Consider the following 143,704-nt stretch of genomic DNA (forward strand, 5'->3'; position numbering starts at 1 on the left):
CTCAACAGGAACGGGGGTCCTACAAGAGCCAGGGTCACTGGAGGTCTTTGTTAGAGTCCTCCCATCACACCCAGCCTCCAAGGTGGGATGGAAGCGTCCCTCCATCCTAGTCTCAGTCCCCCTGGCTTCTGTGTGACCTTGGGTCACCTCCCCTTCTGGTCCTCACTCTCCTCATCTGTAAAATGGGGCAAGGGGCTGGATGAAATCTAGAATTCTGCCAGGTCTCGCGTACTAACTGTGACAGAAGAAGAGAGAATTTTGATCTTTGGACTTTTGGGATCCCACTGCCCCTAGAAGGGCAGGACTACATAATCCTCCAGCAACGCCCTCCCGCAGGCCTTCAAAGGGGCCTTTCCGGAAGAGCAGTAGCCGGCACAGCCGCACAGCACGGCCAAGGCACCCAGGGTGAGGGGCCCAGCCATCCAGCTGGGCTGCGCTGTGGGGGAGCAGAGAGGAGCCTCCCGTTAGGCAGAGATCATCAGGGCCTATGAGGCCCACGCACGAGGACGGGTCCCCCCTGGAGTCTGCAGGGCAAGACGGCCTGCACCTAGTTGGTGGGGTAGAGGGGCAAAAACCAGGTCAACCTCTCAACTCAGGCTGGCCTTCCACGTTCATCTCCCAAATCCATCCTGTCCGCCCCAGTCCCAGCTCTGCGTTCCAAATAGCCCTCTAGGGCTCCTCCTGCCCTCCCCTCGCCCTCGCTGGGCAGGGGCAGTTGATCCAGCACCTGGACCCTCTGGGCTGACCCTGCCCAGGGAGAGGCAGGGGCCTCAGAAGCCTCCCATCTGGGAGCCCAAGTCAATCACCCCCACCCCCTAAGGTAACAGCCCCCCTCCCCCCAGGCTCCCCCAGCCCTCCCCAGGCTCCACTCTCTGTTCTGCATGCAAATTCCCCTTCACGGTCCCCACCCCACAGGCTCCCACCAAGGCCTGACGGAGGGGCTGGGAGGAGACCCTCCCCAACTCCCTCCGAGCGCGGGAGCTGGGTAAGAGGTGGGGAAATGAATATTAATTTATCATGATTAGGCAAATCCGGCAGGGAGAGCCGATTCCGGAGGAGGCTAAAAAGATGAATTTCAGCAATAAAATTAAATAAGGACGGACGGGCGGCCCCTCCTCCCTCCCGCTTTGCTGATCTCTCTCTTTCTTACAATTTATGAGGCCAATTATGAAGATGAGGTTGGAAGTTCCTGGAACTTCACTAAATGCAAACGGCGGTCCCTGCTGTTCCCATCAAATTAATTAACCGCACGCTATTGATGGCCGCTCAAGGCTGACGCAGGCGGCCCGCCCTGCGGCCGCCTCCACGGACACAGGCACCCAGAGTCCAGAGCCCGGCAGGGGCTCCACCACCTCCTGCGGTCCCTGCCTGGCACCTCTGGGGACCCCAGGGACCCTCCTGCCAGCCCCGCGGCCCTGCCTGAGACCCTGACAGCACAGGGGCATGCGCACAGAGCTCTAGACAGACATACGGACACACAGCCAGTTACCCACACACGCACACAGACACAAAATCACGAACACGCGGTGCACACAGGGCCTGGAAGTGCACATTAGGCACAGCGAGAGCCCCGCTGAGGAACCCAGCCCACTTGGGTGAGGGCGGTGAGGCTGAGGGGGTCTCGCTGTAAAAGGGACGTTTGGGGCCCCGAGCCTGCTCGGTCCGGGCTAGGCCTCCGTCCAGAGGAGCAAAGGGCCAGGCACTCAAGCAGCTAAGGACCCCTCACCGGGTACCTGCACGGTAGCCTCTCAGTACCCGCGGGGGATTCGTTCCAGAACCCCCATGGATAGCAACATCTGTGGGTGTTCAAGTCCCTTACAAAATGGTGTCATCTTTGCATATAACCTACACCCGTCCTCTGGTATACGGGTGCTTTTTGAATTGAACCATGAGCTCCTGGTTCATAGGTCGACGCTCAACCACTGAGCCATACCGGCCAGGCCTCTGGTATACTTTAAATCATCTCTAGATTACTTAAAATACCTAATGCAAGAAAATGCTTTGTGAATAGGTGTTATATTGCATTGTTTAGGGACCAATGACAAGAAAAAGTCTGTACATGTTCAGTAAGATGCGACCATCATAGGCCTAACTACATAGTACAGGTCAGCAACAATGTAACTTTAAAACATATTTTCCATCTGCAGTTGGTTAAATCTGCAGATGCAGCACCTGCAGATATGGAGGGTCAACTGGACGGTCCCCCAGTGGCATCCTCAGAGCCCTCCCCACAGTCCCTCTACCCCTGCTCCTCCTCCTCTTCTGGCCTTTCCAGCAGTGTTCTCTCTAGGTCTCTTCTGGCCTCACCGACGCCCATGGTGGGGCGGACCAGGGCTTGCAGAGGCCCCAGTTCAGATGATGAGGATGAGGCCTTGCCCGTCTCGGGCCAGCTCTGGGACTTCAGCTTGGGGTCCCCCTTTTCCAGAGCTCAGAAACAGGATTGCCGAGTGGCTTAGGGGTTCTGGAAAACTAGCTGGCTGGCGCCTTGACTGAAAGGCATGGTGAACAAAGAGCTAAAGATCTTGGGGCTGGGGCAGCTCCGGGGTGTCTGTAGAGTCTGAGTAGCATTAGGTACCCCGACAGCTATAGTATCTGGTGAGGTTGATCTCTGAGATGGCAGGGAGGCCTGGAAAGGTGTTTGCCTTCCGGGGCTGCATGCCCTTATGAAGGTTCTAGAGTACAATGTGTCCTTGCCTCCTCCGGCTTCTAGAGGCCACCCACATTCCTTAGCTGGTGGCACCTTTATCATCAAAGCCAGAAACATCGCATCTCTCTGACCCTTCTTCCCTTGTCTTGTCTCTCTCCGACTGTAGCCGGGAAATGTTCTCCCCTTTTAAGGATTCGTGATGAGATTGGGCCCACTGGATAATCCAGGATAATCTCACCTCAAAATAAAGCTTGAGGACATCTGCAAGGTCCCTTTCACCGGTAAGATAACATACTCACAGGTATCAGGGATTAGGGTGTAGACATCTTTGGGGAACCATTATTCTACCATACATGTGGTCTGACCAGGGGCACCTCTGGCTCAGGGACAGAGTGACAATGGCTGGGCTAGGGGCAGGAAGCTTGTGGTGCTGTCTCCCCCTCCTCAGGACCAGGTGGTGATTGGGCGGTGATTTGGGGGTTCCCAGTAGCTGGAGAGAATGCCCGTTTCTACCTGCGCTCTGAATTCAGTCTCCCTTTCCAATAGGATGGCGCACTGGGCTGAAAACCAGGGGCAGGCTCTCAGGTGGCTGGGGGATCCCTCAACCACTCTTGGCTTCCTTTGCACTCAGAGAACCACCCCTCCCCCAAACTGGGTAACCTCAAGACACAGCAATCTCCCCATCAGCTCTTTTCCTGGGCTCCTGTGTCAGCGTGTGCAGCCGAGACCACCCTCCGGATGGCTCTCTGGAGGATATGGGCACTCTGCCTTTGTACCCTGTGATTTCCTGTGCCCTTGCCAGGGGGAACCAGGAGTTTGGTCTGAAGGTGGTCTCTGGAACTCGGAGTCTCCTGATGGGAGGGGGGTGGCAGGAATGGGGGCCCCTGGTTTCAGACGTAGAAGTCAGCACTATTCCTCCCCTTGGTTCTGGGGAGGTCTGTGTATAGGTTAACTGGCCAAGCTACCCCAAGATCCACTGATTGCCTCTTCTCCTAGCCCTGGAGGCCCAGTTCCTCCGTGCCGGCTGAGACTAGGGGCACGGAAGTGGGAAGCAAAAGGAGAGAAGCAATGGCCTCGTTTGGACCCCACCATCCCAGGCTTTGGGCTTCTGCCAACGCTGACCTTTCTGGGGGTGGGGGCCCCGAGGGCGCAGTCCCGAGTAGAACTAGCAGGCCTGGAGCAAGGACAAAAGCAGCCCTAACTCCTGGGGGGCCCAGGGATTCCCCAGCTCCTCTTGTCCACTCCAGGCCCTGGGCAGCCTCACCTGCCTGGGAGCAGAAGCCCTGAGGGAGAGGCTCCCGCCTCACAAGGTCTCCAGGCCGGTGAGGGAGCTGTCTCTGGTTGGTACTGAGCTGTGACAGGGGCCTCAGACTCCCTGGCCTTCGGTTCCTTCCCTGCATGACCCGTGCAGACAAGGCCGCACGGCTTGGACGTCAGGGTTCTGAACGAAGGCTGCTGGGGTCCCCTGACTGAAACCAGGTCAACAAAGGGCAGCTCTGGGACCCTGTAAGTTACTGACAGAGACCGACCCCACCCTGCCTCGCAGCCAGTGCACTCAGGTTTGAGCCCAGCTCTGCACCCAGAGCTCCCCTTATGCTCTAAAAATCCCCCCTATACCTTCATTCCCCTCACCAAATTCTCCCATATCCCCCCACTCCCCCCACCGAATTCTCCATCCTGCAAGGTCCAGCCTCTGAAAATGATCTCAATGCCACTAGCTGGACTTGCTCCTATCTGCTCTATCGAACTCAGCCCCTCAGCTTGACTTTCCGTCCCCCACCAGCCTAGCCTTCTCCCGACTCCCAGCATACCGCAGTCCCTCTAAAGCGGGTTCCTGTTATTTCCAGAGCCTGCTTAAACCTCTCAAATAGGCTATTTCCCTGCCAGTCTGCCCCTCCCCTCCTCCAGGCAGCCTTCCTTGACTGCCTCATCCTTGACAATGGCACACAGGTCACCATTTAGTTGTTCCTAATGAGTCTTTGCCACTTTTTAAAAAAATATTTTTTTTTATTGATTTCAGAGAGGGAGGGAAAGGGAGAGAGAAACATCAATGATGAGAGAGAATCATTGATGAGATGCCTCCTGCACACCCCACACTGGGGTTCGAGCCCGCAACCCGGGCATGTGCCCTGACGATGAATCGAACCATGACTTCCAGGTTCATAGGTTGACGCTCAATCACTGAGCCATGCCAACGGGGCTAGTCTTTGTTCATGTTCCCAGAAAGCCTGTTCCAGGGCAGGGCCCACAGGAGGTGCTGATGGGAAGACAGGCACCCCTAAATGCCTGACTCCAGGAGTTCTCCCTTTCCACGTCCACCAGTGTCCTTCTGGGTTCAGGAGCTGACTCGGGCCTGGCCTATAGAAGAGCAGCTAACTTGCATTTCGGGGCTCCCACTCAGTCCCCTCTTCATGCCCACCTGGTGGAAGAAGGCAGGCAGGGGCTGCAGCAGCTCAGACCACAGGCAGGTTGAATGTCAAACGCACTTTACTGGGCCCCTGGGTCTTCCAATGCTGTCCTCACGGAGCCTGAGGCACCCTCTCCCAACACCTCCAGCTGCACAGGAAGTGGGGTGGGTAGAGGGAGTACGCGAAGTGGTTCATTCTCCTGCTCCAAAGGGTCTTGGGTAATGCTGGGCCAGAGCTGCTCGCCTCACCCCTGCAGCCCCATCCCACCCCCAGCAGCTAGACCCTCCTCAGGGTAGAGGAAGGGGATGCCCGGGCCTTCAGCACAAGAGCTGGCTTCAAACCAGCCACCGGTTCCTGCTTAACGTGGGGCAATGGGCCACGTGCAAGCTTCTACCAAGGGCAGCTGTGTGCAGAAGGGAGAGCAGCCTCCCTTGTCAGGGGAGGGCAGGGCAGAGCCTGGGAGCTAGGCTGGCCCTTTCCCTCAGGCCCAGGGAGCTGGTGATTGAAGTGGTGAGGTTCAGCCAGAGAGGAGTACCGGGAAGCCAGCTGGGGCAGCTGGTCCAATGGGTACCCCTTCCGCCTCGACCATGGTCACCAGTCCCGCTCAGCTGGTTCTCGGTAGGGCAGGCCTAGGAGCCTGAAGACATCCTTCTCAGTCGGGGTGGGAAGCACTCGGCCAGACCCCACCTTGAGACCTCGGCTGTCCCGCACCACAGCTGTGCTGAGGGCGTGCTCCGACAAGCTCATGCCCTTGGTCTTGGCCAGAGCCCGCATGGAGCGGTTGAAGTGGGCAGAGCCGGTGAAGTAGAGCAGGGCGCACGCAAACTCGCTGTAGGGCACAATGATGATGTCCAGTCGTCGGTGCCGTCGCCCTGGTCCTGGGAGCTGGCACACACCCAGGTACTTCTGCTGCTGACCGTTCTCCTCCTGGCTCACCAAGTCATCAGTCAGGAACCCTGGCCCGACATAGGAGGGCTGACGGGAGGGCTAGGAGCCAGGCCTGGGCCATCCCATCCTCCCAGCTCTCTCCGGATCATCCTGGGTCCTCTAGTCCCAGGTGACCCATTTACTTGCTGGGTGACCTTGCCCTCTCTGGGCCTGTCTCCTTACCTGTAAAATGTGCATAGAAATTCCTCCCACCCCCTAGTGTCACAGGAGGACCAGATGAGACACGCAACCTGCAGGTGGTACTGAGCACCTGTGTGGTGTGGGGCTGTTTCATCTCTTCCCTGAAATGGCTCTGGCCACAAGGTGGGATTCTCATGAAGCAACCTTGCCCTGCTTCCTGCCTAGAGATTGTGGCTTTGAGGCTCTCCCTCCTGGGGGCCGCCTAGCCCTGCCCTGGCCCCTGCCAACCTGCTCACCCAGAGATGGAGCTTTTACCTCGCTGCCGAAGGCTGTCAAGGAGGCGACTGAAGATGCCCTGGTGAGACCGGCCATCCGGGTGAGTGAGCAGCACGTCCACATCACCACAGGTAGCTTTCCCCCGTCGGTAGGAACCGCAGGCCACGCACAACAGCCCAGGGTTGAAGGCCTGAGCCGATTCCCGGACCTGGGAAAGAGCATGAGGGCTGAGGGGCTGCGGACCTTAAGCTCTTCAAGGAGTTCCTCTCCTGTGTCAGCACAAGGGCCTTCCCTGACCCAGGAACCCACCTCCCAGCTTATGCCCCAAGCCAATCCCTGGTAGGTGAACAAGGCCGTAGGGAATGGGCCCCAGGGAGCAGAGGCCAGAGATCCACCCTGGGGAGCAGCACTTCTCTAGCTTCACTAGGACGCTCAACCCGGGAGGCAGGCTGAGAAAGAGACGTAGAAGATGCCGATGCTGATTCTGAGGGAGAGTACTGATCTTCCCTTTAGGGCTCCTTCAGAGCAGAGAGACACGCCTTCTGGTGGCCCCTCCCCAACCCATGTGCCAGGTCTGTGAAACCCACTTAGGACCAAGGGCCGGGACCTGAAAGCCCTCAGCCAGGTCTCAGCAGCCTGGGGTAGCTATGGATTGAGTACGATAGGCAGAGTGTGAGTTGGGGCTTGAGGCCTGAACAGGTGGCTGGCAGGGTGGCCTGGACCCAAGCCTGGGGAAAATGGAACCCAGAAATATAACTAGATCTGTGATGAGAGGAGGAGAGGAGAGGAGGCCAGAAATAGAGCTACACCTGTGATGCAGGGGAGGGGAGGGGAAGGGAGGGGAGGGGAAGGAGGTAAAGGGAGAGAGGAAGACAAATCTGAGCCAATGCTCACATCCTTCCTTGGAGGAATGAGACGGGGTGAGGAGTGAGCTGTGACAGAGGAGACTGTCAGCTGAAGGGTCATCCCTCATTGAGAGGGATAAGCCCATTAGCCTCTACCCAGAGACACTAAGGCCTTTCATATGCAGATAGCCTCCCGCCTCCACCCCAGGATACTGAGATTTCTGGGGCCCTGAATACCCTCAACCATGACACCTCAATTCTCCTGACAAGGGGCTCTGCTAATCCCCTCACTCCCTTCTTGAGCCTCCCAAGAAGACGGGAGGTGGCCTAGGGTGAGTAATCCCATCAAAAACTCCCAGGCTGGAGCCCTTCAATGGGGGAGCGGGCAAGGTGGGCAGGAGGGCCCGGAGGCTCACTGGGGCATTCTCCTTGCCTGGACACCGTGGCTGAGTGACGGTGTCATCACTGACACCAGGCCTGGTGATGGGTGAACAAAGGGGCCTGTTCATCCCCCTGCGCCAGCCTCAGATTCCTGTGGCCTGGAGAAGAGTTGGCAGTGATTTCAACTAAGCTGTCCATAGAGTTTCCGTGGAGTTTACGCTATCAGCGTCCTAGACCAAACCTTGTCCACAGCAACCAGCTCCTAATCCCAACGCCAGTTATACGAACTTGACCCATCATCCACCTCTAAACCAAACCCTAATCTTGGCCAAACCTTATTTCTAGGGCAACCACGAATCTTAACTAAAAGCATCCAATACTAAGAAACTTACTCCTAATTCAGGCCTAACCTTAACTCACTTCTTCATCTAGCTTTCTTCTAACCCCAAACTTAATCCTACTTGCACTGGGCTTCTTCACCAACTCTAACCCAAACAGGTGGGCTGCGGAAAGTCCGTACGTCTGGAAAGAGATATAAAACGCTGTACATTTGTACAACTTCTCGAGAGAACGTTTTCACCAGGTTCTCAAAGAAGTTTGTGAATCACAAATGTTAAGAACCTCTGCCTTGACCCAGGCTAACCTAGTACAGCTCAAATCCCAATGTCCTTAAGTAGTTCCCTACCAGAGCTTTAGTCTTGACTCGCTCTTTCCTCCCTGATCCTAACCTCTGGTGACCCACAGCTTCCTCTGCCTGTTAGGCTCCCCAGCTGAGGGATCAGGAGTTCTTGGCTTTGAGCCAGGCCCTGACCTTCCAGCAGGGCCTGGCTCTCCTCACTGCTCTGAGACACCTGCTTACTGTCTGCTCAATCTCGGCAGCCTCCTCCCTGGGCATGCGTTCCAGAAAGTCATCGTAATGCTTCAGGCCAATGGCCTGCTGGGTAGTCAGGGAGGCCTGGTTGCGGATGTCTTCTAAGCTCCGGAAACCCTGGAGAAAAGAAGCCAGTTGGGGCACCATGAGGATCCAGGACCAATGAAGAGGCAGTGAATGAGCATACACACAAGGCGTCCATCACCCCCAGACTCCAAGGAAGACCCGAGGCAGGACCTCCCCGGGGAGCAGTTGGGTCTGTAATCAGTGGACTTGGGAAAGGCAGGAGGCACGGAAGACAAGCCCCAGTCGAGCCCTGCCACAAGCCTAAAACATGATTCTGTTGGTCTAGGGGTGAATCTGGACAGGCCAGATTCGGGAACTACTGCTCTGGATACTCAGCCCTGAGGCCTGGCCTCTTCAGAAAGGCCCTTGCTGGTCTGAGACAGAGAAACATACCTCTCGTCTCTGCCACAGATTAATGCCTCAAGTATACCAAGCCACAGGGCAGTTCTGGGAGCTAGGAGAGGGATCTACATGAGCCCTGGTCCCTTTGAAAAATGGGTCTCCCTATAGTTTGGGTTCATTCCCATCAGAGCACAGGGTAAGAGAACTGTAGGTCAGGAGCTCTGAGACACAGCAAAACTGAGAGGGGCCTGGGGCAAGGTATGACCTGTTGGTACCACATCTGGGCAGTCTTGGTTCCAGCTCCCCAAATATTAGAGAAGAGTTCCAAGACAGGCACGCTATCGCTGATGTGGTCCAGCTTCCGCAGGTGTCCACTTTCTAGGATCTCTATGATCTTCTCGGCCATCCGTTTCCCAATCCCAGGGATACTGCAGGCTTCCTAGAGGAAGGGGTTGGCAGAGGCAGGAAAAAAGAGTGAGAAGATGGGATGGGTAGGGCCAGAGGGTGGGGAAGCTGACACCTTTAGCAGATGTCCAGTAAAAGCCAGTCAGCCAGTTGGCAATTAATGGCTATGTAAAGCTTGGGCACAACTGAAGATGAGAGGTTTGGATGGAATGGGATGGTTAAGTTGTCTTTTGCTTCCCAGAGGGGTGGAGATCAGCACAGGAAGTAGAAAAAAGGCAATAATGGTGACACTAGTCATCATCATCACAATAGAGAGCCAACATTTACTGAGGCCTAACTGTGCACCACAGAGATCATCTCATTTAGTCCTCACAGAACACTGGATTTGTTACTATTCTTAGTCTCTTTTTACTAGGGAAGAAACTGACACTCAGTGGGTTTAAGTAACTTGCCTAAAGTCACACAATTAGTGAATGATGGAAAACAGAATTCAAACATGGCTCTGTTGGCCTCCAGAGTCTAAACGTTTTAAAAACTTTATTATGGAAAAAATTCCAAAGTAGAGAGAACAGTGTAACAAACCCCCAAGTAACCAATACCCAGCTTCTACAATTATCAAGATTTTGCCAAACTGCTTTCATCAGTCTCCCCATTTTTTTTCTTTTGTGCGATTCCCAGACATCATAAAATCTTAACCACTCCACCTGATCCCCACTTGTGGCCAGTGCCTCCACCAACCTCTAGCCAGCGAAGAGAAGACCATATCCCCCGCCCAAGCCCCCAAGTACCTGGTAGGAGGTGACAGGCTTGTGGAAGCTCTTGAGGGCATTGATGGCCTTGGCATAGCCCAGGGCCCTCCACTTGTCTCCCTGGACGCTGTAGGCTTTGGCCAGCACGTCCAGCTTTTCTGTGATGTGGGTGTTGTGGTTGGTCGCCTTTTGACTCGAAGGCTGTGCACAGACCCACTTATTCAGACCCTCGGGGGCTGGGCTAGGCTCACCATCCCCCTCAGGGGGGATGGGGTAGCGGCCACTGATCAGGGCTTCCAAATCAGCTGCGCTAACTTGGGTCTCTTCCCCGTCACTGGTTTCATCATCAGAGCCGGGCTTGAGGTAAGGAAGAAGAGGAGACAATAAATTCATGCCCCCGGGAATGCTCCTCAAAGGTGGGGGTTGAGTCTCCCAGTGAGACCCAAGAATTAGGCTGGGTCTTCTGCATCTGACTTGGTTTCCTTAAGTGTGGGGATGTGTTCCACTTGACTTCTTGGTCCAGCCCTAGGGTGCCCAGCGGCATGTGGTAGATAGGATCTGGGCAAATATAGGAGGGATGAGTGTTGGGAAGAGCTAAATGGCTTCACAATAAGAGAGCCCTCCTCTCTCAGGGGCCCCGGACTTTCTGAACAACCACTAGGCTCTCCCTGTTTCTATGATCCAGTTTCCAGGGAAAGTGAGCTGTTGGGGCTGAAAGGCTCCTTACCTGGGCATGGGCGTTTGGAGCTTCTTCTATCCTCTGGGGAGGAGATACGGGTCTAGTGGGAGTAGGGGGAGGAGAGAGGGCTGTCCTGAGCAGAGCCTCACAAGCTCCGGTAGAAGAGTCTTGGTCTGCCTTACTGAGCTGTGGTTGGTCCAGGTACCTGCCGGGATGGTGATGGGATGTTAAGACACCAAAGGTCTCACCCTAGCTCTGCTCTCAATCCTTCCCTACTCAGAAACATTGGTTTTCTAATGTATACAATTAAGACAATGAGAGTTATTTTTAATAACCCAAAGAAAGAGCTCAAGATGCTGCCAGAAAACATTTGAGGAAAGACTGGGATCAGCCCACCTGTTGGGGATGAAGATGCTGAATCCTGCCGTGTCCACCAGCCTTCTCTCCTGCAGGCACAAGCTCAGCCAGGCTGACTTTACCAGCTGAGCACCTGGGGGCAGCCGGGGCAGTCTAAGGAGGCGAAGGGCTCGCTCACAGTCCATGCCATCATCCACCACAATGTGAGTGACCCCTGGGGCCTGGGCAGAGTATATCTGGCCACCATGTTGGACAATCTGCTTCTCAAAGAGTTCTGCCCGGGCTCGCCCAATGCCAGTGGGCACAACATGGGCCCGCAGGGAACTCAGCCACTCTGTGGAGGAGATAGCCATATGCCTAATTGTCATAACTTTCAGACCTGATCCGAATGATCCCATTATAGTCTTCTACCCCCAAACAATCATTTTTCTTCCATTCAGGCAACCTGTCTTCTGAGGGTTCCACCACAAGCACACAGTCCATTTCCTCATGTGTCACCACTTGATGTAAGAGGCAAACTAGAACAGTGTCTGGCACATTGTAGGCATTCTATAAGCCACTTTGTTCATTTATTCTTTCAACAAGTATTCATAGATACCTACTGTATACCAGGCACAAGGCATATATACCTTATAGGCCTCACACTCTAATAGATCCTTCCTTCCCACCTGATGTAAGTTTTTGCCATCTATTTGTCAATTTGGCTACAAAATATCTTTTAACTCTAGGGGCCTGAGATGGATTTCTGCTCGCCCCCCCCCCCCCCGCCCCCTCCCCTCCATCCTCCCGCCCCCTGCCACACACACACACACACACACACACACACACACACACACACTGCAGGGAACCTCCTGGAGAGCAAAGGATTCTGCTGGTCATTTTCTTAGGGACTAGAGAGTATTTTCTGATTAATGGAGGTCTCAGGGTGGAGTAGAAGATAACAGCAGGTGGTCTGTCAAAGACCTGGGACCAAGCCTACTGCAAGGCGGGTATAAACCAACCTGCAGGCCCTGGGCAGGCGGAGTCAGCTCTATCTGCTTCTGGCCATGAACAATGTGGGTTCTGAGATTGGGTTCGCTCACCTCTTGCTTCTTCTTCGTCTTCCCTCTTGGGAATCTTTGCAGGTGCTTTTGATGATGGATTGGCAAGGATTTTCTTCCGCTTGGGAAATGCTTTCAAGATGCCCCTGGGGTCCATTGAGGTACGGCTGGATCCTGGCCTTTCTGTTTCAGGGTTGATCAGGGCAGCTGTCATGTAGAAACCGAGAACTGGGGTTCCCCAACTCCTTTGACTATGGAGGTGAAATCTCTACTGACCAGGCCTTGGGGGCAGTAGCCCAGTTCTCCAGGGTCTCCCCAAACCCATTTGAACGTCAGTGGCTTAGCCTAGCTCTACACTCACCAGCCTTTCAAAGTCAGAGTATTGGAGGAAATGGGGGGAGAGGGGAGAATGAAACTATTGGGGGAACTTTGGGGGGGGGCACTAAACAGTATCATTCCTCAGAGGGATTGCTCTAAAGATTCAGTGTCTGCCCTGCTGCATCTCAAAGGGGTTTCCCTAAAGGGGATGCCAAGTTAGGAAATGGAGCTATATCTTTAGGAAGGACTTGAGCTCCCAAGAGGAGTGGAGATTGGGTGGAACTCTGCACAAACGCCACATAATCTTTCTCTCCCCCTATCACTGACCCGCAGAGGAAAACCTGGGGGTGCGAGTGTGAGGGTGGGAAGTTAGGAAGGCAGGGGGAACACCCTGCACCTGCCCAGGTCGCAGGCTTCTCGGCAGGGCGGTGCTCAGCCCCGCAGGTGCGGGAAGACCAGGCACAGCAACAGCAGGTGTGCAGCGCCTTCCGGGACTGGGGGAATCTCAGCCTCACAGCTGGGGGTGAAGACTCCGGCAGGTGTGGGGCATCCGCTGCGGTCGCAGCTGGAGCGCGCTCGGGACTATCCCAGCTGGAGGCCATAGGAGGGGTGACTTGTCCGGACCCTGCCCTGAGGACCCCGCCCCACTCCCTGGATTCGGTCCGGGGCAGGGTCCGCTTCAGGCCCAGCAAACCCCCCAGGGGTTGAGCAAGAGTAAACTGCTACTTACTTAGCAGGGCAGCCAATGAGAGAGGATGAAGGGAGGGTGGGGGAGGAGAAAGGAAAAAGGCCAGAACCATTTCCGGGTCAGCCGGAAGTGACCCTGGGCGGGCCGGTCGTCATGGTAGCGGTCGGACGCAAGGCTCGGCGGAGGGAAGATGGCGGTGACAGGCTGGCTGGAGAGTCTGCGGGCGGCCGAGAAGACTGCGCTGCTGCAGGACGGTAATTCGAGGCGCCCCGCGAGTTCCCTCGTTCTTCCCCCAGGGTCCGGCCGTCCGCGCTCGCGCCTCCGGGAAGGGCCTCGGCCTGGGGCGCAGAGCTGAAAGCGTCGCGGCCGCCACCCAAGCCCGGTCCTACATTTGCAGATGAGGAAACTGAGGCCCAGGGAGATGACGTAATTGGAACACGCATCTCTGGACATCCCCTGGTGTCCTGTATACCACCTCGCTCCGCTCGGAGTTGTGTTACTAATAAATAAACACATAATTCCTTTCACATTCGTTATGGCATTTGCTCCGCACCGCTCTCCCGAAAGGCTGTTAAATTTTCACCCCATTTTACAGAAGAGGAAACTGATCCAAGAAGGTTTTAGACCAGTCCCAGATGCCCCAACCAGACAGTGGGACAACTGACCTGGGATCCCATGAACCTCAGTCTTGGGGTTCTATTGCTGAAGGCAGCCTGGTGCCTTGGAAGGGCGGGAGACCTGGGTTCTAGTTACGATTCTGCCATTAAATCACCGGGCTCTCTCGTTGTTCTCTGTACTTGTTTGGACCTCAATTTCCTCATCGGTCAAATGAGCTGGATGGGCTCCCTCTTATCTCTGAGGTGCTTTCCGGTTGTAATGTTGTTTGTAAGTGAACCTCTAAATGTTCCCTGAGTCTTTAGGGGAGACAGCAAGGGCCTGGGGCTGTGCCTGGAAGAGATGGGCACAGGTGTATGGAACCCTGACTTTCACTCTAGGATTGGCCAGTGCAGGCCCTCCTTGTACTTCAAGGTCCCTTCCTGGACCCACTTGGTAGCCAGAATGAATTAGGTCTAAATTCCTGTAGCTTTTAGGTTACCAACTGGGGACTCACCTCCACAGGCAGAGGCCAATCAGGGAAGCATGGAAATTAAAATCAGCTGCTCATTTGCTTGTTATAAACACAGCATCGAGGGAGGCTTTACTATGTGCCAAGGTGTGTATTGGAGCAGATAGAAAAAGACATCGAGCCCGCAACCCGGGCATGTGCCCTGACCAGGAATCGAACCAGTGACCTCTTGCCACACCAGCAGGACCACTCACAGATATTTTTTAACAAAATATCCTACCAATGTACTTAAAAATTTTTTATCAACATACATATATACATACCTATATAATAATTTCATTCTGTGTTAGAATGAAGTATAAATAAATATTTTAAAAATCTTTGGGTAAAGAAGGATATTCTAAATGCAACTTATGGGTAGTAACCACAAAGGAAAAATAGTTGATTGTATAAAAATTAAGCACTTTTGTTTGAGGAAACTCACTTTAAAACAAAGTTAAAAGGCAATTGAAACAATATTTGCAGCATATATGACACATGGCTAATATATATGGCACATGGTTAATATAGACAAAGCTCAATTAGATTAGTAAGAAAAGGATGGGTACCTAAGTAAAATAGGCTAAGGCCTAAACAGGTAATTCACTAGAAAATGACCAGTAAACCCATGGAATGGTATTAACCTTAAAAATATTTAAAGCCATACAAATTATCCTAGTATGGTTATTAGAGCATGGACTTAGGCCTCAAGTGAGTTTAAGCTTGGACCCATCATGTCCTAGCTTTATGACCTTGGACAAGTTGTATGACCTTTAAGCCTCAGTTTTCCTCATTTGTGAAATTCAGGTAATGGGGGCCCATAGGATTATTAAATGAGAATTAAATGCAAACAAAAAACATAAAGTACTTGGCCAGTAGTAAGCACTGCATCCTTACTGGACTGAAGACTGGACTCCAGGCCAGACACCCTCAGCTACTCACAGGCAACACCTTGTACCACTCCTGACAGAAAAACTCCTTCCAACTCTTTGAGCCATCCAAATGATTGAGGATGGTGTGACCTAGAGGCCTGCTGAAAGACATGCAAATTTGGGGGGTGAGTTTCCCCAGAATATATCATATTAGGAACAACTGTAGAAAACAATGTCCCAGAGGAGTGAATTGAACAGGAAAAAAGGCTTGGTAGATAGGATACAATCGCAAGTTTTGGCTAATACTTTGGTTAAGGGCCTTGGTGCTCTTATTCATCAAATGTGTGTTGGACCTGCCTACTGGGCATTAATTCTCTGTTATTAGTCTCACTGAAGAGCCTACCTATATCCACTTTCCCATCTGTAAAAAGGAAGGGAAGGCATAGCCACTTTCACAAAAATGCTCTGATTACACTACATTGATGGAAGAGACAGGATAGGATACTCCCTTGGGTTCTTGCATTCTTTCAATGAAAGATGAATCACTGTTCATCCATTCTTTCAATCAATATTTAGTTGAGCTCCTTCTATATGCCAGGTACTGTGCTTGGTACTAGGGAAGCCATAGGCAGGGGGGGTAAACCCATCTTATCTAGTAGAAGACACAGGCAGTAATCATTCACACAGATGTAAAATCATAACTAAGGTAAATGCTATGAAGAAAACATATGGGCCCTAGCTGGTTTGGCTCAGTGGATAGAGCGTCGGCCTGCAGACTGAAGGGTCCCTGGTTTGATTCCAGTCAAGGGCACATGCCTGTGTTGCAGGCTCGATCTTCAGTAGAGGACGTGCAGGAGGCAGCCGATCAATGATTCTCTCTCATTATTGATGTTTCTATCTTTCTCTCCCTCTCCGTTCCTCTCTGAAATCAATAAAAATATTTTTTTTAAAAAAAGGAAACATGGGGACTAACATTGTGTGGCTATGTGATAGGAATGGCCTAGAGGTGTGCAGAAGGCGGCAAAATGACGCATGGTTAGAGGGAGTACTTAGTTGGGAAGCCCACTTTAATATCCCGAGAATATAAGCTTGGTTTTAGAAACTGGGGAGAGAAAGATAAATATGATATCATTCCTGGGGAGATAGATGCTTTTAAACCTATCATATTATATGCAAATTCTCCACTATGGATATAAATAAAGCATTAGAAAGGCGCAAACAAGGAAGCAAATTTTGGCCGGGGTGATAGTTTAGGAAGACTTCTCAGTGGAAGTGATATTTGAGCTGGGTTTTGAAGACCAAGGAGAAGCTTAACAAATGGAAAGACGTATGGAGCTATGGCTGGTAGAGGATCAGAAGAGCAAAGATACATTGAAAGAAATCTTCAAGAAGGAAGAGAGTCCCAGGACATATCTTAAAGTAATTGATGGGTGATGTTTGGCAGCGAGTGGGAGGCCCTGGGTGGGCTTCTCAGTAAGCCCGAGGCTGTTGGTGCTTCCCAGCTAGACCCCTTGATCTGTCAGGGACAAGGCAAGAGGAGGCTTGGGAGTAAGGCGCTCTCTGCTTTGTGCTTAGGGAGAAGGAAGGTGCACTATTTGTTCCCAGACGGGAAGGAAATGGCCGAAGAATATGATGAGAAGACAAGTGAACTGCTTGGTAAGTGACAGGGTCTCCCAGCAGGCCCTTAGGAACACTTGGGATGACCCAAGCACACACCGCGCCTGAGGCTTGAGGGAGGAGCCCTGCACCAAATGGGGAAGCCAGGGGAGACTGAGGCCTTGGAAGCAAGATTGTTCCTGAGAATAATCTGAGGTCAGGGCTGGGCACCAGAGGTGGAGTGGGAGTTCGTTCCACCAACCAACCCAAAACAAATTAAAGCGTGAGGAGTTTTTCTCAGGTGGGAATGGGGATGTGGAGAATCTGTTGGGAAAAACTTGAGAAAAGGTGAAACTGGAAGTGAACCTTGTAGGCTGAATAGTGGTAAGGGCACGTTTTCACTACAGTTTTTGGTGTGTGTTTTTTTGTTTGTTTTCTTGTTTTTTGAAACCACACTATAAACAAACAAGTATCAGAGGCAGCAGCTTCTGACTTTGCCTCAGAGTTAGCTCTATTAAATATGACAGTTACCTTGGAGAATGAATCAAAGGAAGTAGGGGGTAGAAATGGTAATTTGTAGCATTGTACCTTGTGTTTCTGTAGCTCTTTTCCTTTAAGAATAGGCTCATGAATAGAGGCTCCAGCTTGGATTTCTGGGAATTATTTGATTTGTCCATTCGCTGTTCCCAGGTCTGTACATCAGCATTAACTCACTTCCCAGAGCTAGGTGGCTGGTTCTTTGACCCAGGGCCGGAGGCTGTCAGCAATGGGAGTGAGTCTCTTTATTAAGTTCTACCTGAAATGCTAAGACCAATGATGGAATCATGGACTGGGCTATTTTCTTGTCATTATTCTTGACTTTAATTTCTTCCTGGGACTGATCGACAGGTAGTATTGGTGAGGGAATTTCTTTTTCCCTTTTTCTGACAGCTCATAAATGTCCAGAACTGACAATACAGATTACACTGGTTTGCATTCTCTTAGTCTCCAGTCTTAAAATGTGTGTCCTGCGCATGTTCAGTCACAGAGTGAAGTGTTGATCCCTCCTTATTATGAGCTGCTTGGGCTCTAGTCCCAATTGGTTTAGTCTGGTGCTATTAAAAATCTTGATGTGTTTAGCATATGACACTGATTTGGTGGAAACCAATACAGTAGTAATATCCTCACAATGCATTGTAATTTATAGCACTCCCAGGGGGTGACAGCCTTGGAATGCCTAACAGGGGCGAGCTTATGAAAGCAGAGGTCACGTGGGCTAACCACCACCATCACCAGGCTAGAGACTAGTTGCAGCTCCTCTCCCCCAGCCCCCAGCGACACCTCTCTTCTCCATACAGCGCAAATCAAACAGCTATAGCTGCTGTAAAAACAAACAAACAAAGAAAACCCAGGCCTTTTAGTTGTGCTTGGACATGAATTTAAAATGGAAAAAAAAAAAAAAAGTCCAGGTTTTTTCATTGGTAGCATCCCACATTAACCTGTCACTTCTCTTGGAAAGTAGAGGATAGACAGTGGCCCTCAAATTCCTTTTTCTTAAAAGCAGAAATGGAGGTTCATCAGAGAACATTGTTTGGCTAAAGTTTACCTAATAATGACATTAATACCATCACTTTTATTGGGTACCACACTAAGTGCTTCGTGTGAATTATCTCATGTAATCATCCCCATTACAGCCCGCTGAAGGAGGTCCTGTTGTCCTCATTACACAGTTAAAAAGGGGGTGGGGGAGTTGTAAGAGGTTAAGCACCTTGTTGAGAATCATGTACTGGTTAGCTTCTGAGCTAGGATTTAAACCAGGTCTGTCTGATTAAGAGCCAATGCTTTAGTTCTCAACAACATACTGTTGGGAGTGAGAATATTTAATCCTGTTTTGTTTTCTTCTTACTAAATTTTGCTCTCCTCAGAATAACCTGAGGAGGGGCTGGTGGGAGCAGGACAGAGATGGGCAGAGAGAACCACTGGGCCCTATGAGCAGCTGATCCTTTTTTTACCCATCTCTAACTACCCCCACCCCCCTCTCATCCTCAGCAGCTGCCCTTGCAAAATACTGTTCATTATTAACTTTTTAAAAATATATGTTGATTTCAGAGAGGAAGGGAGAGGGAGAAAAAGAGATAGAAATATCAATGATGAGAGAGAATCGTTGATCGGCTGCCTCCTGCACGCCCCCTACTGGGGATCGAGCCTGCAACCCAGCCATGTGCCCTTGACCAGAATCAAACCCGGGACCCTTCAGTCTGCAGGCCGATGCTCTACCCACTGAGCCAAACCAGGGGGCTCATTATTAACTTTTAAATATAAATACTCCCAGGGCCTGAGCTGACTTTTACTTGTGCATTCTATGAAGTAGAATATGGACAGGGTTTTTGTGGCCATAAATGGGAATAGTTTCCATTTTCCAAGCTAATTATATATATTTGATAATTGGCCAGAGTGGTTTTCTGCTAGAAAAACCCAGAAAGTAATTTACAGAGGAAGACTTGCCAGTGGTGCGCCCGTCTAGGCAGAGTTCCTCCAGTTGGTGTTAATCAGCATAGCAGTGTCATATTTTTTTTCTACCGTCAGTGCTATTCATTCCTACCCCACAATGAATGCTGCATGTAGTCACAGAGGAAAAACCTGAAGGGCCCCACAACACTGATCGGAAGATCAAACCAGCCCCAGAAGAACACAGCATGTCCAGGGGGGCAGAGGCTGAAGGGCAGGCCATCTCCCAACGATTACATTCGGATTACCGGCCTAATCTGCTTTGGTATTTGACCGCCAGCCTAACCACCCCAGGCTGCAGTCGGAGGATATTGAGCACTTTGATTCCCAAGCACTTCACCAGCTTTATAAATGACCCACTCGATTCCCTTCAGCCTCCTCGGGGATGGGACGTGGCAGCTGTTTAATAGCCACATAGCAATGTTGCAGTGTTTTAGGGCAGAAAAGAAGAATCCTGCATCCAGTGTAAGCTGCGGGGAGTATTTAGGAAGGGAGAATGTAATTATCCACATTGGAAATGGGCCAGGGCTTGGAGCTTTGGGGAAAGAGGCCTTTAGGACCTCCACTTCCCAGCCCACCTGAAAGATGGGCCTCCTTTCCGCAAGCAGTCTGGGACATCAGCCTGCTTCCTGCTGACTTAGGAAAAAGCCCCCGGCGCTGCTTCCTTCATGTATTCCCCATCAGACCCTTACAGGGTCATTGACAGTCTCCTTTCCAAGGACTGGCCCTGGCTCAGCCGGGAAGATCTGACAGCGTCCCAAGGAGCCGCCTTGCACACACCAGTTTGGGTTTAACATATAATCAAATCAGAGTGACGGCAGGTGGAAACAGTCTTCTGTTGCCGCAGGAGCTGTCCTTGAGTTCAGGAACAAAGACAGGACAAAGACTGGGGATGTGCACGTGTGCATTCACGCCACGTCCGTGGGGAAAAATAATAAGGACTTTACCACAGTCATTTATTGAATCTTATAAGGGAATGAGTAGGGAGACTTTCTTCTGCATTCTAACAAAGAATTTAGTCCCAAGATTTTTTTGATTTTTTTTTTTAAGAGATGAAATAGCCAAGGGCGCTAAATTCCTGTGACCTGAGTGGCTTTTAAGGTCAGTGGTAAAGAAATGAGTAGCTGATTTTCCTTCTCCTTAGTGTGCTCCTTGGGAAGGCTTCTGTGCAAAATCCTGGAGTCGGAGTTGCTGCTCCTGGCCACACTGGTTCTCAAGCTTTAGGACCGATGATTTAACAAGGCCTGATTAGAGGAGCACCTCACGTGTCTAGCCCCAGGGAGTTAGGTACTCCTCATAAACTGTATTTCAAGTAAGCAAAGCTTTTCCTTTAGAGGCTACAATGTAAAAAGAGAAGTAGAGATACTTTTAAAAAAATGGTACCTTTTAACCTTTTGCACTCGGATGTCGAGTGTGACTCGACACGGTTAGCATTAGAATAAAGGAATCGAGAAAAAAGCAAGCGAGTGCAAAGGGTTAAAATATCATACAAGCTTATTGAACATTTATAGACTATAATTTAGCCTTTTATTAATGATTCAAGTTCTGGACTTGGAGTTAGGGGACCTGAATTTTAGCTTTGGCTTTACAAGTTAGTTTATCTCTCTGAGCGTTGATAATTCCCCATACTCTGTCCCCTGGAGAGTGGTGGCAAGGGAAGAAACACTATTTCTCATTTTAAAGCCACAGGCATTGGACTAGCTGCTTTCTGAGGGAACCTCCACATTTAAGATCTGTGATGACTGTATTTCATTACATAGCGATGCCCTCAGGGTCTAAGGGTGCTTACTTGCCCTCACACTAAATGGTCCCATGTGCTTTGTCGTTCTGACACTGCCCCCTGATGTGAGCTGTCCCCTCATGCTATTGCCAATCTGCCTGGGAAAACAATTCATTTCCTGCCCTATTCTACGTGTAGCATTTTATATACATAGTCTGAGTGAGAATCCAGGAGTGATCTTTCCTACTGAGTGGAGTGAGGTGTGTAGGTCTTGTCACAAGAAGCTGTTGCTTGGAGGCATTTGTCACTTGTGAGTTTGTGACTGTGACAGAGGCCCCAGGAGGCTGGCTTCCAGTTAAGCGAGGTTCTGTATTACATGAATAGATTTGGATATACTCCCGGTCACAGTCCATTCACTTAAAAGAGTAGAAGTATTTGTGTGAAAAAAAAAATTGCCTATAAAGCATATTTCCAAGTTTTACTCTTCCATATTAATTTTCATTATAAACTTGGAAATGTGTTTCTAGGGAGAATTTTTGGCCCTAAGACATAATAAAATCATACTGCAGAATGCAGCAGACCTTGTAAAAGCACATATTCAAGGGAAAATTCTAATTTTACAGCACACTTTTGTGTGCAGCTTGCGTGCCTTACTTAGAGCAGTGAGGGTGTTTTGGTTTGGCACAGCTGCTCAAAAAGTCTCAAAGAAACCCACCGCTTCCCTGGTTTGGAGAATCAGACTATAGCTCTCATCCCCCAGCCCAGAAAAAGCAGCTCACTGGAACAGCTGCAGCAGAATCCCTGGCCCTTCTTGAGCTGTTGCGCTCCTAACAACAGCTTTAGGAAGGCTGCTGGCCTTAAGCAGCACCTGGGCTGCCCAGGCTGGAGTACCCCCAATGCAGCAGGAAGGGAAAGGAGCAGAGAGGCTCCGGCTCCAGAGGGCCCCCCTGCAGTGATGGGCTGCCCCATGACCGCAGCCCTGATGACACAGTTGAGTGGGGTTCCCAGCAGGGCTTTCCAGGTAATGTCCATTGAACTAATTTTTTCACTTACAATTTCCATAATGTATGTTCCTTACTTGAAAAAAAAAAGCTTTATGCAAACATCTGGCTTGTAAAACAAGGTAAATTAGAGATAGCTGTTTACATTGTAAAAGGATGATTCTGCTTCACAAAAAATTCACATTAGATCTTCTATGTGAAGATATACATTTGGACTTACTTTTTAAAAAAAATATTTTTATTGATTTCAGAGAGGAAGGGAGAGGGAGAGTGAGATAGAAACATCAATGATGAGATAGAAGTGTTGATCGGCTGTCTCCTGCACACCCCCAGCTGGGGATTAAGCCGGCAACCTGGGCATGTGCCCTGTCTGGGAATGAACCGTGACCTCCTGGTTCATAGTCGACACTCAACTGAGCCACGTTGTCCGGGCTACATTTGGATTTTCTGATTCATGAGACAAATCTGCCTATCAGTTTCACCCTCTTAATTCATTTTTCCTTTGCACATTTTTAGAGAGGAAGAATGCATGTCAACTCACACATTTTGGGATCCAAATTTTCCCAATTACCAGTAGTTAACCCTTTTCCTAACCCTTCCATCTTCCCCTTTCTGGAAGCCACAACGGGGGTTTCTTATCTCCATGTGGCTTCTTACAGAGCTATATTCCAGTTCCTTTTGTCTGGGCACTCATGATATGAATTTTATAGGTTGTCTAATGTTGAAATGCTCAACTGAGATTTCAGAGTCTGGGAGGTCCCTGCTCAAAAAGCCAGTGCAAAGGAGCCTGTAGCTCCCACTTTTATCCTGTTCCACCTACCTAGTGTGATGTTGATGATTCAGCAAAAAAGAGCAGAGCCCCTTTTTCCCCCATAATTCCATTGCTTCTTTCTCTCCTCAGTAAGAAAGTGGCGTGTAAAAAGTGCCCTGGGAGCCTTGGGCCAGTGGCAGATTGAGGTGGGAGAGCCAGCACCCCATGGAGCAGGGAACCTGGGGCCTGAACTCATCAAGGAAAGCAATGCCAATGTATGTTTATCTATCAGGTGTCTTTGGGAGGGGAGCTGAGTGGGGAGTGGGCTCCCAGCCCTTGAAGAAAGGGACCATGTCTTGTTCACCTCTCATCTCCAGTGAGCCCACCTGGGCACAGTGCTCTAGACATGTTTGCCTGAATGAATACCCAAAGGTTTTTGATGTGGTCATCCCAGGGCAAGGGCTTAAGGCCTGGCATGTCACAGCAATAGAAGCATCAGAGGGAGCTGAGAAGAGCTGAGGGTCTCCCATGTGCCTGTAGCAGAGATTTGCGGGGGGGGGGGGGGGGGGAGGGGGGGGGGGAGGGGGGGGGAGGGGGGGGGGGGGAGGGGGGAGGGGGGGGAGGGGGGAGGGGGGGGGCATCCCTTCCTACCCTCCTCCAGAACAGTCCTGGCATTGAATTTGCCTTCTGCAGCCCATCTTCATGCGCAAGGACACCAAGATGTGTTTCCAGTGGCGGATTCGAAACCTCCCCTACCCTAAGGATGTCTATAGTGTCTGTGTGGACCAGAAGGAGCGCTGTGTTGTTGTCAGAACAACCAACAAAAAGTAAGCAGCATGGTTGACAGTGGCCTGCCTGTTTGAGCAGGGTGGGGTGGGGTTGGACCTGGGTTAGGGCTCAGACTGCTCCCTACCCTGGGTGGGGGGGCGGTGGGCAGAGAAGCCTCTTTCTTCAGCTGAGGGAGGGAGGTAGGGGAGGAGGAGGGCTTCACTAAAACCCCAGTAGGCAATGAATGCGGAAGGGTTTCCTCTCTTCAGGACCAGCTGTAATAATGTAATCAGCTCCATCACGGCAGGGAAACTGAACAAGTGTCTGGTCTAATACCTGGCATATACTGGGGCTCAGTAAATGTTTTTTGAATGAATGAGATGAGGGAATCACCTGGTTATTAACTTATGATCTTAGGTGCTTCTGTGATAAGGTTATTGTGACCTTGACCTCTGGATCCATGGGCTGGATCTAGTCCATTTTGGTGTGGTGCCAGCCTCCCCTCTCAGATCCCTCAGGTCCACAGGCCCACAGGGAAGCAGCATGGTTCCTGGGCTCCCCCAGTGCAGCCCTGGGTCCTGCCTACTTCTTTTGATCCCCCCAAGCCCCACCCTATCACTTTGGCAGGGTTAAGGGGACAGGGAAGGGGTGGAGATGAATGAATTAATTTCAGGATTATTGCTGTACATGCAGCCAGTAGCCCCTGCAGTGGGCCTTGTCTATAAATATAAAGTCATAATAATAAGGGTTTGCGTTTATAAAGCACTTTGAAGCCCTCAGACAAAAGGCACTTTATTCCCGTTATTGTTCTCATCATTAACAGGAGTCAGTGCCTAAAGTGGAATTTAGCAATTTCAGACAACAGAGAAATTGCCTTTAGGAAAACAAACTCCGTACTTCAGCAAGCATTCCCTGGCGTAGGAGGCCTCGGGTCCAAACTGGGAACAAAAGTGCTTCTGATAGCACTTGAATCTGCAGCCCAGCAGTTTGTGGAGCTGGCTGCTGCCTCCCTTTTGTCCCCCAGAGGTCACTGTCGAATACAGATATCAGGCAGAAATGTGATTACCAGGGAATGAGAAGAGAGAGGCTAGCTGGCTCACCAGAAAATTCATCTGAGGACAGATCCTCTGGGTCCCCTCTCCTGTGCGTATGCAGCCATAGGTGGCGCTGTTGGCCAGGAGCTCCATGGCTAGAGGCCCACTTCAGGGCTCAAGGAAGGGGAACATTTTTGAACTGATGGGTGGAGTAGTGCCTCCAACGGGGTGGGGCCAGGGATTGGAGGGAAGATGAGTTTGTCAGTGCCCACTTTGGAGCCAACACTAACCATTGGCTCCAGTGGCCTAGCCTGGCTCAGCTCAGCTTTCCTCGGGTCCCTCTGCTGGGAGGTAGGCAAGAGGGATCGCTAAACCCTTAATCCTGAGCTTAGTGGCATTTTCAACTTCTACCTGGAGTAGTAAAGTATCCTATACTTTTTTTACAACAATTAAACAGAACTAAACGGCTGTTTCTTTGAGCAATGTTTAACCTTCTCAGAATACTTTTTAAAATCTGTTCTCTGATTATCATATCGTCTGGAGGTTGGCAGCGTACATATTTTTATTCTTGTGTTATATATTAACCATTATGTAAGTGTATCTGCAAAATCAGCTTGATGGGCTGACTTGCCAGAAGGTAAATTTAGGCCTGGCCTCAGTGCCCAGGCACTTGCCGTTTCCACTACACCATGGCATCACTCTCTGATTTTACTTCTTCATTCACTGGGAGAGTCTGTGCCTGCCCCAGTTCTAATATTCTGGAATGTGGTTACCAATGAAACCCAGGGTTCCTTTGTCCATACCTGCCTTGTCCCTGAAGAACTGGGCTGGCTACTTTCCTTGAAGGAATTGATTCCAGTGTATCATGTCCTTGGCCAGGTATTGGTGAGGGAAGGAAGAAAGTGCTTTTCCAGGACCCCGGTGCAGCACTGTCTGTTCCTGTTAAGGGAGTTTGTGCAGAAAGAAGGTGCTCAGCCTTAGCCTAGAAGCTGGCAGCTGTACGTAGAATGAGCCAGGGTGCTGGAAGAGGAGGATGGCGGCTTAAATCTGGCCCCTGCCACGTATTAGTTGTAGTATTTGGGGCAAGGTTTCCTCATCCATCACAGGTGAATACTCATACCTACCTCACAGATCGTAAAATTTGATGAAAACGTGTACGTACAAATGGCCAGTCTTAAGCAGATCCTCAACAATTGTTTGGAAATTCCCATGTGAAGGGAGTTTGACTGATTTGACATCGGTGATACTAACACTGTAGGAAGTGTTAATAGACATTGCTAGAAACAGGATTCTGTGTTCAAATAAGTTTAGGAAACTCTGGAATAAACAACCTTTTCTTCGGTAGGACTTTTGAGAGCCTTTAGTATGTGAATGTGTATTGTGACTCTCTAGGAGGGGCTACTATAGGCAGGAATGAACAGTTTGCCCAGAGCCTTGATGTTTAAGAAAGAAAGATTTGCTTACTGATTTTCTAAGGACTGGACTGACTGGAGACTTCTCTTGACTCTTCTGGCTGCCCTGCTTACAGGCGTACAGGGTGCCTCCCGGAGGTGTGTGGCGCATGGCCCATAGGACTGTCCACAGTGGCCCTGTCCTCCAGTGTCTCTCTGAAGACCTGACCTGTGCCCTTTCTCAGTTCACTGCAAGGGAGAATGAGTTGGGAAAAGGCTGGGAATGGGGAAGGTGATACAGTGGGAAGAGAGTGATGGGGTGTGGCAGGTCATTTCTGAAATAGCCGAAAAGGAGCTGTCCTTTTGGCACACATGAAGAAAGGGGCCTATTCCAGCCTGTTGGACTGGCACCAGCGGACTGCAGATTTATCTGGGACAGCGCCTTTATTTGAGGAGGAAGAAACTGAGGCTCAACGCTAAATGGCCTGCCCTCCTGAGCCTTTGCTTCCACCGGTCTTTTGAACACTTCTGAGATTCAGAAAGAAACACCACCGTGTGTTAGAAAGAGTGCTGCGGAGAACTGCAGGGTGGCCGGATCCCTGGGGAGCCCACCTCCCATATCTGCCCCCTCCTTGGACAGGTGCAGGGAACTTACACCAGGTCGTCTGTTACTTGGAAGGTGGGATGTGGAAAGATGGAGGGGTCAGACTTGGGGGATTATCACTTGTTCTTAGATTGTCTCCATGTACCAGTTCTGTGACTTGGGCAAGATACCTAACTTTCCTGTGCCTCGGTTTCCTCTTCTGTAAAAGAGTGTAGAGGTAGTAGTAAACCTGAGAAGGTTGTTTTGAGGAATCAATGTGTAGAACAGTGCCTGGCACAGATTGAGTATTAATAAATGTCACCTCTCAGTGTATGGCCGAGACTGAGAACAAAGAAGGGAGATGAAAATGGGGAGGAGTGTTGGGGCGTCTGCAAAAAGCCCAGGAACCACCTGCTATTAAGAGTTTGGCTTTTAACAGAAATACAGCATGGTCTCTTCAGGCAGTGGCACGGCCTTGTTTCTTCTTCATCCTTCAAATCCTGAGGCTCACAGCTCAGGGCCTGGGACACAGCTGATGCCTAAGAAATGTTTGCTGCCTGAGGCTAAGTATTTTGGCTTCTGCAGAAGTACCGTGGGTCTCTGGTCTCTCTCTAGCCCAGGTGCTGGTGAGAAAGTCAAGTGCTGTTCCTCTTACGGCAAACCCCAAGGTCAGGGAATGGGGGCGGGGGGCTGCCCCTTGAGGAGAGATGCCCCATACTCCCTTGAACACTGCCAGTCAGGAGCTTCTAAGGAAAAATTTTTAACTTCAACTAATAAACTAAACCCATCAGAATAGACTCAAAACAAAGCTGAGTTTCCAAACCCACTGCTTCCAATCCCCTAAGCTCGTGAAAGATGGTGAGTATAGGACAGAGGAGGAGGCAAGCCACACACTTCAAGCTCCCTTAGATCTTGTTGCCATTGCCATGAGGCCAAGCTCCAGGATTCTTTTACTGGTCCCATTGCCCCAGCCTGGGGCATGTAGCTTGAGAGTGCCCCTCTGAGGATGCACAGGAGTGTCCCTGTCCCACCGGCACACAAGGCAGGTCCGCAGAAAGGACGTCCCGGTGCTAGTCTACAGGGCAAAGCCTTACACAAGCCCCTTGGGTTCGGCTGGGCTGCATGTGCCTGAGCTGCTTCTCTCCCAGTTCTGTTTCTGTGTATATTTGCAAGGAAGATGTTAACACTTCCTAACAAGCCTTTGTGTTCATCTAATCTTTGCTGTTTAACCTTTGACTCCCCCCTATTATCAGTGTCTGCCACCTTTGCTGGCCAGACCAAGGGCCCCAGGAAAAGACCTCAGCCTGGGCTGGCTAGGAAGAGGATGAGGCCGGCATTCCACTCCAGTTTGCAGGCAGATGGATCACCTTTCCCTGGGGCAGAGCTTTGGAAAATAAAGCAAGCCTATGGTGCCATTAGGACCTCCCAGCCCCCACTCCTTTTGAACTGTCAGCCTTTAAGTAAACATTCTTTTCCTGCCATGGGTCCCAGCACCTTGGTGGGGAGTGGGGAACCTGGGAGGAGAGGGGCCTTGAAGAGCCTCTGCTAAACTAAGGGATTTGGGCAGGGAGAGTGGGGCAAAAGTGCTACATTGATGTCAACTCTGAGTCCCCAGGGCATCAGGGCTTTTGAAGTGGACTCAAGGTAGCTGTCACCACAAGGACCAGGCTCCTCTGAAGTATTAAAAGCCCCATCCTCCCCAGGCCCCTCACTTGAGTGTTTGTACCTGCCTGCAGCGTTTCCCTTCCCAACCCACACATCCTGGCAGCAGCTGTGATGCTGTGCTTGGGTGACAGGTCTGGCAGCCACTGACCAGAGCCTAGCTACACTTCCAAGGAAAATGCCAAAAGGGCCTATTGCTAGAAATGAGTAGGCCATTCTTTGTGCTCTGGTGTGATAAGCACCAGACCAGGAGCAAGGAACGTCAGTCCTGACCTGTGCCAGCAAAGTAGTGCAGAGCCCCAGAGATACAGCTTCCCTGGTAGCTCGATGGTTTGGCCTGTCAGGGAGCTTTCTCCTGTGTGTACTTCCCTCTCTGGCCTACAAGTAGAGTCAGCTAATAAGGCCTTAAGAGACCCCAACAAAGGAAAAGGTAGCTGAGGTCTTCATTGGAAGTTGCATGTAAATGGCAACTGTCAGTCCTCAGCTTTGGGGAATTGCCCCAGATGTCTTTATTCTGTCCCTGGTTAGCACGCATGTTCCATTTGCTTGGGATACAGAGGAAGGCTGGTTTGCTCGAGCTATCTGCATATTTGTCTTTGGTAGTCCTAAACCTGAAGTGTGAGTCACTAATCCCTGGTTAGTCAAGGAATCATGACCAGTTCTGCTCTTCTGCTGGACTGGCCGTAAGGCCTTTCGTTCCTTTCTTCCCAAGGCCACTAAGCTCCAAAATACTGGTGTTCCAGCTGGCTTCCCTTCTTCCTCGCTGGCTGTTGGAAGTGTGAGAGAACGATGTAGAAGCCTAGCAGTACAGGGCCTGATGCCAAATTGCTGGAGTCACCTTGTTGGGTGTACCCATGACCTCTTTGTCCCCACAGGTACTACAAGAAGTTCTCCATTACTGATCTGGACAGATACCAGCTACCTCTGGATGATTCTTTGCTGAGCTTTGCTTATGCCAACTGCACCCTGATCATCTCCGTAAGATTTACCTAGACGTCTTAGCCACTGCGTCAGGGAGAGCTTCCCTCTTTCCCTGCCCACTTCCCATTCCATAGGAGTCCCCAGTTCTAGCCTTAACCCGTGGGGTGTACTTGCTATAGAACAGGCATCTCTGTTTCAGCATGGGGAGAGCAGGATGGGGGCTCAGGGAGGAATCTGACAGCTAGAAGAGGATAGAGGGTGATGGGGAGGGATGGAAATCACAGACTAGGGTTCTGGTTCAAGGCCTGCTCCTACTTAGCCATGTGACCTTGAGCAAACCATTCAACCCTGTAGGCCTCAGTTTCCTCATCTTTGAACAAAGCGATCAGAAGGGGCCCTGAGTGTGTGTGTATGTGTGTGAAGTGGAGGGGAGGGCAGAATGTGACTGAATTATGTCCTTTCTGGCCCCATCTATAGTACCAGAAGCCAAAGGAAGTCCTGGTGGCCGAGTCAGAGCTGCAGAAGGAGCTGAAGAAGGTAAAGATGGCCCACAGTGATGGGGACTGTAAGACCCAGTAGTGGACCCGAGCCTGCACCTCCGGCATGGAGGGTGAGTGAGCTCTTCTGTCACCTGTAAGACTCACAGCCTGGGCCTTTCTGGCACAGGGGCAGCCTCTTCTCTTCAGGAGCTCTACAGGCTCTGTAAGAACTGGCCCGGGGCACTCCTGGCCCCCTGCGTCATGGTCTTCTCTCCTGAGTAAAGTTCTGAGTCACTGTGGGAAGATTGCCCTCTTGTCCACTTCTGTCTGCTCCTACTCCCAGAGAAGGTGCTGGTGGCGACACTTCCTTCTCTACCCTAGGGACCTTCCACGGCCAAACGGGTGGGTGGTCAATGAGAGGGTTTCCTGAAAAAAAAGGAAACCTTTGTTCTTTGCAACACTGAGCCATGAGGCTGGTCTTACCCTTTCCCAGCGTGTACATCCCCAAATTTGAATCTGTTGTCCCCTCTCCCTTGGGCCTCCCCAGCAAGTCAGGAACCAGATCTTTGAACAATTAAGCTTTATTTTTACAAAAATGAATACTGTAGCATGTCTCAACAGACGGCCTGAGGCTGGGCTAGCTGAGAGCTCACTCGAAACTGCTGGGTTCCCTTTATCCTTTCCTAGTTTCAAAGGGAGACCAGCCCACAGTGCCCCAGGAATGAGTCCCCAGCCCCAACAGCTTGGCCAAAGGTGGGGTCTGATTGAGGAGGTGGGGGCTGGTGCCAGCAGGGGTATTAGCAGCCACACCCTCCTTCCAGGAAAAGGGCAGAGAGGGGCCACTGGGAAGGCGGGAGCACCTCACCTCACTTAAGCTATCATGGCTCTATGAAGGGGTGAGGTGCGGGCGGGGGTGCCTCTCCAGGCCAGATCCTTGCTCTGGCCGACAGGAAAGCAAGATCCTGTGGGTTCAGCTTCACTCTCCCAAAGCAGCAAGTCTCTTCTCTCCAACTGGTTCTTGGGAAAGGCTGTATCTCTGGGTAACCCGAGTCCCAGGAGTCAGCAGCCTTTGGCTTAAGTGCTCAAGCACTGTGGTTGCAGGTCTGGGAGCACAGGCACGGGTGGGGAGCATTATCACTGCACCCTCCAAGCAAGAGAGGTCCCTGAGTAGCTGGCTTCCCTGGCCCACAGCTGGGGTGGCCCTGCCTGTCACGGGTTTTGAAAGTCCAGGACATGAAGGTTGTAAGACAGCGCTGCATAGAGATGCTTGGTGGTGAAGCGCAGGCAATACACCGGACTGCTCAGGGGTGTCGACGTCAGCGGGAAGGCCTGCAAGGGAGGGCACAAGAATGACAAGAGTGGCCCAAGTGGGAGATGGGGGAGCCCGAACCCAGGACTCCCAGGTCCAGTGCAATGGGCCAGGTGCATTGTGGGCTTCCTCCACCTCTCCAGGCACACCCACACTCAGGTGCAGCCCATAAACCTGAGTCCTGGTCCGGGAGGCGTGCATGAGGTAGGCGGGATGCTTACGTGTAAGCAGGCTCTTTGGCGCCGGTCCCACAATCGTACAACCCCGTAGTAGGAGGAACCTGTGGCCAGCAAGTGGTTCCCATCTGTCTGCAAGCAGTACAGGGTGCTGTCGTGGGGCTCCTCCCACTCCATGACACACTTCCTGTCCAGGAAGAGGCGATACAGGGGAGCTTCAGGATGCCCACCCTCCAACCCCACTTCCCCATTCTGGCTGGGAGAGAGAGGCTGAATCACCCAATTCTTTAAAAAGCAGCCTCAGGGGGAAAGCCTCCTCAGTAAAGGTCTCTTTCTCATCTCATCAAACTCCAGACCCCAGGGTAGCTTATGCCCTCATTTGTGTTTCACATGGCTGACTACATGTCACAGGACCTGTAAGGCCTTAGAAAGGTAGAAAGGCTGGGACGGAATGCTGAGGGATGGCACCCTCACAGCTCCCAAAGCTCTGATCAGGTCCTGGTGGCTACAATCTGCCAGGCCTCGGGGCCAAAACTGCCCAAGGTGGGGAGTCCAAGCTTGATCTGACCTTGCCGGCTGCTTCCTACCGGTCCCTACTGGTCCCTGACATGGAGTCTGTACCTCCTCCCACCGAGACTGGCACAAGGTCTCACACCACTTGTCCTCCTGCCCAGCACACTCACCTGACACTGGCTCGGAGGTCCCAGTATCGAACGTAGGTGTCATAGCCACAGGACAGGAGCGTGAAAGGGGACTCATACATGAGGTCCAGCACCCCAGCCCCTGGGGGAAAGTCACTGCCCAGGTGCGTCATCAGCTGCCCACTGGGGAGAGAGAAGGGGCAGAGGATGAGCCACTATCCCACCTTGGCCCAACAGATTCTTTGAACCTCCAAATGGCTTCAGTCCCTAAGGAAATGCAGCTCTCCTTCCTGAGCTAGAATTAGACTCCCTTAGGAAGGGGGGCTGAGGGAGGAGATGCCCTAGACTCCCTTCCCTCCCATCCCAGGCCCTCCCCCCAGCTAAAGGCCTCAATCAATCACCATCAGCCCCTCCATCACACCTGCACACTGACCACCCGCCACCCAGCCTCTCCTCCGCAGGAGGATGAATGGGCCTTGCTGGAGGGGTTGCCCCCCACCACACACACACACATACACACACACACACACACACACACACACACACACACACACGTTACTTTATACTCCTTGATCCTGCAGGTCATGCAGTTCTGAGCTGCCTGAGTCCAATGCCTTAATTCCCGCCTGTAATCTGGGGCTCAAACCTCATTGGGGATAAAGACCACACAAAGGGAGAAGGGGAGTCCCAGGAGAAGTTAAAACAAGTAAACACCTTTGTGTCTGGGGAGAGAAATCGCTGAGAAAGCAGCTTAGCGGGCTGGTCCCTGGTGTTCCTGGCCAGGCTGGCCCCCAGCCCGGGGCGAGCACGCCTCTGTGATCACAGCCCCCAGCCTGCTGGGCTCCAGCTTGCTCCCCCACCCTCGCCCCTCCCGGTGGCCAAGAGCAGATTACTGAGAAGAACAATTTCTTTGTGACTGTGTAATTCCCTCCGTGACCGCGGCAGTGGGCAGACCCTTCGCCTAATGCCAGACCCCTAGCAACCATGTAGGAGGGCCTCCTGGCCCTAGCAACTACCCCTCAACATCAAGTGCACCCGCTAATCCCTATGGCTAGGGGACGGGTAGGAGCAATGAGTTTGCAGAATGACTGGGGGAAATGAAGGAGAAGAGGGGCACCCTCCAGACCCCATTCCTCAGCTTCAACCAAAAGATGCTGGGCTCTCCATACGCCGGGAAGAACAAGGCCTTGGATACTTCCCAGGGACGCACAGGTAAGAAGCTGGGCATGGAGTGGGGAGGACTTTGTGATCACACCAGCCCAGCTTTGGCTCAAACAGTGTTAATCAAAGGGGTTAAGGCTGATGGGGCTGCCAGTCACATGTGTGAATGTGGCCCTCAGCTCTAGTCCTTCCACCTCACACAGATGCTGCCCCTCTTCAACCCTTCTCCCCACTGGAGCCACCATCTTCCCTGAAGGCTGACGGAGTAAAGGAGGAGGCTGTGGGCTCCTCTCTGCCCACTCTGCCTTTCCCCTGGAGCCCTGGACAGAGACGTGACCCCCAGCAAGGTACACTGTTGCTGTCTGGTGGGGGGCGAGGCCCTAAGTCAGCACCCTGTCCCCCAGCCTCCTTCCCAGGGAGTAACACAGGAGAAGCCTGTGTCGGGAGAGGGATGTCGGGGAGAATCCCGAGAAGGATCAGGCAGAAAGCCCTCTCTCCAGATCAGCATCTCCCAGAGATCACGGACCTGGGCTCCCAGGAAGCCCTTGCCTTCCCAGATGGGTCACTAGCCATGATTCCCCCAGGCTGGGCAGGCTGGAGCCCTGCAAGCGGCTGGTCTCTCTTCCTCTCTCTCACGGGCACACGTGCAGATGTGTGCACACTGGGCAGGGGCTGTTTTGCTCCACGGTTCTCCCTCTCCTTCCAGATTGGAGGCCCTGCCCCTCCATTAGTGAGGCCTTCAGGAGTGACTGGGGAGCTCTCCCCTTTAATCTACAGAAGTAATTTCATGTTTGTCTGTTTGAAATAGAAGATGAAAGGCAGTAAGGTTGGGGGTGTAAAGCTCAGCATGGCTCCACCTGCCCACCTCTGGTCCCAGGGTTGAAAGGGGAGGAGAGCTGGGCATCCATGGCTAGGCAGGGTCAGCAGCATAAAGGCCATAACCAAGTTGTCCTGCCCCAGCGTCTGAGCCACCACCGGAAAGTGTCATGCCACAATGACACTTGCTTATCTGCAATAAGAAACACAGAACTCTGCCCTGCGGGGGAGACCCAAGGGCAAGAGTGAGCTTCAACCCCTCGGGGCCAGGACAAGTCCCGAAAGCCCGTCAGCCAGCCCAGCCTGGCGAGGGGCTGAGGAGTTGTATTTCTGCTGCACGCCTCTCCGATTCTCTGAAACGGCCACACACACTTTAAATGGGCCAATAAAAAGATACAATTTCTCTTGTCTCTGGGCCTGCACCCTCAAGGCTCTGTTGTGCAGTGCTCGTGAGGTTAAGTTCAGAACATAAACTGACACACCACGCTCTGGGAAATGGCCAGTCTCTTCCAATAGCGGCCCAGCAGTGCCGTAGGAGCCCTGCTGGGGTTTTGATTTGGGAAAACAAACAGAAATGGCACCGTGGGCCCTTTGTGGCCTCTACCCCAGGACCAATTTAACTAGACAACTCTAGCTTAACTGCTGTGGTGGAGGGAGAGAGCCGGGCTGACAATAGCCCCAAACTTTGCGGGGTGGGGGACAAAGCAAGCTGTCTTGTCTCGTCAGCCCCTCCTCCGAGCTCCTTTTCTTACTGCAAGTGTATTTTTGTAAAAAAAAAAAAAATTAGATTGCAATTTGTATAACATGGTGACCCCCAAATTCAGATGTTTCACCCCCTTTCTTTGGAAAGAATGTTAAGAATGCCTCTGGGCCTATCGCTGTGGGGGGCGCGAGGGGGTGCATTGCCTTGGCTGTGGAACAACTTGTGTGGGAGCAGGGCTGCCGCTCAGAGCCCCGGGCCAAGACAGGAGCAAGGGCAGGGTCTGTCACTATAGAAGGCCAGACAAAAAGTCCATTCCCTTCCAACTCCTGTGCACAAAGCCCGGGCCTCCAGGAGCCGCTGAGGGCTGCGGGGGCCTCCACACCCAGCCTCCCCCAAGGATGACTCCAACAATTCTCTCTCGACCCAGGAAAAGATAAAGACAGATGGGCCGCCCGCCCCTGTGATCCTGATGAATGCGACCAGGCATGGAGGACAGCCTGAAGGAAATGTGTTCGCAGCCTGGCTATGTGGGGCCTCATCCCAGGGACCCCTGAGGAGGGAAATCAGGTCTCCCTGGCCCAACCCACCCTGCTGCTCAGGCAATTGCACTGATGCTGGAGGGAAGTGGGAAGAAAGAGAGGAACTTCAATAGGGAGGAGAAAAATGTAAATAAGACACTGATCCACCCCCACCCCATGACCATCTTTATGGGGAAAATAACAGAAGGTAAGTGCTATCCCTGAATACCCGGATGTCTGACCTGGGAGGGGCCCTGAGCACCAGGCTAGAGTCGAGCAAAGTAGGGCAGGCTCTGGCCGAAACACCCCACAACCCCCAGTCTGGGCCCTGAAGAGCCAGGAAGCCTGGTACCCTGCTCCCCTCTCTTCTTTCTTTCCTCCCTTCCTCCCTCCCTCCCGCCTGCCCGAGTCCTCTCATCTCAGCCTCTGGACACTTCCCCTGCCTGGTCGGCCTGAGCTCCACCATACCCATGGCCCATAGAAAGTCCTCCTGTGCTAAATTGCCCTGAAATACCCCCTGGCTCCCACCTGCCCACCCACAAGGAAGCCTGTGGCCCACACACCATTTTACAGCCACTATTAATGTACTGGGTTTCTGGTGATGTTCCCTGGAGATCCTATGGGTGCTCATTCCTGAATCTGTTTGGGGGTGAGGACACGCCATCTTGCATGTGCTACCACAAAATGCAACAATGGCTTTTGGTGGAGGAATGGAGGGGAGGGTGACAAACAGTTCACCTTTCTATATATCTTCTATTCCCAGGAGATAGATGGCCTACAGGTGTAAGCTGGGCCCAACATGGTTGCTAAGAAAGTGGGAGGTTTTTCCCTCCCTTCCCTCTTTCCTTCCCCTTCTTCCTCTCTTCCTTTCCTTGACCAACAAACATTTACTGAGCACCTTCTGTACACAAGGCACTTTAGGGAGATGCGAAGTTGAGGGAGAGAAGTCTGTTTTGTATCCAACTACCAATACAAGGTGTGACCTTGTAGGCACCAGAAAGAGATGAAAGAAAGTTTTATAGGGGCGCAGATAAGAGAACATTGTTGGCTGTGAGTACTGAGCAATTCTTCAGTGGGTGACAGACAAAGACATTAGAGAGGGGATGGCCTAGGTGAAGGACCAGCAACAACAAAAGTGCAGAGCGGGACACCTGGTTAGCAATCTGGTTTAGTTAGAGGCTTGGGTCTTTGAGGGGGGCAAGTTGGTATGACCTGGTTCCCAGGCCACGGTGGGCAGACTGCTCAGCTGCCATGAACGCCAGGTGTGGCAGAGAGCTGCAAAGCTTCTGAGCAGGGAGTGGCTGTCCTAGTCCAGCCCTCTGGTGGGAGAGCAAGAGAATCAAGAGGCAGATAGGTCCCACGAAGTGGTGGAGATGAGAAGCCCATGAATGCTTCGTCTGCCCCAGCCCTACCAGGTGAGAGGGAAGGGTCCTTGCCAAGCACACAGCCTCTCACATGCATGTGTGTACGCGTGCATGGCGCCCAGCACCCGCCCATGCACACGTGTTCAGACACAATGGCTCAAAGGCCAGGCAGTCCACTTTGTACTGCTAACAAGGGGACCGTAATTACAGGAAGGGGCAGCGGGCAGATAAAAGGATACAAAATTTCAACATCTGTTGCCATAAAGGGATAAGGAGAAGTGAAACGCAAAGTATCAGTTTGGTGTCAGTAGGCAGAGAGCCAATTTCAAAGAGTTCAGGAGGACAGAGGGGACAAGAAAGAAAAAGGAAAGGGGGGGAGGAGGTGGCATAGAAAGAAAGAAAGAAAAAGAAATTACAGGGTTCCTTAAAGAGGTAAAGAAAAAAGAAAATGAAAAAAGCTGTCAGTAATACTTTCAAAGGAGAAGGCAGGTACTTTAAAGAGGGGCAATTCCCATAATCAGCCTGACAGAGGGCCAGGCCCCCTGCCTGGGTGGAGGCGGAGGGCCTGGGGCAGAGACAAAGCCACACCTGGCCAGGATGGGCACCAATGTGCCCTCAGAGCAGCCCAGCCTGCACTCAGGACACTAGTTCCTCCTACACATGGTGAGATAGGCTGCAGCTGGGCGCCCTTGCCATGCCAAACTCCAGTAGATGGCTTGAAATTCAGCTCCTGTGCTCAGTCCAAGGTCCCAAGATAAAGTTCCCAGCCCAAAGGAGGCTTTACCACCAGGCCACACGGTGGCTGACAAGGTGGCCCTATGAGTGTTCTAAGAGCCACCAACTCTAGCCACAGGGGTCAGGATCAGGGTGGGCTTCATGATGGAGGTGCTATTTATGCTGAAGTGTGAGCAGGGTTTCAGGAGACAGAGAAGGGTTAATCCAGGCACCAGTGTCAGATGGAGCAAAGGCCCCGAGGGCCCCTGACAGAATGTGAGAAGCCTGTCTGCCCAGCCTTCATTGAGAAAGGAGACTTGGGGGCTTGAGGAGGGAAACGGAGGAGTGATGGGGTACTGGGGATGACCCTGGCCGGAAGAGGAGATGAGGATGAGTGCAGGGGTCATGCCGATGGTCATGCACACGGCAGCACAGTGCCTAGCCAAGGACTCAAACCCTCAGGGCCCTAGGAGTAGTAGCCAGGTCACCAAAGTCCACCCCTTCCCTACCTGACAGTCCCCAGGCTTAGAGCTATGGCTGGACCCACTATGACACCTCCAGGTCTCTTCATCCTGTTGCCCGGCTGCCCACCACCACCAGGGTGACCATTGTGCCCTGCTCTCAGGGCACCAACGCTAGATCCAGCTCAAATGCCCCTTGGCAGAAAAGTATAACCCACAGCAAGAACAAGCCCTGGGAGAGGGGTGTGTGTGGTATCAGGCCAGTCAGAGACCCCACCCCCAGTTTTCCATCAGGTGGGAGGCAGTCCCCACAAAGACAACACCTTCCCTGGGGCCTTGCCATTGGCCTGACTCAATGCTTGATTCCTCTACACCTCAGGCTCAGGAACAGGATGGCTCTGGCACAGTACCTTGAAGCTTGATGGGACCCCAGGGCCTAGCTAAGGACACTTCAGTGGTTGGCTGTTCGCACTGTCTGTCAGGATGGAGTTCCTGAGGGCTGGGGACTGGGCCAGACGACCATCTATCCTCAGGAGCAGGTTGGATAAGGACTCCATCTTTCTCTCTGCCTGGTTCAGACAGGTTAGAAATCCTAGCCTTGGGCCCAGTCCAGGGTCCCGAGCTCCAGGAGAGAGGAAGGGAAGGGGGGACACCAAGTTCCTTGACATCTAGGCAATGGCTGTGTTCCACAGCTGCCCTCTGACCTGTGTGCTCCAGCCAGGACTTCCCCTTTCCTAGCCCCTGGGGAGAACCGTCTCCAGGAGTCCTGATGGAATGAAGGGCGGAGGGTGTCATGTGACCTTGAAAGGGGTCCCCAGGCGTTGTAAGTAGCCTAGGCTGCCTGAGGAAGCACTGATACTCAGCAGGGCGCCTACACTTCCAAGCTAGGTCCCAGACCACCATCCTGAGGGCAGCCCCTGGAGGGGTGATGCTCAGAGCAAAACTGCCCCTCCATACTCCTCCCCCCAAGTCATTGCGCACATAAAAGGAAATCCCAGTGCTCCTCAAGTTTCAGCAGTGACAGGTTAAAAGCAAAAGAATCCACCCAGCACTGCACACCGCCCCGCCGCTGAGTCCTGCCGGCGATGTCGCTCCACCTTCCAGATTGGCCTGTCAGTCAGGCTTTGGCGTTATTGAAAGATCAAACTCTGTCCTGCCTGTTCATTACCTTAATCCTATTTTCTACATGGCTTTATTATCTGCTCGGGCTTCTCTGGGAAAGACAGCTACACACAGTCATCCTGTCCATCCATTTCCTCCCACCAAAAGCAGATGCTTCCACCAGGGCATGGTTCCCTGGACGCTGCGCTGGGTCCTCCAAGCCTGGCTGCTCAGTGGTGAGGGGAGTTATGGGGGCTAGAAAGAAGGCAATGCCAAGTGACACCCATTGGCAGGCTGGCCAGAGGGTGCAGTGGCTGCTGCTTGTCTGGTTCCAGTGAGAATCGAGGCCATAACTATCTTGTACCCATTTTCATTTGGGTTCTTTCTGGGTTCTGTAAAAACTGTGTTTGGGATGAGTGAGACCTAGGGATTTCATAAGAGAATGCCATTCAAGGATTGGTGCCTCAGAACTCTATCCTGATCATAAATCTGCCCAGGCATTACCCTCCCCCGCCCCCCGCGCGTACGCGCGCACAAACACACACACACACACACACACACACACACACCGCCAAGGCAACTACAGGCAAAAGAGGCCACTCGAAGATTGCTCAACCTCAAAATAAAGACGGGCCATGGCGGTGCGCCACCCCCCCCACCCCCACCCCCACCCCCACCTTGCTGGCTTGTCCACCATCCTGGGCCCAGGCCAGTGATGATGCCAAAGACCAGGTCCAGTAACACTGGCCTTCAGCAGAAAAGCCCATCTTTGTGACTTACAGCCTTACTGTCAAGAGCCTTCTCTAGGCCATGAGGTCAGCATGTTTACCCTCACTCTCCACTGGTCATAGGCCACAAATATTTAAAGGGTGAGCCTCCACAAACTCCAGGTACCAATGTGGGACACAGCTGGGCGTGGGTAGGAAGAGAGGGAAGGAGACAGTTTAGAGTGGCTGACTGACCCCAAGGTGACAGGCATTGTGTGGGTACTTCTTAAAAAAAATTTTTTTTATAATGGTTCTATTAAGTAGGGATAATTAAATCCCATTTACAAATGTGGAGGCTGAGGGTCAAAAAGGACCCCCAGGTCATAGAATTAAAAGCAGAGTCAGTGCTAGAACCCAGGTCTGTCTGACCACAGTCTGTGCTCCCTCTGTCGTTCCTCGCAGCCTCCCCATCACACATCACAGGAGGGGCTCCTTCCCCAGCCCCGTTCAGATACAAGAAGTTTCCAGTAGCACGAGTTTGGCAGAAGGAGCCATGGGAATAACCTTCACAGACTGCAGGAACTCCAACATCCAGGAGCTACAGAGGAGTCCTTGGAAGTTTTAGCTATGCTGGCAACAGTGAGATACAATCAGCTGTAGTAACGAAAGTAGAAGATTTGGAATAAGGGCAGTGATAGCACCCGCCACTCATCAGCCCACACCTATGTTCAGTACTCAGTTATCAACACCCCATTTTAAGGGGGGGTCAAACCAGATAAATCAGAGAAACTTTCAGGTGAGAATGGTCCTGAAACAGGCACGAGACCAACACTCGAAGATTACTCAACCTTCAAGGTATCGTGTACCCATTCTCATTTGGGTTCTTTGCTATTCCTCTCTTTCTTTCTTGCTGACCAAACCCTGATTATGTGCCTTTCTCCTCCTCCCCCACTGCCAATGTGCATGGTGGGAAGCTGAGCTCCTCCCCAGGCCTAGAGGGGGATCTTGACTGGTCATTCCATTTCCCTTGACGGAGTTGGATTTAGGGTGAGTGCTAGAATACACGTTCAGCTCACTAAATATAACAGATCAGCTTGGGGGCTCCTAGGAAGGGCTTCCTCATCTTAAAAAGGGACCCCAGGCAAGTACATGTCTTCTTCCTTCCTTCTTCCTTTGGGTATTGCCTTATGAGTTGGAAGATCTTTAGTACACAAACCTGTGGGCAAGGGCAAAAGCCACCTTGATGGGTGGCAAAGTAGAAAGCTGAGGAGAAATTGGGCCTCGTGGTCTCATTGAGCCACTGAACCCCTCAATCCTGGAACCAGCTGACTATCCAACTTCTGGACTCCTTGTCACGTAAGACAATAATAATAATTCCTCTATTGTTTGAGCCACTTTGAATTAGGTCATTATACAGACAAAAGCACCCAACTGATCTATTATGTTTATGAGCAACAACTGAAGAGCCTTGGACTTTTGGCCCACAAAGGACTTCTCCCTGGAAGAGCAAGACCAAAGTTTTCTGAAATCTAAAGGCCTGTCTTCAGAGGAGAGGTTCAACTTGCTCATGTCGGGAAGCAGATCAACCCTCAATGACGGGAGGCACTCTAACTCTCAGGGCTGTCCAAGGATATAATGTGGTATTTGGTGAAGTTGCAAGTTTCCTACCCCTAAAGCTGGATGATCATCACGAGAATTTTGTAGAGAAAACCTTATTTATCATGTGTTATAAAAACTATTTTGTAAAGACTGACAACACAATGGATACTTCAGAAAAAAAGATATGGCTAAGACTTTCCTGGGAAGATGGAGACAAAAGGAGAAGACAAGCTAGAGCAACTGAGGCAAGGGAAAGGCAAGATGAGCACATCCTCATTGCTAATTATGGCACTGAAGCCAGAATGTAGGTGCTTAGGGCGAGGTGAAGAGTTCTTAGACTTGATGAAAAAAAAAAAAGTAGTGACAATACCTAATGCCATAAAGGATGTGAAGAAACTAGATCTTTCATACACTGGGGTCAGAATATAAAATAATTAAGATACTCAAAACAGTCTGGCAGGTAATAAAAACTAAACATACGCTTACCAAATGACCCAGCAATTGTACTCCTGGGCATTAATCCCAAAGAAATGAAATCTTAAGTCCACACAAAACCCTACATATAAGTGTGCATTACAACTCTTATTTGCAATAGTTAAAAAACTGAAAACAACCCAAATGCCCTTAAATGGGTGAATTCTGTTCAATAGGGAAAGAAACTTGGTTACACCCATACCTGAGAATCTATATATATAAAAGCCTAATATGCAAAGTGTCCCCTCAGGAGTTCGACTGACCAGGAGTTCGCTCGCTATGACGTGTGCTAACCACCAGGGGGTGGCGTGGAACGAAGGGAGGCCCCAGCTGGCAGCCAGAAGGCCCTGATCAGCCCTGATCGCTGGCCAGGCTTAGGGACCCTACCCGTGCACAAATTTCGTGCACCAGGCCTCTAGTATACTATATTTACCAATAAAACGTGAAGTGCTATTTATACATGTAACAACTTCTATGGGTCTCAAGAGAATTAGGCTGGGGGGGGGGGACCTCAAAAGATTACATACTATATTATTTCACTTATAAAATACTTTCAAAGTGGAAAAATTATAGAAATGAGGAACACAAGTGGTTGCCAGGGATTAGGGACTACAGGGAGTGGAGCATGGGTATGATTATAAAGGGTACATGAGGGATCTTTGTGCTAATGTAACAAACAGTTCTGTATCTTTTGCAGCAATGGTTACCTGAATCTACACACCTGGTAAAACTGGAAAGAACTACACCAACCTACGCACACGCGCACGCACACGCACACACACACACACACACACACACACACACGCAATCTGAATGAGTGTCTGTGCACTGTACCAATGTCAATTTCCTGGTTTTGATATTATACTATGTAAGATGTTATTTCATATGAATCTATAATTATTTCACAATAAAAAGTTTTTTAAAACCATACAATAGAATGGCAGGTAATCAGATGTGAGTGTGTCAAGCCTGCCAAGACAGAGAATTGACTAAAACCTGGATGTATTTTAACTGATGTGTATAATTCTTTTTATGGATCTGTAGGCCACTTCCAAAATATCTTTATTTTAGAAAAACCATCTCTGAGGATAGATGGGATTTTATGTAGCCACATAGGCGCTCCTCGGAGAAAAAGTATCATAAATCCAAATTGTTATCATAAATTTTACATGAAATTATTTACCAATTATGAATCACTTTGACAGTTTCCTCAAGCTATCACAACGCTTCCACATAAGAAGGTACCACAGCAGAGGCTGTACTGAGTTTCGGGGCAGGGGTCCTTCCCAGCCTTCTCCTGGATCTCTGGGCAGCCACCTCTCTCCACTGCCTCCCTGGCAGCTCCAGCCCCTCCCCCACTGCAAGCCACAGTGGGCTCAGGAATCTCTTACCTGTTGAGGTCCCAGATTCTTAGGGGTGAGAAGTGTCCACAACAAGCCGTCCCAGTCACAAAAGAGCTGCCAAACAAAAGGAGAGCAGAGTCAGGTCTGGCTTGTCAGAACTTGTGGCGGAAATGGCTACACAACTGACGGTGCAGTGTTCATTCTCCAAGGGGTTCTGGGGTTAAGCCAGGATGAGAGAAGCAGCCAAAAGAGCCATCAGAGGGGTTGTGGGAAGACCAGTGGGAAGTACGGTGAGGGCTGTAACCTCCCAGAGCTGCAACCTCCCAGAGCTGCCTGCACAGAGAAACCACAGGTTCAATGATGGCTGAGCTTGCCACTCTGACCTAGTTGCATGGTCTCTGCCCACCATAAAAAAACGATCTCTAGGTGCACAACTCTGAGGCCCAGGGAAGCAAGCCTGTCAGGCTTCAGCTGTATGAAGTTCACAAAGCCATGGCACAGGAATGGTCTCCTGGAACAAGCTGTTGGGTGCTGGACGGTGATGCCCTTCCATAGCTGAGGGTGCTGGGGGCATTCTTGAAGGTTTTCAGAGCCCAGGGTATCTGGTAATATGGTACAAGCACAAGGCAGATGTAAAGGCACCAATCAGAGAAAGAAAATGGTGAGAGGTGAGTAACAATATGAAAAGATGAAATGGGTGAGATGCCTGAAATGAAGGAGAGCTGGGAATGTGAGGGGCCAGGCAGCCAGGGCCGCTGTGGAGTGGGATGGGAGTCAGGTAGAGTTTAGAGGACAATGACAGACATTGCTGAGATGCGGGTGAGAAGGAACGCTCCGACCGTCTTTCCCAGAGTGTCTCTTAAATCCTAAAAAGTTCAACAAATACAATCTGCAGAGTTTCAACTTAAGTGCAGGCACCAGTCCAGTGAGAAGGATCTGTGCAATGAGCCAGGCTGGTTGTAGTGCTAGGACTAGAACTTGAACCTACGTACCAGGCCTCTCCTTTGTTAGAGGATTTGGCAGGGGTGGGGAGGGGAAGCCTACAGGAACCCAGGGTTTGAAAACCTAAACTGCAAGCAAGAGAGCTGAAAGCAGTTGTGTCACTTAGGAGCCCGGAGCAGGGCAGGGCCATGTCCCTACATGTCAGGCATGGGGGGAGAGGGACTGGACATACTAATGACATGTTAGCAATGCGGGGCAGCAGCCCCTCCACCCTGGCCCTGCCCAGCACCTGTGGCTCTCTGATCCCAAGCATGTCAGTGGGGAGATGGATTTCCGCAGAGAGGGCTCTTTAGAAGCCAGGGGCTTTAGCTGGGGGCAGGAAGAAGGGGGGACTTGGCCTGCGAGTTATGACTAGGGAGATGTTAGGGCAGGCATTGGCCAATCCACTGATTTACAATCAAAATTGCAGGGCAGGTGTCTGCTTTTCAACCCCAGACTGACAAAATAGCCACGTGAGCCACCCTGTGGCTTCCATGCCTCAAGCCAAGACTTCCTCTAGAGACATGCTCCATCAGCCTAGCTTCCTCTCAACCCCTGAGAGGGCCAGCAGACACTAAACTAGAGTGGTGTGCCCAAACAGCCACTCTGTCATATCCCAAGGGGACTCCCAGCCTGGGACGTGGCCGCTGGACAGTGAAGACCCAAACTACAAAGGTGGGAGGTGTTGTCCTGACCTCCCCCATTTTTCTCTTGAGGGTAATCCATTAATAACTGGTAAAGCCAATTACCTTGGGTAGGAAACATAATAGCCACTTGGAAATCGTTCGAGCAGGCAATTGGGCTCTCCAGATTTTTGAAGATTTGGGGCCAGGTAAGGGGTGCCAGCAGAGACATCTCTTAAGGAGACCTGTGGCAGGCCTCTGCCCCGCCACAGGCCTAAATTAGCGTCAAGTCAGTCAACAGAGAGAGAGATGGTAGGCACCTGGAGCCTGAATCCCTGCCATTCCCACAGCTCGGACCTCCCAGCAGGCAGGGGTGGGGATGTGGGGTTGGGAACACTTTCCCCTGGGACTCCTGTGCCTCTCTATTCCTGCCCACCAACCCACCCTGGCCCTGTCCATCTGCCACCAGGAGGGGTGCCTCTCAACTTCCCCCACGAAGGCTTTTCTTATCTGTCTGGATATGACACCCATGAACATTTCTTTCCACAAGCTGTCTTCCCCTCACTTCACTATGTGAAGCAGGGAGGAAGAGAAGGAGGGGAAGTAGAGAGTCCACCTGGCACTAAGAGTTTAATCAAATATGACACAGCAAAAACAGTCTAGCAATAGTAAGCATATCTGGAGCCAGGTTCTGCTGGGGATACTCAGCAGGACTCAAACTCAAACCATGGGGACTGCCTGGGGACAGGGACAGGAGAGGCAGAAGCTGCTGGTTCCCAGATGGCTTGACCATCTTTCGCTGAGTCCCTACCACACTTTGATCTCACCTTCTTGGGACAAATGGCACTTTGGGAGGTTATCTTCCCATGTTACCTTTGAGATCATGAAACAGCCAGCTGGTGGCTCTTTTGTGTATTCCAGGGCCCAGCACAGTGCCTGACCCAGAAGAGTGCTCAGGACAAATCTGTGGACTTGAACTGAAAGGGCCTTCCAGAGCTCATGGTCAACAAGGCCAAGAAGCTAGTCATGGGTTATGAATGGGGTTGCTCTGCTTCTTAAAGGAATAATTCCCAAATCAGCAGACTCAGACCTGACACATGACACAGCTGTATGTCACTGGGGCAGTGAAATAAGCACCACAACCAGATAATAGATGAGAAATACCAACAGTACCTAAAAATTAATGTCAAACTCTCTCTCCCGTCTCACACATGCAAATGCACAAACTCTCAGTTTGAGGGTCTAGAAGTCATTCTGACTCCATAAACTCTACTCTTTTTGGACAAGAGAGTCCTTACCAGAAGCCAGCCTTCTACAGTTTCTCATTCTGTGCCAAGATCCCCTACCCACCTTACTGGCTCCCTGGCCCCAGTTCAGGCGAACCTGGCATCACAGAGATCATTATCAGGCCCAAGCAGTAGACATAGGAGCCCTCACATCAGGACAGCAGGAATAGAAAATAACAAAATACAGAAGAGAGAGGAAGGTAAGAAGGGAAATTAGTTGGGTGTGAGTAATTTATTGAGCACTTTCTAGGTGCCAGGTTCTGAGCAAGTGTTTCAAAAGCATTAGTTTATCTAATCTTCATAACCTGGTGTAGTAGGTTCTACTTTCCCTATTTTACAGACGAGGAAACCGAGGCACAGTGCAGTAACGTAAGCTGCTCTAGCTCACACAGGGAGCAAGTAGGAGGAAACCCAGTCAGTCTTGATTCCAGAGCCCAAGTGGTTTTATACCCCTTGCCACATAAGTTCCCTTCCCAGCACCTAGTATAATGCCTGACACATACTGAAACCTCAAATGCTTGTTGAATGAATGAATGGACAAATGAACAAATGACTCCACCTGGAAGATGAAAGGAGCGACGGAGTGGCTCTGACGAGGGGCAGCAGAAGTGGCGTGCTCAGCAGCTGTGCCCCGTGGCTGGCCCGGAGCCGCCCAGCTGGCCCAGGCCCCAGCCGCCTCTGAGCCGAGGTTGACACACTTTGGCAAGGGAGGCCACCAGAGCTGTCACATCATTCACCAACATGCCCATCAAGTGTATTCAGTTCTCTTCAACCCGCATTGGCATTTTAATTACTGTTGGGTAAACTAATTTGTACAAATGAAGGCTGGGCTGCCTAATAGAATATGCAAGCTCTCTGACCTCTGACAGGCACTGACACGAGATACAAAGGCCGCCGAGGAAGGCTTTTTATCTGAGCCTTATTACTCTCTATTACTCCAATTAGTCAGGCTCCAGTGCTCCTAATTGGAGGAAAAATTGCAATTAAATCAATTTTTGATGGGCTGCAAGTGGGCTCCTAAACTGCCCCACTTGTGAAACACTGATATTATAGCAGCAAAGGTCACAGGCCTCATCAGCACCTGGGAGCCCCCCCAAACCTGGTTTCCCTTGGCCCCCTCCTAAAATGCTTCAAGGAAACCCCTGCCCCTCCATTGGCTTGGCCAGCAAGGACGGGAAGGAGGGAATCATTAGAACATGTCAGGTCTCATTGCCGCCGCCGCCATCTGCTAACCTGCACCACTGACATCATCGCAGCAGCTAAGTCCCGAAGCATGAATGCAGTGTGAAGGTCACGCAAACTCACTCAGTGAGGGGACGCCAGGAGCAGTAGTGTAGTGACAGTACTGTGAGGGAGGAACTAGTGGAGTGGGAACAGGAGGTCAACAGAAGTCAAGAAGAAGAGAGACAAAGGCCGGGGCAGGTGAAAGAGTAAGGCAGCCAGTTTCCAAATTCTAGGGGGCACCCGGAGGCACCGAGCGGGGAAGGAAAATAGATGGGCTTGGGAAAGAAAAAAAAAAAAGAGAGAGGCAAAGGAATCTTGTTCTCTCCAACAAACATCCACCTGAATGCAATACACAGACCAGAAGACTAAGAGTCACATCAGTGATAGGGGCAGGAGCATGCTTATGGGGCCTGCCATTTCCAGTAGTATCTGCCTATAAAGGTGGGGGAGGGAGGAAAAGATACCAGAACTAAAGCTGTAAGACCAGGGAGGGAAAGGTAAACACAATTTTGCTCATCAAACTAAAAGATAATAAGACCTTTATTATTATTTTTTAACAACAAAGGAGGCAAGAATATACAATGGGGAAAGGACAGTCGCTTCAATAGATGGTGTTGGGAAAACTGGACAGCCACATGCAAAAGAATGAAACCATACACAAAATTATACCATACACGAAAATTAAGTCACAATGGATTACAGATTTGAATGTAAGATCAGAAACCATAAAACTCCTAGAAGAAACATAAGCTCCTCGACATCAATCTTGGCAATAATTTTTTTGGATCTCACTCCAAAGCAAAAGTAACAAAAGAAAAAATAAACAAGTGAGACTACATCAAACTAAAAAGCTTCTGCACAGCAAAGGAAATAATAAACAAAAATGAAAAGGCAACCCACTAAATGGGAAAATTATTTGCAAATCATATATATCTGACAAGGGGTTAATATTCCAAATATATAAAGAACTCATACAGCTCAACAGCAAAACAACAACAAAAATGGACAGAGGACATAAGTAGACATTTTTTGAAAGAAGACATACAGATGGCCGACAGGTATATGAAAAGATACTCAACATCAGTAATCATCAGGGAAATACAAATCAAAACCACAATGAGCTATCATGTCACACATATTAGAATGGCTATCCTATATAATAAAAGGCTAAAATGCAAATAGACTGAACACAGAACAACTGGAACAACCAAAACAACCGGTCGCTATGACGTGCGCTGACCACCAGGGTCATGCACGGATCATGGCAGGCGTTGGCTGCGGCAGGATGATGGAGCCGGTGAGCAGGGGCGCCAGACCAAGGCAGTGTGCCAGTCGCTATCATTGGGGCGAGCCTCTGGTGGTTGCTCAAAATTCTTTGCTCCCATGTGCCGCCGTCCCACCTGGAGCTTGCACCTGCTGTCAGCACCGGCCCTACTCGCACCCGCAGCCAGCGCCGGAGCCGCCATTCACACCACCTGCCAGCACCCCTCAACTGCCCCAATCACTCGGTGCTAACAGCAGGTGTGACCAGTGGCTGCCGACCCCAATTGCCCCTCAGGGCTTCTCCACCTCCCTGTGCTCCTGAGGGGAGATCGGGGCTGGCAGCCGCCTCTTGTACCCACTGCTGGCAATGGCCCCGCTCGCACCTGCTGCCAGTGCCCAGCGCCAGTCCCGATCACTTGGCACCATCAGCGGTATGAGGGGCAACTGCCTGCCCTGATCACCCCTGAGGGCTTCTCCACCTCCTCCTGCTCCTGAGGGGTGATCGGGGCAGCATCTGCTGCTCGCACCCACTGCCGGCGCCCGGCACCTGCCCCAATTGCTTGGTGCTATCAGCGGGTGCAAGCAGTGGCTGCCAGCCCCTATCATCCCTCAGGGCTTCTCCACCCTCCTCCTGAGGGGAGATCGGAGCTGACAGCTGCCTCTCGCACACGCTGCTGGCGATGACCCCACTCACAATCGCTCGGCGCCATCAGCTGGTATGAGTGGCAGCTGCCTGCCCTGATTGCCCCTGAGGGCTTCTCCACCTCCCACTGTTCCTGAGGGGTGATCGGGGCAGCAGCTGTCGTTCACACCTGCTGACAGTGCTGGCCCCACTCGCACCCGCTGCTGGCTCCAGCCCCAATAGATCCACGCCTTCAACATGTGGGAGTGGCGTCGGCGGGAGTGGGGCTGCAGGCAGATAGGGGACCGTGGACCACGGCAGGAGGGGCCGGGCGGGGACTTGGAGGATGGGCTGAGACCTGCCCCTGTGCCTACTGCAGCCTTGCAGCCCACAGTTCCTTTCGAGGTGCACAAATTCGTGCACTGGGCCCCTAGTATAGTATAAAAAAGACACGGTGTTGACAAGCATGTGGGGAAAGGGGAACCTTCATACACAGTTGGTGGAAATGTAAATTGGTGCAGCCACTATGGAAAACAGTATGGAAGTTCCTAAAATAATTAAAAATAGAACTACTATATGACCTAGCAACTCTACTTCTGGGTATTTATCTGAAGAAAACAAAACACTTTCAGAAAGATATATGCAGCCCCATGTTCATGACAGCATTACTCACAGTAGCCAAATATGGAAACAACCTAAGTGTCCATCAATGGATGAATGGATAAAGAAATTGTGGTACATATATACAATGGAATACTACTCAGCCATAAAAAAGAATGGAATTTTGCCATTTGTAACAATATGAATGGGCCTTGAGGGCATACGCTAAGTGAAATAGGTCAGACAGAGAAAGACAAACACCTTATAATTTCACTTATATGTGGAATATTAAAAGATGTTAGCTATAATACATATTATAATAAAATATGAAATGATGGCATCTTAGAACTGAAGAAGTACGATAAGTTTTAAAATAACTGCCCCATGCCAAAACCAGTTTGGCTCAGTGGATAGAGCGTCGGCCTGCGGACTGAAAGGTCCCAGGTTCGATTCCGGTCAAGGGCATGTACCTTGGTTGCGGGCACATCCCCAGTAGGGGGTGTGCAAGAGGCAGCTGATCGATGTTTCTCTCTCATCGATGTTTCTAACTCTCTATCCCTCTCTCTTCCTGTCTGTAAAAAATCAATAAAATATAAAAAAATAAAATAAAATAACTGCCCTGGCCAGTTTGCTCAGTGGTTGAAGTGTCGGCCCTCGGACCTAGGGGTCATGAATTCAGTTCCTGGTGGAGGTGGAGGGTGCATGCCTCAGTTACAGGCTTGATACCTGGCCCTAGTCAGGGAGCATGCAAGAGGAAGCCAATTGATGTGTCTCTCTCACATCAGTGTTTCTCTTTCTTTCTCTCTCTCTCTCTCTCTCTCTCTCTCTCTCTCTCTCTCTTTCCTCCTCCCTCCCCTCCCCTCCACTCTCTTTGAAAGAATCAATGGAAAAAATATCCTTGGTGAGGAAAAAAATAAACCTATTATAAGTTTAAAAAATAAACAAGCAAATCAAAACAACAACAAAAACAAGCTCATAAACAACAAAGAACAGACTGGTGGCTGCCAGAGGGGAGGGGGGTTGAGGGTGAAGTGTGTCAAAAGATAGAAACTTCCATTAGAAAATAAATGTTATGGCTGAAACCGGTTTGGCTCAGTGGATAGAGCGTCGGTCTGCGGACTGAAAGGTCCCAGGTTCGATTCCGCTCAAGGGCATGTACATTGGTTATGGGCACATCCCTGGTAGAGGGTGTGCAGGAGGCAGCTGGTCGATGTTTCTCTCTCATCGATGTTTCTAGCTCTCTATCCCTCTCCCTTCCTCTCTGTAAAAAATCAATAAAATATATATTTAAAAAAAAGAAATGTTATGGAGATGCAATGTATAGCACAGTGATTATAAGAAATAACACTACATTGCATATTTGAAAGTTATAAGAGAGAAAATCTTAAAAGTTCTCATTAGAAGAAAAAATTTTGTAACTATGTATGGTGATGAATGGTCCCTAGACTTATTGTGGTGATCATTTTGTGGTGTATACAAATATCAAATCATTATGTCAAACACCTGAAACTAATATAAAGTTATATGTCAATTATATGTCGGAAAAAAATAGCCTGCACATAGAAAAGGAAAGAGTGGAAGGAAACATACTAAAATGCTAAAAGTGATTATGTTTGGGCAATAGAGTGATTGGCAATTCTTTCTTCTCTTAAATTTTCTTTATTTTCCAAATATTCTTTAATGAGGGTGTGCTACTTTTTTAAGGCCAAACATTATTTACATCTTGTAGAAAACACAAACCTGGACACTCCTGTCCACTGACTCGTGGCCAAGAGCAGGTGAAGCCAATAATGAGCTGCCTGCTGGAGCAGGTGTCAGCAAAGGTGGCCTGGCACAGCTTGGGCTGAAGCTCTGGGACTGACCATAGCTCAAGGTTAGGAAGGAAACTCCAGATCAAAATAGCAGGCTCCACTGGCCTCCTTCTCTCAACTAGGCACTAGGCAACAGAGAACAGACTGACCCCCACAGCTGGCAGAGGCCTGGAGCACCTCTCCCAGTCCTCTCTCTCTCTCTGTCTCTCTGTCTCTGTCTCTCTGTCTCTCTGTCTCTCTCTCTGTCTCTCTCTCTCTCTCTCTCTCTCTCACACACACACACACACACACACACACACACACACACACACGGCCTCTCTGAGCCCAAGTGCTTCAAGACAAGATGGTGCAAATAACCACGTAGGTCAGGCTCCAGAGAGAGTACCCTGAGGCTGAGGATGCCAATGCTTACCCTCATTCTGCAGCTCTAACAAACAAGGGCCACCAAAGCAGGATTTCTGCTTCCCCACAGAGGAGTGCAGTCCCACACCTGGGAAACGCCTCCACAGAAACACAAAATGGTTATTTCCCACTTACACCAATGGTTAAAGGTCAGCTTGGCCAAGACTTTGGCCCACGCTAGATAAAAGGAGGCTTGAGGCCGAAACCGGTTTGGCTCAGTGGATAGAGCGTCGGTCTGCGGACTGAAAGGTCCTAGGTTCGATTCCGGTCAAGGGCATGTATATTGGTTGCGGGCACATCCCCGGTGGGGGGTGTGCAGGAGGCAGCTGGTCGATGTTTCTCTCATGGATGTTTCTAGCTCTCTGTCCCTCTCCTTTCCTCTCTATAAAAAAATCAATAAAATATATTTTAAAAAAAGAGGAGGCTTGAGGTAGATAGATACATTTGTTCCCAAATGTACCCACTCCACTCAAGAAGCAGAAACTTAGAAACTTGAGCAATGGAAGAACAGAATTAATATGGAGAGAAAAAATAAACTGCATAGGAAACAGAAACTCACAGTACATGGAATAACATTCATACAATCTAATTGAATTTAACAAGAAGTGTGTTGGTGCCCTAACTGGTTTGGTTCAGTGGATAGAGCATCGGCCTGAGGACTCAAGGGTCCCAGGTTCGATTCCGGTCAAGGGTATGTACCTTGGTTGTGGGCACATCCCCAGTAGGGAGTGGGCAGGAGGCAGCTGATCGATGTTTCTCTCTCATCGATGTTTCTAACTCTCTATCCCTCTCCCTTCCTCTCTGTAAAAAATCAATAAAATATATATTTTTTTAAAATAAGTGTGTTGGGGCTGCAAGGAGAATAGTTTCTACACTCTATTTTCCACATACTTGGCCTCTAAACACAACAGCTTCACCCACTCCCAAGAGGAAGAAATGGCAGTATGTTTCAGTGCTAAAGGAAAAACTGACTGGGTCAGACTTCCTGAGAAATGATAAGATATTCACAAAACTATGTATCCAGCAAGAGGCATGGAAAAAGACTAAATAAAAATGGTCATTATTTACACACAATATAGTTGTCTATCTAGAACAGTGATGGGCAACCTTTTGAGCTTGGTGTGTCAAACTTCGCCAAAAAACTGAGCATAACTCGGGTAGTGTGTCACTTTGAGGAAAAAACATTATTTCGGAAATGTTTCATCCTCAGGAGCAGCAAATGTTTCATCCTCAGCATGCGGCCGCCGCAGCGGCCGCATGTCATCAGAAATGGTTACGCGTGTCAGTGCTGACACACGTGTCATAGGTTCGCCATCACTGATCTAGAAAATCCAACAGACCCAACTAAGACACTATTACAACCAGAATCAGTACTGGATGAGGTAGCTGGAATGCTGCGCTGGATAGTGGAAAGGAGTGCAGGCTCAGGGCTCCTGCCTCTGCCACCTAGTGACCGTGTGATCTTAGATGAATTATTTAACCTCTTTAAACCCAGATTCTCTATCTGTAAAGCAGAAATAATAAAAGGACCTATGCATAAGCTTGTCGTAAAAATTGTGTGAGATAAGATGCTCAGAGCAGTGTATGGAACATAACAAATACCCACAGATATTAGTTATACACCAGCAATCACCAACCAAAATGTAATTAGAAATCGATTCACAAAAAAAGAATGAAGAAACTGTAAAACAGCCAAGAATAATCCTAATAACAACAAAAAAACAAGACAGCCCCATTGAAAAAAACTATAAAACTTTACCAAAGGACATAGAATTGCTGAATAAGTGGAGTGATACATCATGTTCCTGGATTGGAGGTCTCAAGATGATAAAACTAGCAGTTCTCCTCTAATTAATCTACAAGTACAGTACAGTCCCATTATACTGATTGTGCTTAATCAACTGATTGTAAAATTTATCTGGAAGAGGAAATACACAAGAATAACAAAAAATATTTTTAAAAGAACAATGAGAAAGAAGTAGCTCTATGTCAAACATACTACAAAGGTGTATTATGATGTTAATGCTGGAACAAATACATTAATGGATCAGAATAAAGAATCCAAAGCCATTTTCATATATTTGTAGGGAATTAGTAGATCCTAAATGTGGCCTTTAAAGACAGTAGATAAAAAAATGAATTAATCAATAAACGATTTAGAGGCCATAGAATACACACTTGGGGGGAAAATAAAATTAGAGCCCTACCTCACAGCAGACATAAGTTCCAGATGGATTAAGGACATAAACACTTTTTAAACTATGCAAAAAACATTAAAGTATTAGAAGAAAATATAGGAAAATAGTTATCATCTTGGAGTGGGAAAGACATTTTTAAGACCAAACAAAACTTTGAAGCCATAAAGGTAAAGATGACAGAACTACTCTCCAAATACTAAAAACTTCTACACAACAGAAAACACTGTAAACAACAAGCTGAAAGGAATTGCCAAATATATATAATAGTCAAAAGATTAATACCCAGAACATATAAAAAGATCTTCTAAATCATGGGGGGTTGGGGGGCGGCGGGGCGAGAGGACAGGGCTAGATAAATGAGCAAAAAAATTTCAAGAAGTGCCGAAGCCGGTTTGGCTCAGTGGATAGAGCGTCGGTCTGCGGACTGGTAGGTCCCAGGTTCGATTCCGGTCAAGGGCATGTACATTGGTTGTGGGCACATCCCCCAGTGGGGGGTGTGCAGGAGGCAGCTGGTCGATGTCTCTCTCTCATCGATGTTTCTAGCTCTCTATCCCTCTTCCTTCCTCTCTGTGAAAAATCAATAAAATATATTTTTTTAAAAATTTCAAGAAGTAACTTATAGAAACAAATATATATGGCCAAAAAACACATGCAGTAATGTTAAACTTCCAAGTACTGTTCTAAACACTTCATATATATTAATTCAACTCTCAAAACATTCCTACATACTTGATATTTTTCTAGTATAATAGTATTATAAGTATATCTTAAAGCATCACTATCTTTTAGAATATAAACTGAAATATTTATTTATATGTCTGATGTTTGCTACAAAATATAGAAGAGGAAAGTATATGGGCAGTATTGAAGCAAAATTGGCCAAGAGTTGATAATTATCCTACTTTAATACATTTTTTAATTTTCCATGATAAAATTTCCATGAGGAAATTGAGGAATAGAGAGGTCAGGTAACTCACCAAGGTCATACAGCTAGTAGGTGGGAGGACATGATTTGACCTCATTCACTTAGGCTCCCGAGTCCAGCTCTTAATACTATTTTACACTCATGCCCAAACTTAGATGTCATTTTATACCCTTCACAAAGGCAAAAAATATTTTTAAAATTGGTATTATCCAAGAAGAAGTAGGTACCTGTATACACTGTTTATAGGTAGGCATATAATCTGATACAATCCAATTGGAGGGCAATTTGGCAGCACCTAAAGCCTTTCAAAAGCACTTACCCCTGAATCCAGCAAGTTTTTTCTAAGTATCTTTCCTAGAAAAATACCTGACTATATGCACAGATGGACAAGTACAGAGGCGTGTCCTGAGGCATTGTTTATAAAGCAAACCACTGGAAACAACTAAGTGTCCATCGATAGCAGGATGGCTAAGTGAACTTTGGTGCATCCACCTTACTCTGACCTAGAATGCAGCAGTAACAAAAATGTGATAGAGATACATGGTCTGAGAGCAAAGGAACTTTGCACCACATGTGTAGAGGGAGAATTCAAGTTCTAGAACAAATGCATAATGCGAGCCTAAAACAAAGCAAAACCCTACATTTGTGTGTAAATATACATACATGCTTATTCATGAAACTGTATGTCTGATATTTGCTTCAAATTAAAAGATCTGGAGTGACACATGCTAGACTTCCTACAACAAGAACTATGTGGAGAGGGGTCACAGGAAACTGAAGTGTATTTTTACTTTATACTAGAGGCGCTGGTGCATGAATTTGTGCATGGGTGGGGTCCGGCCGCCCACCCCCAATCGTTTGCTGTTGGCTTTTGGATGAGTTGAAGCTTCAAAGGCACTTTAGTGTCAGGGACACTTACAGCTTCTGTTTCTAAACCTCTCCCTAGACAGGTAATGCGGCTTAGTTCCCTGCTGACAAACCCTCTAAAGAGAGGCCGTGGTGTGATGTGTCTGCCCTCTTTGGTGTAAGCAGTGGAGAGAGAACGCAGGAAGACGGTGCTTGTGCTGGGCACCTCTCCTGGACACCTGACTGATGGTCCAGACCGTGAGCAGTTTTCCTTCTGATCACTCGTCATTCAGGTTCCTGGTCTATGAAGGCTGGAGAATGTTTACTTACTTAGAATCACTTAAGGTCACACTTCAGTGATGGGGTGGGGGGCAGGCAGGGAGGAGGGGTCGCGGGTGATTGGCTGGCCAGCCAGCCCCACCCCTGATCGGGCCAGTTGGCCGTGCACAGCGCATCATAGCCCCCAGTCGTTCTGGTCATTCTGATCGTTCTGCCATTCAGTCGCTTGGCTTTTATAGAGAGAGATTCTATGTATCTTAAACTGTTTAAACTTTTTACAACTGAACATATTTATATATCACTTAGGTAAAAAAATAAAATAAAGTAGAAAATAAGAAATTAAAAGAAAGATGGTAAAAACAATATTCATTTTGAAGTTGCCTGAAATAAAGGTTGCATGTTGGCGGTACCCTGAATTCTGAATATCTGAATTCAGATTCTGAATATCACACAAACCAAGTAGTTGGTTGGCTCCATCTTGAACCTGGCTAATGCCCCTGACATAGACCCTTCAATTCCAAATGGTTAGGGCCTGGAAACAGTTGCCTATGAGAATTTTACAATTTCAGCCTGCTCTTATAATACTTTCCCCTAAATTTCTGCTTCCTAACCACTCTCTCTGCAAAAAGGTAAACAACAAGCTTCTTTAAACAGGTGACCTTCTGCCTTAGCTGGTTTGGCTCAGTGGATAGAGGGTCGGCCTGCGGACTGAAGGGTCCCGGGTTTGATTCCGGTCAAGGGCACATGCCTGGGTTGTGGGCTCCCCAGTGTGGGGCATGCAGGAGGCAGCCGATCAATGATTCTCTCTCATCATTGATGTTTCTATCTCTCTCTACCTCTCCCTTCCTCTCTGAAATCAATTTAAAAAAAAAAAAATATATATATATATATATATATATATAGAGAGAGAGAGAGAGAGAGAGAGAGAGAGAGAGAGAGAGAGAGATTCATTATTAAAAAATAAATATATAAATAAAAAATAAACAGGTGACCTTCTGAATTCCACTAGGAGCCCAACAGAGGTCAAGGTGATGGCTTACCCCACAACAATGCCCTGTACGAAAGTTTAAACACTTTGGGTATTCAAATGACTGTTGCTGCTATGGCTACCTTAGTCTGAAGCACAAAATATATTTCCAATTTCAAAACAAATCACCTTTTCATTTTAGGTAGTCAATTTTGGCAAGATAGTAGTGGTTAGGTCGAAGGCCTGGGCTACCGTGCTGCTCACATCTTCTACTGGGCATGGGTGGCCTGCATGGTCTGGTGATTGGTGGGGAGACTAAGGTCAGACAAGCTTGGGTGTCTTTTCAGGTTTGCTGATGAAATAAGTAGTAGCTGGCATTTGAATAAGTGCATGAGATGGAAGGATGACGAAAACCATATGAATCAACTGTGGCTCTACAGAGAAGAAAGCCGAACTCGACTGGCAAGCCACAAAGATAATCAGGACACCAACTCAACTAATTTATTTTAAATTTTGATTCTTTTAAACATACCCACATTAACAAACCACAGAGGAACCTCGAGATTCAGACCGGATCCAGACTTGATCATGAGCAATAGGAAAGAGAGATGAAGACAGGTCAAAGAGAAATCTGTGTGACCTATGATCCTAAGGTCCTACATCCCTGACCCGCTGAAACATTTAGGCCAGCAATGGAGCCCCTAGATATTGGCCTGACTCTTATTTTTACTCTTAGTGTTCCATAAGCACCAACCTGGGGCAGTCATTTTCATGTGATAAGCATCAAAGTACAATCAAGACCTTAAAGAAAGAGGTTCTCTTTAAGGAATCAAAGGGCAGAAGAGCTCATCCAGACTACCCACCACATAATTGCCTGATCTTTCTCATCCACTGGCCTCCTAACTCTTGCCTAGCTTAAGACAGGCCCTAATGGCCCGCCAATGAAAAGGAGTTCCATGGTGACATCCAGCAAGTTAAAAAAAAAAAAAAGGAGGCAGTGGGCGTGAGTGTGGACCTACAGATTTACCACCACCATTTGTATCCCTAGACTACTGCTCTTCCATTAAAACAGAGGAAAGAGAAGAGGAGGTGAAGTTCTACACTCCTCAACCTGGTCTGATTGCTGCAGCATTTCCCACCATTACCCCGAAGGCTATTGCAGGGGGTCAAGGGTGTTGAGAGGGAAGGGGGTGTCATGGAGGTTTGTAGACCAATAGGGCCTGCTATGCATCATAAATTACAACCAGCAGGATTATAGATGTACAATCTGTGACAAGAAGAAAAGAGAGGACTGTGTATGTGCATATATATATATATATATATATATATATATATATATAGCACGTAAAGCCTATTCCTCAAGAAAACAGGTCTCCATTGTAGAGGAGGGCCAGCAGCAAATAGTGGTGTGCAAATCCAACTAACAGTTCTTGTGTCAACTCCTTCCCTGTGCTGGGGACAAGGGCCTTGAGTTCTCACATTGGCCACACAGATAGAGGCTTACATTATAGGGGGAGGTGGAAAAATCATAAGGCTGGAGATAGTATAAAAATGAAGGTACTGAGGTCCTTTTATAAAGCAAGAGACTTCCATCACAGGGCTTTTCAGAAAGGTGAAGTTCTGAATGAACCTCCTGATTTCCAGATTAGTTAGTAGCACCAGAAACTTTGACCTTGAACTTTGTTTCTCTCCAAGATTTCCTGCCCTCTCAACAATGGCACTAAGGAGGGAAGGGGCAGGAGTCTCTATCTTCCATCCTGTTCTACCAGGTAAACTGTACTCCTAGAGTCTAATTCAGGCTGCCTGCTAGTCATTTTCCTCTGGAGGAGGACCAGCCAGATCAGGACTTGGCTCCAGTCTCTCTCTGCCCCACTGAGAGGGTGCTGGCCACTGCTCATTTGTCCAACCTCACGTGCCTGCAGCCAGGCTCTTTCCCCGTGCATGTCACACTAGGAAAGTGGCAGGTTTTTCTAAGGACACCATCAACAGCTTACAAAGGAGGAATCTCTGAGCAGCAGAGCATTAATGAAGTGAGGAAGAGGAGGTTAAAGGCAGTGCCATCCACATACTTTGGGACTGGACGATGTCTTGGAGTAATTTGGCCTTTATGAAAATAGTAAAGCCTATTGTTCTATTTGCCCTACACTATCCCTCCATACATGTGGTTCCTAAGAGATTTCCCCTGTTCTTACACACTCTCCTTTCTATGGACACAGTTAATTGATCAAGAAGTAGGCAGCTGACCCAAGCTGGGCCAATGAGTCTCTGCCCTGAGATTTTTGAAAAACAGTCACTCTCCATGACTTAAGTGATGAGCTGCCAAACTCAGAAGCTCTTGGCAGCCTTTGGAATAAACTGGTCAGCTGGGAAAAAGGAAAGAGCTTCAGAAATATAAAGTCCTGGCAGCTCTGTGGCTTCTGGGTCCAGTTACTCCTGAGCCCAGATGTATTTGTGTTCTTCCTTTGACTTGGTTGCTCAGCCAAACATTTCCAGTTTTATTTAAGTTAATGTGAATTCAGTTTCTGTCACTTACAACCAATTTGTCCTGACCACTATACAGTGCCTCATCCAGTAACTGATGGGTTTCTCACCCATTTGAATATCCTCACTGATAGATGAACAAAGGGCTTTGTCAGGCACCTACTGGACATCTGAGGCCTGGCTAAGAATAGATACCTCAACCATGAAATCAATAGTTGGTGGGTCTGCTAGGAGAGCAGTTAAAACAGGGCAGTACAGGCTGGCCTGAACTTCTCTTATACCCAGGCCAGGAAAAAAAATCTACTCTCCTACTTCCAGTAGCTGGTGAGGAGATGGTCTGGACAACAGCAGATAACAAGGATGCTGCTAGACGAGTGGGATTATAGTTTCTAAGGGAGAAAGCCCTGATCTTCGGAGAGCTGGACTCTTGGATGTCCTTTTTACAGTCTGATGAGAGTGAAAGTTCTGCTGGAAAGAAACCACAAGGCTCGCTCTGATGAGAGTTTGATCCACTCTCAACAATAGTGTCAGGCATCTGAGAAATGGGTCCCTTAAAGATACTTTCCAGGTGTTTATCTGGTTTGAATTAAAGACAAATAAGGTAATTAAGATAGGAATGAAAACACAGGAGTTAATTTTCTCTTTGTGTATGTTTAAAATTTTTTAGAATTAAAAGTTTAAAAATACACACACACAATTGAGATTTGACCCCAAGCAACTCCTTTGTTACAAATTCTTTTATTACTTTCCGACCATGACTACTAGTAGCCCAAAAATGAAGGAAAAAATAAATATGACCATATGAGCAAACTTGAATATTCCACTGCTGAATCTCACTGAGTGATTCAATGACACACACAAAAATGCAGAGGAACCAAACAGAAAATTCACACATAGCACATAAAATTCTGTTTTTCTTAAAAACAAAACAAATAGCCCCACACAATCTAAAGCAGTACCAAAAAACCTTCTCACTCTTTTTTTTTTTTTTTTTTAAATAAACCTGGCCCTAGGTCAGAAAGACATTTGAAGTCATAAATCAGAAATTAGGTGTGAGGAAACCAAGGCCCTCCCATACATGGAAAACCACATTCTGGAACATAAAATAAATGATATCATGTCATATAAAAACTCTATAAATATGTCACTATATATTACATAAATAGACACTTATATGTGTGTGTATGTGTATATATACATATATAATTAGACATATATAAATACATACATATAAAATAATTGAAGCAAAACATGACAAGTATTTGAGCTTCAGGTTCCTCCAAAGTACCATCTCCTTACAGGTAGACCCCGTGTGGAGCCTGCCACAGTGAGCAGCCCATTCCTGCTTCTCTCTGAGCTACTCCACACATCCCCTAAGACCCTCATATCCTAACCAGCCCTTGCTCTCATAAAACCTTACCTCCATGCTCTTGCCCAGGACTTTGTCAATAGCCCTCACCTCCCCACTGGCAGGCTGTAGGCACCTAACTCTACCTCCTAAGGCCCCTTGGTAGGCAAATAACTTGGCATATTTTTTTTTCTGGGAAAAGTCAACCCCTCAATGTTTAATTTCACCTCTTTGGAACATTGGAATAAAGGCCAAACACATCATGAGCCACAGGGAAGCACTGGGGCCAGGGCAGTACCTGACTCAATGCCATGCCCACCATCAGAGCCACCAGGCCCTCCACTAATGTACCAAGATTAGGAACAGGATGGGGTGTGGTACTTACTCTGCCTGTCATCTGTGGTGCGCACAGGCATGCGCATCTGTAAATGACCAAATTACAGACTTTTTGATGTATAAGTCTACCTCCCTCCCCACAACCCTCCCCAGATAAGATAAATAAGATCAACCCTTCTTTGTAGTCTGTACTTTTCCTCAGAAATTTGGGGGTAGGAGGTGTGGATGTCAACTGGAGACTCCCACTATAAGGCCTTGAGCCAAGCTACATACCAAGAAAACATCTCAGGCCACTTATTTCTTTTCTGCTGAGTCTCCACACGTCATCACCACCCAAGCAACATGAGGAAGAACACTGTGAAGATGAGCATGTCCATCCATTACTCCCCCCAGACCATTCCTAGCCCAGGGCCAGTAGGTGGCTGCTGGCCATTCAGCCCTCAGTTGCTGACTGTCCCAGGCAGAAAGTTATGCTATGGCTCAACTCCAAGGTGTTGGTATTTGGCTCCTGGGAGGAAAGAGAACATGGGCCCAGTCACAGCCTTGGGAAGAGGTGCAGGCCCAGCTGGGCTCTCTTGGCCTTGCCACCCTTTGCTGAAAAGACACACGTAAGCAGACACACACACACACACACACACTGGTAAGGGGGCTTCCAGGATACTACACATACTCACACAGATGCACCCAGTGCTTGGGGAAGAGAGGAAAGTGGGCCCAGGAGCACATGCACATCCATGCCCCGAAACCTGGGCTGTAAGCATTGCCCCAGCCTTCCTGGGCAGTTGTAATTTTTAGTCAGCCCAGGTGTTAAGCCCCTGCCATTTTCTCTCCCTTCGGCCTGTCTGTCCCTCCCTCCGCCCTCCCACAGTAAGTGCTTTCAGGCCACACAATGAGTAGGAGGAGGAGAAACACTTCTATTGAGGAAGGCGTTTTGTTGTTTCATCCCCAAGGGGGGGCTGAGGTAGGAAAGACGGGGGACCCACAAAATTTCTAATAAGCAGTTTCTCTCCTCAAAGCTAAAATGATTTTCTTTAATTGCTTAGTGGGAACCGTTTATTGTGGGGGTCTCTGCCCTCCCCCCCAGCCTAATTGACTTACTGAAGTTTAACAGGGGCTTTCACCTGGAGAGACTGCAATTACTCCCCCCATCCCACATTCGTACCTGGGCTCTCCCCACAGGGGGCCTTTGTTCCCCCTAAATACAGCAGTGACACAAATGTCCTCAGCAGCAGGGGAACCCATGCAGGGAAGTGGTAATTTTCAGCCCAACGCAATTAGCTGAGGGCTTTTCAGTCTTCCCAGTGAATGGTGGGGAAACTTCGGCATGTGGGAACGGTGAGCTGGGGCTGCTCTGTGCAAGTCAAACAAAAGAGGCCTCTGAATTGGGCCCCGTGGTAAGCCAGGGCTGGTGGGGGCAGCTGGGGTTGGGGCCTGGACAAGGGACCTACATCATCACCCACCCAATCTGTGTCTTCCAATCAAGGCCAGTGGCCCCAAATAGTTTTCTGGGAGGCAGAGGCATGGTAGATGATTGGTTGACTTATGAAGCAAAGCCTAAGGAATGGGTGGTGGGACTGACCTGGAGCAGGAAGTGGGGGTGGGGCGGAGGGCCACAGGGCTGTGTCTGTCTGGCTCTCCCCAGAGGGCCTGGAGCTCACATTACACTTTGGACCTTCACAGATACCCCTGAGTCAGGAAGCATTAGGGCAGGAGACTCTCCTGGGAGTGCAGAGCCAGGAGACCCCAGGCTCTAAGCCTACTGTTGCCACCACAGCAGCCAAGCAGCACGGGAGTCACAGGGTAAAAGCAGCACGTGGCTTATCTGGGGTCATAGCTGAGTGTCCAAAGGCCAGAATGGGGGTTCCAGCAGTGGAAGTAATGTGGTTACTACCTGCCTCCCACAGCTGGCCCAAGGAGAGCCCTGACCCCAGACGCAGGAGAGAAAGAGCAGTTCTCCTGGAAAGAATGAAAAACAACACTAAAAACAGAAGGGCTGGTTGGCAGACAGTCGGATGAGAGAGGGAATGAGGAGTTGAGATCACTGCCAGCTGAGAAGAAGGCCAGGCAGGCACCAAGGCAGTGAGCACTGGGCGCACTGGCCCAGTCCCGGAGCCGGGACTCAGGAGGCCAGTGTTCAGTGCCAGATGAGCTGCTCACAAGCTGTCTGACCTTGGGCAAGCCTGTAACCTCCTGAGGCCTCACACTGCTTGTCTGTAAAATGGGAAACAGTTATACTACAACAATGTTTTCTAAATATAAAAATAGCTACAGAAAACGTTTGTGCACTTGCATCGCTAATTGTATAAAACAAGAACCAGGGGAGCTGTTCCAGTTGAGCAGAGAGGAGAACGGAGGGTGAGCCACACCCATGTGGCCTCCAACCCTGCTGCCTTTGACGCAAACCTTCAGAGCTCTGCCTGGAAACCCCAGAGCCAGATACTCTCCGGGCTGCTCCACCACAATGGCCCAGCAGAACCCAGGACCAATGAAAAGGAACAAAGCTGAGCTTCCCATACTGCAGGCCACTCTCCACAGCCTTGCCTCCTGGCTGCCCTCCAGTCACACCAACACAAGTGGGGTCACACCCCCATTTGTCATAAAAAACCTCACCACAGCAGCCTCTGAGAGCCCAGGTGAATTATATTCAGGATCAACTATGGCTGGGGGGCAGTTGAAGCAAGACTGTCCACACAAAACAACTGGCCCAGCTCCAATCACATCCGGCCTGGATTCTGTCTCCTCAGCCTCTGCTGCCCCTGCGTCAGCCTCGTGTCCACCCTGCACAGCCACCCTCTCCCCTCGGATGGAAGTTCCTGCTCTGGGACTAACCACCCCTCTCACAGAACAAGGTCTTGCCTGGATAATTCCTGAGCTGACGCCCTCATTCTTTCAAGTACCTCAGGGCTATCCGAGGTAGCCCTGTACTAGGTGCTGGGGTATTCAGGAAAAATAAAACTTGCATAGGCTTGCCCGTAGGCAGCTTAAGGTCCAGCAAGAGAGTCAAATCTTCAATTCATATTTTTAAAAACTGGAAGCAATTCAAGACAATCAAGCAGTTCTAATCCCAAATGACAGTGCGATCACCCTGGGCTGAGAAAGCAGACCGTTTAGCACAGTAGTCAAAAAGCATGAGCTCTGTAGTCAGAGGCCAGGGCTCAAACCCTGTGTGTATCAATTACCAGGGGTAACTTTGGGCATGTTAATTACCTCTCTTAGGCCTCAGTTTCCTTCCTTGTTAACTGAGGATGGTGACAGTACCTATCTGGGAAGATTAAAGGAGATATAAAGTGCTCAGCATAGTGCTTGGCATTTAGTGGGCACTCCATAAGTGTCGGTCATTCTCATCCATCATTACCACCAGCATTGGTTAGACAACAGAGAGGCACCGGAGACTGCTGACCAAGAAGTGGCCTAGTAAAAGAAACCTGTATTGTTCCCCTCCTGAAGCTCTAAGAACTAGGTAAGAAGAGGGAGCTCAGGTTCCCTGTCCCTATCCTTTAGAAAGCTACTGTCAGTACTGATGACAGACAGGACAAATTTAACCTGGCCAAGGGCCGCAGGAGATCCTGAGCCAAGCAGGGGCCTTAAAGGGACAGCCTGGAATTTGCACCCCCTTAAACTGACCACAGCCTCCTTAGCCCTCTCCCACCCCTCACTCTGCCATCAGCCTGCTGGCTGGAATGCAGGGGCCCTTGTGCCAAAAGGCCCAGGCTAGACAGGAGGCCAGGAGGCACAGGTGGTTCTCAGAGGAGATCCCTGGGCTCCAGAAAGCATTTCCCCCACAGGCGCAACAAAACCGGGGCTTGTTGTTGGTCAAGGCGCCTTTGCTTGTTTGGGCTGCAGCCCAGACAGTGAGGCGGCTGGGGCAGGCCAGGGGACGCAGAGCTTGGGGGTGGGGGTGGGGGGCAGTAGCAAGCCCTCTTGGCACCACCTTCCTCCTTCCCTGGGTTTCTCACTTTGTTCAGCACAGCAACCCAAAGGAGGCTGGGGAAGCACTTTTCACTGCGCAGCAAATACAGTCATGGGGAGAGAGAGAAGGATGAAAGGTTGGGGGGTGGGGGGAAGGGTTGATTTGGTTTGGGGTTATTTAGGTGGTTTGAAAAAATAATAAAAGTAAGTTGTTTCTGCAATCCAATTAATTTCAAACCCAGGTTCAGGTCATAAACAGCCAACAATAATCCCACTACACCTAATACCTATTATCCCTTTTCTGAGACTTGAAGTTCCAATAGAGCCAGAGCTGGTCCCTAGAAGCCTGGTGTGGATTTTTCTACCTCCTGGTGACAGTGGTTAAGGATGGGGCACAGGCATGGCTTCAGTCAGCCTGACCACAAAACTCTGGGGCCTCAAGGTCCCCAGGTCCACACAGACCCATGCAGTCCTGCTAGCTGTGGATATGCATGGTTTTCCAAACAGAGGCTTGACACCAGACGCTGCCAGAGCCCACTTCTTCCCAAGAACCGAGTTCTCCTGGCCTTGGGCCTGGCCAAGGCTTCTTGCAATGGATAGAGGAGATTCCAATGATGACCTTAACTTATCTGTTTCCTACATTATTTCTAGAAAAGGAGCCTCCACCCACAAGTCATCCTGCTTCTGTTGGTTCCCTTCTACTGGGCCCAGAGCACTGATTCCAGACCTTCAGTGGCCCTACTACCGTAGAGAGGATGAGGGGAGGGACTCTTCTCACTAGGTCTTTGACACAGAAGAAGTTTTCACATAGGAGTTTAGGGCAACACTGGGCCCAGGAATCTCTTCCCTAAGCAGCTGCCTGCCATCCGTCCAATTCCTTAAATTAAGCCCTACCACTCACACTGCATTCTCATTGCTTGCTTTGGAACAGATTTGTTCTGGTGGCATAGGTTTTTGTGTGTGTGTTTTTGTTTTTGTTTTTAGTTTTAATATTTTTTTTAATTTACTGAGAGTATTACAGATGTCTCTCATTTGCCCCCCTCCAACCCACGCCCACCCCACCCCCGGCCTTTACCACACTATTGTCTGTGTTCATGGGCTATATACACTGAGTGGCCAGATTATTATGATCTCTGAACACATAATAATCTGGCCACTCAATGTGTACACACACACACACACACACACATATGCCTGCCTGCTGGTCAAACTCCTGGTCGAGGGGACAATTTGCATATTAGCCTTTTATTATATAGGATATACACCAAGTGGCCAGATTATTATGCGTTCAGAGATCATAATAATCTGGCCACTCAGCGTATATTCTTTGGTTAATCTCTTCCCATACCTCCCAGCCCCCTCCCCTCTGAGGTCTGTCAGTCTGTTCCATGCATCCTTTCCTCTGGACCTATTTTATTCATCTGTTTATTTTGTTCATTAGATTCCACATATAAGTGGGATCATGTGATATTTGTGTTTTTTTGACTGGCTTATTTCACTTAGCATAATAGTCTCCAGGTCCATCCATGTTGTCTCAAAGGATGAGATTCTTGTTTTTTACAGCTGCATAGTATTCCATAGTTTAAATGTACCACAGCGTTTTCTTATCCACTCATCTACTGATGGGCACTTGGGCTGTTTCCAGATCTTAGCTATTGTAAATAACACTGCTATGAGCATAGGGGTGCATAGATTCTTTCTGATGGTGTTTCAGGGTTCTTAGGATATATTCACAGAGTGGGATTGCTGGGTCAAATGGCAGTTCCTTTTTTAACTTTTTGAGGCAACTTCATACTGTTTTCCACAGTGGCTACACCAGTCTGCATTCCCCTGGTGGCATGTTTTTGTTATCCACTTTTGAAATCACAAAATCTATGGGTTTCTCTCTGGAAAAACATCAGGATACCAAAAAGGTCATTTGATAGGAAGTTTCCTTTCTCTCCCACTAAGCCACTTGGGACGGAATACAAACCTTTCAGAAGAATGAAAAGAAATGACATAAATTTGCACACACTTGACAGTGGTGTGGGTTCCTGATTTACAGGCTGGGTGACCCACCTCACTTCAGACTTTCATTGCTACACAGTACCTATGCCAATAGTGGACATGTTAGCTGCTGATTTACGGTTTCCTCAAGAAGGTTTCTAGAGAAAACCAACTTCCCATCCCCCTGTGTGAAAGAGCTAAGGAGTTTAGACCCTGATGATAAACCTGCTCAGAACTCTCAGGTCAGCTGCAACCTCACAGGCAAGTCCACAGTACCTACTCTCGTCTATGTTCAGGGCCTGCGTGCTCCCACAGCGCCACAACCACCCACTATAACTTACTTGAGAAACACACAACTTCTTTCAGAAAACATGTCCTTGCACTCCACCACCAATAGGAGGAAAATTCACAAGGAAGGGGAGTTCCAGGGAGAAGGCTGGGCAAGAAAATCTAGAGAAGAACAAGGACTTCAGGAAACACAGTGATTACCAGAAACTCAGTAACTAGGTTCCGCACTCCTCTTCCATGCTCCAGGGAAAAGGAAAGGAGGGCCCCGTGGCTTTAAGAATCCATATGCATGCACTCACTTATGCGGAGGTGTCTTCCTGAAGTACTCTATACTAGGAGAAGGAGTAGCATCAACACAAAGTAATGAAGGTGAAACGCAGAGTTGCATGTGAATCATCTCAGGAGAGGTTGTTCTTGCTTAGGGGGAAGGCTCCCACAGATCAAGGAACCTGCCTGCCATCCTGATACACACAGATACACAGGCTCTGAGACAGGTGACAGATATACACACTGCTCCCTTAGTTTTCATGAGGTGCTAATTGCTTCCTCTGATCATCTCTTCTCCATTTGTGGGGGAAGCAGAAAGTGCCCAGGGGGATACTTTTTCCTCTGTATGGGTAGGAATGGGGAAAAAAAAAAGAAGGAAAGAGATGAAATAAGCTGCCTCCTACAGGTGCTCAGTAAACTCATGAACCCCAGTCATTGGGGAGGTCCCAGGCTAAAGAACAGGATTAGGCCTCCATTAGGGACTGGGTCTACAACCACAGAAAGACATCCTATGTACTTCAAGTCCCAGGAACCTCAGGGAGGTTGGGCTAAGCAGAGACTTGTGCTAAAAGCAAAGGATGGTTTGGGTGAGAGAAAGCAAAAATTCTAGACCTTTGATCAAGTCACAACAAGCATTGATTCTAAATGAGATTCTGTACCTCTGGCTCTTGGGACCCCCATCATGGGAGAAACTTTCCCATGACAAATCAGTACCTTTTCTCAGCTTCCCTGAAAACAATGAACACCAGATACACCCTGAATCAGAGTTTTCCTAGGAACTGATTAGACTTCAGACATGAACCCTAAGATGGCAACAGTAGGAAAAGGAGTCAAAACTTTAAAGCTAACCTCCTGACTCAGACAATATTCCATGAACAGGACGAGACCTGGACTGAAGTTAGTATGCATTCAATCAGACCCAGTTAAAGGCCAGCCCCCCTCCAGCCCTTCCCTGGCTCCAAAGGTGAAAGTCCGGTGCATGCTGGAAAACAACAGTTGTCAGACCATTGCACTGCATCAGAATCTCACAATTTTGTACTTTTAACATTTTTATATGTTTTTTAATTGATTTTAGAGAGAGAGAGAAACATAAATTGGCTGCCTCCTGCGCACCTCCTGCTAGGAATTGAACCTGCAACCTGGGCATGTGCCCTGACCGAGAGCCTCTCAATGCATGGGACAACGCTCAACCAACTGAGCCACACCGACCAGGGCACCATTTTGTACTTTTAATACAAAATTTAAAGCAATCAAACAATACCTGAAACCTATATAATTTTATTAACCAATGTCACCCCAATAAATAATTTTTTTTAAAAAGGTCAAGTATCAGGTCTCCCAGGAAGTCAGGGTTTCTGATCAACATGTTTATTTTTTGTCCAAATTCCTCAATCTCATTCCAGAAGTGAGGTCCCCAACCCCATCAGGGCTTTTCCACCTCTTTTTTATTGTCAAGGAATGAGGGAGCACCTCCAAGCACCCTGCACTAGTCCATCTCTCCCTTCTTCTGCCTTATTCCAAACTCTCCTTTAAATCCCTGGTGCTCCACAAAGTTTCCAAGAGCAACTCTTGACTCTTCCTCCAACTAAATATAACTATGCTTTTAAAAGGGGGAAAACAGTCCAGGGAGTTCCCAAAGAGGCTGCTGCACTCTGCCCCTTGTAATGAAGCTTAACAATGAAATGCCCTGCATTCCAGTTAGTAAGAAATGCTCGTGCTCTCCAGCTGAACACCCTCTATAGATATATCTAATTTGTTTCCATGATTCCATCGCTTTCCTCCATCGAGTTCACATTTAAAGATTATGATCTGTTGGTGCTCTCCCAGTCCAGGTAGGATAGCCTGGGGGAGCGACAGTGTTTTCTTGGAGCCTCAAAGTAACCATCCCTGACACCCCTTCCCTCCATTATCACATCCATACACATAAGCTCAGACTCTTCCAAGCTCTTTATGAGCTGCCCACCAAATGGAAGAGAAGGGTGGGAAGAAATCGCTTTTGGAAAAGTTAAGTGAAAGAACAGTACAAGGAAAAAGGGCAGGGGTAGGTTTTGCTGGGAGTGCCTACTTCTCAATAAGAGATGTTCTCTGCCACAGAGTGGCCCAGAGCAGGAGCTGCTCCTTACAAGTGAGCCCCTTGGGACTCAGGCCCCTCGAAGGCCTTAGAGCTCCAGCTTCTTTTCCCTCGTCAGGCCTGGCAGGGTGACTGGCACCAATTCCTGAGACAGTCTGAAGGATGCCAAAAGCAGCACAGAGGAGCCGCTGTGCTCCGGGAACCTTGGCGGGATGCCTCTCCAGGGCCACCTCATCCCAGTGGCCAGCCTGCATCTCTGCCTTCTGATCATATGGAAAGTGAAGACACAGTCCCTTTCTAAAAACCTGATTCCTCAAATGAAGGCCTCACCCCCAACACCACACCAGATGCCTGGCCATGGGTGGGTGGTGCTGGGCAGGTCATTACCACCAGCTCCTTGACTCAAAGTATCCCTGGGTTTCCCTCTCCCCAGAAGCAGAGCAGGCCACAACCAGGCTGGGAGATGCTCCCAGCGTCTCCCCCTACTTAAGTCATGCATATACATCTTCTCTCTCAGCAAGACTAAGGGCCCAGAATGGGTCAAGGCCCTTTCCCCAGCTCCCCGCACAAGGGTACAGTGCAGTGAGGTGAATGGTAAAGGCAGAAGCCATCCTGAGGGACAGTCCCCAGTGGGTCTACCTGTGATGGGGCCCCAGTTATCCTCACTGGAGAAAATGCCTCCCATTCAGTCACTAGTTTGTAGGGAACGCCCCTCAACTGCTGGATATGCATTTGAGATTTGCCAATGCTCCCCCAGACACTCGCCTTTTTTTCTGTCTAGTCCTGTTCTCTCCTGACCCTAATCAAAATTGTGCTCCCCCAGCACCCCTCCTGTCTGTCCATACCACCTCCTCAACCCCTGCAGACAAGGCCCTGCCCTGGCTCCGTGAAGCTCACAATCTGTGCTCCTGCCAGACTGTCACAAGGGGGGTAACTCGCTTCAAGCTGGCAGCCCTGTGTGGTAGAACTAAACACCCCCCTCAAGGGGTGGGGGTAGAAGGCCAAGCAAGCGTGTGCCTGCGCATCCCAAGGTGCTCTTGTTTTCTGGGCACCCCACACGGTCTGTGACAGACGCATGGATGGGGGAATTCTTTGCCAGCCAGAATTGGCACCTCACCCTACCTCTCAAATCTGCCACTAGCCTCCAGGGCTGAAGACCCTCCAAGAAGAAGAGGCCCTGCAAGACAAAGACTTGAGGCCCCCCAGCCTGGCCTCCCAGCCCAACACAGGCCCGCATTAAAATCAACACTCCGTGAACACACAAAACTGACAGGGCAGAGGGGGAGCACACATCGGATACAAAGATCGGGCTCTCGGGAGACGCGGCCTGTTGGTCTCCCATGTTAGCTCCAAGTGACTAGGCGCAGGGTGGGAAATAATGCCATGGCTGGGGCCAAAGCTCCCGCCTGGGCTCCAGGTTCGGCAGCCTTTTCACAGGGAAGATGCCTCTGCCGGGGAAAAAAATGCAAGCATTGTGTGGGGACCATTAATGCGTGCGCCTCTGCACATTCCTTCAAGAAGCAGGAGCACACTAGTCCCTGAGCCCCCGGCCCTGTGCCCCAACGATTGTGCCGGCCTGCAACACACTGCACATGCCACCTGGTCCTTCCCCCCAGGCCCCCGGCTCTGTGAGCGGTGGGAAGGGGGCTGCCAAACACCCTGGCTTCATTGTGCCCCAGAAAGAGGGGACTAATTACTTGCCTACACTCTGGAGCGCCCAGGGAGAAAACAGAGGCCAGTGGGGTGGAGAGGGTGGAAAATTGGGGGGGGGGGGGTTGTTGAAGAAGGGAGAGAGAAAGCCACAGGATACATTTCAAAGTTTCTCTAGCAATTTGGGGGTGGAGGAAAGAAAGCCTGGTCCTGATGTGAAATCATACAGAGGTCAGGGCTGGGTCTCCCACCCTTGTGAGAAAACGGTGAATCAGGGACGGTTTATCAAACGATCATTTTTTTCTTTTGAAACCGGGAGGCAGCAGCTTGGACAATTCTGCAGATGTGCTTGATGAGTTAGGGACAAAAATGGCCTTTCTCTGCCCCCCTCCTCTCCTCCTTCTATAAGGGCTCCCATCGGGGGTTGCTTCTCCCTCCACTGCCTCCAGGACCCTCCCCTCCCTTCTTCAGTGGTCAGCTGAGACCCCCACCCACTGCTTGCTTTTGTACTCTTGGCCTTTGGACATACTGACGGGGCCTTTATGAGACCCCAATCAAGACCCCCATGTCACAGGTACCTAGTAGAGACACCAGACCTTTTCAAACAAGGGACAACAAGGAAAATCGGCTGGCCCATTGTCTCCCCTCTGTGCTAAGTGAGATGAAAGGGGCCCGCGGCCCCCTCCCCACAGCCCGCCTGCCAATCACCTCTAGTTATTAAGGTCACAATGTGTAAATTCTTTTGACCTGCACCTAATCAAAGATTCACCGGCCCTTTCAAATCCGAATGGGGAGGAGGGGAGAGATTCCCCCCCATAAACCCAGCAAACTCTCCCTCAATAAAATTTCTCTCTCTGATTCCTTCTCTGCTTTCCATCTCCACCCCTTCGCTTCTCCTCATTCCGCCCTCCTTACCACTAGCTTCAAACACAAATGACAAACCCCATGGAATTACTACCCTAAAAAATCTGAGGAGGATTTGAAAGTTTCTATTTAATTCTCTTGAAAGAAAGAAGTTTTCAGACAGGCACAGATGCCCAAGCAAGCCCAGAACCTGGTCTGCCCCTGTGGCTCTGATGCCGAATCTCTCCAAATGGCAAAGTGGTCAGTTGGCTTTTTTTCTCTCCTAAATCGGCCTCTTTTGATTTCCCCTGATATCGCCATACATGGAGAAAACTACTGGGATTAATGACACTCCCTCACTTAGCATCTCTAGTTCAGTTGCTGACCTTCCATGACCCAACTTACACTAAATGGTTTTGTGAGATGAGGGGGGAGGGGAGGAATTACCAAGCCCAAAGTAGGCAACCCTAGAGGAAAAAAAGCAAAACAAACAAACAAACCAACCATAGGGTAGAACAACAGAGAACAGAAGAAGAGCCAGAGGGAAAACCTTGAGAGAAAGCAAAACTTGGGATTTATTGTAGTTTGAATCAAGCAAGAAGAATACAACGCTTGCTAATCTCCACCATCACTATCAAGGTTGTACACTTTGATTTCTCTCTCTTATCATCACTTAGAAAAGGGAGGAAGCCTAACAAGCAAGCTAGTAATAAGTGAGTGTATGTAAGTTGCCCAAAGTCTAGTCTCACTGGATGATCTGCTCTCTCTGATAGTATGTTTTGCCTCTGAGTTTCTCCTTACCCGGATGCCTTTATTTCTTTCTGAGCTTTCCTTTGGTACTAACCCCTCACATCATATCTCCATACTGATACCTTCCACATCTTGATCCCATATCTGAGCTCCACCTTCCTGGCTGTCTCCGGCCATGGCTACCTGACTGCCATCACCAACTCTAATCAACAGGTCTAAAGCAGAACTCAGCCTTCTCAAAGCCATGGTCCCCTTTAATCTCAGGCTCACAGAAGAACTAATGCAGGCCTCTTCCCTCTCCTCCTCAAATGCAGTCATGACTGCCTACAGATTGTTTCCTCTGTTCTCCTGAATCCAGGTTGTCTTCCCACTGTCCCTAGGAGTCCAGTCCCTTACTTCTAACAAAGTGTACTCCCAGAAAAGTATACAACAGCCTCAGTCTATACCCCTCCAAAGTATCCTATATACTGTGCCACCAAGTAAATTATTTAATGGCTTCAATCTGGCAAAAACCTTCTATGGTTCCCTATTATCCTCAGCTTAAAGTCACACTCTGCTCTTCAAAGCCCTCCAAAAGCAGGTCTCAAGCCTCCACTCCAGCCTCACTCACCACATCTTTACACAAACCCTCTATCCCAGGCAGCCAAAGTTGTTCATTCTGAACCCCAAACATACATTGAACTTCCCATCCCTTATATCTTTGTCCATACCTGTCCCCTTGCCTCAACTTCCCTTCAGCAGTTTAAGGAAAGCCATCCTTGAAGTCCCACTTCAAATTCCATGTCACCCAAGAAGCTCCTGAGTTAACAAAAAAAGGCCACTGCTTTCCTCTGATTTCTCGTTAATAATCCTGAGGATTGATGGCTCTCACACTGCACATATACTGGAATAAATCTGAGGATGTGCAGAGTTATTGGACTATAAGCCCCTGGATGGTGAAAACTGCCTCTTGTACTTCATACTCCCCATATGACCTTGCACATTACAGCATTCTTGATACATCTGTAAGGCAGGCACTCAGGAATATGCATTCCACATAGAAAAACATTTCTGAGTTTACATTGCCTTTTTAAACAAATTCCAATATTTTAACTTATTTCTTTCCCCACAAAAGGTCCTGAGCACTAAACCATATTTAATGCTGCAAAAGTGAATGTAGGAAGGATCTTTTCAGGGTGATAAAAATATGCTAAAGTGAATTGTGGTGATGGGTGCACAGCTCTGTAAATTTGCTAAAAAATCATGGAACTGTGTACTTAGATTGTATACTTAATATGAGTGAATTTTATGGTATGTAAATTATACTTCAATAACACTGTTTAAAATAAAAAAGTAAATAGAGGTCCATATTTAATTTAATAATTGTAAAAAATAAGTAAAGGAAGGATTTTGTATACAGATGCCTGATACTAAAATACTGTAACTTACGTTATTTTCTAATTATAAAAATGGGTTCAATATAAAACATTTAAATACAAACAAGTAAAAAGAAAATAAATGTCAGCACAAACCCACCACATGAGCTAGTGAAGTAACCATCGTACTGCTTTGTGACCCTTTTTCATTTAACAATATGTTATGACATCTTTTGGGACCAATGACTATATATCTAGATTCTCCTTTTAATGAATATGTAGTATTCTATTGAGTGAATGTTCCATAAAATATTTAACCAGACCCCTATTAATGTACATATATGTTTTGTTAATATAAGTCTTAATACATACATCTTGCATACTGGTCTGGTTATTGCCTAGGATACATTCCTAGAAATGGAATTTATGTGTTAAAAGGTTTTCACTTTTTTATTTTGATTCTCACTGCCAAACTAATATAATTTTATAACCCTAACTTTTCCTCTCCTTCTTCCTGGCCACAGACCTCTAACAAGTTGAAGAATCCTCTGAACAATTTATCTTTTTGTATTAATTTTTAAAATATATTTTTTATTGATTTCAGAGAGGAAGGGAGAAGGAGAGAAAGACAGAAACATCAATGATGAGAATCATTGATTGGATGCCTCCTGCACGCCCCCTAACAGGGATGGAGCCCAAAACCTGGGCATGTGCCCTGACCTGGAATCAAACCGTGACCTCCTGGTTCATAAGTCGACACTCAACCATTGAGCCACACCAGCCGGGCTAATTATTTGTTTTTATTCTCAACCACAGCTCGCCTTGGATACTAGTGAGATTCAAACTGGTCAGAAAGGTAGAGTGCTTCGAACACAGTAACCCATGTGCCCCTCTTTGCTAAAGGTTACAAATCTCACCCTCATGCCCAGCTGATCCTTCTCTTGGATCATTTACCGTAGGACCCCAATCACTCACTTGGTCTCCTCCCATTCAGGCCCAGGAGGAAGAGGCACAGGCTGGCCAGGACAGATAACGCTATAGCTGCAACAAGGCGGAAAATAACTGGAGAAAGAGAAACATCTTGTAAGAGTAAAATCCTCAGGAGAAAGAGAGACAGTGGGTCATGTGCTCTAAGCCATACCCTCTCTGTAGCCCCTGCAGGCCATGGTGCAGTAAGTTCAGAGTGAGGAGCATATGCTAAGTGATGGCTGATTACATCTGGACAACATCCTATAGGGAGACTATGCTCCTGAAATGCCAGAGTTTTGACTAAGCACCACAGGACTGACCCAGGGCAAGACTCGAGATAATCTCTCTTTCAAAAGTCCCCAATCAATGGTGGTCACAGGCAGAAAGGGGTTCGTTTCAGTTTAGCCCACACATCTCAGCCTCTCCTTCCCTATCTATTCAGCCAGTGCATGTCACATGTGCAACAGAGCCACACATAAAGGAGGAGATACAGCCCCCACAGCTACACAGGGCCTCTCTACTGAGGCACATTTATATTTGAAAAGCTCTTCCTTCTATTCTAGCCTTTGTGTCTTCCTGTCTACTTCGCTTCAGTTCCTAGAAAGAAGCTGATCTGAAGCTTCTCAACTGACCACTTACTCTGCCAGCACAATGAAAGTGGTGGCCATCCCCTACTTTCCCCACCTCCAGCACCACCAAGCAACACAGACTTAAGTGTCTCCAGTCTGAAAGCAGAAAGCCACACCTCTCTAGATGGGGCAGATGAAGCATGGGAAATAGAGAAAGGAAAAAGGCCTGCTGGCCCCACATTCTGCTTCATCAAGCCTAACCACAGTGTTAAGAGGATCAGAGAAAGCATAAAATGAAGAGCCTTGGTTTTAATGCCTTCTATAAAAGCAGGTAAGTTCCTGCCTAAAGATGCATGCTCCTCAGAATGTACACAGGGCTCCAGCCCCCAGGGCCAGTGTGCCCATTTTCTAAAGTGTACCGACCTTAGATGGAGCTGCTACTTCCAGCCTGCTGTGAAAATCAAAATACTACACTATGACCACCATGGCCATTGTTTCAGAAGCTGGATTATGACTTTACTGTAGGAAGGAGCAAGCAAGGCAAGCTGAGCAGGGCCAGAGACAAGTCTGAACACAAGAACATGGAAAAAGTATGTGTGTGTATGTATGTGTGTGTGTTCACAGAAAAATATGATTTATAATTATTTTAATCTCCTAAAAGGTTCTCTCTCATTACTTGAAATTCCCATTTGCAAATTAAGGCCCTTGGGATGATTTTGGATGTTATCACATCCCAACTGGCACTCCACCTGCCCCTCCTACACTTTTTTGTTCCCTATCCCTGTTTTAAATTTGCATTGCAAACTATGAAAAAGGAAAGCTTCTGCAGAAAGCAATTTCCTGGGCCAGCAGCTCTTGGACTAATATTCACTTTGCAATTATCATGGCTTCTGTAAGCGCGTACTCTCCTCCCTCCTCCCTCCACTCATCCTCCATTGCCAGCAACTTCTGCCTAAACCAAGCCTGTCTGACAGACCATGTTACAAACTGCCCCCTATGAAAATGCCATGGCCAGTATGGAGCAAGAACAGTTGGGAAAAGGGGTAAGGATCTTGGGTGGTCAGCTAAATAGGGCACCCCAGAGGCACAGGGGTTTCATCTGTAGCACACAGGCACATAACTCTTACAAAAGATGGCAAATAACAACCCTCCCAAAAGTTCACAATCTGAAACTTCTAGAGTCCTGTTTAAGAAACTGCTAGAGAGGCACAAGGATTAGCAGCTGTACAATCTACAAAGCCAGAAATCTTTTAGTACTGGTCTGAAGAAAAAAACACATACATTTGTTAGCTTGCTGAGGCATAAATATATCCTTTATGGTCACCATACGTGGAAACTAGTCAGCACAGCAGAATTCAGAATCAACACAGACCTTTATGATTCATAGCATCTTTACAGTTTTCCATATCAATGGTGTCAACATATCCTATTATTGGTGGTATACATCGGTGTCTATTCTCCTTGATGATGTGAGGAAAATGTTCCAGCTCTTGGGTTCCAATCTCCTAACCCCTCAAATGGAACTACTATAATAGAGAAACTAACTGAGACTCACTGATATAGGGAAATGGTCATGGGCATCAGGATTCCTGTTCTTGGGTCTTAAGCCCATGACCAAGCAGAGCTATGAATGATTGTCCTGAACTTGGAGAACAAAAGAATGATAGCTGATACTATGGACTGCCATCTGGAGATCCTAGAGACAATAACTCTGGTAGATGAAAAGGGGGAAGCACATTTTCAAAAAATTTGGCTTGAAAAGGAAAACAAGGAATTTTAAAACTTGACTCAAAAATAAAATATTGAGCCGAAACCGATTTGGCTCAGTGGATAGAGCGTCGGCCTGCGGACTCAAGGGTCCCAGGTTCGATTCCGGTCAAGGGCATATGTAGCTTGGTTGCGGGCACATCCCCAGTAGGGAGTGTGCAGGAGGCAGCTGATCGATGTTTCTCTCTCATCGATGTTTCTAACTCTCTATCCCTCTCCCTTCCTCTCTGTAAAAAATGAATAAAATATATATTTTTTAAATAAATAAAATATTGAAATCTGCCCAAAATTGCCTGAGACCCACCGAATTGCAAGAGGATGGGGTGATCTTTCCACCTCTGACATGACCCCCAATACACAAACATACATTAATGCTACTGATCCAGCTACACCCTCATCATTATCTTTTTCACTCAGACCCACCTCAACTCCCAGTCTACTTATAAGAGTAAGCTCCATGGCTCAAGAAACTAAAAACACAGATATTTCATGAAGATCCCTCTTCTGACTGATCTGAGCGTTACAGCTAACAGGTGGGGAAATCTTCTTAAATATACGAGTATTATCATGACAGGGCCACTGGCACGGATCGGTGCCATAAGTCAGACAGGACCAGGAAGTTTCCGCCCCACCATGAGGTTCCTCTTTAGCCTTGACAGATCAAACTCACACCGAAGCAGGCAACAGAGATCAGTTCAGTCTCCGAGCCAAAGGTCTTCACAGTGAGGGACCAAAGCTGCCCTGGCTGGGCCTCTGCCTGCCCGTGTCCCAGATTAATCACCACCAGGCAGGGCCTGGACACCAGGCTGCAATCTGAGCCCAGCAGCACCTGCACAAGGGTCACCCTGGCTCCTCCCACACTCCCCTTGGGCCAGACTCCAGGGCATGAGGGTGTCCACCTGTTGACTAGGTTACCTGGAACAGGAGGGCAAGACACTCGGCCATCTTCAATCTTGCAGATAAGTCAGAAACTGTTTGAGTGGATTAGTGAAAGAAGAAGGAAAGATGCAGTGACTCAAGTAGTGAAGTAAAAACTCTGAAAGAAAATTCTCAGCCTCTGATCAGAAAGAGAAAAAAGCCCCAGTGCCCCTCTCATTACTGTCTAGAGAGGAAAGCTAGCTCAAGACCAGCAGTCAGGTGAACTAAGCCCTCAGAGGTTATGAATTAATGAGATGCTTTGTGAGTGTTTGGTATACATTCTCATCATCTACGGATCAACAGGATGCTGAGGAGGAGGAGAGAGACCAGAGCAGGAATATCTTTTCAAAACACCCCCAAATGCAGCCAGATATGCTAGCGTGGAAGGAAGCTTAGAAACAAATTCACTGTGAGGAGTAGGAGAGCTTCCTATGATGCCAAGACCTCGAAAAACAGTTTCCTCAATGTTCGCCTAAGTCAGTATGCTGTTTCAAATACTGTCCACTCAGAGCTGGCAACTAAGGTGTATCCACAGGTCTATGGATTCTAGAATGCACTTTTTAGGACCAAAGGATCCTATTATATTATAAATTCTTCTTGGATGGTAATCTCTTTTATATTGTTGCTTCTCTAAGTAGAATAGGAGGAAGTATTCTTGAGGCTCAAAAAAAAAAAAAATCAAAAGGAGGAAGATAAGCATAAAGATCTGTATCTTATGCCGAAACCGGTTTGGCTCAGTGGATAGAGCGTCAGTCTGCGGACTGGAAGGTCCTGAGTTCGATTCCGGTCGAGGGCATGTACATTGGTTGCGGGCACATCCCCGGTAGGGGGCGTGCAGGAGGCAGCTGGTCGATGTTTCTCTCTCATCGATGTTTCTAGCTCTCTATCCCTCTCCCTTCCTCTCTGTGAAAAACCAATAAAATATATTTTAAAAAAATAAAAATAAAAATAAAAAAGATCTGTATCTTAGAAGGATCTGTCCCAGGGCCCAACCTATGATATACTAGTAAGGAGAAACCGCTCATGGATGCAGGTTTTCCCACAAGCCTGATGGCCCCAGGGAAGGAAGGGTGGGAGGGGTCAGAGCCAGATTGAAGTGTATGTCCCTTAAAAGAGCAGAGAAAAGCACAGGTCAAATAAGAGGAGAAAGAGCTCCGGCACAGCGCCTTCATTTGTGGAGGAACACCCACATCCTGACTGTTACACCTTGTACCTCCAGAGCTCCATCTCCAGGAATTCCCTTTGAACTCCAGCTGCAACCCGGAGTTAGAATAGAGCAGTGGCTACAATTACACACTTGCTTAGGAAGGGGGGGGGGGTGGGATTGTATGCATGTGACAGGCCATGAAAGGTCCCTGCCTATAAAACAGACTGGAAAACAAACCCTTAATTTAAATGTTAATGAAAGTGCTGTGGAGACATCAGAGGCTTCCCGGCTGCTCAGAGAACAGCTACACCAGCCACAGAATTTATAGCTCCCCTTCACCCTCCCACCTCCCTCTCTGCCTCATCACCCACTGAAGTTTAAAGAGTAAAGAGAAAAAAACAACAACTAATTTTAACATTAACTCCATGCTTCCACCTTGGGATGTGATTGCTAAATTATCTGTCGGCAGAACAGTGATCAAAGGTGGAAAAACACAGGCACGTTGCACACACAGCCCAGAAAAGTCAGCCACAGCTGCGGCAGAAAAATTACCTTCCTCTCTCTCTTCCCGCAACGGGAAAAGAAACAGCGGTGCAGGCGGGGACTGGAGCCAGAAGGTGCAGGCAGCAGGAAGAAGGTGGCTCTGATCCCTCCAATGTGCTCTGTTCCCCATCTGAGAACTTAGCACAAAGGTTACCTACTGACTGGTCTGTCTCTCCATCACACTATGCTGTCTAGTTCACTGCTGTTTCCTCAGAGTCTAGCACATAGTAATGCTTAAGTATCTGGAGAAAGATAGACCGGGGATGGGCGGCAGGTGGGAGAGAGAGACAAACGAGGGGAACCAAAGAATTGAAACACTGAGACAGGATGGAAATTTATCCCTGTTAGTAGGGGCAGGGTCTCCATGCACGGACTCTGTCTCAGGCTTCTGCAGCAGCCTGTTTCTATTTGTGGTATTTTATTTAAGTCAGCTCGACAACTGAGCCAACCTTGCTGGCCTGGGAAGGAGTCGCTCCCACAAATGGGTTCTGGGCCAGCCAGGACTGGTTGGGTTGCTGGTCTCAGGCCAGCAGCTCAGCACATGAACCTCCCCGTGCCCATCCTGCCCTGGACAGTGGCAGAAATCCAATCTTGAGGAAGTGAAACCCACCAGTCCCTGTGGCATTTCGTCCTTGCTACTGATGGATACATCCATAGGTGAGGCTTGGCTTAGCACAGGCAATGAACTCTAGGGTGGTGGCCACTGCCCTGAGACTCAGAAGGACCAGACTCTGGTTCAACTGTATCCCCACACTGATCCTTTTCCAATTTTTGGTCATTTCAGGTTGGACTAAGGAGCCCGCCTAGCACTACCCAGAGCATCCTTCTTCCTCCAGGTGTCATGCCTCCCCTGCCAGCCATGCCAATCCCTGGCCCCTCCATGGTACCTTTGTGCCTCTGACTCTCTCATCCGAGGGCACCACATCAGGAAGCTCCCTCCCGTGTGCTCTACAGTCTGGAAAAGGGGAACACTGAGCCACTCCTTGCCTTAGGAAGGTCTCCTTTCGCTAGACAGGCCCCAGAGGAAGCTTCCTCCTAGCCCCAGCCCTGGGAGGGAGAATTGAGGGGTCTTCGAGTTGACCAGGGGCCAAGCCATCAGGAGAACCAGCCACAATGTGAAGCCTAACAAAGTCAACCATCAGAATATTTTTCAGGTTATCAAGGTTAGGGATCCTCTTCAAGACCCAGCTCTCCATTGCCAACCAGAAAAAGCAAAACTCAGAGGCACAACCTTTACTTTTGATTTGTCTTCTCCTAAAAGCACTGAGTTATGAAGCCCAGGGCCAAAGGGTTGCTGAACCACTGGGAATCAAAAGAATCCAAACTGAAAGTTGGCTGCGTCTTTTTCCAATCTTTCAAACCTCTCTGTCAGGGAAAACTCCAGATGCAATTACCTTTCTCTAAAGAAAGGTGCATTTCAACAGGCTAGTGAATATGCATCTACCCCACACACGACACACAGTGAACTGTGTAGCCACTGGAACAAACACCCTGCTCTCCCAATAAACCCACCCCCTTACCAAACAGTACACAGAGCCTGCTTTCCTTCCAGACTCTCCCTCACCTCTGGGAAAAATGAAGCAAGAAGGGGCAGCTGCTCCATCAAAACCCCCCAGAGGCCGCAACTCACTTTACGAATTTGAATCGGTACATTTCATGCAGACTTGGACTAATCCCCCAGAAAACAAACAGGCCACCACAGTGAGCAAAGTAACACAAAATTATATTGTATATTTAATAACATAGCTAAGTCGAGTTTCTACACCTATACCACTCATATATTTCCCAAATGACAGAAACAAGAGAGAAGGGATTAAAACCCAAGTGTCCTGGGAAGCCTTCTTGACCACACTCTCGCAAGATAGCAAGTGTCGTTCAGAGACAGGGAAAGGATTCTGTTGAGCACCTCCTTTTTCTTGAAAGGTAATAAATATGGCGTCTGGGGGCTCTTCTCTCTTCCCCTCTCAGGCAACCAGAGCAAGTAGGCTTACAGATCCATTTTATCACTAGGGCCCCCCATGGCTGGCTTGGAAGGAGTCCTAAAAACTAAAGATCTATTCTAGGAGCATCCATACTCCTGGACTGGGGCAAGCATTTACAGCTACCTGAGTAAGCCCAGACCTTGATGAGACACTGCCTTCCACCATTCCTCCCCATCTCAACTCTGGCCTCCAGGAGGAGAGAATCTTCCCCAGTCCCCACAGAGTCCCTCAAGGGCCACAGCTACTATCCAAGATGCCAGTGGCAAAAGCATGTCTTGTGGTCCTCCCTTAGCCCACAGGACACGGCTAGAGACCTGAACACCACCTGCTGCCTCTTCTGCCCCATCCCACATGTGCCCAATATCAAGTTTCCCTAAGCTTCTATTTCTCCCTCATCCAGGAATGGCAACCCTCTTACCCTTCAATCAAAGACAGCCTGGTTTTAGGCTCTTAGTATCACCTGGCAACCATTACAGTTATGTACCCATCTTGTCCCCACCACTGAAAGGACCTTTGGGGGAGCTGCCTCACAGCAAGTGCTCAGTCAATACACAGGGAGTAAGGAGGAAAGGGAGCAAGAAAGGAAAAGATGGAAAGTAGAAGGGAATGAAATTAAGTCTTTAATAGTTCTGCATTTCCTAACTCTGGAGTATTTACTAACTTTATTCAGCTGGAAATAATTTTAAATGGCAACAAAACATAGTTCACATTTTGAAAACTCTGCTTTTCCATGTTACTCATGGACAAGTGCTCAGAATCCACTGTGACCTCAGGAGGGTGTATGTCTGAGACCAGCTGGACTGAATGTACTCAGTCCCACAAATACACCCAGACAATGCCCTTACACCCCAGACATGCCTCCAGCCTCTCACTTCTACTCCGTCGCAACCCATTCTTCCTTCACTCATTCACAGCTCCAGGCTGGGCCTCCTCTACAGGAGGAGGGCTTCACCTATAAGTAATGAATCTCAAAAACAGGATTATTGCTATCAAGGCAAGAAGATGGATAAGAGGCTAGAGCAAAAGGTCCTTGTCTGCCACCCTGCTGTGGAGACTACCAGTTTTACTTCTATGTTTTGTGAGTACCTAACACACTCTAAGCACATGATTGGTGTTAAATATCAGCTCCCATTGCTGTTTACGAATCGAGAACTCAGGGTCATGGAAGGAAGGATAGGTGATATTTGGACACAAGAAAGAATACCTGCTTTCTTCCAGTCGTGAGCACCTCAAAATAAGCCTAGGGCTTGAGATTTCATGTTTCATGCTACAAGTATCTAAGGACACACATAAGGAAAAAAGGCACAAAGCCCAGCATCAGATAAATAGGATAAATAGCTCTGACATAATATTTTAAATGAAAGAAAGATTCATTAAGAAAAGAGGTGTGCCAGATCTTCTAACTGTCCAGGTTCCTTCTAACTATGAGGGAGCTATGAGGGAGCAAGAAATTTTCAGGTAAACCAGGAGTAGCTGCCCTAGAGGACAGCTTTACCCCACCCCATCCATGTTCTTCATGAGGGGTTCAGGAGCTCATCACATTAGTGACACTGATGACCACATTCAACAGGGAAAGTGGCAGGGAGGGGAACGGAAGGCAACCATCAAGGGCAGGAACACTATGGGAGGAAAGGGAGAGGAAAGAAAAGTTCCTGCTGAATCCCCACTTCAAGAAGACAGCAAAAGAGCCATGAGGGCCACGAGAGCAGGTAAAGCCACTAAACAAGTGCCATCCCAGAGAGGAGATTCTGGCTGACATCATATGAGAGCCCTTTCAGCTTTGCAGAATATTTTCTTATTCATCATTTCAGGTCATCTTCACAACACTCTAGAAAGGCCTAGAAAGGAAGTAGTATTTACATTTATTAGATGAGGAAACTGAGGCTCAGAGAAGGGAATGACTTACTTGAAGCTACTCTGTTGGCTGGTGGCAAAGCAGAATTTCAGTCTTCCAGAACGACCCTGAGGCTGGGAGGAAGAGGCTCACAGATTGGGATAAATGGGTGAGTTTATTATAAGGTTCCAATTCGTGGACACAGAGAAAAGAAATTTTTCTAATAATAAGAGGAAAAGGCCCTTGCCCCAGTTTGTTTTCAGGTAAGAGAAAAAGGAACAGAGATAACACCAGCATATGCCCTGATCACTTAGAGTAATCCCAAAAGCAAACTATTTTTAAAGAGTCCAAGATACCATCTGTGAAGTTAGGGAAAAGGTCATCTCAAATAACCATGGGTCAGGAATTGAACAGCCAGCCAACAGTGAGTGAAAGATTCATCCAGAGCCAAGAAAGTACGCTAAGAGGACAAGAAGACTCTGAAGGAGAATGTGAAGAAAACGTAAGACCCAGGTTTTCACCAAAGATGAGGAACATCAAGGACGTAGCAGAGGGTCTGGCATAGAGCTAATGACTAATAAATGTTAACTGCTAGTAGTAGTAGCAGCCATAAGCAGTACTAGTAATAGAAAGCTATGTCCTTCCTCCAAGTTGTAGCCAAAAAAACCCAAACTCAGTTCATGGTAATCTAAACTGCTACTCAATGGTGAAGGCAGACATCTGTCTGTCCTCAACTTTTTTTTTTTTTTTTTAATCCTCACCCAAGGATATTTTTCCATTGATTTTTAGAGAGAGGGAAAGACAGAGAAAAACATCGATGCAAGAGAAACACATTGATTGGTTGCCTCCTGTATGTGCCCTGACTAGGGCCCAGGCTTGAGAGGAGCCTGCAACCAAGGTACATGTCCTTGACCAGAATCGAATCCAGGTCCCTTAAGTCCGCAGGCTGACGCTCTATCCACTGAGCCAAACCGGCTAGGGCTGTCCTCAACCTTTTATTGGCACCATCTTCAACAGTTGCCATGCTCTATTCTGTTAACAGGTAGCCTAACGCACTCCAGAAGAGGTAGGTAGAGTAGAGGAATATGTGTGGGGATGCTGGGAGAGCCTGTTTGTGTTCTTTGGCCTAAACCCATATGCAGGAAACATGTGGACCATCTCCAGCCCTGAAGAACATCCCTCTACCACGGACCCCACCCTAGTCTCCTGAAGCCAGCAAAAGTTCACAGGTAACTACCAAGACAAAGTCACCAGCCCACCTGTCATCCCCCTCAGGCTGTCTCACCCTCCTTCAGTCCTTACACATATCCAGCCCACAGACCCCAAAGCCTGGCTAACTGGCTTAAGAAGGGACAGCATTAGGAAGAAGCTGAGGAGGGGACAAAGCTCGATGGCTCCATTTTCCACCCTCCGCTCCCACACACTTAGGCCTCTCCCTGCTGGTCTTTCCTTCCCTCTTTCCTAGGATTGCTAGAATGATTTGTTCTGAACAGCGACAGGTTTATAGGTTAGCCGACACCTCCGCTCTGTGGAATTTTAATTAACTTCTCCCATCGTCAATATGCTAAGGAAAGGGGTCTCCATTCTCTGGGGTCAGCAATGTGTTTCAGGTCCTGCTATATCAGCCGTCAAATTGAAGAATTAATGACGTGGCTAATCGGCTCTAATTCTTTAGGAAGAAAAAAATTTGAAAGGGAGTTGTGGAAGGGGGCAGGCGGAGGGATGCAAGCTCCATTGGGTGAAGAGAAAAAGGGAAGGGGGCTGAGCAAAGGGGGGAACTGACTCTCTCATAAAACAAATGACTGACTCAAACCCAGGGCTGGAGGGTGGCAGCCCTATAGCTTTCCTACTGATCATCTAGATGGTGAGTGAGGGGTAAAGGAAATGGGGAAGACCCTAAGTAAACACTGTGACAGAGCATGTGCAGGAGAGGGCATCAATGCACCCTGCTGAGGAGGAGAGAGGCTCTACGTCAGTCCAAGAGAGCCTAGACAGAAAGCAGAAGTTAGGATGCAAGCTCACTCATTCACAGATAAAGCTAGAGAAATACCAGTCAGGCCAAAGGTAGGATAAAGCCACCATAAAAAATCTGGCACTTCTGCTACAATGATCAATGCATCTACTGCACATACACGTCTTTGGATGAGGACCCAATGGGACACAGGCCCCAAGCCTCTCCTAATGACTCAATGCTCTAAGGCCGTGGTCGGCAAACTGCGGCTCGCGAGCCACACACGGTTCTTTGGCCCCTTGAGCGTGGCTCTTCCACAAAATACCACGGCCTGGGCGAGTCTATTTTGAAGAAGTGGCGTTAGAAGAAGTTTGAGTTTAAAAAATTTGGCTCTCAAAAGAAATTTCAATCGTTGTACTGTTGATATTTGGCTCTGTTGGCTAATGAGTTTGCTGACCACTGCTCTAAGGGATTCTCCAAAAGACATTTCCCAAGGGGAACAAACCACTGATTTGAGTTATGAGAGCAGTTTTGCTGGGGCTGTCACCTCCCAGAGGTGCTGAGAGGCCTCTGCTTTGGTAACAACCTCTTCCAGAAGGGACATGGCTGTACAGCTGGACTCAGTTATATTCTAACATAGTATCTCTTCCTTCACATTGCTGGGCTAGATGCTTAGGAAATTGGTTCCTAGAAGGTTATTTCAACCCAATGCTTATATGAAGTAACCTTCAGACCTCAAGTCTCTGGAGGATTTCCAAAATCTCCAGGAGAGCAGCGCAAAGCAAGCAACCTAGAATATACAGGTAGAGGATTTTCTAGCCCAACTGATCTTGTAAAATAAAAGCATTACTATATGGGACATATCCAAAAATGTCTCCCTTACCTGAGTAATGGGCTGATAGCAATGGACCAGACTCGGTCTTCAGTCTGGATGGTGTGTAAGCACTGCCCAAGCCGGCCTGAGGCCAAAGACCATACCTGAAAACAGGAGAGAAGATGCTCTCGTTGGCATTGCCTGGAATTGGGGTGGGGTGGCTGTCCCTGGGCAGGGGTGAGGGGGGTGGGAATGGAGAATCCTTTCTGTCCTGTATACACAGAGCACAGGGTATCAGCAGAGGTGACTCTCTGGCTTCTGGGTAGCCTACCACCCAAACAGACCCTGGCTCACAGTCCTAACCAACCTCTTTTACTTCCACCCAATACAGCTCTTACTTCCCAGCCAATTTTATACCAGGGAATCAGAAGTTCCACATTCCTCAGCTGAGACTTGACCGAGATGAGCGAGTACATGGGCTCGCTTCTCTTAGCACCTTCCCCGTGTTTGTGGATTTTCCTTTCTCCTATCTCTCACCAAGATTTTACTTTGGGGAGGTAGGAGGAGAGAGCAAGATCAAGGCACAGTATGGGAGGACAGAGACAGAATTAGAGTAGAACTAGAGAAAGGAGTAAAAAGAAAGATGCAAGGGAAGGAAAGAATGGAAAAAGAGAGACTTCAAAGTAGAAAGGTGGTGTGTTGTTTGTTTGTTGATAATGCCCAGGATTCAATGCTATTCATGTCAGCACGGAATTTAGCACCTAGTGTCACCAAAAGTAGCAGAAAAGCTTAACTCTTTTAAGCTTCCATATCTCCTACAGGTTAAAAATATTGCTTGGAGCACATTATCTGGTCCCTATCAGTCAGGAATGTACATTAGCAGCCACTCTGGGCTTAACTCTAATCAACACTCACAGAGCCCTCTCAGCAGTCAGTGCATTTAGAAATCTCCCATTAAGCACAAGGTCCCCCTACATCACCCTATCCCAGATGACACACACAGGGAAATAAGCCTCTAACTAAACAGAAAGGAAACCTCAAATATACAGAGCTGTCCCCAGACAGCAGCCAAGGAGGGACCCTGAGGCAGCCAGATGGATCAATGACCTCTCAAGGTCCCTGCAGTGCTATAAGGGGAACACACAAGTCAGTTAGGGCCTTAGATGGAAGAACTTCCAGGAAACATTCCTTGGGTTTAAGGGGTAGGTAATGGAGTGGGGGTGGTCCTGCCTCCTTAGGGTCACATGATATCTCTTCCTTATAAAAGGAGAAAGTGTTTTAGATTTTGTGTGCATGATGGAGGCAAGAGGGTATGACGCAATTTTCTCAAAATAGGGAAAAGAAAAGAAAACAAGAAGATCCTGAATGAAAAAGGGCAGAAAGTAAAGGTAAATGCCACAAATTTCTTGGAGTGCCATGACTCCAGCTTACTCTTCTGGATCTGTAGTCAGGACACTTCCAATGTCCGCTCTTAGATGGTCCAGATTGGAAGAGAGGCTTTCCTTTTCCCTGATGCAAACCCCCTAGAAGGTATGTTTTTGCATGGGTGATGGGAAGACACCAAGGGCTCTGATTACAAAATCTATGGGAACAGCCTAAGCCTGAATTCACTAGTGCCCTCCAGGGAACAGGCTGATGGTGGATTCCTAGATTGTGCAAACCACAGAACAAGGTTCCTAGTCTCCAGAAGTGGCTGGGGAAGTATGCTGCCAATTCTGAGCATCATCTTGGGAACGTGGCCCTCCTGATCAGCCCCAGCAACACACCATCCACCAGAAACCTGAGTATGCTGATCACATCTTCATCCTCAGTGGCCAAATCCAAAAGAGACCCATCCCCTGGAGAAGACAGAACTCGATGGGAGTAGACCTTGATACAGTCCTTTTAAAAAGCAGTTAGCTGTATATATCAAGACTCTTAAAATGACCAAAGCCTTTGGCTCAGTAATTCTATTACTGAGACCCTATCTTAAAAAATAATCCCAAAATGAAGAAAAACCTAAATGATAAAACTATTCCCTGCAGCATGAGGTAGCAGAAAGCATATACATGGGCTTTGGAATCAGACAAATCTGGGTTGAACCCTAGTTGTTAATTATTATCTCTGATCTTACACAGATGTTTCATAACTTCTTAGCCTCAGTTCCCTCATGTGTAAAATAGAAATAATACCTATCTTTCAGGGTTGCAGTGTGGAAATGGGAAGATATGTATAAATTATCCTGCACAGTAGCACAGTATTTGGTAGGCATTAGGCATCAATAACGGTGACTCTTAATACTATACAAAAATAACTAGATACAAATATCCACTAGGAAAAAGTGACTAAATTATGGTAAATCCATTATGAAGCCATTAAAGACGACACAAACAAATAATTTATAATAATAATGGAAAACCTTATAAACTAGATATAGCAGTGCACATTGGGTATCTAAAATATATCTATATATATAAAAAGCCAGCGCCCAGAACGCCATAATGACTGGAATGACTGGTTGCTATGACACCCACTATGACCAGCAAACTGGCCAACCTCCCACAGCCCCTCCCCTGGCCAACCCCACCCCCGATCAGCCCCCACCACCCCGATTGGCCCGCGGCCCCTTCCCCCAGCCAGCTCCAGCCCCAATCGGCCTCTCTCACACCAATCAGGGGTGAGGCTGGCCGGCCAACCTCCCACAGCCCCTCCCCCAGCTGCTGACCCCCACCCAGCCCCCCCACCCCATTCAGGGGTGGGGCCAGCCGGCCCACTGCCCACAGCCCCTCCCATGGCCAGAACCACCTCCAATAGGCCCCCCATCCCAATCAGGGGTGAGGCCCGCCAGCCAATCGCCTGCAGCCCCTTCCCCCAGCTGGCTCAGCCCGGATCGGGTCCGATCGGGGCGGGCCAGCCAGCCAACCTCCTGCCATCTCCTCCTCCCAACAGGCCTGGCCCCGATCCACTCTGATTGGGGTCAGGCCAGCCGGACCCCACCGTGCACAAATTTGAGCACTGGGCATCTAGTTATAAGAATAATTATGTAGCAGAAAATTACCCTAAAAGATAAAATGAAAAAATAAATAAATATACAGTGCTTAGCATAGTGCCTGATTACATCCTGTATTGTTACAAATCAAACAAGCAAACCCATGCATTGAAAAATAACTAAGAGAAAAAAAAGAAAGTTCAAATGTTCCCTCTTCATAAAGTCTCCCTCCCAATCCAGCTGTGATCCCTGCACCCTCTGAACCTTTTGGCCCTTTCCCTAGAGCCTTACACTTCAGTCTTTAGCCACTTCTGATCACCTTCATAGTGCACACATGTCTCAGTTCCCCTTGAGGAGAGAGATTATATCTTCCTCCCCTTTGAAGAGCCCTGATGCCTTGTATAGACATATATCAGAATGAATGAAATAGAGAAAAAGGAAGGAATGAAGGGATGGTCAGTACCGGCCCAGGCCCACCAAGAACATAAGCTACCATCCTGTCACATCTGAAGATGAGACCAGCCCCACTAAAGCCCAGAGAAGCAAGCCCAGCTAAGTCCCAGTCAGTTAGAAACTAGAGCTGGGAGGGGAAGGAAGAGGGCTTTCTGGGCAGTTCCTTGCTCAGCAGTCTCCAAAGAAAATGTTTTTGTTTCCTTCACCCCAATAAAACAACCCTCTATCCTAAGACACAGCACATATTTAGGGAACTCCCTCAAAACAGGCTATAGATGTTTATAGGCAAACATGATAGTTCTTATGTAGGTTTAGGTGTATCAGAAGTTTGAAGAAGCAGCTGTAGAATTGCAAGTGCCACCAAAAGAAAATGGAGAGTCGGTTATAAAAGAATAACTGTGAGTAATATCAAAATGGGTTAGGAAGCCCAGCCGATGTGGTTCAGTGGTTGAGTGTTGACCTATGAACCAGGTCATGGTTTGATTCCAGGTCAGGGCACATGCCCAGGTTGCAGGGGTGTACAGGAGTTAGCTGATCAATGATTCGCTCTCATCTCTGATGTTTCTATCTCTCTCTCCCTCTCCCTTCCTATCTGAAATCAATAAAAATATTTTTTTAAATAATGAAAGAAAGAAATGGGCCAGGAAGACGAAGGTGGTGAAATGCAAAGGCAGTATCAGAAAGGAAGAAACAGAAGCAGCACCCAGAAAGCCAGAAAAGATGAGCTAGCCTGGAGGTCATTGGGGAACCCCAAAGAGCTGACTAGCTTTCTGAAGTTGAAGAACCAGGAGGGAGAATTCTGTCACTGACCTAAAAGAATTTCTCAAAAGAAAGAGGATATACTGCAGTGACAATTTTAGAATTCAATATTACCTATTTCAATATTTTTAAAAAAACTAAGTCACTAAATAGGGCTGAGTTGGTACTTAAAAGATGAAACTAACCCAATATCCCAGATAAAATTGCTATAATTTTTTACAGTATGCAATCCTCGAATAGCTGTGGTCATAAAGCCTAGTTTTATACTGCTCAGGATATCAGAACAAATAGGATAGAAAAGGTGTCATTGAAAAAGAAGAGCCAGCCAAAACCGGTTTGGCTCAGTGGATAGAGCGTTGGCCTGCGGACTGAAGGGTCCCAGGTTCAATTCCGGTCAAGGGCATGTACCTTGGTTGCGGGCACATCCCCAGTGGGGGGTGTGCAGGAGGCAGCTGATCAATGTTTCTCCGTCATCGATGTTTCTAACTCTCTATCCCTCTCCCTTTCTCTCTGTAAAAAAATCAATAAAATATATAAAATAAAAGAAAAGAAAAAGAAGAGCCAGGGGAAGCTTAAAGCTATGACAAGAAGATACAACAATGAGATGGGATGATCTAGGTCACAGGTACCACAAAAGGTTTTCATGCAAATTGACTTCTGAGCAGTATAGCAACTTAAGGCCATCTCTTTTCAAGGAATGGTACAAACACAGTGACCAATCAGAAATGTGAAGTATAGAGTAGAGGAGTGGGAAGCAGGTAATAGGAAATTCAGTTTCCATGTTGGTTCACAAAATTTTCTAGATTTTTCAGGCTCCCTGTGCTGATGCACATGTCTTTGACAGAATACAAAGTGTGAGGAAGAAAACAGCAAAGGAAGGAGAAACTTCCACAAATAGGAAAGAACATATTTAGCTCTTCTTTTTATATAAATTACTGACATTTTCCCATGAAGGAGTAGTCAGTCACCAGAGGATACTCAGAGTCAGAAAAGTTAGTGAGTAAAGACTGAAACTTCCCTCTCCTGAGTTCTCTCCCTTAATGTCTTAGAGGCCTATTTGCTGACACGGACAAGCATTTTGCTCCTGTTAGCACTACGAAGTCTCCAGATGCTGGGAAACAGACAAGCAAGATACTATCAGGCCTCCTGCACCATCAACTGAACTGTCAGCAAAGTTCCCACGGCAGCCCCAAAGGACCAGGCATGTGTGGGCCCTGCCTAGGGCTGCTGGACACAGAAATGCAGAAAGTTCTCTATCTCATGGGTGGGAGCCTATTTGACCCAAATGTGGATGAGCTGAGTCCACAAAGCAGAGGGCACACTACTTATCAGTCTCATTCTGTTAGGACTTGGCAGATGTCTGACTGTAGACCAGGCAATTTGGCAATGACGCAACAAATAACACCCTTCTCTTGTCATCTTTCTGCTGCTTACTGACCTCATCACTCTCCAGAGGAGCAGCGAAAACACATTTTAATTATCAGCCTGATTGCTTATAAACAAGGTGGTGAAAAATTAACCTCCCAAAACAGAGAGCAAGTAAAAAGAGGGAGATTTTTAAATAAAATATTGGGGTCAGAACTTAACCCACAAACTTGAGGAAACTCAGCTCAGGGAGGAAAAGCTGGCCAGGCCCTCTGTTTTTGAGTTCACGCCACATTTCAAGTGAGTGGCAAGCTTCCCAGCCACTGTCCACTCTTTTCCCAGGCCAGCTGGCAAAGATACAACCTGGCATGGCAAGCTGCATGCCAGAGGCACATAAGTGAGTCCTTTATTGTGTTGTTTCCCCCGCCCCCACCCAATGCTCTCAGCCAATCCTGAGACTCAGGCCCTATCCACCCTCTCCCACCCACTCCCTATAGACAGAGGGAATAACAGTATAAGGGAGTGACCATCTCACCTTGGCCGTTCTGTCCCTGGAGCCACTCACAATGATGCCCCCTTTGCAATCCACACAGTTCACCTCCTGCTCATGAGCTGAGTACTTGACGGTGAAGGTGCTATGAATCTTATGAACACCAATCTTTCCATCTCTAGGAGAGAAATAAGGAGCCCACCCCAAGAGCCAATTATTCTCTCTGTAAGAAGAGAACAAGTCTATAGAAACAGCCCAATACTCCAATGACATCCAAATTTGCTAAGCTCTAGGCAATTCAGTCCAATAAGGTCACTCTGAGCTCCCAGATACCTTTACTTTTTCAGTACACTTGAAGCGGAACAGAGCTGAGAGACAAAACAAATTTCCCCCTTGAGAGTATCAAGACCAGCTTCACTTTTCATTAAAGGCTCTTCCTGTTTTCCTTCCGCAGCTAACCCTATTAAGGGCCTTTGGTAAATCTCTGTGCTTTGAATAGGGGGGACCCCACTACTCCTTCTAGTCTCCCTCCTCATCCCTTTGGAGCTGAGTCAGAAAAGTCAGAGACAGGCAGATGGTCCCTGAAAAATCCTAAGAGGCTGGAAGGAGAAACCTGTAGCACTTACCCTCCTGCACTGATAATATGTGAGTTGGCCAACACGAAGTGGCAAACGTCCTCATCATGCCCAGCAAAGACTCCCAGGGGCCGACGGTTCAAGCTGGCACCATCTGGGCGGAACTGATAGGCCAGGATGAAATTAGCCTGGGATATGTACAGAGAATCACCCTCTAGCTGCATCCAGGGCATCTGACTAGAAAGATGAAAAAACAAAATTTAAGGATCATCAAGATACAGAATGAAAACCGAACTCCAAGCTTTGGAGAGGCTGACTGATCCCCAACTTAGCAAGGATGGCCTGCAAGGCTAAGTCTATCCCTTGCTCTCCCCTTCTTCAAAATGACCTTAGGGTACCCTCAGAAAACTAGAGTGATTGAATTTTGTGTTGACCTAATCATCTTCGGACTATCTAAGAGAGTGAGAATTAAAAGACCAATTAAATATCACTTTTAGTTGGAGAATGCTTACAACGTAAATTACTGGGTAGGCAGAGCTTAGAAAATGCAATGATTGACGGGTGGGGAGGGACAAAAAGAAGCCTTCCACGCTGATGAAGTACATTTTTTCATTCTGCATCCTCACTGATTTGCTACGTTTCAAGGTTCCAAGACTCCCATACATGTCTCTTTCCCAATAGACTGGTTAGGGTATGACAGAGAAAGGAGAAGAGTGATCCCAGGAAAGCTCCCTTCCCTTGTCATTCCAGAGCAAAGGGGCCATTTACTAGTATAAGTGAAAGGAATAAAGCCACTTAGGAAAGGATGCTAATAATGTACTGATTAGATACCTAGATCCTCACAGGGGACATCTACATTTCTAAATGTATGAGAGGATACAGTGTAAGAGCAGCAATGGAAAAACACAGTCCCTAGGGCAGTTTACTACAGGGGCTATAGAGAAATAGCTCTCGTAGGCAGCTGATAAAATAAATCCACAGAGTTAAAGATTCCCTCTACAATCTGGCAAGAAGAAAGGTAGAGGGGGGAAAGGAGACATATGTAAAATTTTAAACAATTAAAAAAAAAAGAGCAAAGGTAGAAGCCACAGACCAGTCCCATGGCACAGAGTGAGATTTAAGAAAGAGGCTCTACCAGACACCAGCTCTCTGTGGGGCCTAAGCCCCTTTCCCAAGGTAGACATCCCAGCAGCCTGTCCTACTCTACCTAGGGATTCTGCAGCCACCAGGCCCCAAGCAAAGCATAGGGACAGCTGATTCATCCCCATTTACAGACACCATCTCTCACTGCCAAGCCTGTCTGAGCAAACTGGGCTGGGTTTCTTCCCCAGACTCCTTAATACAGGCGTCATGGGAATGTGGAAAAGTTCTGCAAATTGACTTGACGGGCCATTAAATGCAGCTTGGACTTTGTAATAACTGAGTTTCTGCTTGTGAGGTTTTTACAAGTGTGTGCATATATTATATGGAACATGTGTAGAGTGTGTATAAATGCCTGCATTCTCACTCATTATGCACATTCCTCTTCAACATCCCTTTGCATGAGTTTGTGGCACACTCAAGTGGGCAGCAAGCAGAGGGGTTTGAAATTCAAGTTAAGAGCCATCTGGTAAACAGTCATTGCCTAGGACAAGAAACCAGGTTCATGCCAGGTGAACAGTGGAGAATCCCAGGGCAGCCTGGTAACTGTTTTGTGTGTTTATTTGCCAAACTGCTTTAAACCAGCCAAAAATAATAATAAAAATAAAAATGCCAGGGACAAAACCTTGATAGAGAAATAAACTCTACTTTATGGTATTAAAAGACAAAAGTGGGGAGCAACAGGTAAAGTCCTTCATCATAAAAATCCACATTTCTCCCCTGTAGTTTCTTTACCGTCACCACTATCACATTAATTCGCAGCAGCCGATGTCAAGAAAACCGGCAGAAACTGCACACAAGAGAGAAAGGGTCATCAGATGAAGAAGCCTGGCTTATATCTATCAGTTCAGGTACAGATGAGCAATCATGATATTCCCTATCCATTCCAACAATCAACAAAGAGCACTTTTTTTGGTAGAGAGTCATGTAATAACTTTGGAAAGTTATTATATAAAAGTTATTATGATAAAGCATAAAATCTGTGGCATTAGTAGTTCCAAGGCCATTATTTAAATCTCCTGTGCATATATTAAATAGCACTTTTTCTGAGCTCTGCCTCCTGTAACATATATACACAAACCTTTACATTCTATTTTGCTTTTTACTAAAGTAGGGGAAAGAACTATAAGAAGCCAGGAGTAAAAGTGTAACTCCCTAGAGTAGAAGATTTAAAGAAAAATAATTGTAAAACAAGATGCGTTAAAATATTGGCTTCATTTATTTCTTTTGATAAGATACATTAACAGTGGTTACCTCCGAGTGGTAGGATTATAAGTTTTATTTTCTTCTTTAAACTTTTCTATTTTTTTCAAATTTCTATAATAAACATTTATTGTTTTTATAATCATAAAAATACAGAATTTATTAAAATACCATTTCTGTAATCCTTTTGATGTGAAAAAAGTTGTCCCTCTGATGACCCCTTTGTCATATTTAAAGGATCACCAGGGCCATCTACCCATGAAAGACTACTCTACTCCAGCTAGGACCAGATTTTTCACTTCCCAGTATGCTTTTCTGTCCCAAGTAGCTTTGAGAGTCAAAAGGCTACTTACCTGCATCTCCACTTCAACAGAATCCCCTCTCGGCAGCGCCCCAACCTCCAGTTTTGAGACACCTTCACTCGTTCTTTTACTGGTACACTGGCCATCCTGTGTGCAGACAAAACAGATAATTCAGTCACTACAACTCTGCCAACCAGAGAAAATTCCATGGGCTTACAAGTCAGGACTCAGGAATATCCAGAATATATCTGGATATAAGTGAAGGGGCTAGGAGACAAGAAAGCAATAACTCTTCTCTCTCCATGCTAGGATAACTAAGAAATCCAATGAGAACAGCTTTCCCTTTATAAAGTGTCTATAGTGATGCTAAAGCAATTTAATAGAGAAAGGGTGACAAACAGTGCTGGAAGCACAGGCTATCCATAAGGAAAAAAATGAACCCTGACCCCTACCTCACACCATAAGGAAAAATTAATTCAAAATAGATCACAGACCTAAACATAAAATCTGTTTATAAAACTGCATATCAGTAGAGCAAAAACTGATTTAGATTATCATCTCATATCACAATAAACTCCCCCAAAATGAAAGTGAATTTAAAATAGTTTTTTAACTAATAGTAGTTTAAATACTGCACAGAAGAAAAAAGAAATTAAAATGAAAGCAACAGAGTAGGGAAAATTAACAGTTAATACCACAGGTTAAAGTTTTATGCTTAAAAGTTTTAAGGGACTGTAAAAACCTATCAGGGTAACACCCAGTCTCCAATACTCTGTCATCCATATCCAAAAGCAGATAAGAGTCACACAGTGTTCACATGGTAAAACACTAGGGAAACATCCACAACAATAATAGTTCACAGAAACGCACATTAAAACAATTATTAAAAATAAATAATAAATAAAATTTAAAAACAACTATTAAAAATACCACCTCACATCTATTAAGTGGAAAAACCACACTAACTTTGGTTTGACAGAAGGATTTGGGTTTGGCTATCCATTGCTAACAGCATGCTGGTACAGCTTTTCAGAAAGGAATTCTGTGGAGAAAAGTTGTTAAATGACAGCTTCGGACCCAGCATTCCCACTTTGGGCACTGCATTACGAAGACATAATTCAAAAGAAAAATATATTTTATGAAGATATTTATAGTTGCAGCTATACACTGAGTGGCCAGATTATTATGATCTCTGAACGCATAATAATCTGGCCACTCAGTGTACTTAGGTATAAGGAAAAGCTTGCAAATCTTGATATGTCAAGGGACCAGGAGATAGTGGCCCCAGCCTCTGGCTAGTAAGTCCTCTGGTTCTTTCTAACTACCCACAATGCAGTTCTTATACATGGAAAAACCTTATTTTAAAATCTCAACTCTGTGGTCAGTCTACACTGAGTGGCCAGATTATTATGCGTTCAGAAATCATAATAATCTGGCCACTCAGTGTATATTACGAGTTAAAATCTGAAAATAGCCCAAATGTCTGTCTGTAGGAGAGAATGGTATACTAATACAATAAAATATATTGCCACTAGAAATGATAAATGTGAGGACTGCAAAATACTTTGGAAATGACAATAGCAAGGAATGGTAATTTTAAAACTAAGTCAAATTTATAAAGTAGAGGTGAGGAGACACTACATAAAATTATGTCTCCATAAATAACAGGTCAGAAGAGGTAAATAGATGGTACTTTAGGAAGTGAGCAATTTTAAAAAATATATTACATAATTATTGAGAGTTAGGTCTTTCAATTTACCTTTAAATAGTAGATTAAATGCAGTTATGGGGAAAGTATAGAATGCAGACTTAGAAAACTGGGATCCAAACCTGGTTATCTAATTTCTCTAGTTATCAATTTCTTTGTCTATGAAAGGGTAATATTTCACACAATTGTGGTGTTTTAAAGATGACAACTAAAACAAAGTACAGTATAAGTTATAAATCACCACAAAAAGGTTAATTTTACATGAATATAAATATATGTAGTGATTAATATCCATTAATGGTGCCATCTCTAAAAGCTAATTCAATAATCATTTGTTTTTCTTCTAATTCAATTATAACTATTAGAAACTGTTCTTCTAATGTCAAACTTAGTCCTCTTTCCAGCTGAATGATTAGTATTTGGGTGTACACATGCTAAAGCTAAAATATATTACTAAATTTGTCCATTGGGTGACTAAGGTCCTTGGTTTCACATTACTAATAAGCAACCTATACTACCAAATAGACAGAGAACTGACGACAGTAAAAGATAGTCAACAGGGCCTGGCCATGGTGGCTCAGTAGTTGAGCATCGATCTATGAACTAGGAGGTCACGGTTTCCGGTCAGGGCACATGCCTGAATTGTGGGTTCAATCCCTAGTGGGGGGCATGCAGGTGGCAGACGATCAATGATTCTTTCTCATCGTTGATGTTTCTATTTCTCTCTCTCCCTCTCCCTTCCTCTCTGAAATCAATAAAATATATTTAAAAATTATATTTTTAAAAAAACATAGTCAACAGGATGGACCAAAAGAATTGAAGTCTTAATGAAAAAGATGAGACTTCCTGTCAAATCTTATTTGCATAGCCCAGATATAAAAGAAGAGATCATTTAGCATAACCAATGGACACAGACAGTAGGGGGGTGAGGGCATGTGCTGGGGGGTGGGAGCAGCTGGGGAGAGGTCAATGGGGGAAAAAGGAGACATATGTAATACTTTAAACAATAAAGAATTTAAATTTTTTTTTTTTTTTAAAGAACGTTTACAGCTAACCTCTCCTCTTCGGTTAGGTCTACGTTCATAGGTGGAATAAAACCAAAATTGAATGTTCTGGATCATAACAGGAAGGAAACAAGGGGGAATAAATCAGTGTATCTCCTGAATTGGGATAAGGACAACACTTCTCTCATCTCCCTGGTCACTTAACTGCAATTTGGTGACATTTTACTAAGGGTCAAAGCACTGCCCTGAGGGCATGATCACAGCAGCAAGAAACTTTCAAAGTTGAACTTTAGAAGCTGCTACCAAATAGCAGGTGCAGGCTTCCTCTCCCACAATGAATGCCACGATCAAAATACTGGCTCTGGTCCTTCAAATCAAATTTCAACTGTTTTAAACCATTCCATTTGGCTTTCAGTGAGAAATGGTACCACTTTGTTAATGATAAGAGCAATTGAACAACCAGGCTTTTTCATCCCTTTCCCGCCTCCCCCCCCCCCCCCAATCATCTCTGATGGTTTCCTAGCTGGACAAATCATTTTCATGTTCTTATTGGTTTTAGTGCCTGGAAAATCAGGAATAAAAAAATTTTCTTTCTCTGAAAACAAGTACCCCTCCTTCCCTGTGGGGACCTGCTGTGGTCCAGTCAGAGAGGGTCAGTAAAGCAAGGCAGCCGAAGTGCCTGAGAGACAGGAGCAGTTGCCTCTGGGAATTCAATAAGGACCCTGGTTCCCATCCTTGAAATGCTCTCTGGTTGGCTGTTTCTGCAACACAGTTACTGATGTAAAGTGGGGGTACTCCCTCCAAAAATGGTCGGTGCCCTGTAAATAAACCTCTTGCATGGCTGTTAATGCACGGAGGAATCTCTAACCTGGCCTATGGGCCCACTGGAACTTCCATTTTCCCAGCCCTCCTTCTCTTGCCTCAGGCTCATTTTTCCACTTGGGCCCCCTCTTCTCAGCTTTCCGGCACTTAGTCACCATTATAGTTTGACTGCATTCCTGGGCACATGACCTATTTTAAACAAAAACAACACAACATGCACCCACAGTAAGCTATTGGGCCCCTTAAAATCTTGGCAACAAGTGTGTCGAGGGACAGAAATTAATCTAGGCAGTTATCTAGAGTCCCCTTTCATTTCACCCCTCCTCACACTCCAAACCAAAAGCAAATAAATAAACCGAGTCTGAAGAAAAATGGTTGGGGGGTAAAGGAAAGGGGAAGTGTGGATATATTATAGAGGTCTTAAACCTGCACGGTCCCTAAGATCACAAAGCTCCTGCATCACAAATCAATTCCCCTCCCTGCTCCATCTCGAAGTTTGACTCCCCTTGTTTGACTCCCCTGGATGCCACCCAAGCTGTCCACCTGCATGACTGGCATGATTACCATAAACATAACTTCCTGCTGACTTGAAAATTCAGAAAGGGAGGGTATCTGTCCACAAGTGATGGACAAGGCCATCTCAAGGGGCACTTGGCTAAGGAGGGGAAACAGGACTATGCAAAATGATGCTTGGGGGCCTGGAATTTTAAATTAATACTAGCTCTTGATTTCTTTTATCATCTTACTCTCCAGAAAGCAGAGTTCCCCCCCCCCCCACACACACACACACACACATTGCCGTACCCACCGCTCTTCTACTAAACTAATAATTTGGCTTTAAGTAGAAGTATTTAAACAGCCTAAGACAAGAAACTTCTAACTCTTCCTTTATATTTGGCATTAAGCTAAATCCTCCAATAGCCCTCAGCAGCAGAGGTCCATAATTAGGTTTTAAAAAAAAATCAATGAAAAATCATTATATTGTGTTAAATTGCTTACTCTTTTGGTCAGGGAACAGGGAGTAACCCAAACATGCAAGGTGAAGTGACACTGTATGGGGACATGCCAGCATGAGGACAGAACCACGCACGAGAGCATGGAGCAACTCACATCTCCCATGAAAGGCCTCCAAATGACAACTCACGTTACTCATTCAACCTCACCTCCCATGGCTCCACACTATGCAAGTGAACTCCGGCCAAGCCCATCTCTCCTATGTTTATAACTATACCCACACCTTCTCCTATATTGCCAGCACCAGCCTACCTTTTCCTTTGACAAATGCCTCCTTCCCTCTTCTGGGCACTAGTCAAATTCACCCATTCTTCAGATCCAGCTTAAGCCTCTACTTCACTAGCCCCTCCAAACATTCCTGTCCCTCTCATGTGAACGCACAGGCTGAACCTATCATAAACCTAGGCTTGTTAGCGTTTCACAGCTGTATATCTTGTTTGCCCAATACAGTCATAAATTCCAGAGGATCAAGTCTTAAACCTCTTAGTACTTCTAAAAGTGGATCTCAAGCAGTGGTATACCAGGAACCCTGAATAAGTGTGCCATCAAATTTTAAACAATTTATAGAATTTATTTTCATCCAAAAAGGAGCCACACTTTTATAAAGTTTTCTGTGAGACACACCACTGAGCCACAGTGTGACTCGTGACACAGTTGCTGCAAATAAGAGGAAGATTGCATGTTCAGAGGAATAGATGTAAACTTTACCTCAAAGTATATTATAAGAGAACAAGGTCAGGGCAGTAATAGTTCTACTCAAACAGGAACATACCAGAAGGTGAACAAGTATATATATAAACTAGTTTTTCAACTTTCTAAAACTTGCTTTTAAAAAAAGACATTCACCTTTTAATCCTTTAATGTACTATCAAAAATTCTAACACCATACACAAAAGTATGTCTTAGACACAAAAGGTGAGAACCATGGTCCTAATAGAATAGGCACTTGGATAGAAACTGCTTCAACAAGTTCTCAAAAGTGCCGTTTCCCTTTGGCAAGTCACAGTTTCAACAATACCTGCAGATTTTCAGGAGCCTGGACATACTACCTTCATCTCCAAAGGCCCTTCCTAAAAATGTATAACACAGCACATCTTCAGGAACTCAACCAAGGCTTCCAAATTCTTATGCTAGACAGGCTTCACGGGAGGAATCTGAGGATAAAGTATCTTAATGTGACACCCACATGTCAAAGCTGTCCAAAGCCGTTTTAGAAGCACTGGGCATGACCCTGATTCCTTCAGTGAGCTCAGAATTTATGGTCATGTTCACATTCACATTCATTTCCTCCTGCTGTTGGTCAAGTTCTGTATTTGTAGGACACTTGACCAGTGTGCATGTTCTGCAAGAGGTTAAGAAATATTGATCCGTGAAAGAAAGAATTTTATAATAAAAACATTTTGGGCAATAAATGGGTCTCTATCACAGGACATCTCAGTGTCTTTAATTTACCAGTGGGCACTGTGAATCCCCGAAAGAGGGAATGTGGAACATAGCATTTCCCACACTCATTTGATCACAGAATCAGTTTTCAAGAATCCCACAATACAAGGCTAATCTAGCACTTTCTGAGAATAAACAACAGCAAGAAAGATGCTACTAAAAAAAAAAAAAAAAAAGATGCTACTATGTCTTTTTTAGAATAGACCATCTTCCAAGTGAAACCTGAACTGGGCACTAACAGATTCAAAGTGGACTTTATTCTCCTACCTTCAAAATGACTTTTCCTTGGACTCCCCCTCTGAAATGGGAGAGGAATACACTACTCTGCTTCTCGGGGTTATCTCATAGTTTTTAATCTTATAACTGTGTCCCATATTAATCACCAAAGCAGATTCTGAGCCCTAGTGGCCAAGTTTCAAAACCCCTGGTGCCTTCCAGCCTGGGATGGAGGGATGGAGAGAACATGAACTAGATACCACCCAGAAGTTTTTATATCTCCAGTTCCTAGGCCATTATGATAAAGTCAAACTACAGCCAAGATAAGTGATGAATGAGCAGTTCTCCTTTAGTAACTCCTAGAGGAAGGCCTCTCTTAGCACACACACCACCCGTATCTGAATCTTGACCCACCTTTTCAATATGGACTTTCTAAACGAAAATTCAAAGAAGCATGGGAAGAAAGAGAAGTACTGGCAGAACCCATTACAGAGCTAGTCAGCAGGGGAAATATCATTCCTTTCAGTGAAACCGCTTTCCAGGAACAGTATCTCAACATATTTATTATAAAACAATTTCATTTCCCTGTCCCATCACCTGCCACCCCATCCCCATCCCCCCCCCCCCCAAAAGCCCACAGATTGTGGATTTCCTCTCATTCTTGGCAGAGTTACCAGAAGAAATATAATACCCTCTTCAGACTGCTTCCAACAGCTGCTAGAACAAGAGGGGGAGCTGGGGTAACCTTCCAAAGCTGCCTCTAAAAATGACCATTCTCCCTGCCAAACCATGCAGCTAGGAAACATAGGACTTCTCTTTCTCTGCTACTTAAAACAAGGGGAGACCCACCAAAAGCAAGTGTCCCCGAGTCCAAAATACTTACCTCCAGCCCATCCGTTCTTCTCAACTTGACTCTAAGCTAAAACCTCTTGTACAGTAAGCCACCAACCACTTTCTTCCCTAACATGTATTCCTTGAAACAATCCTCTACTACTTCACAGGACTAATTGCTGTTGTTTTTTAATTTGTTTGTTTAACCCACCCATTTGCAAGGTAGAATTCTTATCAAACTCTTATTCAGTGTAATTTCCTTATCTCTGTCCACCTCCCCAATACCTAGTACACACACACACACACACACACACACACACACACACACACACCTTTTCAGGTCAAGAGCCTTGAAAAACACAAGTCTAGGAACAAATTCAGCAATGGCTACACTGTACCCTAGCCCTTTCCCCTTCCCCAACATCATCATACACTATATGCACTTTTCTGTGTAGAAAAGCCCTATCACCAGGCAGCAGAGAGACTGCCAGTTAGCCTTCAGCCTCTCCGCCGAGACCACCAACAAAGAAGTTCACGAATGTCAACTGGGGGCAGAAGCAATATCTCTCTTTGCTGAGGAGAAACTGGACAGAGCCTCCAGCATCATTCCCCAAAGGTGACAGCCGGGGTTGAGTGAAGACCGTGAAAACTGTACAAGAGCTGGAGGAGAAATATAATGTAAGGAATGATTTGGAATCAGGGGCAGGAGAAGGCGGAGGGATGAACTGGCTGACCCCAAATGTCTTTTCCATCTCTAACTCCTATGATTCTTTGACCTCCAATTTTGTGCTGCGGACAAGGAATGGAAAGTCAACAGACGTGGTGATGTTTTGAAAGAGCCTGGCAGTCTGCTCTTGTCATTTAGTGGTCGCTGCATGTATTTTTTAAGGTGTCTCCAAGCCCTGTCTTCATTTCACAGTTGTCACCTTTCTCAGCAATTTGAACTCATGTCAAATACCAAAACGAAGGAGAAGAAGAAAGAATGTACTGGCTGTTAATTGTGGGCTAAAGAGGGGCAGGCACGGGGCCCATTGGGTGGCCCAGACGTCCGCGGGCAACGTGGACAGTTTGAATACAGGAATGAAGAACTGACTCAAAGTTGAGACAAGGTGGCCAAACCACTAACAAGAAATAAATTCTTTCTCCAGATAGTCTCACACTCAGTTTTAGATACAGTTCAAGCATTTACATGATTCAGGATTCAAAAGATTCTTAATTAGCCCAACCATCTTGCTTCTACGAATTACAACTGCAGTTCCAGCTGAATCCTGGTCAGACCGGAGCAAGACTGCTGAATAGAAAGAATAAACCAGATCTTTGGATTCTCAACCTCGCCTGCTGGTTGACACACCTGATATAAATTCTGGAGCTTAACAAAAATCTGTTTCTAAGAATCAAAGTCGCGGGTATGCCAATTTTTACTGAAAATTCAAAACTCAACTTTCTCATTTTTCAAACAGTTTATTTCATCTTAAATTTTCAAAATTTACTGGAGCCTGGCCTCAAGAAGAGTCTACCTGAACTCCTCCCTGTTCCATGGTTATGAGTTGGGACCAGAAATGTATCCAATGCCAGAGTCAACCCAGAGTTAAGGTTAAGTTGTCACACAAAGGTAATTCTTTTCCATGTCAAACACTCAAAAATAGTTTTGTGTTTTTTTAGCTCTGTATTTTTCCTCAGTAACGTCACTGTCAGTTTGACTTCAGCAGCTCAAGCACCATTTTTTTACCTCAGGTGAAGGTGTTAGACACAGAAAATTGAAAGTATGGAGTGCTGCAATATCTTCAAATATCATTCCAACAGGAATTGCTCATCTTGCAGATTGTGAGGACTCTGGGTTTCTCCATGTTTCTGCCTTCAAAGCTAGCAAATCCATCCCCTCCTCTTCAAGTTTTACAAGACTGGGAAGGATATAAGCAGCTTCTATAGTCTCACGGTCTTGGAGGAAAAGGCCCCTTCCATTCTTCCAGTTTGCATGTGGAGGTACTGACTGCACTAGACCATTTCCTGCTTCCACAGGTGTATTGTTTTATTTATTTTATAAGCATGTAAACTGAACTCAATTTTTATTAACTCACAGAACCATTAAAAATAAGCCTTCTCCAAAACGACTGAAGATTAATAACATCCATACAGGGGTGGGCAAAAGTAGGTTTACAGTTAATACAACACATAATAATATAATAATTAATAAATACAAGAATATACAGTGTTTTGGCATACTCACAACTGTAAACCTACTTTTGCCAAGCCCTGTATACGAAACCTTGCAATGAACTGGAGAACCAGTGACTCTCCTCCCTAGGTGAGGCAGAAAGGTGAAGGAGAAAGCAAAGCTACTTTAAGTTGATATTTGTTTTAGGCATTAAATGTAACCAGTCAGCAATGCCTTCTCTGTTCAGAGTTAGGAAAGGAAACTTTATGCTTTCTGGGCCAAAAAAAAAATGCTCTTAGGCGCAATCATTTTAAAACAAACAAACACACTCTGCTTATCTGTGTCCATCTCGCCACTCTGGACGTTAATCATCACTGAAATAGATACCCCAGTTCCCCAGCCTCAAAGTGCTCCAAGCCTCCCAGACCCTGTCTGAGGAATGAATGTACATGCCAGGGCAAACACCTCAGAGCCTTACTCCCTAAACACCTATTGTTAGTTCTAGGCAAATCTATCACAGGTAAATGCAAGAGGACCCAGGCATCGCTCAAAGGATATTTAAAATAAAATTCAAGTTTGAAAACATAAATAACTTAATTTGGGAGGAGGATTAAGTAGGCTTTCTTTAATATAAGACTGGCAGAAGTGTTTTTTAAAAATAGGTTTACTAGTACATACACAGATATACTTTTTTCTTTCCTTTCTTTGCTCTTATTTTCAGTATCAGAATATCTGCAGGTAGCATCTTTGTTCTTCCACCTGTCGCACTAACTACTTGCATTTAGACAATGTTATAAACTGACAGAGTTAAATTTCACTATTTTGTTTTTGAAGAAAGAACTAGGTTAGTTTCCCCCCTGCTCTAGGGAAAACTTAAAAGATTGCTGTATGAAACATTTCCTTGATTTTTATATTAAAGGTATTTCTATTTCCCCAGGCTTCATAAAGCCTTCAAACAAAACTGATTTTAAGCCAGATGAGTGACTCATGCTGTCTCTGTGTCTGCTTGAAGGAAAAAAAAAAACCCTCAGGATACCTACCAGTGTTCACTGTTTGGGTAAGAGGCCTAAAGGGAAGCAAATTATTTGTTTGTGGTTTAAAAGTGGCCAAAATGCCTTCAAGCACAAGTATAAGACCATTAACAAATCACAAGGAACCAAAGCAGTTCATCTTACTCACATCAACAAAGCTATGATCAGTTAGGAACAGCCAAACTGAATGGGACTTGCCCTGGGCCGGAAGGTCAGTAAACCTTAGCAGTTTGTGTTTCAGAGAATCAAGAGCTCTTCGGCAGGGAGTGCAGACCCTAAGCCCACAGGTTCTGCTGTCATGATTCCAAAAACATCGAGGACAGGTGAGAGAAATTAAGCAGTGTGTGTTTTCCCTCTTGTCTTTAGGCCGCATCTCCACTTTTGCCATATACCAGTGGTCGGCAAACTCATTAGTCAACACAGTGGCAAACCGCAGCTCGCGAGCCGCAGTTTGCCGACCACCGCCATATACAGATTGACTAAAGAAGCCAAGCAATTAAGAAGTTCTACTTTACAACAATTTATTGAGTGCCTACTATGTGCTGAACACTGTAGCACTTACACATTTAAGCCTCATTTTTCTAGGTATGGTATTCCTATTCTTCATAGATGCTAAAACTCTGATGCTGTGAGGTTAAGGTTAAATTTCTGATAAAATGAAGTTTTGTGTCACTTACAAAAATTTATCCCACGGTCCAATTGGCAATTAATTAGCCCAAAGCATGAACTACAGCCCTACCACTATCCAAGCAGCCATACTCTCACTGAACTTTGGGCCCTGGCGCCCTGATGCCCTAAGAGGACTGGGTGCATGCCATCTCCCTCCAGGGATGACAACTACCTCTCTTGGTAGCTTATCACGTCTCTGCAGCTGTCCAGAAACAGACCACACTGGTAAACACTGGCTCCACCTGCTCTAATACAAACTTCTCCTCTCAGCTCAGAAAACAGTGACAAGTGCTGTGGTAAAACAACTTCCCTAGAAGTTTGGAGATACCTCATCCTAGGGCACAGGCAAGAAATCAAAACATACAGGCCTAATAAGTAATAAAGCTATATCACTTTGTAGTCTCAAAGCACTATAAATTTATAATGTAAACTCACTTTTATTTTGTTATTATTGCTTATAGATTGCACACTCATTCCCATTCTCTCTCTTTTAAAACACTTGAAAAAAAATTCATTCATTCGTTCACTCAACCTCTATAAGGAGAGAGAAAGCAAAACTTTGCCTTGGCTGGCTTGAGTTCCAGTCATTTTAGCCAACTTCTTTTATAGGTCAACTGATACATTCTCTGAAAGTTTTTCTTATAAGGAATAAAGAAAGGTAACAAGACTACAACCCTCAAAACCCCAGATAATCATAATCATCGACAATAAAATCGTACTAGAATAAAAGCTAAACAAAATGACCAAAATTTATAAAAGATTAATCTTGTACATGATTAATAATACCCAACTAGAAAACATACTGAAGAGATTATTCATAATAAAAACTAAATGCACAAAATATTTAGGAATACTTAGGAATAAATATAATAAAAGGTATGTGGGAACTTTATTGTGAAAACCACAAAAACTGTGAAAAGGCACAGAATTTATTTTTGCTTGGGTGGTTGAGTGGAAGTAGAGATGTCACACACACCAAAAAAAAAAAAAAAAATCCAACAAGGATAATCTAATCCTAACAGATATTAGACCCTATCAAAAAATACTTAAAATAGTGTGGAAATGGAAAAATATATCAGTAGAACAAAATGGAGAGTTCAGATATAGATCACATATATACACATATACAATATGTACACATATATATGTGTATATATGTATGCATGTGTACATTAACATTTGACAAAATAAGCTTTCTAAAACAAAAGACAAGAATTATTTGACAAAAGGTATAGTGATAACTAGGTAGCCATTTAGACAATAAGAGTTGAACTCTCACCCCTTGCACACAAAAGTGATATTGATGAAAGTGTTAACTATTTTTAAAAATCAAATTGTAACAGCCCTGGCTGGTGTGGCTCAGCTGGTTGGAGTATCATCCTGTGCACCAAAAGGTTGCCAATTCCATTCCGGGTCAAGGCACATGCCCAGGTTATGGGTTCAATTCCCAGTCGGGGTGCATGTGGGAGGCAACCAGTTGATATTCCATTCTCACATTGATGTTTCTCTCTTTCTTCCTCTCTCTCTAAAATCAATTTAAAAAATCAAATTATAAGAAAACAAGTAGCGCCGAAATCGGTGTGGCTCGGTGAATAGAGTGTCGGCCTGCGGACTCAAGGGTCCCAGGTTCGATTCCGGTCAAGGGCATGTACCTTGGTTGCGGGCACATCCCCAGTGGGGAGTGTGCAGGAGGCAACTGATCGATGTTTCTCTCTCATCGATGTTTCTGACTATCTCTCTACCTTCCTCTCTGTAACAAATCAATAAAATATATTTTTTTAAAAAAAGAAAACAAGTAGCTATTCAAAGAGAAGATTTAACAGGTCTGTAGAGGAGTTATAAATTTCTCAGATTTGGGAGAAAATAAACCACAAAAGACTGACAGATTCTGATATACAGGGGTAGACAAAAGTAGGATTACAGTTGTGAGTATACAAAACAGTTTATTCTTGTATTGCTATTAATTATTGTATTATTTTCCATTCAGTAACTGTAACCTTATTTTTGCCCATCCCTGTATTTAAGTGTAAAACTTCTATAAGCTAAAAACATTGAAGTATAAAGAATTGGGGAAAATACTTGGATCAAAGATAACTAAAGCCTAATAGCTACGACCCACAGGATTCCAAATGTATCAGAAAAACATCCAGACTCCAATAGTAAATGGGCAACAACTTGGAACGATCTCACAGGTGAAACAAGCACGAGGGTAAATACTTATCCTGGTCAGTGGTAAAAGAAATGCAAAAATAACAAAACTTTGAGATACCGTTATGTGCCCCCAAATAGCAAAGATTTTTAAAATTCTCACATGAAATTGGTTCAATCATTCATTGCTGGTGCCACTGTGCCTTGATATACCTTTACAAACCAACCTTTGATGCCATAATGCCCATCTTGAGAATTTATCCTCAGTAACCAATTCAAAGAGAGATACATGGAATGTGACTTATATTCCAATAAAGCTGTTACCAAACATACATTAAGTTATTCAGTTCACTGTTATCTATAATAGCGAAAAGTTGGGCATAACATGAACATTCAATATTAGAGGAGTGCTTTTAATCTCATTATGGTACAGCTTACAAACTTTTATTATGTACCTATTCTGTTAGAATCAGGAAGAGGAAGAAGTGTGCAACTGAAAAATTTTAAAGATGAATAGTTGTCTAGAGGTGGTGGCATGATAGCTTTTTATGTTTTAAAACGACTTTCTTTAGTGTTAATACTGTATTAGCACTACTTTTCTTTTTTTTTTAACCCAAACTGGATGGAGTTGGGTGCAATCTGAAAACTTTTACTCCCCCCCCCCCCCCCATGTCCATACATGTTTTCCCTTCTATTTGATAGCTTAAGGGGTCAGGAAAGTTGTTCATTCAGGGGTCTCAGATCCTGCCAAGAACAAGTCCAACTGCAATGCCATGCCTTTCCACACAGCCCACACGGAACCCGGCCTCCCGCCCTGCGCGGGCCCCCTTCTGTGCGTCGCTCTCTAGCTGACCCTGGCCCAGCGCCTTCTTTTCAGGTGTGAGCCCTTTTCTCCATGTCCGGTTTTATCTGAGCCCCGGAGCCCTTCTAGAAGAGGGTGAGAGGATGAATGTCCACAAAACGTCCTGGTAGACCACCCCGTGGGCTGGACGTGAGCGCTAGGCCGGGACCAGCCGGGCCCTCCGGGCCGAGGAGCTCGGGAGCCAACGTCGTGAAAAGACCACCAAACGCTGCGGGGAGAGCTTACGACGGCTAATTGTGAGGGGCCGCCCAGGGGAGGGCGCGGACTGAGGGGTGCTCTCGGGAGGCTCCTTGGGATGGGAAGCCCCCCGAGAAGACAAGGGTGCTCGGGTTAGGGCCTCGGGGTTCGGGGAGGGGGGGGCGACACGGCCCCGGGCCGGCCAGGCCGCGGCGCCCCGCCCTTTCCCCGGACGCCGGCCGGCCCGGGGCGGGGAGCGGGCGGCGAGCGGGCGCTTACAGGTCGGTGCCGAGCCGCGTGAAGCCGGAGTTGAGCGAGGCCCGCGCTATCCGGCGCCAGAGCAGGTCGCAGCCGGTGAAGCGCCGCAGCCAGCGGCACACCTGCGCCAGGCGGCCGAGCGCCCGCGCGTCCAGGTAGGAGCAGATGAGCAGCAGCAGCTCCTCGGGCAGGCGCCAGAGCGCGGGCCCCGCGGCGGGGCGGCCGGCGGGCTCCCGGGCCGCCTCCTCCTCGGCCTCCGCCACGGCCGCCCCGGCCCCGGCCCCGGCCCCCGCGAGGCGGCCCCCGGCCTCTCCCCCGGGTCCCTGCGCTCCCTCAGGCCCGGCGTCCTCGCGCTGCCCCGCCCTGACCCTCCGCTCCTGCCCATCGTCCCTTCCCTCGGCCTCCTTCCCCGGCCCTGCGCTCCCCTCCGCTCCCCTCACGGCCCGGCCCGCTCCTCCCTCCTCGCGGCCGCCTCCCTCCGCTTCCGCCCCCGGGCCCGCGCTCGCTCCCGCCGCGGCTCCCGGCCCCGCCGCCTCCTGCGCGTCCTGCGGCGCCGGCTTCCCCTCCGCCCCGCTTCCTCTTCCGCCCGGCCCGGCTCCCGCTCTCCCCTTCCCCTTCCTCCGCTTCTCCCTCGCGGCCCTCCCTTCCTGCGGCTTCCTCGCCTCCCCGCTCTCGCCCTCGCCCGGCCCGCCGTTCCCGGGGGACCCCAAGCGGCCCTGGCTGCCCATGAGCGGCCGCGGGGCCGGACCGACGCGGAGCCGAGCCCGAGCCGCCGCCACCGCCGCCGCCCCGGGAGGAGGCGATACCGTGTCGGACCGGGTCACATGGGGCGGCGCGGGCCGGGACCTGGGCCCGCCCCTCGCAGCCGCAGCCGCAGCCGCGGAGCCGCCGCAGGGTTCGGGCCGGGAAGCAGACCTCCCTCCCCCAGGCCGGGGCCGCGGGGAGCGCTCGGTGCCGGCACGTGCACTCATTCTAGCGGGAGGCCCTGAGCTGGCCAAGGCCGCCGCCGAGCTTCCGGCTTCAGGAGCGGCTGGTTGGAGCCCCTGCCCTCAAGAAGCGCCCACTTGGATGGCCTGAGACCTCTCCTCCTCCTCGGGACATGCCTCCTTTCCACGAGCCACATACCGCGGCCCCACAAACTGCAGCCCCCCAGAAGTTGGCAGGTCCCTTAGCCTGGGGTCTCAGGGTGGGAACCATGGTCCTGGCAGTGCGCTGGCATGTTAGACATGTGGGGAGGTTTGCAGTTTTCTAGGTCCTGAATCCCCTAACGCCCCAGTCTTGGAGCAGTAAATGGCAAAGCTAGGGCTTCTTATTAGTCACCACCCGATTGCTAGTGGGTTCTTCAAAGTAACCCAGGAGCCCTTCCCCACACCCCCTGTTCCAGTCACAAGGGCACCAATCGGAAGGGAGAGCTAAGCAAAACCTACTGGAGTCTAGACCTGCTGGCACGCCCCCGCCCCCCAGGCACACGTAGCTTTCAGGCATTGGAAATGTGGTTAATCCAGATCGAGGTGGGCCAGAAGTGTGAAATACACCCCAGAGTTTGAAGACTTATACTAGAAAAAGAATGTAAACTGACTCGATAATGTTATATAAATTACATGTTGAAGTGATAAGATTTTTGATACACTGGGCTAAATAAAATATATTTTAGTGTAACTACAAGAAAATTTAAAATAATACATGTGACATTTGTGGCCCGCGTTATTTTTCCATGGGACAGCACGATTTGGAGGGGAGGGAGGGAAATGCTTATTCCCGTCTGTGTATTCTGTACCCCAAATTCTGATAGGAAGGATTTGAGGGTTTTATTTCGTATTAACATCTTAAGACCCATTTTTAGGTATAGAAAGAATGAATGAGAAATCAACTCTGGAAATTATTCAACATCTTAGCATGGTCTAGAAGAGGCGTAGGGAAGCAACTACATTGCATTATGGCGCCGCAGAAGCATCATGTAACAAGGTCAGACCGGAATCTGGCTTTGCCCTAGAATTACTTTTTGATCTTAGCAAAACAACAACAGAAAACCCCACCTATCTTGGCCTTTTAGTGTTCTCGGTTTGTAGCGGAGATAATGCCTCTGCCTTACTTTCGAGGGATAAATGAGATGATCCCTGTAAAATGCTTTGAACTCCACTAAGAAAATTCTCAATAATAGTTACAGGTCAAATCCTGTTACAAAAAAAAATACTAAAAAAAAAAAAGAAAAAAAAAGGCATTGTGTAGAAAAAGATTTCCAAACTCCAGCCAGTGGTTTACTTATTACAAGCAATATTTGCTATGACATTTCCATACACCTAAAGAATTTAGAACATCTCTTTGAAATCATTGTAAAGAAATTTACTTATTCATACTGTTACAAGGCTATTGAGGTGGGAACTCTGCAAATTGAGGTAATATCATCATCAACTTAGCATTTATTGATTTTGCTATACTGTGTACTATGAGGGACGCTGGAGACAGAAATAAATACTGCATATGGTTCCTACATTTTGTGTTCAGATTTGTATTAGACACATTTGTAATTTCTTATTGTGTGACTATTTTTTAACTGTTCCTTTACATAGTAAAGTTGAGTAATGTATCCACATTGCACCTAGATTTTAGTGGAAAACTTGAAGGCTCATAAAATGGTTTAATTAATTCAATATAAATCAAATCAGTATTAAAATCCACAATCACACAAGTGCAACTTACTCTTTTACCTTTATTGGTGGAGAAGTTAAATAATCACTACAAAACATCAAATCACCCTCTTTCACACTCAAATTAGACATTAAGTGAATGGTTCAAGGTAGAATTGATGGTTTAATGATTGCCCAAAAAAATCCAAAGTACTATGCAGAAAGGCAAAACCAAAATGGAAAATGGGAATATATTCTGTTATCATAAGAACTTTCCATGTATTGTTTCACTTATTCCTATCAAAAACCACATGAGGAAGATGCTATTAACCCGGCCTATGATCACATGGTTCCTGAATGGAAGAACAGGTAGGTATTAAATCCAATCTAACCTCAAAGCTTGCTCTGAACCATGCCTTCACCATACACAGCAGAAAATGGAATAAGGGACCCTTACAACTAATAAAGACACACCTAATAATACTATACCTCTGACTATCAGGCAGTCCGGTATCTAAATAAAAGCTGTTTCTAAGCAAATAAATTAGCTCCTGTCTCAATTACATTTTAAGAGTTAACCATGTAGACTTAAAACCCCTTAATGCTTTTCATAATCTTTAAACTGATTTGTAGGAACTGATGTATCTTGCAAAAGAACATTTAACGAAAGTTCAGTAATTCGTTCATTTTGCTTCAGCTTCAGTTTCTTCTGTTGAATTAAGTAACAATGTTTGTATGGTATGTATATTAGCCTTTTGGGAACTTTGTCCCTACCTGTATGTATGTATAGATGGATAGATATAGTTATTTCTAGGTAATATAATTTTTGGATTTTACTTTGTACTTTTTCGTATTGCTTGATTTTTTATGAGAAGCATATATCACCTTTATAAAATTAATAAAGTCTCTCAAAAGGAAGAGTTGTCATGATTCCAAACACACCATGCTACAAGAGAGTTGGAGATTTGAAACCTAGATCCTTGTCAGAGTTTTTATCTAGCCACCTAAGCTTCTTCAAACTTTATTCCATTTAAAAGGTGGAATTATTTACTATCATATAATAGTAAAATTAAGAACAAATTAGAGTATTAGAAGAAATAAGAGGCCTAACAGTGAATGCCATATCTGCAAACATTTGAGCAAGTCATAAATGGAAGGATAGAGTCTAAAGTGTTGTTTTCAGAAATTTTCTATCAGGTTGGTGGTTTATATCCTGAAGTTCTTTTAGAAACACCATCAAGATCTCTGTTTTTCTATAAATCCACTCTCCTTGTCATATTAACTCTGGAAATTAAGAGATAAAGCATTTTTCATATGAAACAATTTAAAATGTTGTTTAAAAATAGGTACTTTATGCAGAAAGGATTAGAAGTAAAGATGACCAAATGCTAGAAATGGATGCTTATGGCTTATGGCAGGTGGAATTGTGGGTAGTTACTTTGCTGTCACTTTACATTTTTCTGCATTTTCTAAGTTTTCTGCAGCAAGCATGTATTACACAGATAATCAGTTAAAAACAAAAAGCCCAAGAAGTGTTTACACCCAAATTGGAGTATTAGAAGAAATAAGAAAAATCATTTAATTAAGCTAGTTCATTTTAACATTTTAAAAGTTTATTTTACAAATCTCTCATGCAGAAGAATTCCAAATAATTTATCTTATACTTCACCTTCAAGGAGGTGGAGCATAACTCCTCCACACACACACACACACACACACACACACACACACACACACACACGGCTGGATATAGTGACTTTCTTCCAAAGAGTACAATATGGAAAAGGAAGGGAGGTGGGGGAGAGTAGCTTTACAGTGGAAAAGGGTGACAAACACTATTTCAGCCAGGTGATCAAATTCAAAATCTACAAGTTATGTTGATAGTAGGTGCCCTTGATATGGTGATAAAAATGGTACTTTACCCCAAAACTCATAATCCTAGCCTAATAATGAGAAGAACATCCGATAAATCCCAATCGAGGAATATCCCTGACAAGAACTCCTCAAAAATATCAAGATCATCAAACACAAGGAAAATCTGAGAAACTGTCACAGCCAAGAGCCAAAGGAGTCATGTCATGACAAGTTAATAGGGTATCCTAGAACAGAACAGAGAAAGGACATTAGGTAAAAACTAAGGCAACCTGATCGGTCCATTAACCGATACAAATGAACTAATGTACTAGTAAGATGTTGATAATGGGAGTATGTGGGAACTGTCTATACTGGCTTCACAATATTTTTTGTAAATCTAAATCTGTTCTACAAAATAAAGTTTTTAAAAATATATATATTTTATTGACTTCAAAGAGGAAGGGAGAGGGAGAGGGAAAGAGAGAAACATAAATGATGAGAGAGAATCATCTATCAGCTGCCTCCTGCACACCCCACATCAGGGATCAAGCCTGCAACCCAGGCATGTGCCCTGCCCAGGAATCAAACTGTGAGCTCCTGGTTCATAGTTCAATGCTCAACCACTGAGCCACGCCAGCTGAGCCAAAATGAAGTTTTTTTTAAGTTAATTTTAGCCTTCTGTGACTTTTATAAAAAATCTTTGTAAAAGTTGTAATGCACATGAAGGCAGTGTGTTTTCTGAGTTATAGAGATTCATGATATCATGAAACCCTATCCTGTCCCCCCAAAATGCAAAAGAAAAAAGTAAAAATAATGTACCATAAGTCATCTCCAACAAAAAACCACTACCTAAGAGTTCTAGTTATCCAATTAACATCTGTATTAGATTTATTTTTCAAAGGGTCAGATATCATTCCAAGATACTGTCCTGGCTATAACTGAGAAAACAGACATTTTCAAGCACAAACTTTTATATAAATTATATAACATGTACTTAAATATATATTGTAAATATGCACATATGTATATAAAATTTAAGGATCCTATGTCTATATGGATAGAAAAGCAAGTAAGGGGGTGGGCAGGATAGAAATAGAAAATGTAACTTTGTAGGAAAAACAGATTTCCAGATGTGCCAATGAAGCAATGCTATTATTACTTAGTCTGAAATAGCCTTCTTCATGTCAATAGATGGTAGTCAAAGAGATTTTGAACAAAATGTAGAACATTTAGGATCTAAGATAAATTCTTGTATTGCCATATAGCATCAGAATTTTTTTCTTTTTCTATCCGTTGGAAGACTGAGTCACGTAGCAACAGATGATGGAAGATATAAAACTTGAAGATGAATGGAACCAAAAAATCTTCTGAATTTTTTTGTGATTACCTGGGGATTTCTTTAAATACATATATAAAAATAAGGTCACCACTGAAATAGATTATATACAAATATAATCTTAATGAGTTATTTTCTAATAAAAGAATGACACATTCTAGGGAAAAAATTTCTCTTAAGTATCTTCAGTTCTTTTGGAAGAAAGTGCCAGGTCAAATATAAGCCTTTAAGTTTTTTCATTCAAGACACTCATTACACTGAATGAACCACAGGATATAATTTATCTTGTCCTAAATTTTGGGTCCTGTTAAAAATGTGAAACATACAAAAGGCAACTTTTCTGGACTATCATTCAATTACATTATTTTGAACAGATGGTGGGTTGTGTTTAGTTGTTAAATATGAAAGTTTGGATATGAATGGAATAAGAATAGGTCTTATTTAATTTGGGGGAGGGGTACTTTAGTAATACACACACACACACACACACACACACACACACTCATATACTAGGTAAAGCTTTTGGACCAGAATTTAACTGTTATCCTTTTTTTTTTTAATATATTTTATTGATTTTTTAACAGAGAGGAAGAGAGAGGGATAGAGAGTTAGAAACATTGATGAGAGAGAAACATCGATCAGCTGCCTCTTGCACACCCCCTACTGGGGATGTGCCCACAACCAAGGTACCTGCCCTTGACCGGAATCGAACCTGGGACCCTTGAGTCCGCAGGCCGACGCTCTATCCACTGAGCCAAACCGGTTTCAGCTAACTGTTATCCTTTAAGGACGTGTGTCACTACTTCAAAAAAATTACGTAACCAGTAATATGTCTTTTTCCCTTCTTTTGGCAGCTGTTTCAAACACAAATGGAGAAATGAATGAGAAAAATTCCCTACATTTAAAATCCACCAGGAAGAGAAAATCAGGGAGTCGTCCAAGCCAAACCCTGGGGATCTTCCCAGGTTCCACAGATTGACCTGAAAACAAGGAGTGCAGCTTGAGCTCTTCTTCCTTTAGCGGTGCAAGTGCTGGTCAGAAAAGTGTTCAAACACATGGAGCTTGGCAAGACCACCTGCTCCTAACATAGGACAATGGCCCCTGAACCACCAACTCCATTGCTTCAACACCAGCTCTCCTTCACAACAGGTGACAGGCTTCATGCTAGAAGTTTCCCGGTAACAGAGTAAGCAAAGAGAAGCTAAAGGTCACATCTATGACTGGAGCTCTTAAATTAGGAGCGAAATGGATAGATTAGAAAGCTGAAACTGAAGTCGGTCTAATAGAACCAAACAATAATTGCCTAGATCCATGGTTGGCAAACCGCGGCTCGTGAGCCACATGCGGCTCTTTGGCCCCTTGAGTGTGGCTCTTCCACGAAATACCACGGCCTGGGCGAGTCTATTTTGATGAAGTGGCGTTAGAAGAAGTTTAAGTTTAAAAAATTTGGCTCTCTTGCCGAAACCGGTTTGGCTCGGTGGATAGAGCGTCGGTCTGCGGACTGGAGGGTCCCAGGTTCGATTCCGGTCAAGGGCATGTACATTGGTTGCGGGCACATCTCCTGGTGGGGGATGTGCAGGAGGCAGCTGGTCGATGTCTCTCTCTCTCATCGATGTTTCTGGCTCTCTATCCCTCTTCCTTCCTCTCTGTGAAAAATCAATAAAATATATTTAAAAAAAACTTTAAAAAAAAAAAAATTTGGCTCTCAAAAGAAATTTCAATTGTTGTATTGCTGATATTTGGCTCTGTTGACTAATGAGTTTGCCGACCACTGGCCTAGATATCAGTCCCAGCAAGACAGAGTTAATGTTCAGATCCTCACTTGGCAAGGGCCTGGGCTTCCAAGTGCTATGGAGCCACCAAGAAGTAGAAAGGAACTTTGCCCAGCTGCCCATGCATCCCTGAAGCACGACCCATCTCAGTGGATATGTGGCATCACCCAGGATAGTTAACCTATAATCTCTCAAGCTCTCCATCTCTTGGCTCACTCAATAGGAGAGGAATCACAATGGTCAGGCCCCACTGCTCGCGCAGCTCTTCCAAAAGAGTTGAGGTCAACTAGAAGTTCGAATTTCCTTGATGTGAATCTTCAGTCACATATGAGATAGCATGTTGAATGGGTGTTCAATTAAAGAGCTATAAAGCAATCTTTAATATTTTGTAGGTTAAGAGAATAAAAGTTAATATCAGCTATTAGAGGAAAATTCTCAATTCAGTAACCTATGTTAACCCACATGGGGAAATCAATGAACAATGGCATTTTAAATGTTTAAGCAGTTAGGTCATGACACGGTCTAGGTGGAATCCACGATGAGACAGAGGGAGTAATAAAGTCCTGGCATCACACAACTTCCATAATGCTGGTATTTTGAAAACTATAAATCCTTATTCCTTGGGATAATTTTTTTTTAAGTTTTAAAAAGTTTAGAAAATAAAATTTTTAAATTTGTTCAAGGGTCTTCCATGTTACAGTTAAAAATCACTTCTTCAACCGAACCCAAGATAAAGTCATAAAAACAACTTGAGAAGAAACAAGAGAATAGAAGTGTTTGGAACAAATACAGTGCACACTGCTTAAATTAATCATGGAACATCCATAGAATAGAATACTAAGAAGTTGTGATAAAGAACAAGGAAGATCATATACACTGTTATAGAGGATCTCTAATATACATGAAGTGAAAAAAGCAAAATGCATAACTGCATATAACATATTGTCATTTGTTAGGGGAAATTATATTCGTGTGCTTTGACTTTTGTATGCCAAATATCTCCGGAGAAATACAAAAAAGCTAGTACCAGTGTTTGCTTCTAAGGAGTGGATGAGGGGCAGAGTTTCCTTTCACTATATATGCTAGTTTATACCTTTGGAATTTTTAACTATTAAGTATTTGTGTGTATTACTTATCAAATAATAAACTTTATCTCTAAAAAAAAAAAAAAGTGCACTCTCTAAAAAGGTAAAAGAGCACTTTCGAGCATATTTTGAGTAAATGGAAGAGGCCATCATGAAAATCATGAAAGAAATTGTTGCCCAGCTGGAGTGGCTTAGCTGGTTGAGCGTTATCCTGTGCACTGAAAGGTTGCTGGTTTGATCCCTAGTTGTGCCATGTACAGAAGGCAACTGATATTCTCTCTTCTCTCCTCACCTCCCCTCTTCTCTCCTTTCTCCTTCAAACATGTCCTCAGGTGAGGATTTTTAAAAAAAGAAATTGTCATTACCTGCCAATACAGAGCTATAGTGGAGAAGAGGGCGGGGGGGGGGGGGGGGGGGGGGAGGCGGGGTGTTGCAATATACTAACTGGTGTGTCAGTGGTAGATCAAAATTAATACCCAAATTGTGAAAATATGGTAGTTACTGACAGAAGGAGAAAAAGCAAAGTCTATCTCATCGCATTTAAGTAAACAGTGATATGTTAGGAAAAAAAGACTAAACGGAAAAAATACTGGAACTCAAATAATCAGAATGTTGTAATGTCACAGTAAAATATGTAAGTTTCCAAATGAATTCCATCAGATCCAAAAATCAGTAAAACAATTTCACTTTCTTAAAAGGCTTACACAAACACACCCCTGAAACACACACACACTTCAGACACACACTGTGAGAAGCCTGTAAGACTATTAGCACAATTCTGGACTTTTATGGCTATTTCTTTTTTAGGGGTCATTCTTTGCATTTTTACTGCTCTAAATTTACCTCTTCAAGTCACAGCAATGCAGATGGAGCTTTCTTTCTTTTTTAGTTTTGTTCCCAACCAAATCTTTTGTACATTTCTGGAATTTAAGCCACCTCAGTTACCGCTACTTATCTATAACACCATTGCTTTGAGGGATTAAAGCAGGTTTCTTGTAATACACTTAGATCAAGAGTTATCTGAATTGAGAAGAATATCCTGTTTGAGTTGCAGATGGGGAGTCTTTTTTATTTTTTTATTATTTATTTATTTATTTATTTAAAATCTTGAGTTGTTTTGATTTCCCCTGAGAGCAGTAATCTTCAGCAAGTGATATTTTTTAAAAGCCCCAAACACACCACAAAACATTCCAAGTGATTTTAACTCCTGAATGAGGTTGGGCTACCTGAGTGATTCTCTCTCTTCTCTTCTTTGGCAGAAAGGATTACAAACCTCCACAGAACTTGCTCTCTATTAAAGTGGAGTGCTGTGCATTCATTGGCAAGAGGTGAATTGTTTTCAGATTACATGCGAAAGAGTGTGTGTGTGTTTCTTTCCCACATCAAAGACTTGGATGGAAGCAGTTCTGAGTATTGCCAGGGATGCAAGAATTGGTGCTAAAGTGATTAGCAAAATTGCTTTCCTGCAAAAGAAGCACAAAACATTACCTAGGGATTAGAGGAGGAGAGGGCAAGATTAAAGGTGATGTTGAATTTTGGATGGAATATCTTATCCATCTTTTTCAAAATCATGCTTCAAGGATTCTGTGGCCCCTCCTTAAGGAAACCTGAACAAATCAAAGTCTTGCTTTCTCAAGTTTTGTACACAGGGGTGCTGACAAGGTAAAATTAAAACTACTAACAGAAGCAGTACTTGTGACCTCCATATCTTTATCTCACTACAAATACATTTTGAATGTATTTTATTCAGCATGCACCAATGACTCCATTGATCAAAGAGTCTTTCATTTGTAATTGGTCTGCGTCCACCTGTTGCACTTAAATGATACTGTTTTATAGGATTTCTGGAGTTGATTGGTTTTAGTAAATCTTGATTTGGTTACTATAGCATCCCTTTTTAAACGTATCTTTCACAGTCAAAGTCTTCATCTAACCAAAATGTGTTTTTTTTTATTAGCCATAAAACCTATACTTTATACAATGAAGGAAAAATCATACAGCAAACCTCACAATTTCTAGTTTAGGAAGTTATTTTATGGGGTATCTCTGAAATGCCCTATGACATGCTTTGTCACTTAGCATTTTTTCATCTCTTTCAAAAACCGAGTGTAGGCCTCCCTTCTTCCAAGAAGTCCTCCTGACTTTAGTCTCCCAATCAGAGATAGGCAAAAACATAGAGGTACATGCAACTGTTCTGGTATGAATAAATTTTTTCTTCCTCCTTGATTTCTTCCTTTAAAACATTAAGTCCAAAAAAATAATCAAATATATATCTGGATAGATGGCAAAAACATAAAGTTGAATGTAATAAGCAAAATAAATTCAGAACAATATGTAAGTATGATACAATTTATGACAATTTAATACAAAAAAAACAATATCATAATTCATATGGTATAACAATATATACATGTATGTAAAAATTCAAAAATTTACAGAATTATGTATCTCAAACTCATGCTCGTGGCTGCCTCTGGGAAGCAGAAAATGAGATAGGTGATGAGAGGGAAATTTAGCTACAATTATAATATTTATTTCTTTTCTTTTTTTATATAATATTTATTCTTTTAAAAGAGGGAGGAAACCGTTCAGCTTAGATGATTCACTTAGACATAGTTAGGGGATGTGAAGTATCATTGAAATTCTTGTCTAAAAAACACAGCAGAGGTTTGAGATCTCAACTTTGTCCTCAAATTATTCTCTCACATAATGTACAGATGTATTTTTTTGTCGGACACTAGTTATGTCTCACTTTCTTTGTAACAACAATAAAACTTGTTTCAAATTGATTAAATAATTCAGGGCAGTTGTGACCTCCTCTTTATTCCAAGATAACTTTATCCTCAGAAATTAATTGTACTGTGGTGGTAGAGCTTTAACTGTGTGTGTGTACTGTAAAGAGAAAGACACACCGTGAGTCCTCAGCAGAAAGGATAGAGAATAAATAAATAAGTAGTTTGCTTGTCGTCCCGCATGCAATAATTTGTGGGTGTTTTCATTTTGAAGTTGTTTCTTGAGGTTGCCGATGTGACTTCTTCGCTTTCAGGACCTTGTTGAGAACAATCCATTTTTATCTGTCTTTCCCTTGGGGTCCCGTAAGGTCACTGGACATAAGATAGCTGTGAAATTTGACATTGTTCCAATTTAAATGCCTTGCTCCAGCAAGTGCAAGACTGTGGATGCTTCGGTGTGGGGATTGCCACGGCCAGGCCGTTTCTGAGACTCGCCAGCCCTCCAGGCTTCAAAGCCTGCCATCCTTGATCTCACTAAAGAATGTTTTTGAATTCTATGTCCATCTAGTGGTTGCCTGCAAAGATCTACTTGGCTTTTTCTTTCTTCCTTTTCTTTCACACTTGATCAGTGAGATTCTGTTTGTGATGGGGGTTCTGCCCCCCTTGGGCTTTAATTCTTTCACAGGTGGTTTCAAAGTGTCTGTCCTTAGCCACTGCTTTCTATAAACAAGTAGGAATTCATGAACCGCAGTTACTGATGGCTCTCCTCACAGAGCAATTCTCCCTCACTTTGAAAATAGACTGTTTTGTGGACAGTAAAGTACAGTTCTTTTTCACAGATGAGATTAGAGGGTTGAGGGGAGGCTGGAAAGAGGCAACTTTTTTCTTTTCCTTTTTTCTTTTTTTTTTTTTTTTAAACTGGAGAGCCTTTGTGTTGTAACTCATTTTAGCAAATGCAAGAACTTATTTTACACTCAGTTGCACCTTTGGTTAACGATGACATGGCACTAAGTAGAGGGTGCTAGGAATTTGCCGATTTCCTCATTAATTCCAACACCTCCAGCATCCCAAGTATAAGGCTAGGAGTTGGAGATCAGATGATGACGGGAGCTAATGTGGTTAGTACATATCTAAGGGACCAAATTATATCAATTCCACCTAAGTTTGATGTGCTATATGGGTTCAGATATCTATCTTAATATCTCCTTTCCCCTTTGCACTAAAAGATCTCTCCCCAGGTCTCAGTTCCTTTGATTTGAGGTTTTAGAAGAAGTGGATTCAACCTCTTATCTGTAGTGGTGTGGTCTTTTCAATTTTCAAATGAATCATGAAAATGGAGGTGGGGGGACATATGAATTTATATTACTCTGAATTCTGTGAGAAAAAATAATAGAGGCCAATTGTTATCACTTGGTTCCTAACACATCCACAATGTTAGGGCATATATGTGTCTTGGGCCACTTTGGCCTCTAGGAAAATGGGGACACACCGTGAATTAAAGTCACGGCCCTTGTTCCAGCTCAATTTAAAATAATATATTTTTTTAATATTTTTTTAATATGTCAAAATACTTTTTCTCTTTATAAATGTAAAACATGTTATTAGAATCCATTTAAAAAACACAAATTGTATTCATGCATCATTGTTGGTAATAGCAAAAAAAAACTGCAATTAAACAACCTGAATGGTCATCAATGGGCAACTGGTGAACTAAACTATAATGTATCCATCTATAGAATGACATACAGTAATTAAAAAGAGAGAGAAACTGGAAAAGAGTGACATGGAAACATGTCTAAGAAATAGTGTTGATTTTTTTTTTTAAGTTAAAAAATGTTATATACCAAACAATCCTAGCCCTGGCCAGTGTGGTTCAGTTGGTTGAGTGTCATCCCATGCACCAAAAGGTCACCGGTTTGATTCCCAGTTAGGGCACATAACCCAGGTTGCAGGTTCAATCCCCAGTCGGGGCATGTGCAGGAGGCAACTGATCCAGTTTCTCTCTCACATCATGTTTCTCTCTTTCTCTCTCATTCTCCCTTCATCTATCTCTAAAATCAATAAAAACATTATTTTATAAAAGCCTATATAGATTTTTTTTTTTATTGAAGGAAGTGATCTAAGGAGATTTTAACCTTATCTGTAATGCTTTACTCTTTTACATGGAGAATGTATTTATATAATTCTTATGTAATTAAAAGCAAATTTTAAATAATTTTTAAATCCAAATAGACGATAACTAAAGAGAAAAGAAAAGAAAATATCCTATAATCTGCTATCCAACCTCCTATATAGTCCTTTGTATATATACTTTTCTTTAAAAAAATGTTTGTGGTAAAATATACATAATATAAAATTTACCATTTTTACCATTTTCAGTGTACAGTTTAGTGGCATTTACTACATTCACCCTGTGGTGCAACCATCACTACCATCCATCTTCAGAACTTTTTCATCTTCCAAAACTGAAACTCTGTACCCATTAAACAGTAACTCCACATTTCCCCCTGGCCCGAGCCCTGGCAACCACTGTTATACTTTCTGCTTCTATGAATTCGGCTACTCCAGGAACTTCATATAAGTGGGATCATACAATATTTGTCCTTTTGTATCTGGTTTATTTCACTTAGCATAATGTCTTCAAGGTCCATCCATGTGGTGGCATGCATCAGAATTTCATTCCTTTTAAACGTTGAATAATATTTCATTGTACATATAGACCACATTTTGTCCATTCTACATTGATAGGCATCCACCTTTTAGCATTGTGAAGAATGCTGTGGTAGACACTGGCATACAAATACTTGTTTGAGTCTCTGCTTTCCGTTCTTTGTGTATATACCTAGAAGAGGAATTATTGTACCAAATGATAACTCTATGCTTAAGTTTTTGAGAAACCACTATACTTTTAAAAATATATAGTTTTCCACCGCAGCTGTATCACTTTTTATTCCCACCAGCAATGCACAATGGTTACAGTTTCTCCATAGCCAAGCCAACACTTGTTTTCTGTTGTTTTTTTAAAATATATAACAGTCATCCTAAAGTTGGGCAGTAGCTATATATTTTTAAAAATTAAAAATTGACCCAACTGTAGCCCAGCCAGTGTTGCTCAGTGGTTGGGCATTGACCCATGAACCAGGAGGTCATGGCTCCATTCCCAATCAGGGCACATGTCTGGTTTGCCGGCTCGATCCCCAGTAAAGGGCATTTAGGAGGCAGCTGATCAATGATCCTCTCTCATCATTGATGCTCCTAGCTCTTCCTCCCTCTTCCTTCTGCTCTCTGAAATCAATAAACACTTAAAAAAAAAAAAAAAGAGGATGGTAATGGCTTGTTTGTACAGGGCCTCACAGAATATTTAAAAATTGCTCAACTGTAGCTTGATATAACCTTGACATTTTCTGTGCTATTAAATATTCTTCAATATAATTTTAATGGCTGCATAGCATTTCACTGAATTAGATGCACCGTAATTTACTCAACCAGTTCCCTGTTATTGGAAACTTAGGTGTCTCCAGTTTTTCGGCATTACAAAGAGTGCTCCATATTCACATACTTGACTTTGCTTTAAATTTGCTTATAAAGTACTAACAGTGATCTTGCTAGGTCATAGGGCATGTACATTTTTTTAAAGCTTTGAAGATCAATATCCACTTTAAAATTCAGTTAAAAAGAGGGATTGGATGAAAGAATTACTACTGCAAATACACATTTGAGACCGCAAGAAAACTACTACTGAATCAATTAAGCAATTCTCACACACCATGTGGGCATTGTCTGTTAACCCTCCAGCAATTTGTCTGTCACCATTGACCTACATCAAAATCTTTAGTTGAGGAAAAGAATGTAGAAGCCTCTTATTGGAAGGCTTGATTCAATGGTACTCAAGGTGCTAACATAGTCTGTGTGAGAGCATTTTCATCACTGTAGTTCACTACAGTATACAGGACCAATCCGAATCTCTTCTACTTTTCTCATTACTGAAATACGATGCTATATTGGGGGTGGAAATTGCAGAAGTACCCAAGGATAACACAATCAAGAAAATAAGTTCAAGATGAGGAATCATCCAGGAATCCTATATAATAAAAGGCTAATATGCAAATAGACCAAATGGTGAAACAACCGGAACCGAACAACCAAACAACCGGTCGCTATGATGTGCGCTGACACCAGGGGGCGTGTGTGGAACATGGAGGGCATTGGCCATGGCTGGATGGTGGAGCAGGTGAGCGGGGGCATCAGACAGAGGCGGGGTGCCAGTCACTGTCATCAGGGCGAGCCTCTGGTGGTTATTGAAAATTCTTTGCTCCCGTGTGCCACAGTCCCGCCCGGCACTTGCACCTGTTGCCAGCACCAGCCCCACTCACACCCATTGCCAGCGCCGGCCCCGCTCACACCCGCAGCTGGTGTGGGTGCAAGTGGTGGCTGCTGGCCCCGATAGCCCCTGAGGGCTTCTCCACCTCCCCCTGCTCCTGATGGGCGATTGGGGCAGCTCGCACCTGCTGACGGTGCCAGCCCTGCTCGCACCTGCTGCTGGCACTGGCCCCAATCCCTCCGCGGCCGTCAGCGGGTCCAAGCGGGGCCAGCGCCATCAGTGTGTGGGAGCGGCAGCGGAGGGAGCAGGGCTGCCGGCAGCCGGGGGGCCGGGGGCCGCGGCAGGAGGGGCAAGGACACGGAGGATGGGCTGAGACCAACCCCTGTGCCTACCACAGCCTCGTGGCCACAGTTCCTTTCAAGGTGCATGAATTCATGCACTGGGCCCCTAGTAAATTAATAAGGGGCTATCTTTCTCCCTCTTGAACTGCCTAATAATTAGTCGGTATGGCCAATGCCCCACAGAGCCTTGGACTTAGAAATCCTGTACAGACTTTAGTTGTGTCACTCGCTCCCTTACTTAGAGACCTTGGCCACCCATGGGCTTCATGGTCAATACAAACCCCTTTGCCTAGCATGCAATATTCTGGTTTCCCCCTACCTCTCTCCACTTCTATTGCCCCAGCATGAAAACTTCCATTCCATCCATATTGACCTATTTTCAGTATTTCAAATACTGTAAGAGACTTCTGGAGTTAGATAATCTACATTTGAACTCTGGCTCTGCCATTTCTTTATTAGGTGTCGTTGGACAAAATACTTAAACTTGCTGACACTCAGTTTCCTCATCTGTAAAATAGGGACGACAAAGCCTAATCTGCTGTATTATTATGTACAGGAGTGGGCAAAAGTAGGTTTACAGTTGTAAGTATGCAAAACACAGAGTTAATAAAGCTATTGTAACAATCATAACCTGCATGTCTTTTTTCATACGAACAACTGTAAACCTCCTTTTGCTCACCCCTGTACAGGTGTTAAACTGGACAACAGCATGTAAAAGAAGTTAGCACAATGCAGAGTCTGTAATGAGTGTCTGGTAGATGACGTGAATGTCTTATTCATCCTGGCCTCTCAGCCTTTGCTCCAACCTGCTGTCTTTCTGAAAGTCCTCTTGCATCTCAGTCCTACCATCCACCATCACAAACTCATGTTTTAGCTCCTTTGAAAGCCCTCCCACAAAAACCCTTAGCATTCCCTGACTAGACTATTTATTTGCATTTATCTATGCTCCCTGTATTGTAGTAGGTCTATACTACCTGGTGTCAGTCACACTTTTGATGGTGTATTTGTCTTCTCTAGGTATCCTGTCAAAGGATAGGAGTCATGCCTACTAACTCTTCCCCCCACCCCACTTTTCTCCCTCTGTATTAAGAAAGATTTACACATAGTAGATGATAAATAAATATTTATTGGCTGACCCTTTTCACTCTCCCCACACTTCATGACCTGCCTGTATCAATAGGTCCATGTCAGTCCTCCTTACTGGACTCTCTCCTAGGGCAGTTTTCAGGGAGACCTTATACCAATTTTGCCCCAACAATAATCATAATTAATGTACAGCACTTCCCTGCTTACAACAACAGCCTATATGGACAACAGAATGGGTGTTGTTATTATCATCCCTATTTCTCAGAGACTCAGAGCGGTCAAGTAATTTGTCACAAAGCCAATGTATGGCAGAACAGAAAATTTAATTCAGAGCTACCAATTCCAAAGCTCATGCTCTTGGTCTCCCATAATAAACCTTTCCTCCTTATTTAACTATTAGTGGACACTTGCCCCTCTCCGAAGTAATATTATTGTTGACGTTTAGGTCCTTGCCTAAGAAGAAAATGGTGGTGTTCTGAGTACAGTAACCACCTAAAGAAAGTTGTGTAGTGTTTGCAGAGGCATGAAAGACATGTGCACGAAACCCCAGTTGTCGGGGAAATGTTCCAGGTGAGAACCTTGTGTAAATTATTTCCTTTGGGGCCCAGAATGAAAGCTGGGAAGGTGAGAAGGTGTCTTTTCCCTTACACCTTAATGAATTGCGACTCAGAGTAGCCCTCTTAGAAATGGCTGCCCCACTGCACTTGTAACCTCTCAGGTCACCTGCCCCCACTGCTTCTGCTCCAAGGCCTTGACTCTGGCTTCCAGGAGTTCTTCCCCTGCAGTCACCCTCCATGAACTAGGGCACAACTCTTTCACCACAGATTAAGGGAATCATAGGTGGTCCTGATTGGAAGAGATTCTAAGGGTTGTCCTATCACAACACCATATCTCCCCAGCTCCACATTTCATTCTCTGACAGCGCAGAAGACTTTCTTCAGATTTAGGGGCGGTATGAGTCCACAGACAGTTCCCCTGAACCCAAAGCAGAGCCATGTCTCTCAGCTACCTCAGTCACTGAGTAAGCATGTCTGTCTACAAGGTGTCCGAGTAAAACTCCCTGGAAGCTACATGAATCTTGATTTAGCGGTTACTCTAAATTCTGTTGATAAGAGTTGTTTAAACTCATTTATGCCCCGCCCACCTTGGACACTTGGGCACGAAAGTCAACTTTGCTGCGTTGCTTCCAGATTTGTTGAGATCTACTTCCCAGGTACTGGGAATAAAAGGGCAGGGTCTAAAATATTCTCATTTTTTTCAACCCAGTTTCCACAGAAAGCTGCACTTTCTCACAGCCAACAAGTCCCATGTCAGCAACAATCTTCAAATTGCACAGAGACTGTTCATGTTTTCTTATTGCTTTCTGAAACAAACATCAGCATAAACGTTAATATAGCAATGATTTAATTATACTCTAATTACTCTGGGCAAAAAAAAAAAAAAGAAAATGGGAGTTTGATTCAATGCACATGCTGTTTTGGTAGAAAGTTACATCTAAGCCCAGGTATAAGATTCTTCTCATGATGCTGTTACCACTGATTTTCCCACACTCACCTTTCTGTCTTAAACACTAGGAGTCCAAACCTGTCTCTTCCGAATATCTTAACCTTGAGACTTAGACATTTTCCCTTATTTCTCAACAGAACCCCCTCCTCCCTAGTTGCTCTTTAGCATAACATCGACTCAGTCAAATGAAGTAAACAAATATTTACAGAGTGGGGAAGGAGGGAAAGATGGGAAGGGGACAGCTGTGATTACTGACCCATCCTGCCCCAGCTTTTCCTCACTAAGAGTGTCTTTGGGTACAAGCTCAAAATGGCAATTAAGACAAAAGTCTAAAAACCAGCAATGAAAATTGGGATTTGAAATGTAAAAAAAAAAAAATTTTAAATAGCGCATGCGCATGCACACACACACACACACACACACACACACACACACACACACACACGTCCCCAAATACTTATAATAGCACCAAAAATCCCAAATAGTTAGGTATAAATCTAACAAAACATGTACAAGATCTAGTGTAGAAAACTGATGGAAGAAATAAAAGGAATCTTAGTAAGTGGAGAGAGAGTTCATATTAGAAGGTCAGTATGCAAAAGTCAATTGCTTTCCCATATACCAGGAATGAACCATTGGAATCTAAAATTTTCTAAAAGATACCATTTAAAAGTCTTGCTTTTTCGTGTCATGTGGTTCATTCGTGTGATTAGCACATTGGCTTGGTGATGAGCAGTTTCAACTTGACCATGCCCTTTAGTCGGAAACCCTGGGGTTACCGAGACCTTCCCATGGCGGCCCAGATCTCATCTTCAGTTTTGAGTCAGAGCTGCCCTTTTAGTGATTCTAACCACCCCTGGATTCCTCTGAGGATCTATTTATCAAGCCTTTTTTTCCAAGCCACTTTCCTTTAGGCAGCCACATTTTCCTTGCAGGCTTCCATTCCTCATTCGCAAACCTTCCCATCCCTGCTTCCAGCAGGTTCCTGAACTTGGGTTTGACACTTCCAACGGCACCTCCAACTCCAGCAAGTCATGCCGCCTTGTGTCCCGTTTCCCAGTTACTGTCTGGCTTCTCTTTTCTCCACCCTTCTTCGCCTCCTACTCCCTCCATGCTCTTCGTCTGGGCACGGGTCAGCCCTTCAAGAGTGTATTTATCATGTTTAAATCATTTTCTCCGAAACAAATATTTGCATATGGGAACCACACATTTGCCATCTGGTTTTTCCTACTTCCCCGCCAGAGGAACTCTCAATTTCATATATATTTTGGGAAATTAAGTTTTCCCCAGATGGTCTCTCCAAAGCACCAAAGCAAGGTCAGGGTTTATGCATTCCTTCAAAGATTCTGGGCAGAGGTTAGAATTACTCATGTTTTCTTGCTCCCATCAGCAGTTATTTCATCAGTGCACCTGATAATGGGACACAACCTGACTTTTTTTTTTTTTTTTTTTTTTTTTTTTAGCTAAAAACACATCAGTTTGAGAGAGATGTTGAACCATAAACCAGTATCCCTGGGGAAGAGAGGGAAACCTGCCTAGTTGCTCAAATTATTTCAAACCAAATCCCCTAAGAATATTTTCACAGAGAGAGAAAAAAAAGTATGAATATTAGAAAGATGATGAACCAGGTGTGCCAAAAGGTTTCTTAGTCATTCTTAGCCCTAGAAGGGGATGGGGGCAGCCCTACATCTCTACTGGGAAACATATTTCCCCTTTTAAATCAGGAAAGAAAAAAACAACAACATAGCCCCAAATAAAGAATGTTTTCTTTTGTAACTGGAAGCAAACATCGCTGATGGCTTTAACAGCTGCCTGCCAACATGGCCTGAGAAGCAGGCAAGCTCAAACATTTTTAGAGATCAACACATGTACAGACATACAGTATATTAGGTCAAATTATAAATCCAGGAATAAAAGAACAAATAAACAAGTTTCAGCTTTCTCTAGGCTTCTGCGTCCAACACCAGCTAAACTAGACTCTGAAGCAGAGAAATCTAGATTCCAAGAAGGCAGGTTTCCCAGGAGTTCAAGGCAAACCTCCCTGTGGTAGGAAAAGAAGGTGCTGTTGTAGATTAACTGGCTGACGGCTGACCAGGTGGAGGCTGACAGCCCCGCTTAGCTGAGGCTTCCCTGTGTCTCAGCCTAGCAGACTCTGAGGATGTGTGGCAGGCTAAGTTTAGGCCTGCCATTGACTTGATCTTTGACCCCAGTAAATCATTTAATATGCCATGTGCCTTTGTCCATATGTTCATGTTTGGTGTAATTTGGATGAGAATTCCAGCAAGTCGGGGTGTGCTACCCATTAGGACTAAATCTCTATCTTTAGAGCTTCTAGGAAGAACATTCTGGACAGCTGCATTGCAGAGACCCAAGGTATCTGGACAAAGCAAGTTGAAATGCCTGCAGATGGTGAGATTAGCATTGCCTTCATTGTGGCTGAAAGGTAGAAGAACAAATTTGTTCTCTGGTTATCAAAACCAACACAAGACTTTTGTGATCGTTTCCTCTTAGGGCAAGAAACTCACCAGAGTGTAGTAGGTGGGAGAATACTGGGTTATTCTCCTGATTCCACCACCATACTAGTTAGGGGACCTTGACCTTGAGCAAGCCAGTCCAAGGTTGTTCAGCTATTAGTTGGTCATGAAAACAACAACATGGATTGGAACTAAAAAAATTTTAATAAAGTCAAGTTGAATAAAAGAAAATATCTGTTCTTAGCCCACAACAGTATAAGCACTCTTGCATGTGGGTGTGGCTGTGTGTTTCCCGGGGTCATGATGAACAATACATTTCTTCATGGTAACAAACAAATGTTTTCCAGCCAGCAGCTTAGACCATAGAATTTTGATTACCCCTTCTATTGAGTGGAAATAATTAGCTCTATACATATACATTTATACAATACATATTCATATGCACATATATATACAGAGCACCACCGTGTGTCAGGCACAGTGGCACATAATATATACAGGCATGGCCCTGTCCTCATGCAGCCTCAGCTAGTGGGGGAGCCAGTCCTAAAATAATTACATAATTACTTAACTTCCCTTGTGATCAGGGCTACAAGAGACTTCCAAGGTGTGAAGAGAGTGTGTTAACACAAGTTCCTAACCTGGGCTGTGAGAGCCGGGCCAGCATCCCTAAGGAAACTACATAGAAGAAAGTGTGAGAAGACCCTGAAGAAGGAGTAACACTGTCAGTCAAATGAGATGGCAGTGGGAACACTTGGTGAAATGTAGAGCTTTAGTCAAATGCGATGTGTTATTTTTGAAAACCATGATTAGAAACATGCCTTAAAGATGAGCTTAGTTTCCTTTATGAATTCGTTCAGTGACTAGTTGAGCACGGTTCCGTGCAGATATTGATCTAGATTCTGGGGATATAAGACAGGACCCGTGCCCTGGGAAGGTTCCCTTTCAGAGACAGGGACAGACAATAAACACATAAAACTGTCATTTCAGAGAGTGGCCAAGTGGGGCAGAGGCATAGGAACTAATGGAGGTAGACAGAAAAGCAGGACTCTCTGAGGGGGTGATAACCAGATTTGAATAAAATAAAATTTGTCTTAATCTCCAGGTACTTGTTGCTGGCATTTGCTGGGATTAGTGGTATAAAAAAATAAAAAATGAAAATAATAAAATTTGTCACTTTCTGATGATGTGACCTTGGATACAACACCTAACATTTCAAGAATTGGTTTCTTCTCTCTCCAGTTTGGCTCAGTGGATAGAGCTCATGTGGACTGAGGGGTCTGGGTTCAATTCTGGTCAAGGACATGTGCCTCAGTTGCAGCTCCTCCCTGGCCTGGGCCCTGGTCAGAGCGGGTGCAGGAGGCAACCAATTGATGTGTCTCACATCGATGTTTCTCTGTCTCTCCCACTCCCACTCTCAATAAAAATCAATGGAAAAATATCTTCAAGTGAGGATTAAAAATAAATAAATAAGTAAGTAAGTAAATAAATAAATAAGGATACTTATACCCATCTCGCAGGATTTGCTGAGAACTCAATGAGATAAGGAATGCAAGGCCTCCAGTACCGTGCTAGCATAAATAGGAACTTAACAATTGCTAAATAACTGAGCATCTGCTGATCTATTACTCAAGATATTAGGAGCAGTGTATTGGGAAAGATGTAGAACAACAAAAAGGAGAAAGTAGGCCTTCTATTTTCAGACCAGGCTGGACAAATCCCTCAAAAGGAATCATTACTAGTCTTCGACTCTGTGTTAGTTGGGCCCTCTAGGAAGCAGACACTGCCACAGAGAAAAGTATGCAGTCTGTGGGGGGGGGGGGGGGGTAGGGAAAGGGGGTGCCTGGGAAAGACAAAAGAGGGAAGCAGAATTGGGCAGGAAAAGGCTCTGGAGGAAAGACTGCTCATCGGAGTCCCACACTGGCAGAAGTGGCCAGGGCCTGGTCCCCGATACGCTCCGTCATTACCAAGGGCTGCCTGTGAAGAACAGGGCAGCCCCGTGACAAGTTCTTCCTTGAGAGCTGAGCGGTGCACCTCTCTAGCTGCCACAGGTGCCCAGCCTCACAGTGGGAATCCTGTGGACGTTGTGCTGTCTAAGCCACAGCGCTTCCCTGGGAGAGGAAACGTGGTTTTCTGACTGGGGAAAGGCTGCAGAAAGAAAAAGCACTCAGAGGGCCAGAGGAGCCAGCCCTGGTTTTATGAGATTCTGTATCTGTTAGGAGGTCTTTGGCCACAAGTTATAGAAAACCCAACTCACGATGGCTTGAACAGTAAAGAATATTTATAATCTCATAGTAAGTCTGGAGGAAGGAGTTCCCCAGGGTTGTTTAATTTAGAATTCGATGATGTCATCATTGTGTCATCACTTTGGATGAAAAATGTTTCAATTCTGACGTGCTCGGTATGTCAGCATTGTCTCCCTCAGCACTCATCACGGTTCCAAGGTTATTTTTTCGGTCCCAGGCATCTCATGTGGACGAGATAAGATCCAGCAGAAGAAGACAGGCCTTCTCTTCCTGTGCGTCTCTTTTTAGCAGGGAGGAAACCTCGCTCAGAAGCCCCCCAGCAGACTGCATCTTGTCGCATACCCACCTGTACAAACGTCACCAGTAACTCCAACAGAACTGCCATGATTGGTGGGTCTAAAGAACTGGGATGATGAGGTTAGTAAACTCCTTTCCCTTTTATTTATTTATTTTTAAATACATTTTTATTGATTTCAGAGCGGAAGGGAGAGCAAGAGAGAAATAGAAACATCAATGATGAGAGAGAATCATGGATCGGCTGCCTCCTGCATGCCCCACACTGGGGATCGAGCCCACAACTTGGGCATGTGCCCTGAGTGGCAATCAAACCATCACCTCCCGGGTCATGGGTCAATGCTCAACCAATGAGCCACACTGGCCGGGCTAGAAGTTCTTTATATTTTTTAGATATTAACTCTTTTTTGTTTTTAATTTACTTTATTGGTATTTTACAGAGAGGAAGGGAGAGAGATAGAGAGTTAGAAACATCGATGAGAGAGAAACAGAGAGTTAGAAACATCGATCAGCTGCCTCCTGCACGCCCCCTACTGGGGATGTGCCCGCAACCAAGGTACATGCCCTTGACTGGAATCGAACCTGGGACCCTTCAGTCCGCAGGCTGACACTCTATCCACTGAGCCAAACCAGTCAGGGCTAGATATTAACTCTTTATCAAATATATAATTTATAGATACAAAAATTTAGCCTGGCCGTTAGGAACTTGAGGAACTTGAGTCTCAGAGAGGGTAAGTCACTTGACCAAGATCACAGTGCCAGTAAGTGGCAGAACTAGGTGTGATGCCAGGCAGGTAGCTCTGCAGCTTGAGCTTTTAACCTTTTTAAAAGTCACTTTTTTTAAAAAAAAATAAAAAGACTTCCTTAACCCCATCACCCCAGGCCTATAAACAAGTATTTTCTTCTTTGGCCTCCAGAAGCATTTATTTCAACTTGCTAGTGATGCCCATAACACATTGTATTATATAGTTGCTTTTCCATATGACTATCCACCTCCCAGCTCCCTGGCTCCAACCCTCCCCTCTGAGTAATAGTAAACTGTGAGCTATTTAAGAGACTCTATCTAAATATACACATAGCGCAGTACTTAAGAATGCCGGCTAAGAATTCAAACAGACCTGGAGATGAAGCCTGGTTTGGCCACTTACTAGTTGCACGACCTTAGGTTCTTTACTTAACCTTTCTAAGCCTCTGTTTCTTTATCTGAAAAATGGGGATAATAATAGAACCCACACCTCACAAGGTTGTTACAAGGATTAATTGAGTGAATGCCTGTAAAGCACTTAGGCTAGTGCTTGGCATAAAGTATGCAATAAAAGTTTGCAAATACTCTATACTGGAGAAAATAAAACCAACACCCATGCCCACACCACCCCCATATGGAAGAAAAATTACGTGGTGTTTTTTTCTAGGTCAGGGATGGGCGGACTTCAGCTACTGGATTTTTCTTCATTCAAAATACACTACGGGCAACATCACCCTGAGCCACAGTCCCTCTTATGGAAGGAAGGGATTGGCTCCAGAGGGTCCCAGAATCACCAACTTCCCCCTCCCCAACCCTGAAGGCTTCGTGCTGCTTCTGCCCAGGCCTTGCCAACCCTCCACCTCTTTCTCTCTTTTTTCCCGTCCCTCCCTCCCCACTTCAAACCCTGGGAAGAAAATGCAGAAAAGCACACCAACCAAGAAGGCTTTTCACTTCATTGTGTTTTCCAGCTAGACCTGAACAGACGGCGATCAATTCAGCCCTCTCCCACCCTCCCTCCTCTCTTCTTCTCTCGTGTCCTCTTTGTTTTGTTTCTTTCTCAGTCTGTGTCTTCAGGCTTAGGAAAAAGCAGTTACCTCCCAGCAGCAGGAGGAGACAAGAAACATCGGTTGCCAGCAGCAAACACAACGTGATTGTAACAGGTCCCCATGGCCCCTGGCACTTAGAAAGGCCAAGAAGCAGGGGATCCCGTTCAGATTCTCTGAGAAATTCCTCAGCTTGACCACTTCTGTCCTGAACCAGGCTTGGCTGCAAGGAGTCACACAGAAAACCTGAAACGCCTCCCTGGCCAAGAACCCTCTGAAGCTCGCCCCATCCCCAGGCAAGGAGTGTGCATTCCAAGTTGGAGGAAACGGGGCCAGTTGGACCTGGAGTCCACGAGGATGGAGAAGGAATACACCTTTTCCATTTTCAAAGCAGCCTAGTAGGATTTTGTTTTTTTCCAACAGGTTGACTCCAAATTGGCAGGACTTTCAAAGCTACAAATTTCCATGTCCCCAGCCCTCACTAAAGAAAAATTTCCTGGTTCGGTTGGCAGGTTCGGGGTGTGCAAGTGAAGAACATTTCACAAATAGTTAAACCTGAGCCATGAATCAAATGAGTCTAAACAAGACTCTCCCCATCCCCGTGCTGTGCTAGTTACCCTCCTTAATTCCTACCCCAAACATATATTCAAAAATAACTACTATTTATCAAGCACCCAGTAAGTACCAGGAACTGCAGTGTTTTATTTACTTATATTGACTCATTTTATCTTCAGAACTATGCAAGGTAGGAATTTTTTATTGTTTCCTTTCCGAAGAACAGACAGGTTAAGCAATTTCCCCAGTCATGCCGTTAATAGATGGCAGAACTAGAGTTTAAATCTCACCCCCAGCACAATAATCTCAAAGTCACTCTGCAGAGTGAAAAAGCCAGGCAAAAAGAAGAGTCCTTGCTGTATAAATCTGTGCATATAAAATCACCGAAAATGCAAACTAATCCCGAGTGACAGAAAGCAAATCGGCGGTTGTCAGGGGGTGGGGAGGGATGACGTACAAAAGGGCACAAAGGAATTTTGGGGGGGGATGTTTGTAACGCTGATTGTAGTGATGTTTCCACAGGTGTATACATATGTCAAAACTGACCAAATTGTGCACTTTACATATGTGCAGGTTAGCGTACTTCAATTATACTTCGATCAGGTTGGGGGAAAAAAAAGTACCACAAAAATCCCATCCCTTAAATCATTTCCACAAATGCATTTACTCTTCGCTATAATTAACATTGTAGGGCCTAGCCTGACTGGTTCAGGTTTTTTATGCTGTTGTGTCTGGGTCCCGTTGAGGTGAGAGGACCTCGCTGTTACTGGCTCTTCTCACTGGAAACTCCAGTTAGTCAGGACTGTGATTCTAGAAAATGTTTTGCACCACTCACAATTAGGCCCAATAGAATGTCGATGTGCTGCTCATGGTGACCTAAAGCAGCAGTTCTCAAACTTTTTTTTATCTCAGGCCCCTTATACACTCTTGGAATATATTGGAGTCTGTTTATCGAATTAGAAATTGAAACTGAGGGGGGTGGTGAGGGCATATGCTGGGGGTTGGGGATGCCCGGGGAGAGGTCAATGGGGGAAAAAGGAGACTTACGTAATATTTTAAACAATAAAGAATTTAAATTTAAAAAAAAGAAATTGAAACAGAACTTTTAAAGATAGTTCATTCTTTAAAATAATAACTCTATTACTTATGGTATAAATAACAGTTTTATTAAAAATAACTCCATTTTCCAAGAAAATTAGGAAGAAAAATAGGATTGTTTTGCATTTTTGCAAATCTATCTCATTTCTAGCTTCATAGATGACATGATTGTCATATTTGCTTCATTCCCTCTGTCGCAGTGAATGAATGCAACAACATGAATGCATTAAATGAAGCTTTTCCAGAAGGTTTATATTCTGTAGCTTCTGCAAAAGTCCACCATTTACTTGTGAGAGGACGAAAGTGAAAAGAGCCAATAGCATCTCAGTATTATGCAAATAGTTTGACCTTGCAGACCCCTGAAAGGATCTCGGGGACTCCCAGGGGTTCCCAGACCGTACTTTGAGAATTGCTGATCTAGTGTACAGAACCATGAACTATCTGATTCCATTCTAATCCTACCACTCCCACTACTTTACCTCTTCTACCCAAGACCTTGTGGGACCCGAGAGGCAGAGGAAGGAACTGGGGCCCAGAGACATCAAACAGAAGGTTGTCTCATAACGCTCCTGCTGTCATTTCCAACTTTGTGAGTATGTGGCATGGGGTGTTTTTCTTTTAAACGAAATCAAGAGAGCCAAAGCCTCAGCAGGACCCAGATGCACAGGACGGGGAAACGAACCCACAATCATAGAAACACACAGACTTTCCTGTTGTTCCCCTCACACAGAGAGGAAGGGCCGCCTCCTCTCGGGGCACCCAGAGAGGGTGTCAGAGGAAAACCCTGCGGTCCTGAGGAAATTTCAGACAGATCTCAGCTCTTACTGGTCCCCTAAACAAGGGCCTGCGCAGGCTGAAGCCAGCTCTAGTCCAAACCCTCAATCCAGATCAAGACTTTGCCCCCTGGCATGGGGCAGCCGACAAAGCATGAGCTTAGGAATCAATTAAGGTGTGAATGTTGTTTCCCCTTCTTACTTATAGGCTATGTAATCTTGAGTAAGTTAACTGAAATTTTTTAACCTCAGCTTCATCCATAAAAGGGAAATCATTATCTTTCTAAAAGAACTCTTGTGGAGATTCAAGGATATATTATAAGCCCTAGCTGGTTTGGCTAAGTAGATAAAGCATTGACCTGAGGACTGAAGGGTCCTGGGTTCGATTCTGGTCAAAGGCACATGCCCAGGTTGCAGGCTCGATTCCCAGTGGGGGGCATGCCAGAGGCAGCTGATCAATGGTTCTCTCTCATCATGGATGTTTCTATCTCTCTCTCCCCTCTGCCTTCCTCTTTGAAATCAATAAAAATATGTATATTTAAAAAGAATATGTTATACAAGGTAGGTTTACATTTGTTTACATGGAAAATAATACAATAATTAATAAATAATACAAGAATAAACTCTGTTTCACGTGCTCACAAACCCACTTTTGCCCCACCCTGTATGTAAGAAACTCAGCAGAGTACCTAGAACATAACAGAGGCTCACTCTTAGTGGCTGTTACAGTTTTACAGGAAAGCAACGAGCAAGATGGAAATACCACAACATCCAGCATCAGACAGACCTGGGTTTGAGTCCTAACAACACTGGCTTTGGGCTAATAATCATTTCACCCACCTTGTAGAGTTATTGCAAGGGCTGATGGAAATAATGTCTGTAGCCCTAGCGGGTTTGGCTCAGTGGATAGAGAGTCAATCTGTGGACTGAAGGGTCCCTGGTTTGATTCCAGTCAAGAGCAGGTACCTCAGTTGCAGGCTCAATCCCCGGCCCTGGTCAGGGTGGGTGTATGAGGCAACCAATTGATGTGTCTCTCTCACACTGATGTTTCTCTCTGTGTGTCTCTCCTGTCCCCTTCCACTCTCTCTAAAAATCAATGGAAAAATATCCTTGGGTGAGGATTAACAAACAAAAAAAGAAATAATGTCTGTAAATTGGCATCTAACCCAAGCCCTGCAGACGGTCATTGTTATTATTATGCATTCGCAGCTGTGGCTACAGGGTCACTAATTCCCCGGGGAACCTCATCCTCAGGGGCAGTGTCTTTGTGGTCCAGCCCTTGGTATCCTTGGAGACGGGTTAGAATGGCTGGCTCTCAGTCAGGCCTGATAGATCTTTTCCAAAGGAGTTACCCCAGTCCTCACTTGGCATTTCTATCTCCTAGTTATCCATCAATAGGAGATATTACACAGAGGCAGTAAAATGATAGGAGAGTTAACATCTAGGGGAACAGTTCCTAAGGCAGAGAGAGAATAGACACTGCATGAAAAAACCACCCTGTACAGGAAAGAGGCTGTACACCAGCTCTAGAGTCAGACTCAGATTCAAATCCTGGCTCTATCACTCATTTACCAACAGCAAGATCTAGGACAAACTACTTAGCCTTTGTAAGGCCAGTTACCCTACTGTGATTGTAATGACAATACCAGTGCTAAATGTAAATAGCACTTAGCATAGTGCATGTAGAAAATATTAACAAATTTACCTATTATATCACTACTTCAATTTTTACAGCAGGATCCATATGTTTTAACAATAATATGTATATATGTTTTAACAATAATAAATATAAGCTCACATACCCACCTAGACACCAGGATCATGGAGGGGCAACATGAAAAGAAATTTCCTGTTTTTACTTTTATGTACTTGCAAAAGTTTCTACAGCAAGCATTAGTGACTAGTAACTAGGATAACATGGAAAATAAACAGGAGGGGAAGTGGAGGAGGAGAAATTTTACAATTCAAGCTGTGTTCAGTTCCATCAGAAGGTACTGACCTTGTCCTAGTCAGTCTGGTTCAGTGGATAGAGCAGCAGCCTGCGAACCAAAGGGTCCCGGGTTTTATTTCATTCAAGGGCATGCACCTTGACTGCAGGCTCCTCCCCAGCCGGGGCCCTGGTCAGGGCTCATGCAGGAGGCAACCAATCAATGTGTTTCTCTCACATCAATGTTTCTCTCTGTCTTTCCCTCTCTCTTCCACGCTCCCTAAAAATCTATGGAAAAATATCCTCAGGTGAGGATTAACAACAAAAAAAAAGGAAAGGAAGTACTGACCTCAGGCCTCAAAGGACTGCGCCATGTGACTGCGGTACACTTGTGCACCAGGGGGCAGTGGAACTAAGAAGTCATTGGCTGAAGGGCCAGCCAATCAGAAGGTGCTCAGGTGAACCGGATATGTCTTGTTAGCAGGACCCTGGGCCCTGTTAAGTCATTGGATTTAAAGTGGGTCAGGGTGCCACTGGTGCTGTACAGTAAGGCACTGGCTTGAGGAAGGGCTCAGAAAAGAGTTGGGAAAGTGAGAGGGAAGGGGAACTATAGAAAGTGTTGGAGGAGAGAAAAGGTGGCCTCTAGAAACAGAATGAGTGTGGGGTGCAGGAGGAACCAAAATGAGGAGAAGGTGTGAAAGAAAGATCATAGAGGAGACTGGTGGTGGGAACCATGGGGAAGGGTCTCCTACTCTCCAATGTGGGCTTGCAAATAATGAAGCGTGATTATTGAGAGCACACTGTATGCCACTTTCTATACTTTTGATCCTATGAAGGAGGATCAAAAGTATATAGCTGCTCATAGTTCCACAGCTATAGGTGATGGAGCCAAATTTCACTCTCAAATATGACCCCTAAGTCCTTGGCTGTCTCCTGTGAGATGGGACTAAGGGCCCTCCCAGCTCCACCTACATACATGGCACGCTCTGAGAGAAAAGACCAGGATGGAGGAAAAGTGATAGCAGTGGAGGGAGATGAGAAAAGATGGAAGGAGCCAAGATGTGGAAAAGAAAGGAAGAGTTTGAGAATAGGAGGGAGATAAAAGGAGAGGAGACTGGTAAAGATGGAGAGTGAGAAGGAAAGGAAAGAATTAAGAGGGAACAAGAGGAAAGGAAGAATCAGAAGAGGGGAAGAAAAGAAAGAGCCATGGCAGAGCACGGGGTTAAACCAGAGGAGGGGGGAGCAGGAAACGCGGGTGGGGTCCTGGAGGAATCAGAATCACCTAGAGCATAATCCTAGAAGCTGAAGGAACAAGAGTTGGAGTTTAGTAGGTGTTTGTGGTTTGTTTTTTCCTTGTGAAAGTAAGGAGCTTTGGGGATCATTGCCCATGGAGCTGTCAACAGATAGTCAGCTCAGCAAGAGTGTCAGATGGTGGGAAGTTGGAACTGAGGTCAGACTTCTTATAGCCTGTTCTGTGGGGTCTCTAAGCTGAGGCTGAGTTGCCATGTCCAGTTTATTGGTGCACCAAATGGGCTCAAACACTACACCATTCTAGAGTCATCGACAATTTGAGCTGAATTTTTCCCTTTGGACCATGTAGTGGGGTTTTTTGAGGGGTATTCAAAATATATTTTGTTACTAAATACATTGTTTGTAATGTAATGTAATGATTTCACAAAGTCTTTATCTTCTCTTTTTCCTCTAAAAATCTGAACAGATCCTATGGTTGATCTTAAACATTGTGGACTAGAAAGGGCAGATTTTTCTTTTTCTTCCTGGGTTTTTGCTGGAACCCTAGAGTTAATCTTTTCAGGGAAAGTTAGTGGAGGAAGAGAGCATACAAGAAAGAAAGGAGCCATGGAATATTATTCAGCAATAAAAACAAATGAAGAACTGATACACGTTACAGCATGGATGAACCTTGAACACATTATGCTAAGTGAAAGAAGCCAGTCACAAAAGACCATATTTGTATTCTTCCATATATATGAAATGTCAAGCATAGGCAACTTCACAGAGACAGAAAGTAGATTAATGGTCAGTTGCCTAGGGCTAGGGGAAGATGTGGGGAATGAGGGTATGGAGTTTCTTTGGGGGTGATGAAATGTTTTAAAATTGATTGCGTTGGTGGTGCCCAACTCTGAATATACTAAAAACCATTCATTGTACACTGTCAATGGTGGAATATATAAATGTGAATTATATCTGAATAAATCTGTAACAGGAAGGAAGGAAGGAAGGAAGGAAGGAAGGAAGGAAGGAAGGAAGATAGAAAGAAAAAAGGGGAGGCAGAAAATATTGTATCTGATTTAGGAGGCATAGAATGGATTAGTCTGGTTGGCTTTTAAGGAAGCAGTTAGAAATGAAGCTGAGGCCTAATAACAAAGGGCCTCGAAGTTCATGTCCAAAGAGTTTGAACTTGATCTTATAGCTCTGAGCTGTCAAATATAGTAGCCACTAGCCATATGTGGCTACTGAGCACTTAAAATGTGACCAGTCCAAATTGGAGTGTGCTGCAGGTACGAAAAACACACCAGATTTTGCAGACTTAAGATAATCAAAAGAATGTAAAATTTCATTAATAATTTTTATATTGAGTGCATGTCAAAATGATAATATTTTTATTTTGGGTTAAATAAAATATATTGTTAATCTTACTTTTAAAGGTAACTTTTTAGCATGGCCACTAGAAAATTAAAAATTACATATGTGGTTCACATGATATTTCTATTGGACAGTGCTATTATAGATAGTGGGAAGCTATTGAGGGCTAAAGGGGGAACAGGGTTTGGCAGATGTTTTCTGAAAAGAGCCAGACGGTAAATATTTTAGGACTTGAGGACCACAGAGTTTCTGTCATAACGACTCGACCCTGCTGTTGTAGCACAAAAGCAGCATAGACAATGCCTAGACAAATGAGTAGCTGCATTTCAACACAACTCTATTTATGGATGCTGAAATTTGAAGCTCATATGATTTTTACATGTCATCGAATATTATTCTTTTTATTTTTTCCTCCAATCATTTAAAAATGTATAAAACATTCTTATTTTGGGGGCCATCCAAAAACAGACAGTGAGAGGGGTTTGGCCAGTGGGCCGTAGTTTGCCCACCTCTGGTTCTGAGAGTAAAGCTGGAGTCTCTGAAAATCTTTTGCAACCACCAACACCATTGGTGCTCTCCCCACACGGTGCTTGGGAAACTCCTTTGCAAGCAGCATGGATTCACATAACATTTGATCTGGAAGGGCCAGTAAGGATCATGTACTCCTACCTTCTCATATTACATTTGAGGAAACTGAGTCTCAAAGAGGTAGACTCACATAAACAAGGTCACATTGCAGTGAAGAGGTTCCAAAGAATGGGAATAATTGCAAGACTATCAGGCAGCAGCTGGCAAAAAAGGAAGGGTCTAAGGTCAGGCTGAATACCTAGGCCCCATTCAGGGACTCTAAATTTTAGCTCTTCCATCCATCCATTTATCAGTTCTTTCATTCATCACTCGTTTCTTGAGATGGCCTTGGTGCTAGGCCCTATGTGAGGCCCTGGGGATTCGGACATTAATTAATTTGCTCACTGAATTGAGGAATTCATAGTATAGGGGGAAAAAAGATATTTTAAAACATATATCCTAGGGGAGGGGAGGAGACAGGCATCCTGGAATGAGAGGTAAAGAAAAGGACCTGTGAGGAGATGTGGCTGAAGCAATGATCAGAAGGACAAGTAGGAATTAGCAAAGTGCAGGAGAAGGTGGGAAGAGTGTTCCAGGGAAAAGGAACAGCATATGCAAAGGCCTGGAAAATGCCACCATGTTTAGGGAACTGTAAATACATCACAGGTGTGGAGCAGTAAGTAGGAGGTGAAAGTGGGAGAGGTGGGCCTGGAGGTGAGTAGG

The 143,704-nt window shown here is 46.1% G+C and overlaps 3 protein-coding genes across 5 annotated transcripts; 1 reads left to right on the forward strand and 2 right to left on the reverse strand.

Annotated features, from left to right (window-relative positions):
• Window positions 1-4,667: 4,667 nt before the first annotated feature.
• On the reverse strand, window positions 4,668-12,348 carry POLL (DNA polymerase lambda). The gene is made up of 8 exons (XM_008144204.3): window positions 12,177-12,348; window positions 11,134-11,428; window positions 10,786-10,942; window positions 10,098-10,415; window positions 9,170-9,343; window positions 8,485-8,613; window positions 6,439-6,607; window positions 4,668-6,011 (listed from the first exon to the last, which is right to left on the reverse strand). The coding sequence occupies exons 1-8, from the start codon at window positions 12,346-12,348 to the stop codon at window positions 5,647-5,649; spliced, it is 1,779 nt and encodes a 592-aa protein (XP_008142426.3). The 3' UTR covers window positions 4,668-5,646.
• A 921-nt stretch (window positions 12,349-13,269) lies between these two features.
• DPCD (deleted in primary ciliary dyskinesia homolog (mouse)) lies at window positions 13,270-29,813 on the forward strand. Of its 2 annotated transcripts, XM_008144206.3 has the most exons (6): window positions 13,270-13,394; window positions 16,693-16,773; window positions 22,823-22,947; window positions 23,366-23,499; window positions 28,986-29,088; window positions 29,509-29,813. In XM_008144206.3, exons 1-6 carry the CDS (start codon window positions 13,331-13,333, stop codon window positions 29,608-29,610), a joined length of 609 nt encoding a protein of 202 aa, XP_008142428.1. In that variant the 5' UTR covers window positions 13,270-13,330; the 3' UTR covers window positions 29,611-29,813. The 2 variants fall into 2 exon arrangements, with proteins under 2 accessions (XP_008142428.1, XP_028005098.1); XM_028149297.2 differs by lacking the exon at window positions 16,693-16,773.
• Window positions 29,814-30,075: 262 nt separating this feature from the next.
• FBXW4 (F-box and WD repeat domain containing 4) lies at window positions 30,076-110,803 on the reverse strand. 2 transcript variants are annotated; one of them, XM_054728931.1, is made up of 9 exons: window positions 110,017-110,802; window positions 95,709-95,804; window positions 93,064-93,249; window positions 92,483-92,615; window positions 86,472-86,566; window positions 42,646-42,711; window positions 31,679-31,819; window positions 31,041-31,182; window positions 30,076-30,839 (listed from the first exon to the last, which is right to left on the reverse strand). In XM_054728931.1, the coding sequence occupies exons 1-9, from the start codon at window positions 110,721-110,723 to the stop codon at window positions 30,720-30,722; spliced, it is 1,686 nt and encodes a 561-aa protein (XP_054584906.1). In that variant the 5' UTR covers window positions 110,724-110,802; the 3' UTR covers window positions 30,076-30,719. The 2 variants fall into 2 exon arrangements, with proteins under 2 accessions (XP_054584906.1, XP_054584907.1); XM_054728932.1 differs by lacking the exon at window positions 31,041-31,182 and having other exon boundaries at window positions 30,727-30,839; window positions 110,017-110,803.
• Between the last annotated feature and the right edge of the window lie 32,901 nt (window positions 110,804-143,704).

This window comes from Eptesicus fuscus, chromosome 17, assembly GCF_027574615.1.
Source record: "Eptesicus fuscus isolate TK198812 chromosome 17, DD_ASM_mEF_20220401, whole genome shotgun sequence".
In the NCBI taxonomy this organism is placed as follows: domain Eukaryota; kingdom Metazoa; phylum Chordata; class Mammalia; order Chiroptera; family Vespertilionidae; genus Eptesicus; species Eptesicus fuscus.

Excerpts from the sequence above, each read along its gene's own strand:
- POLL (XM_008144204.3), bottom strand. The coding sequence starts at position 12,348 with ATGACAGCTGCCCTGATCAACCCTGAAACAGAAAGGCCAGGATCCAGC. Across the intron at positions 9,344-10,097 it reads AGCCTGTCACCTCCTACCAG|GAAGCCTGCAGTATCCCTGG; the intron begins GTACTTGGGGGC and ends CCCTTCCTCTAG. Across the intron at positions 8,614-9,169 it reads CCCAGATGTGGTACCAACAG|GGTTTCCGGAGCTTAGAAGA; the intron begins GTCATACCTTGC and ends TCTTTTCTCCAG.
- DPCD (XM_008144206.3), top strand. The coding sequence starts at position 13,331 with ATGGCGGTGACAGGCTGGCTGGAGAGTCTGCGGGCGGCCGAGAAGACT. Across the intron at positions 16,774-22,822 it reads GAAGACAAGTGAACTGCTTG|TAAGAAAGTGGCGTGTAAAA; the intron begins GTAAGTGACAGG and ends TTCTCTCCTCAG. Across the intron at positions 23,500-28,985 it reads GTCAGAACAACCAACAAAAA|GTACTACAAGAAGTTCTCCA; the intron begins GTAAGCAGCATG and ends TTGTCCCCACAG.
- FBXW4 (XM_054728931.1), bottom strand. The coding sequence starts at position 110,723 with ATGGGCAGCCAGGGCCGCTTGGGGTCCCCCGGGAACGGCGGGCCGGGC. Across the intron at positions 95,805-110,016 it reads ACGCGGCTCGGCACCGACCT|GATGGCCAGTGTACCAGTAA; the intron begins GTAAGCGCCCGC and ends GTCTGCACACAG. Across the intron at positions 31,183-31,678 it reads GACCTCCGAGCCAGTGTCAG|GAAGTGTGTCATGGAGTGGG; the intron begins GTGAGTGTGCTG and ends CTTCCTGGACAG.